Consider the following 137,326-nt stretch of genomic DNA (forward strand, 5'->3'; position numbering starts at 1 on the left):
TAATTTCAATCCAACTTTAAAAAACATATTTTTATTAACTATAGGTTCATATAGGTTATATAATTCTACATGTCTTGAATTATTATGAGCTTTAGAAAACAAATATTTCAACATGCTACATTACATAAAAGCATGCAGTGACTAGTGATTTTGAGTATCTGATCTGATACAGCTGAAAGGAGATTGATTTAGTAAGTTCTAGTATCCAGCCTTGCTTAAGACATCTCAACAGTCTTTTGCAATCTGATTTCCAAAAGTTCTTGAAGACCAGTAATTTGATATCCTAGATGGAGACAGGCACTAAAACCATACAATAATTATCTTGAGATTACCAGTTCCCAAGGATATTTAGGCAGAACAATCTTTTACAGGCTTTTTGAGGGGCATAATCTCAAGACTAGTCTCGAAATGATTGAAGCAGCAAGATCTGGTGAACACAATGTTTCTTTATAGACTGGAAAAAATAAACAGAATTGGGTTTCCTTACCAGAAGCACATTGCCATTTCTGTATTATAAGATAAATTAAAATAAAGAAGTCAGCTATTGACTTCTCAGGTTACAAGGGTTACCACAATAGCAAAACAAATCTCACACTGCTGATCTATTGCAGGGGTTATGGCCAGTCCTGTCCAGAACAATAGCCACAGCAGAACCCACACAGTGCAGCAGGGATGTGCTTCTCAAAAAAAATACTTCTTGCAGAACTTGTCATGAGTCTGTGGTAGACATCCCTGAGACATACAGTTCCCTCATGACAAATATTGTCTATTACTCAATTAACACATCTTTAAACTGAGAAGACAGGCTCTTGGCACAAGGCATTTGCATTGTGTAGTTAAAGAGATAAAATAGTTGCTTGCCTTGTTATAGAAAAATACTCAGCAGTAGAAGTGCATGCCCCTTCCAGCTGACAGTTTCTCTACACCAGGGTGCGACTCAAGCATCTACAGCACTGAATGCTTCACACCAATATCACACAGGATTTGCAGTGGTCTGACACAATTGTGTACAAGTTTGCACAAGAGCCATAGAGCTACGTGCTTACCAGCTGTAGTAAATGCCATTTCCTCTTCTTCAGCTTTCCTAACAGCAGCCAACACTGCACCTTCAGAGACTTATACAGGATTTTGCCACAGACCCTTCCTCTTACCTGAGTGATAAGCATGTGTCAAAAGCTCATGTAACATGGCTAGCTGGTACTCCTTGCTTTTACTTTCAGAGCTCCACATTACCACAACAGCTTAAAGCAGCACTGTGAGCACACGCCAAAAATGCATGTCAACATTCCAGAAAGGAAGAAAGGAGAGAAAGAAAGTTTCAGTAGTGATCTGCTGCCTGTTAGTCATTCTAGGCAGTAATTTAGAAACAATAAGAAAACGCTTGACCAGGCAATTACAGTGTGGTTGTCTGATCCTCAGTGAGCATCTCAGTGCCAAAGACTCCCTTACTGTCTGACACAGTCTTCAGAATCCCTTCTAGGAGAGTCTTTTTCTGTTATGTGCCACACAAGTCTTCCTTTCTGAAAGATCATCATTTAACATCCTTAGTTACAGTCAAGAATAGGTCTTTTTCATTCATTTCTTATTCCTTACATCTTCCTTTATAAGCACTGGGGAAAACCAGGATCTGCAAGTTACTGCTTTAGTGGTGAACACTGTGAAGTAGGCAAGCCTCAGCACAAACACAGTCTGTGGCCTTCGTGAAATGCCATCAGGGGCTCCCCCTTTCTAACTTCTTTTCCATAAGGAGTGTTAACAGCCAACGGTCTTCCTGACTAGGCTGAGATGGGGTCTCAAACTCTTTTCCCTGCTGTGAAACCAAACATTTTAAAAGGCTGAGACAACTGCCATGGATGTAGAACCACATACGAATATGCTGTTCGATCTGTCACACTTTCTCTTATGCTTATTTGCAGATTTTCAGTTGGTTCCTATTTCAGCTTAACTTCCTAAAGCTTCTAAATAATTTTGCTGCAAGCCAATTTACATCTTTTTAATATAAATGAACAAGTAGAACTAAAATCTCTAGATTCAAACTATTTGATTTGTGTTTAGAACATAAAAGGGCACTTACACTGGAGACCTTGGCTCCTTGTTGTGCTAAGTACACTCCCTCTAACCCAGTGGATTAGAAAAGTGAACCTGCATCTATCTGGTGCATTAGGACTAAGGATGACAAATCTCTAGACTTGACAACATGAGGTTTTTGAAGGCAGGAGATCGTCATTGTTGGCATTATCAGTGAATACATGTGTATTTCTAAAAATGTTAGCCACTTATTTTGGCACATAAACCCAGAAAGGCGAATAAATCTGTACTCTGCCACAGGAACACTTTCTGCTTTGTTAATCCATGTGTCTCTTTAACTAGCCACTATCAAGCCAAACAGAAACGTTTCTATAGTTAATTCACAATAAAGTATTCTGTTCAAAAACTCTAAAAAAAATTATATATTTTATTTACAAAATTTGGGTTTGCATATGTGCTTTTCCTATACACACTACTTTTTGAAATGAGAATCCTTCTGCTACTTTTCTCTGTTATAGTTGATAAAAAATCCAGAGAATAAAAACCCCTGATGTTCCAACAAACTCAATCAAGAAGAATTTTAAATTCTATTCTAATTCTAAAAAACATCCCTAACCAATCTTTAGTCTGGAGAAAAGACAAACTTCCACCAATATTTTTCTTCTAAGGATATACAAGCTTAAATATTGGAGTTAAAAGAATCAGGAAATAACAGATTTCTTCTATATTTCTATGATTGATTTCTCTATCTGCTAGCTAGATTTGTAGAGGATTAAGCTTTGTTTAAGGTTTTCAGATCAGGTGGCTACTTAGTTTGCTGCCTTTCAGTGCTCTAATACTTACATGCCATTTTACTTTTTTGAAAGAGAATGACAGAAAGTGGTGAGAAAAGCAGGTATTTATGAATATCTGGGTTGTGATCTTTATCATCCATTCACTTGGCTTTCATATTAGTAATGTTCTGTTTATAGGACCTCAGTTTGCTATTTTAATAATTTAAATAAGAGTAAATGCTCTGAAAAGAGAAAGGAGCTAGAAAGATACTGGTAGGGGTATTTTCTGATCCTATTCCTACTGCTGATCAGGCAATATTCATTAAGTAATTGTTCTTATAGTGCCATCAGACAGCAGCAGAAGCAGCGGTTGGTAGCTAATACAGAAGAAATCATATTTATACTGAAAGTGTTAGTTGTAAGATAGGATGTGTCTTCACACTACATACCGCACCAATGTTCAAACAGCCAACTTGGAAAATGCCAGGTTATTTTTAGAACAACAATAACAACAATAATAACTATTCACAACATGTAATCATGCAAACTGAATAAAACTATGTTAGTCCTGGATTAGTGAGACTTGACTCCTGTTAAGATTGCTCTCTGCTGGGGAAGAAAGCACTTCTTTTTGCCATACCACTTCACCATGGCACTATGCCTTAGGCAGATACAGCCTAGGTCAGCGAGGAGGGGTTTCTGCTGCTGCAGTACATTGCAGTTTGGTAGTGCAGCAGCATGACGCATTCCTTGTAAGGCAGATTAATGTGATTTGCCACTGTGCGATTCACAGATATGATTGCATCTCATTTCAGACCTAAGTGGAACCGTCTGCCCCTTTGTATTCATCCAAAAGCCACACAGCAACTCTCAAATCACAGCTGCCTTTACCACCTAAAACATGAAAGGAAGCCAGCTTGTGTCTCAGCAGTAACTTTGCTCTTTGTGCACTAAATTCAGCAACCTACCTGTTCTGGTGTGCACAGCAGTTCCCTTCTTCTCCCACAGACAAGATGAGCACTGATGGGATTTGTTTCAATACAAGAGTCTGTTCTCCCCCTTTCCCTGTTGGGCAGTTGCACCTTTTCAGTCTCTGCCCCTAGCCAGTTCTGTAACAATACAGATTTCTAGAAGGTGTAAGAAATCCCCTGGCAACAAGAAAAGCCTTGGAATTGGTATGTAACTTTTTCCTTTAATTTTAAACTTAAATAATAGGACAGTTGTATTTCCCAGGTACTGTTATTAGCTGTGTAATAACAAAAGAAGACTGTAAGGCTCAGTTGAAATGAGGTTCCTGCCTACTGAACACCTTGTATCCCCGAAGGAAGAGGCAATCCCTGCTGTCAAACCTCAAAATTAAAAAACTTAAGATAAATAAAAAGAGCCTTATCACTGTGTGGTTTGAGATGGGAACAGAGATTGAAGAATTTGTCTAGGTCACCTAGGAATTCCACAGCAGAACAGAAAGAACACAGATCTTCTGAGTCCTAGCTCTGCAACCTAACTACAAACCTTTTCTTCTGATTAAGTGACCTGAAGCAGCTAAGCCAGCATGACTTGTTACCTTCATTCAAACTAACTAAAGTGTTTATTTAAGACCATGTATTTTCTGATGGCTGAAATAAAAACTGAGTTTTAATCAGTTTGATGCCAGCAGCAATGGGATTTACCCCTCCCCAGAACAGCACAGGATGCCGTCCCAAGAATCCGTGGATCTGTAACTGGTGTTTGTAAGGCTTCACAAAGGATCCCCTGTTTGTAGGGCCAGAGCCCTGCAGGGAACTGTGGCTTCCCTGGACTGACACCTGAGTGCTGTCATAGGGAACAAATGCTGTGTATAGATTAAGCCTATTTCCTCATGCAAGTCTCTCACCAAGAGAAGGATGGTTAGGAGGTGGGAAGGAAGGGAGTTGTTGCAGAAGGTAAAAAGAGAAGCACAATCCTGCTAATCACAGGTCTGACGATAGCATTGTTGAAACAATGAAAACAGACAGGATACAACCAACATTACTCATTTTTCTTGCCCAGAACATGTTTCCCTGGGAATACCGGTGTCACCTGGAATAACTGTCAGGTCTGCACTGCTCTTACAGGTAGAGCTGGAACACATACAGTAGTAGTTACGATTATAGATAAATTCTTAACAGCTTACAATGAATCAGAAGCACTCATTTTGAAACTGAACAAAGCAGCCCAAAATTTCCAAGACCAGATTTTCCTGTGCCACTGCCAGACTAGCTTCAAGTCTTCCTGGTGACGTGTCAGTCATTACGAATCCTCATGGCTTAGCATACTGAAGAAGAGCTGCAAACTGCTCATCAAAAACCTACAGGCTAATCAAGGAACTGGCATGTACTTGAGTTAGTCCCAGCTTCCACCTACCAAAGGGCAGCTGTGTAGACATGAGAATGTGTGACTCAGACATGCAGTGCACATACAACAAGAAGCAACGTGGTATCTACATTTCAAAGCAGTACATGCTCATTTGTGGACCTTGTATGTCTGAGACCTCCATCCCAACAGTCTGATTGCTACAGTTTTCATTATTTTTTGTTCATCATCATGAAGCAACAACCTCTAGTGTTTCAGCCCAAGAAATAGTGCAGTTTCCTCTCCACATCAAAGAGTCTTCTAATATTAGTGCCTTGCAAAACAGGACATCAACTGCTATCCCAGAACTACTTAAAAAGCAAACCAAAAACAAAAGCCAAAGCCTCCTCATCATTATAGAACTGCAAATATTTTGGTCCCGCACGTCAAACAAGCTTAGTTTTGACACAGACTTCTAAAGTTTCCGCTGACTTGGCAATCAACACCCCTGTCTCACAAGATTCTTAATATCCTAGAATTCCACAGCTGAGCAGCAAGAAATGATTTGGTGAGGGACGATGGATTAATGTGTCTCACATATCTGTTTGAGGGAGTGACAAGAATGAAATAATTTAAAGCTAAAGGTCCTTTCATGTCTTTCTTCTGAAAGACTCTTTGTATCAAATGCTATGAATTCATGTTAGTCTGCCACCAGTGAGGCTTTTGCAATATGGCAGCGGCAGCAAATAACATATAATAACTTGTGGTGAACTGCCATGAACATTTAATTTGATACTGAACACATTTCCAGCAAGGAATAGACAAAGGTGTTCTCTAGGTGTTAAAGTACTTCTGCATCACTGAATTGATACCACAAGTGTCTCGTGCCTTCCAGCAGGGGGCTGCAGTATCTGCAACAACTGGATTTTTTTTTATCATGGTTTTTGGCACTTTCCGTAGGCATCATACTCAGCTAATAGCTCTAGCACAAGTTTACAATCCCAGAGACAGACTGGATGCTAGGAGAACATTGCCGTTCCTCCCAGGGAGTGCCTGGAGGTCTGTCAGACCAGCTAGGGGCAACATACAAAACTTTCCAGGAACCCACAGAATTTTTCATTTTGCTGTGGCCTTTTAACTATCTGGCAGAGACTGGGAACTCCTGTTTGCATCAGTCCTAAAGTGGGCTGGCCCATGCTAGTGCCCTGTGAAGAATGCTCTGAGATCCTGAGAAGACCACAGCTTCACATGCAGGCCATGTGCCCTGGAGGCAGTGGTCTCCACCCCATGCAGATGTTTTAATTTGCCACTCTGAAAGCAGATGTGTCAGTACTAGCAAACTTGGGAGGTGACCACACTTATGTCCCTGCGGGACCAGTGCAGAAGGAATTCGATTAGCAAACTCAGGCTTCTGCCACGGCAGCAGAGAATGCAGCAGAGATCCTTCCAGACCTCTTTACAGTGGCTGTAATCATCACCCTTTAGGTGACTACACAGCCACACAGTAGTCTCTCCTGCTCATCTTTGCAATGTGATTAAAAATGCAAGGATCGTGTCTTAGCACATTAAGGAAGCCACAAACGAAGGCTCCACATCAAAGCATTTGAGAATTATGTTTATCACATATCATATGAGATAAATAATCCTCTTCTGTAATGTTGGTTCCTATCTACAATAACATAGATGTTGTACTTACCAAAGAACAGTTCTACAGCACTCCAGAAAATGAGCAGTGAACAAGCAAAGTGCTGTATACTTGCATTCACATATCACACTGAGATCTTCGGGTATTAAAAATGCTATAACCATTTTTTTCCAAATAACATCTACTGCATCCTCGAATGAATAGGACTCTGATGGGACTTCTGTTAGTATGGATGCCACATGACTACTGACAATACACTGCACTATTCCAGGAAAGGGAGAAGATCTAGAAATGCACTTTATTTTATCTGAATGAAGTCTACAAGGTTGCTGGGGAGGGACTCTTCATCAGGGACTGTAGCAACAGGTCAAGGGGTAATGGGTTTAAACTTCAACAGAGGAAGTTTAGATTGGATGTAAGGAAGAAATTCTTTACTGCGAGGGTGATGAGGCACTGGAATGGGTTGCCCAAAGAAGTGGTAAATGCTCCATCCCTGGCAGTGCTCAGGGTCAGGTTGGACAGAGCCTTGGGTGACATGGTCTAGTTTGAGGTGTTCCTGCTCGTGGCAGGGGGGTTGGAACTTGACAATCTTCAGGTCCTTTCCAACCATAACTATTCTATGATTCCATGATGTTAGGATCATGATCTGCTTTGATTGCTTGAAGGTGCTATCATCCCTCAATACCAAATATATGAAAAGAAGGAATTTGAGTTGATACTGATGCAGTGATCAGCATTCACAAGACGTTTCTCCTTTCCACATTCAGAACTGAAATAAGCTGAAGAATCAGTCATAGAAAGCAACCTGTGACAACAGAAAAATAGGAAAACCCCAGACATCTACTTGATTACAGCCAGACATCCTAAACACAGCTTTGGCTAGCAGTCTGGAAAATGCTAGGCTTAAATGCCAATATTTGTATTTGACACTACACTAACTGCATAAATCTTTCAACATGACACTTTGATGAGTTAGAATTCTATGTCCATAAAGATATTAAAAATAAAACTCAAATATCACAGCGGTTTAAGAAATGGAAACTGAATTACTGATGGTTGTTGGGGTTTTATGGCAGCAGGTATATTTGGGGAAAGCGTTCAATTAAAGTTTTGGCTTTTACATGATGCTTTGTGAATCAGGTATCATCCAGACATACAAACTGTTTATTATTTGCTTGTAAGGCACTTTGATTACCATACATGTGGCTGTTGATTATACTTATGATGAAATAAAGACACAGCACAGAGTAACTGAAAAAGCTCAAATATGGAAAATATCTTTCTTGTTACTTGAAGAATCAGTTTTCTCATTATTTTCACTGTCATTTTTTAGGGGAAACCAAAGCCCTATTTATTTCCTTTTTTTTTCCTGTGAAAAGGTTTTGATATTATGTACTCACTTGTTGGTTTAGGAAAACATGGATTCTTTTTTTTCTAACTTAAAACTACATCTGTTTGGTAAAAAATAGGGATATTTAACAGCAGCTGAAAATTCCTTTTACAGAAAAACAGACTGCTAGGTTTAACAATCTTTTGGAAGGCAATTGTTGGCCAGCTCTACTCTTAGATGCTTCTTGGCCTTTTATCGGTGAAGAATTTGCTATCTGAGAGCTGTCAAAGGTTTGTAGTGTGCTTTATGGCTTAAAACGTATCTCAGCACATTTCAGCAGTAATTTCTGTCTCCAGTTGAGCATTTCAGCAGTGAGAAATTGTTTCAATGCTTCTGATATGTTTTTCCTCATTGCATCCCAAGAACAGTGGGAGAAGAAGAGCTCCAGGATAAAGGGGTAGACTACTGGTGGAACTGAAGATAGCTCTTAGCAATAGCAGATTTCTAATTCCTCTTTAGAAAGGAAACAAATTATTTTCTAAGTGCCATGAAGTAGCACAAGACAGTGCCATGTCCTGTTGAGCTGATTACTGCATATGACACATTAGTTCATGTAGCAAAGAAGTCATTAGACAGCATTAGCAAATACACTTTGAATACAGAGTATGATACTTGGTGTCAGCCTCAGACATTAGATGGCTCTGCAGCATTCCTTCTGCCTCATGACTCTATCTGCAGTGCACACGGGGTGGTGGGTTTCAGTGGTCTGCTGACTAACTATGCTTTGCCCATGGGTACACACCTTAGAAAAGGCTGTGGCTCTGCACTGCATCCCTGCAAGAAAAAAACATCCTAACTACACAAAAATGTGAGGTAGGAGTCAACCTATTAATCTGCCTCTTGATGTGTGTCACTTAAATGTGTGCTAATGCACCTCCATGGACGAGGTGCAGGATAAATCAGTTGCACTGGAGATGGATTACAGCCACCGATGGCATATTCAGGCTAGCTCTAATTTTCCTCATATACTGACAATGACTGCAGTGAACATGCAACAGGACAGGCACCAGCAACTAATCTCTGGAAAAACATCCTTTTCCCCAGTGTTTTGACATGTTCTGCATGTTCTGCTCCTAAATGCAATGATTTTCTCTTTTCTATGCCTAATTTCTGTAATTAAATAACTTACTTCATTTCAGTACTGAATGTGCGTTGTTGCCTTTGCTTCCCCTGCAAGCAACATGTAACTGAAGAAGCAAGATTCTGACTGTTGCCAAGTGACACTAACTCCCCTCAAAACAAGATGACCCCTGCAAGAGAGTACATATTTCTGCAAATGAAAATAAGCTTACCCCATAAACGGTATAGGGTACAGAAAAAAATGGCTATTATTTTTGTATGAATATTTACACTACCCCATGACTCTCCACCAAACTGAATCGCTTTCTGTCTAAAACCATATTAAAGTATCCTTGCTGGATGGCATGATTTCTTGGTGGTTTTTATAGCCAGCCACAGGAAAATTAGGTTACGTGCATTTTAGTCAGAAAGTCTTGTTTCAGGTTCAACAAAACTGGGAAGTGATTAATCCTCTTCTAAAATATTCCAGATGAGAGCTGACACATAAAAAACCCTCCAACCCTCAAACAGTTACTCTCCAGCAAGGCAGTTCATTGTATAACTGGCTGAAACTGCAAATGGGTCAGTAAATAAAGCAGCTAGATTTTTCAGCTCCAGTAGAACAGTACATTAATAAAAGAGAAAGAGGTTTAAACTTACGTGTTTCCTAAAGATAAGACAGAAGCAGACACTGTTTGAAACACATCCTATTTTACAGAACTTTGCAGTTGGCCTAGGAGAAGATGAAACACCCACCAGCAGGCCAATTCCTAGAGGCCAGGGCCACACACAGTAACCTTGAGGAACATCAGCCATGAGTCCAGAGAATCCTCTTCTTGAGTACTGTATCTTATTACCTTTTTGAAGAACTCCTTCCAGTACCTCCCCAGCTGTAGGGGTTACATTTAGCATGGAAAGAGCTATGCGTATCTAGCATTTTCCCTGATTGCAAACAATGAAGTAAATAGGGCAGGTCAATAGAGTAGCAGCTGGGAGGTCATGGCTACAGGGACTTCACTGTGTGCCTGCCTGTGGCTTCCTTGCCACCAGCCTGCATTCCTGAGCTGCTTCTATTGCACAACACTAGGAATATATTTGCATCTCTGGTCCTCAGAGTTAGCTTGCTATAGCTACACAACGCTGCATTGTGCCATGTAGACAGAACTCATATTTCTTGTAATGCAACCTCAGACATACATTGAGTTGCAATGATTAAATTTCATCAACCATGCCTCTCACAACAATCTAATTATGAAGAAGAAACCTAACAAGGCTCCAAAATTGGACAGACTAAAACATACCTCGGATGTACAGTTGTAATACTTACTCTCAGCCAACTACCACTGCTTCAGCATTAATATGCTTTCATGCACAGTCAGTCACTACTAGTCACTAAGAAAGTTGAGCCAGGCCAGACAGGCAAAGTAGAATTAGAAAGTAGAGTGCCACCTGTGTGCTGAAAATATTCTTCACCTTTCCAAAGGTCTCACAAACACATTCCACAAGAAAGAACAAATCTTTAGGATTAAGATCTTATTGAAAGAAATTCTCAGCATCTTCATTTTTGTATGTGTATAGAATACATTGTTTTGTAATCTGAATCTGTTAAAAATGCATAATTGAAATAAACCTCTCTATTTTTTTTTCCAAAGGAAGGAAGAAAGAAAATATTAGTAGTTTGCATTCAAAGATTTGATATTCACTTGGCATTCTGCTGTACTTAATGATAGCTCTACAAAGAAATGCAGTTACCATTTTATGTGGGAAAGCATACTTGTGGCTGAGATAATGCTGCAAAAATTGCAAAGAGAGCTTTGGTAGTTTTATACCACATTTTCACCCCAGTTTTTACAACCAGATCATTTAGTCAAAAGTTGTGTTTTCTGCTTCTTATTTTTCTTTTCCTATTCCCTGATATAATGTTTTAGTTCTGGGCTGAATACGATTCTGTGTGATGAAAGGTACCAAGACACAACTAAGACTGTAATGCTTTGTGAAGTTCAATTACTTCAGCTCATTTTATGAGAAGGTTCTTGAATCAAAACACAATTTACGTTGCATTTCTTTTATATTCTTAGCTGTCTTCTAACCCAGCCAGGCCTCCTTCACTACGCAGGTGCCTTTATCACAGGCCCACTTTCTAGCAAATCACTTTTCCACCAGCACATCAAAGCTCCCCTGGAATTCAGAACTCTGCAGCTCAAGAAATCTCCTGTTCAGCAGCTCACACAGATGTTGTTCCTTCACTGAACAGTCTCTCAAGCTCCTCAAGATGAACTCTCACTTCTTGTGAACAAACTACTTGCTCTGGAAAGGCTGCTGTTGTCTGTACTATCTGTTCGTCTTTTACAGCCTCCTGTGTACCTATCCAAAAGGGGGTGTTGTATTGTCTGCCTGAAGTTCAGACAGAGCTTGTTCTGTTGTGTTTCATTCCCCTTCATTGCAGACTTTTTCCTCACAGGACCTAACGAAAAGGCAAGGTTCCACTCCTAAGTTTTTGGAAGAAAGACCACAAGTGATTTTGCATCTTATTCAAGCCACCGCAGTGTCTGGGAATTTTCTCTCTTTATTTCAGTAGGTTTGCCACTGAGCTCTCCATCTACTTCTATATAAAGCCAATGGATTGTGAATTGTATTACCCTCCATTGGTTCAGCATTTGAGGCTTCCTGATAGAAAACAGACAGTAAGGTCAAACTCTGCAATCACAACACACCTTTTAAGTGCTGAAAGCTGGTCATGAGTTTCTTGGGTTTTGTCGTGTTTCAAGTGTCATTGCATTGTTGCTGTGGCTGCTGTGTTTCCTATCAGAATGGCCTTCAATTTTAAACATGTTATGATGATCTAACTTCCCTGTTTCCTGGGATTTTCTCAGAAAATGCAGAATGAGAACTTTTACAACTTAACAGACAGGGTTCTCTGCTCTCTAACAAGGGCTTCTTTCCTCCACTGTTAGCAACTAAAGTTAAATACATATTCAAAAAACAAACAAAACATTTAAGGGCTCAATTTTTTCTCATAGATTATGTGAAATTATTTTATTCATTTCATAATTATAGCCTTGCCTTCGAGGCTTGGTAAGACCCTTTTTGGTTTGGTTGTTTTGTTTGGGTTTTTTCTAATGTAAGTAATAAACCAAATCCTCCTGCTTCCATTATTTTAAAATCTTGTCTTTCCACAGGACAAACCATCTGTAAGGGATAACAAAGCAAGACAAGAATTTATTGCCTGGCCTATGGGGATGAGGAAACTGGAGGTAGCTCTCTTTTCTGCTACATGTAGAGACCTGTTAAAAGTTGTCTGTTTACATTTTTTGCCTTAACCCCTAACCACATTTCTTGCCTCCATTTAGTAGAAACTGATGCAAGAGGAACCCAGTTGGAACAGTCCATCATAACCCTTCAGTTGTGTACCCCTTTTGGCCATGCTAGTGTGAAGGATATGACTCCTTGTTCAGCAAGGGGAGGCATAAGATTAGCACTGAGCTTTGCTGGTGTTCAAGTGACTTTGTCTTCTTTGGGATAACAGCAATCAGCTGTCCCCTTTCATTATCATCAGAAGCTGCTATTGTGTTCTAGACTCTTAAACATAAAGTACCTATGATCAAACCCTATTGTTTATTTTCTTGGGGAGGGGATGTCTAACTTGGTTTCTTTAAGCAAGTAAAAAATGAAAAGCCAAATGTGACCATTAGTAATCATCAGGATGCTGTATTTCACTTCTATATATCACCACAATTAGTGTCTGGAAAAATCAGGTGGAGAGGGAATTCCTTCATCGGCTCTGCACAGCCTCCAAACTAAAAAGCCCATAAACTGCTAGTGCATCTTCAAGCAATCTGTCATGAACTTCAGCTGCCATTTGTGACAGCTTAAGTTGTGAGAAAAATACAATCAAGGTACCCAAGGCAGCTCCTTAATTTAGTACCCGGTTTCAGGAAGGAGCCCCACATACATGCTTTCATAAGCAAAACACACATCGTCTTGTCTTACCTCTCCTTATCTCTTGGAGATTACATCCAGAGGTTGAGATTGTGATACAACATACTTTAATGCAGAATCACTGCCGTATGATCTCCAATGTGATTAGCACAGCTCAACCTTAGTTGGTATATTATGGCTTAGATTATTCCTATTAGTTTCCAACTGATCTTGGAACGCAAGTATTACATCTGATTTTAATGAAACTTTAGAGTTCGTTGTTTTCAGTCAGCTAATGAAACAGTTGAACCTTCCCATGACTTGCTGTAATTATAAGAAAGGCTGTGCATTATCATGAACAATGCTAACTTCTTTTCAAGATGTAAAGTTAATCCTCCAGTACTTGTGTATTGATATGTTTTGTAATGTAAACTGAGGAGTGAAAAGTAATTAATGCTACCCTGGTGAAATGTGAGCCTACCTGGCACAGAAGCTTTTACGCAGCACACTTTGATACATGCAACTTTATGTTAACAGAAAAAGTCACTTTAAAATCTGTTTTGTTCATGAAAGCCTCAAGCACATACACAATTTAATCACATTTAGAAGATCACTTTAAAGCACTCGTGAAAAAAAGAAGTGCATTATAAGGAAAAAAAAGAAATATTCAAGGTGGAGATATCACCAAGGCCTTGAGAAGAATTTCTTGGTTTCAGCACGCAAAAAAAGTTTGCATTTGTGAGGGCTTTACCAAAGACTACGGCAAGACACTACTTTCAAGACTGAAAATGATTTCCATTGGGTGGTTTGTTTGCTGGCTTCTGTAAAACAGATTGGTGGTCCCAGGACAGCTCTTGCTGGACTTACGTTCTACACACAAAAGCCACGACTGTAACTGTCATTAACTGTTCCCCGCTTTGGCAGCTTCATCTGAAAAACTAAAAATCAAATACACAATGTGGACACACTTGCCCTTAATGGCCCTTCCACATCAGGGCTCAGGGCATACTGAGATTAAGGAATTGGGCTTGTTTGTGAAGACAAGCAGGCATCTGCAATTTCTTCTACTGTCCAGTCTGTGGAGTGATTAAAGGACTACTAAGTGATCGATCCATCAAGAGAGAGAGCACAATCAGATCCTCTCGGGAGAAATGGGACATTTTCATGGCAAACACTAGGAAATCTCTCTCCACCCTTGAGCTGCAAGGTGATCTTAGTCATATCAATTTCTGTGCCTCCTGGAATACACGCACCTGTTTTAACATATCTCTCCAGCAAAGCATCCTCAGCTGGAAAGGGATGTTTAAATACTAACAAATTCTAGTGAAGGGTTTCTCAAAATTTAGAAATAAGTTTATCTCCTGGGGCAGGGGTGCAGGAAGAATAAGTAGCATCCTCTGCAAAGTTACCCTGTTTACAAGCCAATACAAATGTGAAAAGGTTCACTCCTTTACCTCTCTTTTCAGGTGTTCTGTTTCTATACTTGCAGGCAAAGGTACACGTACATGTGTTTTTCACGCTTCTGAAGATCACCAAGGGTCCACAGGTCAAAAGTTGATAAGCATAAGCACTGACCTATAGTAAAATCTCTACTGACAGAGACACGAGCGAAAGAGGCTGAACCAGTTTCATACTTGCCAAAGCTGGCAGCTGCACCAGCAGCTGATACACAATGGTTACCAATTGGCTTGCTTTATACAATAAGCAAACTCTATTAAATGAAGCCTTGGGTAGCATGGTTTAGTGGGAGGTGTCCCTGCCCATGGCAGGGGGTTTGGAACTAGATGATCTTAAGGTCCTTTCCAACCCTAACTATTCTATGATTCTATGGAAAAGCAAGTTAATTTGCCTTGAAATATTTTAAAACCACAGTGACCTTCGCCTTCCCAGTAAGTACAGGTAGGGAACAACTACTGCACTGTCCAGCAACACTGAAGCAGTAGTACAAAACCATTCTGTTAAAAACTCCCATCCCCAAGGACCGCTGCGGCACACAGGTAGGTGTTTGCAGGCAGACCTCCGTGTTAGTACAGGCCCACTGGTTGCACAAAGGCCTGAGGCAACAAAATGTTGACCCTGGGTTTTAGAGGGTTTCCAGTGACAGCAAAGAGGCTGTACTCTCAGTTCTGTTTGCCCCCAGATAAACAGTTATATGCTAGGATTTAGTAAGATTTTAACTACAGCCATATAACTATATCCTTTCCTTAAAAAAATCCCTACAGTTTTCAACAACAGCACAATTGAGGACTACTCCTTTGAATGAATTATGAACATTTGCCAATGGAAAACACATGTGCTATTACATACAAAAAGTACAGATTCATGTATTAGATGCATTAGATGTTTGAATATATGCCTTTTCTTAGTGTGCTGAAGCCTTCATACTCAAGATTGTTCAAATACTATTTGAAAAGGCAGTATGAACACCTTTCTGTCTTTCCTGCCCTGCATTTTCACACAGACACACATATATACTAACACTCCAGGCACTCAGTCTGAATTACTAATTTCAAATGCAAGCAAACCAGCTGTTGTCATCTATTCATTTCTACAGCCATGACACCCAGGATCCCAAAGTATGGGAGCACTGTTGGGCTACCAAGTGGAAGAGCAGTAGCATTTCTGTGTGAAGAAAGGTTTCCAGTTGCATAACTGGTATGCAGTTCAGGCATAACTGAGGGCTGCAGGCAGCAAAGTGGTCTCTTAACTGTGTTTCTCAAGAGCCTGACAAGTGCTTGTTCAAAGACTTTCTTGTTCTTGACTGATCAGTCCTACACCTTGGTAAGTATGACAGAATGGATGAGGTTGGAAGGCACCTCTAGATATCACCTGCTCCAACACTGCTTTTCAAAGCAAGGCCAACAGAGCAGGTTATCTAGGACCTTTGCCTGAGATAGAAACACCACCTCTTCTTCAGTCACTAGTACAAAAGCCTCCAGGATTCCAGAACAAAGGAAGAAAGACTTCAGGAGTCTTTCCTTAACCTAAGCTCTCTTTTTTTATGACACTGTAAGATGGGAGAAGTCAGTGACTATGATTTTCCATTCAGTCTGCTGTAGACAAATGCTTTGATGTCCACCTCAAACATAGCAAGCACTACTGATAGGACAAACTGTGCTGAAACCGTTAGCAAGAAATCAATAAACCTCCTTATGCTCAAGGCCATGAGAGATACAGGAGTCAAGTGGATAAAGCTGAGCACTCAGAAGCCTGTTGATTAGTGTTCTGTTCCCAGTTCATATCAAGTTACTTCAAAAAATGTGCTATACTGTAGAGTGTTTCGAGATCCCATGGATACAAGTCCTCAGTCCCATTCAGACACACGCTAATTCACAGCAGGCCATGAAGTGCTGTTAAAACTACACTGCACCCCTGAAAACATAATACCTGTGCCAATTTTTCAACTGTGCTTATTATCAGATTATACAAAATTACATGCAGAGAAAATTACACTTCATTAGTTAATTCAGCATAAATGATATAAAACTGCACACAAAGATAATTCCTAAACAATGCTACAGTTGTTACAGTCTGAAAAGCCAATTCAGCCCATCTCAGGCAAGTATCAAAATAAACCTAGAAAAGTTCTGTTTTCACGAATGTTGATGCTTCTTACATACAATTTATTTGCATGTATCTTATTTATTAGGTGTTTCCTCCAAAGACACATTATAGCATCAAAGCACCAAAATTTACTGATCCTTAAGAAAATCATAATTTTTAGGTGACACCCTAATGCAGCATCTGCTGATTAGAACTGATTTCTACGTAAATAGATGATCCACTTTAAAAGAAATGTTGTTGCCAGAAATATAGCACCATGAACTATAAACACAGAAGGTACCGTTAGCAAGATAAGCAATTTAGAAAATCAGCTTAATAATGAGTGGAGATATTTACAATGGTTCCGCTAAATTTTCATCAAACAGTTCTGACTTTCTAAAATCAGTTTGTAAGGAACCTCTCACATTTTCAATAAATTAAAGACAGAAGAACACAGTTAAGTTGCCTGCTAAGCAAGCAGTTGTGGGAAGGATCTGGTTAGGTCCCTTAAAGTAGGCTAGCTAGAGACTGGCTAGCTGGAGATTTTTTACCTCTTGCTTTTAGGCATTTCCTTGAGTACTATGAAAGTGCAGCAGTTACTCTTGAAAGAAAGATTGAGAGGCCCTATGCTTGTAGGCGGACTTTCAAGACAGAAAAGTTAGACTTTTTTTGAGGACAAAAATTGAAGAGGCTGATTTTAGAATTAAAGTAAGCAGCCTACAAAAAACATGCTGTGATATGTACTGAACAGTAACATGATCACATTTCATGAGCTGTGGAGTGCTTCTGTGTGAATTTCTCCTGATCTCTTGTAAAAAGAGAGGAGAGGGAAAGCTACTTCCAAATTCTGTCTAACGTACCAGTTGTTCTGAACACGCTCATGCACAACTGCAAACTGAAGCTTACTACAGTTGTGAAAACAGCTTGAACTTCCCTTCATGATAAATGTAGCTGAGTGACAAGCAGGGAGTTTTCCAAAGACCCCTCTAATTGACAATGGTCAAATTAAAAGAATTAAATTATAAAAGGTCCCTCAGTGCAATTTCTTCTGACAAGCACATCCCAACTGTGATACAAGTATCGCTTTCAAGCTAAGAGAGAACAGGAAGCCATAATATCGCATGCTGGCAATAAAGCAGAGGATGAAATCTTTACCTATACTATGTGTAACCTTTAAATATAAATAAACATGCCAGCCATGAAACAAAAGTACACAACACAAATTTCCAGGAATTAGGAATTAATCTAGATTGAAATCAAGGCAGATAAACCTGCTTTCAGTAGTTTATACAGATTCATTTGCATATCACTGCCCTTCACTATACCATCCATTGTGTATACTAGCACTGACACAGCACATCTTCCAGTGGTCAAATAGTTTGAAAATATAAGAAAAATAATGAAGAATAATTAATAAAATAAATCAGCCATAAAAGCATGAAAAAGCGTCTGAAGGAACCTCTATTCCTCACATTTTCAATGAACTACAGAGAGAAGACACTATACAGTTAAGCTGTCTGCTAAGCAAGCAGACACTTGCTCCTTTGCTTTATAAGAAGGTGAAATTCTTCTTTTTTATTTTTTTCTGAGTTGGGAGAATTTCCAGTGCTAATGGTCTCCTGGTTGGATAATCATGGAAGTCTCTTGATAGCAGCTATTTGTACTAGCATATATGCAAAAAAAGCTCAAGCTAGTCATCAGTTTTAGCTAAGAAATGCTAGGATTTGGCTGTACTTTTAATGGATAACTTCATCAGGTTAAGGGAGTTGGTTGAGAAGCACATTATATCACCTCCAGGGTTCCTCATATAAGTCCCTCAGGCTAGAAAGTGTTTTAATACCCACATTTAATACATGTTAATCATGGCATAGCAAAGAGGGGTTATGGATCATAAAGTTAATTTGGGAGATGGGTACAGTAAGTCAGGATATGCTGGCTTAAGGATCTTACTTAACTGTTTAAAGCATGTGTCCAGAAACACTGGGGTTTAAGTTCGTTTAAAAGTTTCAATAAGAAATTTCAGGTGACAGAGGTCTGATCCTGCAATGAAGTTCATATTGGCACAGTGCGTACCCCTTCTTCTAGTCTGTGGTTTTGCAGCATATTTTCTAAGGACCACAACACAGAAAGAAACACAGCAGGAATGCAAGGCCCAGACTGGAAAGCAGCAGAGAAAGCTAACTACCAGCTAAGACTTACCAGATGAAGAATTTTCTCGCTTTTCTTATGGGAGAGAATATAAAATATGGGTGACATGACTCTACTGTGATGATTTTAAAATCAAGGCATTCTCTAAGGAAGAATGAAAGCTCTTTCAGAAGAACAGAGGAAGCTTTTAATAAAGGAAAAATGACAGAAAAGCTGTTTTGATGAGCTCTGGGGATTTAACGTGTCTTTTGTAAAAATCTGATCTGCTGTTACTATCCTCTGAGCAAGAGAGTTTTTATGCTTTAATGATTACACAAATAGTGTGTTTGAATACTGTGTGTTTCTGTAATTGATTGCTGACAACACGTTACTGAATTCCGTAGCTGCAAAGGGTTGCTCTGGATTACTGTTTATAAAAACAGTACAGCGTGTGAAGCAAAAGATGGAATAACAATGTTGCAACCCATGGACATCCCATGGGCAAGGCCAAATCCTACAGTTGCTCCCTGCAGTAAGGATGTCCCTCACCACAGTAAGTATGATGCCCAATGACAAGCAGCTACAGGATTAAATTATGCATAGTCAGTGGTGATGAAGGGCAATAAAAGCAAGTGCAAAGAAAGCACTGGAAAACGGCATGTCTTTATAAAGTCCCACTCTTGAAAAAACTTTTATGAGCTTAGGTGATTTTTCTGAGCTTCAAAGAGAGTGGAAAAAAAACACCGTTTCCCGAGTAAGGAGTGAGCCCGAGTAAGAAGTGAGCCAGGCAGACAAATGTTATCCCAGCAGTATAAGGGAAGGGGAACTAATTACATAATATCTTGCCAGATCTTCCCAAAGAGGGAAAAAACCATTACATCGCTTGTAAAAACATTATAGTTCAGGCATTATAGGAGAGCAGGTGTGATGCTGAAAGTGGAGAGGGGGGATTTTTGCTCAAGCAGTGTACATCTGAGGGGCAAAAAAAAAGGAAATAGAAATGGGTTTTGGCCTTTGCCATAGCCTTAAAAATGCCAGGCACTAGTGGTCTAAGCTGAGGGAGCAAATTCTGAAGCAGGAAATACCTTGAGTAGCCTACCTGATAGAACTTTTCTGTTAACAACTCCGTTTTGCTTAGAGCATGTAGATTCCAGCTGACATGATTTGGGAGTTTTTCACGGTTTTTCAATTACAGTTGCAGGTCTTTCCATTAACAGCCTCCTGTACTCTCTTTTACTACATACTATCAGGAGAGTGCTTCCAAAGGGACAAAACAAAGGCTGTTCTTTAAAATTTAATGCCTTACTTTTAACTATACTGCTTTCTGATAGCACCTTTAAAAGATTTGTAAACTTGTCTCCCCAACACGCTTAACTGTTGCTTAGAAAGTTTATTATATAGTTGTTAACTTTCAGTATGTTTCTAGTAGTCAGTTGGGATTTAATTATAGTAACTATCCAAATAAATCTGACTCTGTAGATTAAATAACAGCTATTCTTAAGTAAATAACACTTGAAAATGCTTTCCCTTTCTCTGTCATACATAGACATTACTTGGAATAGTAACAACCTTGCAAAACATACAATTTCCTAGCTATTTGGTCTCATTAGGTATTGTTCTAGCATTCATTTGTTTCATTAGAACCTTAGGACCATTTGGGCTGGAAAGGACCTCAGGTCTTTCTTCAGTAGTCCAGCTTCATGCTCAAAGCAGGCCCAGATATAGTGAAATCAGATCTACTTGGGATAGACACAAAATCATCATGTTTTTTTAAATCATGGAGCTTGGAGCCTTGGTACAGGATCAAGGTGGTTAATGGCTTATTGTAGTGAGCATTGTGCCTTTAAGCAGAGTGGGTGTTCTAAGTCTGACCACCGTGGACTAAGGAAGCTGGTGTTATAGAACAATCATTTGGGGTTAACGTATGATATTTGGAACATCTGAAACCTGTTATTTTTCCTAGTTGAGGTTTATCCTGAAGCTTCATAAACTTTCCATTTTAAATTACAGAGCTTCCTTTTTTAACTATAATAAACTTTTATCTTAAAATGGTGTGTGCCTTTTAATCATTCCGAAGTATTTACTTTAATTAGGTTTTAAAAACCCTGCAGAAGACAGCATTGCTCTTAATTTTGGCTGTGAGAGGTTGTTCTGCATTCAGCTAGCAGCAGTTCTTAATACCCCTGCTGAACTTCAGCCAGATAGAGCATTTGAGGCAAAGCAAGATGGCGTGAATTCAAAAAAAGACTTGTTTTCATGAAAACATTGGTCCAGTTTTATGGCCTTATCTATAATCCGCTAGTTTAGCTGAAGAAGACAGTTTTCATCTTTCTTTCTCTACAGACATGCAGCATGTGGCATTCCTGAAATGTCAGTATTTTCTTGGTTTTCCCCATCCATCGTTAGAGATTTGAAGTTCAGAAGCCCTGAACATCTCCAACTCAGCAAAAACCCTTAGGAGCTGAAACACTCCTTAGCAAATCAGGTTCAAATGATATGTCCAACTGGGGAGGTGATGGGGAAAGAAGAAATCAAAAATATACAAGATTCTTATGTTGGGTTGCTCAAACTTTGTACCTGAGACTATAATAGCTTCCTACCCGAGACTATAAGAGCAGCAAAACAAGACAAGGCAGGTTTTAACTGAGGTTATCAGTTAAAGTAACAGATAATTGAGGAACTCGGAGTTATAGTAAGTACCATGCCAAGTTGCAACCCAAGATCCCTTTTTTCCTCTGGCATGTTAAATCAAGGTAGTTAACTTGGTGTAGTTGGAGTTAAACTACGGCAAAATTTACCAGAGTGCGAGACTTTTCTATCTGAGCAACCTAAATAGTTCTGGTCCTTTTCTGCTGTGGGGTCATGCAAACAAGACCTGAGATGGGAGAAAGACTGGGATGGGCTGAGCTAATTTCTTCATCACTTACTGCAGCTGAGGTTTTCTCCCATACTGGACTAACTGCTGGCCACAGCCACAGGTATTGAGACTGGCATGAAAAGGTGTGGGATTAACGTCCTCCTCTTCATTCTGAAGAGACATTCTAGCAAAGATAAAATATTTCTGTTTTTTCTTTAGGACACCATTCAGTGGGTCAGGGTCACTGGAAAGCATTAACACCTGCACAGCCATTTTGTAAGGACTTCCTGTTACTCCCATTTTACAAGCAGGAAGAATGTCTCCAGCTACAGGCAACCTCTGACACCAAAACAAAAAAGTTGTTTCCTCCAGTTCTTTCTGGGAATATTGTAGAAAAGGATGCCAACACCATGAGAATTACTAGCTCTTGCCTTTGTTGACTCAATGCATCTGAAAATTCCTAGATTTTGAAAACAGGTTTCTTGTAAGCTGGTAAAATGGGTTATCAGTGCTCACACACACAGAGGAGAGAGTGGTTGCTTTGGCTGGGTTATAGTTGTCGGCCTGCAAAAAGAGTAAATGGGAACCAAAATACCTTAATTTAAGGATCAACTTAATATAAGGGTCACAGAGTAATTGCATTTCCCTGGAGTGCTACGTCTTGAAAAAATAGATTCCTGGGTTTTAGATTGCCCTATATTCAATGGTATGTAGGTTTTCTGCGTTAGGCAATTTTTCAGTTAGTCTTTGTTCCTGTTTGTGCTCTTAGATGTCAGTTCTGCACAGGAATAACGAGGCTAATAAACCTCACAGATGTATACTTGCCTAGTGATATTTAAGAATTCTGGAAAGTGAATCATATTATTTATTAATCTGGCCTCTAGTCCTAATTTAGTCTCAGAACAATAGACCCCGCTTTCCTACCTAGAAAGAGCTAATGTAGCCCTTAAATAATATGACTTAAAGTAGACTTGTAATTGCAAGGTAAGAAACATCTAAGTAAATCACACATCCTGAAAATGCCAAATTGACTTTTTTAAAACTCTGCTGAGCTGGTGACATTGGGGTTGAACATACTCCCACTTCCACTGGTGCAAAGCCCCAGTTTGCACTAGCCTAAGCAATATAAGCACACACTGAATTTTAAATGCACTACTCTTGCAGAATATCAGCATGGAACTACTGAAATACGTAACACTTGCTATTGTACTTAAGTATCTCACCACTATGAGACCTAAATAGATTCAAACTGGTAAACTGCAAGGTTGAGCCATGGGTTCTGATTACTTTTTACATTATGTGAATGTGTTTCTCTGGCAGTGTACAAAGACCTGAAAATAAACTTTTTTTGACAATATTATTTGTAATGATTCCTTTACAAGCTGGTGCAGCACATCACTCGTTGACATGGAAAGCACAGATTAGGAAGACCTTTTGACAATGACCAGTACCTTCTAAGTTAGACCATGTCAACCATGAAAAGCGATCATTGAAAGAATACTGCCATCACGTTTTCTTCTGTGTTCTTTTTTTCTATTCAAAATTTAGGGCAGTTCTGAGTTACTCAACAGAAGGAAAACCAAGAGGAGATGCTGACAACAGAGTGGAAAGAGGCTGAGAGTAGAGTACTTTGGTTTTGTTCTATGCCTCTGAGCATTTTCAACAAAAGATTCTTAGCTGCAGGAATTAGTTTCTTTCTCCTCTTTGTTACGTAGGTTATCTTAGATAGACCTTCAAAATACTCTTTCTTTTCTACTAATCTTTCCTGGAAGAGGCAACTGAAACCCAAATTGGCTATTCACTACAAAAAGCATTCACGGATTTTTGCATTAAAAATAGTGATGGCTTAGTGGCATTACAACATCTTCCACTTTCTCCTTGCAAGTATTTAGAAGAGTAAAACTGTATTCACAAGAATATTGATAGAAAGGTTCAGGACTGGGAATGTACAAGCCATGGAAATGCCATGGGCTCAGAAGGTACACACACAGTCAGGAAGAGAGAACCTTGCCTCATGACTGAAAGTGATGAAGCACAGCATGAAAATCAACTGCTTTCAGCAGTAGTCATCACAAAGAATTCACAAGTGATTCACAGGCTGAAATAAAAAAAAAAATCATCAAAGAAGCTCAAGTAATTAAAATAGTAAAATCTTCTCTTGGAAACTTCATGGCTGAAGTTTCATTGACTGCTGCTTCATTTGTTTCAACTGAAGCTGGAAAATAAAAGCACTGAAATGCAGAGTCCTTCCCCTGGATCTTTAACAACTAGAAATTTTCATAGCCCCATGACATCATGGAACTCATAGACTTGTCTTGGCTTTCATAGAACCATGGCAATTCAGACCAGCTAATCACCTGGTCTTATGCAGTGGTTGATTCAGTGCCAATTTTTGTTGTGCTTTTTATGAATAATATATAAGCACCTTGAGTTGTGAGTAGGCACTATTTGTTACACTGAAATAAATAGAAATAATAAGAGCAATTTGGCACTTGTTCTTTTACTATCAAGTACTATATAATTATAAGTCATTGGGAAATTCTAAGAAAGCAATTTGGAACAAATGTTGCTTATAATAATGTTTAATATTTAGACTGCTGGGTCAACAGAAAGAGTTACAAGAGTCATTTATGGTGGCCTAATTGAAGCCTATGAAAAATATATTTATACTCAGTGGTGCTCCCCTTTTTCATCTAATGGGCTTACTGATCTATAGATTCACTATTTGATCAGTGCATCTGGCCCCACAGGCTTCATGGTTTGCAAACCACAACCTACTAATAAGCACCCTGCTGCCTGTTTGTTAAACAGATCGGTGCTGGCAGGCACCCAAAACTCTAGCCTTTGAAACTTGGAGCTTTTTTAACTTGCCCAGCCTATTGTGTGGCAAGGAAAACAATAAACTATGAACCTCATAAATGCTGAGTAATTAAACATAAGTTAGTAATATAGTTGTGGTAATAGAGACTGCTTACCTCAATCCAATATATGTCTCATTTCTTCGTGTCATCTCTGCTAAAAGCCAACCAGCCAACCATAAGCAGTTTGCATACACACTAATGGTTGAGATTTCCTTGTAAACAAGATGGTGGTTGCCTACTAAAGGAAATCCATCATCCAAGTAGCAAAATGATTTTGTTTCATGTTCAGCAACAAAAGAATCCACTCAAGGTTACAGTCCTATGTTTTAGAACACTGAGACAATTCCTATTGTGGATGGAAATTCAGCTCTGTGGTCTGAACACCTCCCTTTACTTCTCTAGAGAAAAAGTGATTTACCTTTGGAAAACTATTTTCAGAAGCAGCAACTTTCCTTTAAAACTGAGGAGCATAAAATCACCTTGGTTAATAACCCATTCCAAGTCGTACACTGAAAAAAAAGCTGTTCTGCCTATGCCTGTATTACATTCCAAAATTCTCTAAATAAGGTGGCTCCAATAGCTTATGGGATACAGTAGGACTTTGGTCACTAGGTTGTGAACAACCATAACAGTACGGGAAAACAAATACCATTTCTCTAAGTGCATCTAAAAATGTGAATGATCAGAAGAAAAGTAAGAAAATGGATACAGAATGGAGAGCATGTGAGGGCCACATGAGGGCCCTTCATTTGAAGAGCCACCTCACAGGGCCCTTTTGGTCATATCCACAGCACATAGCTATATCTGACGCCTGTTTGATAACTGATCAGACAGTTCTATTCTAAACTCTGGGAAAAAGAATAAATCTGGCTTCACGACTAGGCACTGCCTAGCACCCAGCAGTGAACTATTTATTTCTATAGGAGTCAGCTCTGCCTTGGACTGGCCATTGTACAGTCTAGTGAAGAAGTAACACATAAAAGTATCCACAGATGCTCCAGGGACTGCAAAGTTGCTTAAGGAAAAGCACTCATAGAAAAGGTTAACTCATCCTTCATACTTCTCAGGATTCCCAACTTGGCAATAATTGTGACCCATAAAGTTAATTCAGCATAGGTATTTTGGAGGAACTGCTATAAGAAAGAAAAAGGTAGGAAAAGTTTTCTGAACTGGTGTCCTTCTAAATGCACTTTGTACTTGATAAAAAAGAAAATGGAAGAATGAAATACATAGGACAGAGAGAAGTCTCCCATACCTAACAGCTCTATTTTTAAGTGTTGAAGTGATCAGTTCTCAGCTGGATATTGACTAACATACTGTTCCATGTATCTAAGAACTAGCTATATTTGTGCTCAGGAAACATCTTGGAAGGAGAATAGAGATAACTATGTGCTATCCTTACTGTTTTAAAGAAAACCATAGTCATAACCAGCTGAAAATTCTGCTTTTTTTCAGACAAGGCCAGTATCACATGCTCTTCACAAAAAAAGCAATTGTTCTTCATCTAGTCTAAAGTATTCCTTTGGCTCTAAACAACTACATTTGTGAAGTAAAAGGCAATTTAAATTCTTATTCACAGCCACGGGAACTACTAGGTTGATATTTTAAACCAAATTATTAAAGTATTTTCAGCATGTTTATAGAACATGTCTAAGAAAGAGACTGCTATCACAAGAAACCTTTACTTAATATATTTGTTCTCTGCCATGTATTTGTAGGTCTTTTTATACAACATATGTGCTCATTACTGTATATAATAACACTCTAAGATGAGTGCCCATTTTGTTGCAGTAATGTCACTCTATGGGGAAGTAAGAGGAACAAACATTAGGTCACCAATATTTTCTGGTGGCTTAAACTGAAAATACCATTAGCTGAAAAGTTAAAATCAGTTGATAATTTATATACATCCCCAAAGCACACATCACCTGGGGAGCTCCTCATCTGGAATAGCAAGGATGATCATATTTGTGTGCCTGGCTGAACAACAGCTTATCACAAAAGTTTGCAGTCCAGAGAGATCATTCATTCCACCATTTTGTTTCAAATGCTAACCTGGAGAGGCCCCTGCAGGGATGGGGAGGTGGTGCACATCCAGGATCACTCCATTTCAGTGTCTCAGTTAGCAAAGTGCCAACAGTGCCATTTGTAGGGGATGTTTTAGAAGTACATGCATTATCCACTAAAAACTGAAGAGAAGCTACCCAACAACAAGTAGCTAACAAGCAGTTCTAGTTAGTACTAACCTTGGTTGGATCGAAACCTGTAAAATGAAAGGAAGTCATACTATTCAGTATTGATCCCCAGAGACCTTGGACCTTCCCTGAAGTCTCTGAGGTTGGATATTGCTAATCCAAGTTTTCTTCCCACCTCTAGTGTCCTTAGCTTTATAGAAAACAAAATTATCTGTACAGCTTTCATATCTCATATGAAGTGATCTACCCATAATGTTAATTGCTTGGATTTTACTATGCCAGCAGTCCAGTCACAAGAGAAAAATTAGTAATCAATTTCCTTATTTGAAAGTCAGAAGCACATAATGTTTATTAATAAAGAGCACAGTTTACATAGATTTTACTGTTATTGACCATAAAATGGTGTATACTATAAGCAAGGGTGAAATTCCTAACTAATTAGCCAGTGAAGATCATATTTAATGGAGTATATAAACTTAGGTTCTGTACAAACCTTTAGGGTCTTACTCATTAAGCATAAACATATGCATTCTTTATGCTGAAACAGGATTTTGATACATAACTTCAGGTTAAATAACACACCTTGAGATTCACAAAACAGAACAGCTTACATGTTCCAGTTCTTTTAGCCTTCAAGAAAGGAATAAAGTGAAATCTGATGCACATTCCTCAGCTAAAGAACTCTAAATACATCCAGGAAAAAAAGCTGTAATTACCCAGACACCTAAAAAATGCAGCCAGCAGGAGAACAATAGTGTTTGCGATGTACATTTTCATCTCCTCGTGTTCCGATTCAGAATTCAGTTAGCTAACTCTTACAAGAAAAGCTTCTACACTTGCTTTTCCTAGATTGCCTACTGCCACTGTACAGGCTGACAGTCTTGCTATACTGATACCTAATGAATTGGCACTTCCTTTTGCAGCTCTCCTTTCAGCAAAACACCTCAGCATATATCTTAAGGTCCTTTCCAACAGTAACCATTCTATGATTCTGTGTGAAACTGACATCAGTAGGACTTGTGCATATTTGCAAGTGCTTTGTTAAAATCAAATCCTGTGGTAAAATGAATAAAATCTCAAATGGGCCTATTCAACAGGAAGAGAATTCAAGTCATCCCACAGAGCATTATTAGTTATGGGCAGATACAGGAGGAATGCCCAAAACCCAGTAACACTGAACTCAGTCCGGTCCTTGTTCAGTCAAAACTTCAAGCAAATTCACTTAAGTCCAAGATCATCATGTAATTACACGAGTATTTGGCTCTTTCAGTCCAAATCTTGCATTTGACTCAATCCCTGATCCAAAGACAAACTGATGTCCTTGAAAGCTTTCCTACCAGCTGAGATCCTCGGGAGCAGTGTGTCACCAACTGTATTGATACCTAGTTTGCATTAGCTGTGGCTATGACTTCAGTAGAATTTCAGTTACAGAATGAACAGAATTTTAGTCCTTTTTCCATTTAATTTCCATTTTTGTTTCAAAAGGCCTGTAATTAGAGGGCTGTAGATGTCATAACCATATCTAAGGTGTAGTAACCACCGCTGTAAGGAATGTGTTACTCCTGGAAAATAACAAGTTTTATCATGGCATTACAGAGACAATATAATGCTCCTGTAATTCTGGATTATGGACTTGCTTTGTCTTAATGTCAGTATACAAACCAGATTCCAGTTTTAACAAACTTAACAACTGCATTTGTGTTACCCTTTGGAGTGTCTCCCATTTAGATGGAAACCCTTAAATTAAATATGCTCCCCACTAGTTGTTCAGGTTGATGCTGCCCTCTTCTGAATATACTGTGTTATGACAGTCGCTTCCCCGGAATTTCAGGACACTCAGAAAGCAAGCAATTAATCGCACAGCAATCACCAAATAAGAAAAAAATGATCTTTTCTTTTTAATCTCACACAAATCTCCAACTTTGAGCAGCTTTTAGTGTAAAGGACTTGGGTAAGATACTATCTTTATTTCAGGGCCTTCAAGTAAAAGTCTTACTCTGCTTGTATAGTAGAATCACCTAGGTTGGAAAAGACCTTTAAGATCATCAAGTCCAACCATTACCCCAGGACATCATCTCGCATTCTGTCATAATGACAGCCTTCTGATCCCCACTGTGCAATGTAAGCTTTCATTACCCTCATTACATTTCCAGAAAAGCCTCCTCTTGCTTTATCCCATATGACTTTTCATGCATGACAGGAGTTAACTATAAAACTAGTTTACTGTTTTCTTCCACATCACTCTCTCTATTCTGCTGTAACACCTATATGTGTTCAGTACTGCCTTTATTGTACCTTCCTGCCCATGCACTGCAGTTTCTACACTGACTAAAAGCCTTTTGGGGCAGGGAATATCTCTGTTTGTGGTCAGTACTTAATAGTATTACCTTGGCTGGAGTGCCTTTCTGTTGCCACAATGCAATTATTAAACTTGTCTCAGAAAGAAAGAAAATGAAATCAGTCATTGATTAATAATATTTTTCACAATTAAATCACTATGGGCATATTAGTGACCTTGTGCTGTGGATGAGGAACCCACATGAGTGATCTTATTGATACAACAAGTATTGTGACTGGAGTTTGTGATTTGTCCTAAATATGTCTGAATATTTGATAAATGCAAATTACAAATGAATAAGGGAGATAAGTGAAAATTAAAAAAAAAAAAATTAAACTGAGGCCATTTGATGAAAATGGACTTTGATTTTGTTAATTGAGAGGCCTACAGTGCAAGAGTGAATCCAGTTTCTGTTTGGAATATCAACCTTTGAAACACCCAGAACTCATTTATTCAGTGCAAGAAATCAAATGGCAGCGATTCTGGTATGAATCTGAATCAGAATTTGAGTGTGCCTCACTTGAAATGAAGGCGGCTTCTTCCCTGTCCCCAAGCTTGACTATTCCTTCCTTAGTGGCCCTGCTGACCGCTCAGGGCAGATCACTACATTTTTAGAAGTAGCTTTTAATGTCTGCATCATTCTTCACTAAGATGGTACTACAAAGGTTTTATTTCTTGATGCATTTCACTTTCAGACAAAAACAACACAAAAAATTTAGTTTCAGTTCTCATTAGGTTATACAAACTTCTCTTCTGGTTTTGGTGGTTTTGGTTCACATCTGTGTTCACACCATTCAAGGTTTGCTTTGAGTTTCATATTCAAACTGATAATATGCCAAAACCACTGAGTTTGTTACGCCCTGGGCCATATTAGCATGGGAGCTATTCATAAAGCATACAAAGGTTTTCTTTTTGGTGGGCTCAGCCTTACCAGTCCCACACAATCTCAATGTTTACTAATCTCTTTGGATAAGTTTCTTCACAGCAGGCACTTAAAGGAGCAAACCTCTAGACTTCCAGCATTAGAAGACTGTTTTTAGGCCAATAAAAATACAGCTGAGTGCAGTTCACATGACCAAATGCCTGCCCAGACGAGTCATAACTTGTACCTGTGGCAACACCAGTTATTTCAGAGTTCATTCCTGGTAATCAAAGCAAAATGACAATGTAAAGCTCTGAAACATTTTGTTTAAACAAACAACTGATCATGATCATCTGGAAATAAGCTATTGTGCTGACAAGATACTAATGCCTGTTAATACACAGCTCAGATTATCTTTGAAGTTGTGTATCATCTACAGTATTGAACCTTAACATTATTTGTAACAAAGAGCGTTTAGATCAATACAGAGGTGCAAGCCTTACCACAGTCCCCCTAATGGCACTTCTGTGTGTGGAGCTTAAAGAGTAAGGGGAGCCAAATGCTCCAAATGCGGTTTCTTTGTAAAGGAATGAAACAGCAGAGTTGGGCAGTTTAGAGGCACATTTTGTACTGAATTCCCTGGCACCCTCTGGCACTGTTATGCAAAACTGGAATGGATGCAAGAAGTCAGTTGAAGAAATAGATGGCTAAAGAGAAACTTAACCGAGAATTTATCCTGCCTGTTGAAAAGGAAATTGCTACAGTGGCTAACACTGCAGGGAATATGAAACACCCCTCAGGATGTAATTTTTGTTTCTCCTCCCATCTAGACAACTAAAGACAACATTTTCCAGTTTTATATTTGGTAACTAGGCACCTATTTAAGTATTCGAGGAAATGAGCCTTGGTTTTGGGTCACTGTCATGCCAATTCACACCAAAGCTAGCTGAAGTCACCAGAAAGCTCAGCACTTCTGGCAACAAGAATACAAAAGCAGAAAATATTAACTTTTTGTTTTTCAAACATGTTCTGAGGGCTGTAAATACCTCCCTGTGTTTAAAAATTCTTAGGATTCTTTTTAGGCTAAAAGATATTTCAAAGGATCTCCTTATATCACAAAGAAGGGAAAAAACAAGCCCAGGGGGAAGGAAAGCAAACTAACTGAAACCTACCTGAATCCTGAATATGAGGTTACAGACAGGAGGGAAAAGTTGACCAGCTGTTAAGAAACAAGAACCTTAGGCCTGTGAGAGCTGAAATTCTGAGTAGGGCACCAACTTTTGCTCCTCTGGGCACCAACAATTCAGGATATCATTTAGTTTCTCTGTTTTCTATCTATGAACGAACTAATCTTTTTTTTCAGGGTCTGGTATGAACAATACATGTATACCTCAAGAAAAATGCAAAGAGAGTATTGCACTGCTTATACCAAAATTAAAAAGATCATGAACCAGGCCACCCAAATCAAGAGATTGATCAAAATTATAAATCACTGTTTCCTTTTATTGGTCCTTCCTTCTTCTTATTGCACCTTCCATGTGCATTTTAATTGGAGAACTAGCTTCTTAAGGAAAAATGAGATTCTCATGCAAGTCTATTGGTAAAGATAAAAGGGAAAATAGTTCTGTTAAAAAAAAAGGCTCTTATTTTACTAGTACTAAACTATCGTCATGTTAAGTGTTCTAGCCTTCTCTGCTTGCCCCATATCACACAGTTGGTTCTTGAGCAATGAAGTCATATAGGCCAACACTTTCTGCTATTGTGCTTATTTTAAAAATAAAACATCACTTCTAATTTTGTTTTCTAGTTTTCCAGATGGGAACTATCTGCTTCCTTCAGGATACAAATTCATCATGATATATGTAGTGCTAATTGATGTAATACTTGAAGTCCATTCCAGTGCTAACAGGCACTAAAATCAAGCGGTGCTGAGTTGCTGTTAGTGGGTTTATTACACTGATTAAAAAAAAGAAAATAAAGATAGAATGACCACAATTGCATTGATGCTAACAACAGGATTGCCCATACACAATAGTTACCCACCTCTGGCCAGAAATCTATTTCTTATTTGTTGAAATAATGCAGAAAGGAACTCCTTAGCCAGAGGTGGGCCAGAGATCTGAAAGATGTTTGTTCAGCTATCTGATATGAAAAATAAATGAAGGTGACGGTGGTTTCTCCACTTCTATATCCACGGAGTTAAATGTGGGACCACACAAACTGCTGTAATAAAAGCCACCTGATACCTGGCCTAAGGCACTAATTATTAATATATTAAAGCTCCTTTCACAATCACTAATTTTGTAATAAAGACAGTACATCACTGGAAGTCAAATAGGCTGACCCATTAGGCAGAGTATGTGAATGTGCCTGCAATTTTGCACATGTGCTCTGGCACAGCCTGTCTTCACAAAGATGCCAGAACTTGAGTCAAAGCCCCTGTTTATTTCCTTATATCCCCTATTATAAATCCCAATTGGACTAAAAGATCACTGTTAAAATTCAGGACTGTAATTTGCAAGCCACCTACAGTGTTTGATGCCCAGTTTCTATTCATCTCAGTGAGACTGGAATTCCAAAATACTTGAAATAGCATTGGAAATGTCAGCCCAAATCTCTAGCCTCACTTTGGGCTCATTTGAAACCTGCATTGCCTCCAAAGGCAGCTTGATCGGGATTTATAATTAATCCTACTATATGGATAAAATTACACTGGCAATATCTCGGCCAATTCCCTATAGCTGCTCAAGTCTGTCAAATCAGCTCTTTAATCTGACGGTGAATTGTTTAACCACCGCACCAGAGTCAGCATATCGCAGGGGCTTCAATAACTTCTATTTGTGTTCTGAATATGTCCAAAGCAGCTGTTGGACTGTGAATAATGATTTCCACAGAGACCTTCCTTGCATTCCTGCACTAAGCAAAGACTGGAAGAATTCAAACAAACTGGGTGATTTACAGATCTCAACCTTAAGAGCAATCATAATCAGCATCAGAATAATTGCTTCACTAGGATCTTAGAAGTCCCAGTGAGGAACTACACTGATCACCTGAAGTCAGGTCCAAGTAACCACTTTGGCACACTACAAGTAACAGGATTTGCCATTAAAAGAGCAATGTCAAACAGCATTTTCTAAATATAATTTTGCCCAACAATTTCAGTACAATAAATTTCACTTCATTTAGAAGTGTTGTTTTTTCATTTATTAGATGAAAACTAAATAAATTTTGTACAAAAATATTCATTTACTGCTAACAGAACTCAGGAGAACTGGAAAGCAGTTTTGAATCCTTTTGAAACACGTTTTAATGCTCCTACTGTAATTCAGGAGTAATGTATAAAAGCAATACACTTTCAAGCAATAAAAACCGTGCAAAATTTTAGTAAACTTTTTTTAGAAGGTGTGAAGTCAACTTTGAAATACCTTAAAAACATATTAACAGCTTTGTTTCATTTTTGCTATACTCTCATGAACAGACTGATGAAAAGAGTAGGTAATGTTGAGCAGCTTTAGAATTTGCTGATTTACTTAATGGTTCATTTGAAATTTGACAAAAAACTCCCCAGTGGAAACAATATAACATCTTCAACCTACTGATTGCAGGGAATGTTGCAACCACAGCTGATTTCTGGAAACTACATAAAAGCTGTTCCATTTTGCAGGTGATGAAGGCAGATATTAAGCTGAGCGGATAAAACGTACAAACACTGCATCAACTAAAGATGAAGCCTTGGCCTTACAGAGATGAATAGCCAGTTTCATCAATGGCTGTACTAAAGCCAAGTTTTCCTCAAATTTATATATTAATCGCATGATCATCTTTGCTCCTATTGCCATACAGACTAAGATCCAAAAAATGAGCACTGGAAAATAAAACATGCCCTCTCTCCTCACCCATGTGAAAATAACTTTTACGAAGTCATAAAAAGGAAGCCTCCTGAGGGCCCAGAAGCTATTCCCCACTCCACCAGTGTCTGTCAGTTCTTCTCTCTACCTCCTTGTTTTATGAAAGCGGACCGGCAGTGGGAGTTGATGGGAATTTACCACTTCCTTCCATAGAAGTAAAGCTCTGTCTCCAATCTCCTCATTGCCTGACAGCTTTTGAAAGAAGTGTTGCTAGAGGCAGGGCTACTTAAAAAAAAAAAAAAGTCCAGCAGATTTCTAAAGTCAGCTTTAAAATTGCCCTTTAAGGGTTCCCCTGAGGTGTTTATGGCTTATATTCCTCAATTAGCTACTTTATATTGCAGTATTTTCTTCAAAAGCAATCTTTGACTAATTGTAAATTCTTAGAAATATGTTTCATATTTTAAAAGCTCTATTTTAAGGCTGCAATAAGGTCCTCCAGGGCACATATTAGAGGCCATAACGGCATATTTTGGCCATCAAAATCCATTACCGGACTTCAACACCCACCCCATCATCATGACGGGTGTCTCCAACTCATTAGCTTTATCCAGTAACAAGCTGATCTTAGCACCTGTTCTCACAAAATGGATTTTAATAGAAGCACAACCAAACTGAACGCATCTGAGGGCTGGCTGAGTCTATCAGAAACGTGGAGGTTTTACAACATCTCAGTGTGCACAGGGACTAGCAGTTTTGACACTGGACTTCAGTAAACAATTTGAACGGCCAGCCTAAAGCAAGTTTCATTCTCCATACATACTGGACAGGTAAACATGAAAGCCATAAAACTGAGGGAGCTGAAGTTCTGAATATTTAAAAGCAGCCAGCTCTAGTACCTAGAGCTTGGGATATGTACTTCCAGGGTGAGTTCAGTTTTGAAGAAATTCTGCTGATTTTCTATATGATACAATTACTTTGGGTCAAGTAAAAACAATAGAAAAACCAAAGTTTTATGATCTCTTCATTAGAAAGTAACATTCTACCCAGAGTCGCTTATGTAACAATGGTGGGTAAATGTAACAAGTATTACAGAAGACATGCTTATCTGAAACTGTATAACTTCCTTTGTATAAATAAAACCTTTCCATCTTCCTTTTTTCTACTCACATAAAGAAGAATTGCACCTATACTCATGCTGAGTTAATGGAAGACTTGCTTTCACTGAAATGATTTAAATGCTTGGGACATTGCTAAGACTTTGAGCAGCTTCAGCTGATTTTGTTAAGTGGTATAATTCTCTTGTCTGCAGGAACATTTGTAAAAAAGCAACTTGAAACCACTATTAATAATTCTTTCTTTTAGAAAAAGATGAATGGCACTAAGCAGTATTTTGCAGTTTGTCTAGGCCCTATTCCCAAAGTAATGCCAGTCCAGGCCCAAAGTCGCTTGGAAAAAAGCTCCCAGTGGGAACACACAGATGAAGAACACAAGCAGAGACTGACAATCTCTACAAACAAGGTATTCTTTAATAGCTCTTTCACACTGAATATGGAATCTGTCATCACAGCATTTTTTGAGTGAATCTGACACAAACCAGGAAACAGATCATCCTTTCATCCTTACACAGGCTGCCCCAAAAGGCAACCTTGAGCACATTTGGACCTCAGAAGAGGACAGAGCAGGACTAGCAAGAAAGTGTCAGACATGCAGATGTTCCAAAATCTGGTAAAACCGCTGCACTGGCTTCCAGCTCTGACTGCCTCATTCCAGCTCTTCTATTGCTAATCCTTCCAGCATGTCTCTCTTCAGAATAAGGCATCCTGAGCACAGCAGAGTAACCCCAGAAATGTTAATTTAGAGGCTGGGGAAAGGCAAGTTTCATTGCTGTGGTGGAAAGGCAAGTTTCACTGCATTCATGGCTTGCATAAATGCCTAAGGGGCTAAACTCCCCTTTTTAGTTTTTTAATCCTTGGGTTTATTAGGAGAGGTCATAATTTTGAACAACATTAGTATTTACTTGTCCTGTTTTAAGATGAATTTAGAGTACAGAGATAACACCAACTTCAATTCTCACAGCTCAGCTCTTGTGAAGAAGATTCTGTATATGACAGAGTTTTCCAACCTTTGATGCAATACAGTCATCACTTTCAACATAGAGACATTCCTATTTACTACCTGTATTTATTACTGTAATCTGGGATGGGATTGTTTGGAGATACATAGCAGTGACCAGGACTAGAAACCTAACAGGGTTGCATTTACCAATGTACTTTGTTCAATATATTTACAGTTAAAAGAAATAAAGCCTCATTTCAGAGTCCTATAATAAGCAGAATTCAATGGGTGTCTTCACACTTCCAGGAGAGGTTGTAACATCTCCAGTTTTGAAGTTACTCAGAACTACATTACTGTGAGCCTGAGCAATCTGATACAGCTTTGAAGCTGAGTTTATCTTCAAAGTTGGCCCTGCTTTCAGCAGGGTTTCAACCATGAGACCAGAGCTCCTTTTCAATCTAGGTTATCCTCTGGCTTCACACTTCTATACTGCACTGTTTTCAGCATCTAGAGATCACTTCTGTTACGTCTGTTGGTTTCCATTTTGATATGCATGTTTTGTATTTTCTAGATAATGCTGTATACCCTCTCCACACTGAGCTTACAAAGGAAACGCCAACACTCTACAGTCAGAGCTGCATGGCAGAACCAGGGCTCTCCCCCAGTACAGCAGGCAAGCACATCCTGAACTCTAAACCCAAGGGCAGGTGCGCTGACAAAGCACAACTATTCCCATAGTTTCTCCTTTCTTTGTGTATTGGTCAAGTCATATTTGTGCTATACATCTGCTTCTCAACTGACAAGGCATAACATCTGAGCTCTCTGGGTGAAACCTGCTATCAAAGTGAAATATATTTATCTAATTCAATTTAAACCACTCAGGATTCAACTCCTGCTATAAGGTTTTGTTAAAATTAATAAAACCAGATGTCAATTTTCTTGTATAAGATTGAAAACCATTGCACTAGAAGTACTGTGGAGCAGCCAAAAGTTTACATGATGAAATATTAACAGCCTTCCAAAGCAAAGTGAAAATGTGGAAACGAGTCAAGCCATGAACATGAGATAATGATCTGTATTTCCTAAAGTCTAGGATTCAGGGTAGCCCCCATATCCAGTGCATGAAAAGCCAGACCACTGTGACTGAGAACTGAACACAAAACCTGAGATATCCAGAGCTTGCATGCTAGCCTAGCCTAGCTCCCTTCATAAAAATACCTTCGTTATGAAGTGCAATGCAACCAACATTAAGAAAAATCCTGAGTCACCCATACAATAACATACCAACCTCCCACAATCTGGACTTTTAAAAAAGTTTATTGCTGAAGATGCTAGTTACTCATTTCATGGTTAAGTACATATATCAATGCACGCCTCCCCATCAAAGTACTATGATGTTCTTTTCTGTAACAGAGAAGACTAATTCCCAGCAGACCATGCACTGTGGTCTGAAAAAAGACAGACTAGATAATGCAGTTGCTTGCTCCTCCTGCTCTTGAATACTCCCAAGTGCAGTGCCAGGGTTGCTGAATAGCAAGAACAGAGCAACAGACACACACAAACGCAGACATGCCAAGACAATAAAGTAATGCCTGGCTTTTCGGTTCACGTTAACCTGCACAGATTCAATGCAGTCAAAAAGCTGACACTGATTTTTGCCAGCTGAAAATCTGCCCTGAACCTTAAAGCAGTTGTAGAGCATGGCTGAATATCAGATGCCTTCAATTTAAGATAACTACATTTGTCCAGCTGAACTCTTTATTAGAAAGCTGTATTCCTTTTGTAACTGAGCATTGCTTTATATAGCTAATATATACAGCAGGTGTCCAAAGCATAGGCTAAATACAATAGCCAATTTAGCATAGGCTAAATATATTAGTCAATTTACAAATATCAATGGTCAAAAAGCATGGATCTCTCCCTGAAGGTAAAGAACACCTTCTTAATGAAAAAAACCTTGCAATAATCTTGGATCCATCTCCAATTTAGCCCTTGTATTTTCCCCTGTCATCGGTTTCAATTGCCTTTGCTATGAGCTTTCGGTTTCAATTTACAGAGCATTAGCCCTAGGCTCCTCATCAGCATCTTCAGGTCCACAGGGACTTGCATTCCAAAACACTGAGCAGTTGGAAGAACATCAACAAAATCTTAAGTGACAAACAAAGCAGACCACTTGCTCAAAGAAATGGGAGCTATCACCAATATTTAGGGAGTGCTGAGTGGATAGAAAACCATAGGGGCCAAAAAACAGCCTGAAGAGGCTGACAGGGACCTCTCCCTAAGGATGTCTACTGTTTCATTCAGATAAGCAGCCTACAAGCCAGGGAAGATTAAACAATATGAAAACCAGAAGGAGCTATCAAAATCATACATATGTAAAGTTTCTATGTATTTCTGTAGCTCTTATCATTACAACATGCTACACAAAGTGCAGACATGCATTAAAATAGAAAATAATGTGACAAGGATCATGAGGGCCACTGCAAGCAAAGGTGATTAGATCTCAGCTGGCTTCTCTCACCAAGTGACCTACTTAAATAAAGTTGCATGTCCATATATAAGCTCTTACTTTCCCTGCTTGCTAATCTGACTTCCAGTACATCATACCAGCCCAAGCACTTGAAGGAGAATTAGCAGTATGCTCCTTCTTGGCTCTGACTGCACATGGCAGCTGCATAGCTTGTAGTCAGTGAATTTTGCAGCTGGTCTGGTAGCAGTTGGCAAAAACCTACTGTCCAGATGGGTATTAAATTTGCATTATTTATAATATATCAAAAGTGAATAAACCTATAGCAAAGTGACTCGTAGGGACATTTATTTAGGGACTTGTTTCTGACAGCTCTGAAGCTACTTTCATCCAAGCAATGTTTGGGTGCTGAATGTTTTATTCACCCATAGGAAAAAGTTCCACAGCTCTTGATTGCTGTTAATACTTATATAAGCCACACATGCGGAAGGAGAGCTGGTAAATCCAGCCCTTTTCAGATTATTACCTTAAACTTCGTAAACCCATTTATGATTGTAGCACTTGCATCTGAAAGTATAGATTGTGCAAGGATCTGGCCTGCTGAAGTTTTCCTACTAGCAGTGTGAAACAATACAAAAGAAGCAGGTCACAAGCTGGTTTTCAAATGAAAAAGCAAACAACCGCCACAGAGGTAAGCCACTAGGAGAGGCCAGTGCCTAATGGACTGTGTGACCTGCATGATATATCACACTAGACAATGCAGTCTACCTACAGTGTTCCATCTCCCAGCCAACTTTGAAAACTCCCCTTTATCACACAAACAGTAAGCCCCACAATAGCCATCACTTTTCAGGATTCATAGAAAACAGTAATTCTTTATATTGGAAATCTTTTAGCTTTGCAAAACTAGTATAACATACCATACTGGAGAATGATGAGGTGTGTCCTTTTCTTAATAAGTTGAACAGAGAAATTATATCATTTGCTTTGAAAATTAAAGCCTTTAAAAAGAAAGTAATTTGGTTATTAGCACTTCAGGACTGTCAGTATAGAATCTATTTTGCTAATATAGGCTTTAAAGGTCTTGAAAAGAAAATGTCACAAAACCATTGTTTTCTTTCCTATAAAATAACAGAAATTGAGACATCTTTAGGCCCAAGTAGCAGACCAATCAATCACTTTCTGAAGCCACTGTCAGATCAGCGCATTTAGTTCTTCTCAATACCAGCTGTGAGTACATCACAACTTGCATAAATTTCACTCTCTCCTCACTCTGCTCAGGAGAATAAGTATTTTAATAAGACTTCCAAGCATGTGATCTAGTCACATATAGTACACCAAGGCAAGCCCCCCTAGTATTTCAATAGCATAAGCAGACTGCGCAGCCTATGGTGTTTTAGCAATCCAAGGTCACTAGGTTCCACACCATTAAACACCTGATTCTATTCACTAAAAACAGCACAAGCTTCACTGGGAGAAAAAAATACTAAATCAGCCATGACAGCTTTGCTATAGATTTGCTAATCCAGTATAAATAGTTAGAGTGCCTGTCACAAGTCAAATAGGATACAGTTGAACAACATATCTCAAGTAGTGGCTGTTAATCACAGTTAAATAGCTATTTGATGGAGATGGCAGTTCCAGTCTAACAAGCAGGCACTGCAGAGGCACATGGTGCTGAAGGCAGTGCTGACTGCTGTATTGTCACTGATTCTACAGCTTGCACAACGCTGGGAGCAGACTCAGGAAAACACCCTGCAAGGCAGCAGAGCATTCAGGGGTGGCCTGAAAGGAGCAAACTAGCATCCAGGGGGAACATAGGTATCAAGTTTTCATTTCCTTATTTAGGTACCCCAGATAATGAGAGAAAATAGCTATGAAGAATGGAATTAAAATCACCATGAAGCACAGAAACTGACTCTACTATTAAATTATGACAGTATCCAGCTTAGCAAGATTACTGCCTGCATTCAGCAGCAGCCAGTGCCAAAGTGTTCTTAGATTCAAGTCAACTCCTTTGTTGATGCCCTCACCATTTTCTTTTTTTACAAATGTTTAAAACTTGAGGAAAGTCTGGTGCCAAAGTACTTTTGATCAACTATATCAGCAGAGCGGCTATGAAAGTGCCCCTATTCCAGATAAAGTCAGCTGAGTTATCTTAGTTACAAGTACAGATCTTTCTAAGCAAGACTGTTTTGTGGTGATGTATTTTTGCAGCTTTGATGGCAAGAGTGGCCTTAAACAAACATTGGGTTCGGAAGGCTAGTCTCAGTAACCTCTAACCAGCATATCAAGTTATATAAAGGAACAAACTAATGTTAAAAGTAGTCATATTGAAGTTTGCAGAAACTAAATTAATCTGAAATGACACTCATTGTACAGTGGATAAAACATCTATGGTCTGGGGCCTCCAACATGAGGAGGGCATGGACATGCTCAAACAAGTCCAAGGCAGGGCCTTGAAGATGATCCAGGGGCAGGAGCACCTCTCCTATGGAAACAGGGTGAGAGAGCTGGGTTTGTTCAGCCTGGAGAAGGCTCCAGGGACACCTTAGAGCTGCTTCCAGTGCCTAAAGTGAGCCCACAAGAAAGCTGGGGAGGGGCTTTCTACATGGGCATGTAGGAATAGGGCAAGAGGGAATGGTTTTAAAATAACAGAGGGTAGATTTAGATTAGATATTATGACATTCTTTACTATGAGGGTAACAAGACATTAGAACAGGTTGCCCTGAGAAGTTGTGGATGCGCCATCCCTGGCAGTGTTTAAGGCAATGTTGAATGATGCTTTGAGCAACCTGGTCTAGTGGGAGATGTCCCTAGAGATGGCAGGGGGGTTGGAACTGTATGCTCTTTAAGGTCTCTTCCAACCCAAACCACTCTATGATAAATGGCTTTGGGTTTGTCAAGTCTACCACAGACAAATCCATTATTAACTAGTGAATGAGATGTCCAAAAGAATAGCCTCTAGTCCACAAACAAAAGTGATCTATTTAATTTTCTACATCTGAACAGTCCTGTGGAAGACTTAAGCACATAATGCTCACATGACTCAATCCTATCTTCACCTATATGCAGCATCACAATGTTGTGGCTTGCATTTCTGCCCTCCCCCCCACCCCCAAGAAATCTCAAAAATAAAGCTTCTCTTCCAGTAAACTGACAGATTCTTCTCTTGTAATTAATATCATATTGATATAAATTTTAAAGAACAGAGGTTTCTGTTTCTCAGTAATTCAATTCTACTTAATTATCCTAACACTGAATACAAATCCCAGAGGATATTTAGCTTGTAACAATTATTTCTGTCTTCTCATTACTGAACTATGTAGTAATGTAAAAACAGCTTTAAAAATGCTTAATATTTCTGCTTATTGTGCATGGAAGAATGCAAAACTGGCTTGACATTAAGCTTCCAGTTGGAAAAATTATCCTTTAGCTATGAAATGGGTCTTGAAAAGTACAACTTATATTAGTTATGGTAGCACAAAGGAAAGACCAAGGAGATTTTAAGAAGCCATTAAAACCAGATGTTCTAAACTAAGATTTTTTATCAAGTTCCTAACCCTTCCAAGACACTTAAGTCTGAGTCAAAGCCTACTGCAAACAAAAGGAGTATTACTTCTTCAACCTAAGTGGTTTGGATCAGGCCTCAAATCACAAAAGACTCAAGGAGGCTTCCTACTAAAGCAAATCTTTGGCTCTATGTATAGAAGAGTATTGAAGACTAACATGCGTCAAAGCGAATCCTTCAAAAAGACCAAATCTCCCATGTCACAGTCACACCATTACTGAGAATCTCCTGCTAAAATACATTGACCTTGTGGGTGATGCACAACAGTGCTGAAGTCAAGACTGCTGTCTCGACTTTATAGCTGACTGCTATAAAACTGTAAAGTTTCTTTGCAAAATGAAAGTTATTTTCAAACTTCACTGTACAGTACCAAATTGAGCAAGAACAATTGAAAAATTGGTCAATTTTTAATTGTATAGGTGGAATTGCAGATAAAGGTATGGGACAAGCAAAGCTTGGAAGGAGGAAAAGAAAGAGCCCTGAAGTCAAGTGCAGTCTCAAAAAACACTGGCTTCATGATCCTGAAGGCAAAGAAAAGGTTTCTTGAGGTTGTAGCTGAAAGAGGGTTTGTACAGCTATACACAAGGAAGCTGCTTCCTGTTGTTCACCAACTCCTTTTTCTGGAAAGCAGGAGCTGCACTTACCTCTGAAAGGATATTATATCAATATGCTTTTGGTTTGGCTTTTGCATTTTTCAGAGTATTTTTTTCTCTCTGCCCTGTCAATGGAAGAGTTTTATGGCAGTGATTCATTTTTATGGGAGTATTCATTGTCACTTCTAAGGCACCGACTATCGATGTTCTCTGTACAGTGCTGAGAATAGGGTAGGAGTAGCAGCATATTACATCCAGCTCCCTCTATAAACTATACAATCTGACTACAAATAATGTAAGCCCTAAGTAGTTCCGGATGCTTCTTAGTAATTCAAAAGTTGGTACGTCAGAACATAAGTTTATTACATTTGAGACATTTCTTGGAGCTTTCATCTATGCACAAGAATTATTTTGTGAGTGAACAACCCAAGCATTTGTCAAGGCATCAAACTGTTCTGAGAGCACAAGATGAGATCTTCAGTCAGTATAAAATGCCTCAGTGCCATCAGCTTTTTTTTGTAGTATCAGCTGCACTTTGACAATTTGTGTAAATAGAGAAGTAAATGGTTTCTCATTTGCATTATCAAAATGATACTGGATGACCACAGATACCTTATCTTTTGCTTCAAAATTGAACAGTACGTAGAGATTTTGTACAAGAATGCCCTTACTGTAAATGCATTGATTGTCACTTTCTTAACACATGTTTTACATTTGGCACAGCAACAATACAAAAGTGTTTACAAACTGGATCAGAGCCAACAGATGGCTTCTCCAAGCCATCAGTCTCAGAATCCTACCCAGTTCCCACTCCTTCCCAGAAAAAGCATGGGAAAACAGATTGGGAAGATTCATAAGCACACACGCATGATTTATATGTGTCTTTGTGTGTACACATGTACATACATAGACACACGTGGGTCCATACATGTAAAAGCATGTATACATACAGTATGTTCTACATGCAGAATAGATAGTGCTCAGATGTAAAATGTTATCTGGGCTCTTCAATTAAGACCCTCCCAAACCCAAAGTTTATGCAAAGAACATTTTCTTTGTTTAGTAAAGGTATTTCATTAAAAGACCATGCTATTTTGGGAAGGGCTAGAACCAAGATACCTGTAACTAGATATTCTGTTTTATTCCAGTGGGGTATTCCACATTTAAAGACCTGTTCTCTTGTCCACATCTTGGCTAAAGGCCTGCCACAGCAGGGGCTACAATACCAGCCATGCTTACAGCTGGGGGTAACTGTTGAGCCTCTCTTCAAAGGAGGTCAGGAACAGGCATTTCAAAATTGGAGTAGTTGAATTGCCCCTTGTTTGTGCTGATCATTGTAACTGTTAATTGGTAAGAAAGGAGAAAAAAAGCGTGTGCCTGTAAGGCAAATATTTCAAGACATGACTTGTTGAAATGACTAGCTGCATATTTCCAGCTGGAGCCCATTTCTCTCCTAAATGCCATCAATAAAAACAGGACCTATTCTATACATCTGATTCTTGGTAGAGAAATGTACATGTGGTTCTCTTGAAATTGTTCTTTGATTATGTCTTTTTATATCACTTTGATATTTACAACACTCCGTATCTCCAAGAATCCCAGTTTGAGCTAAAGGCCTTGCAAGAAGGCCCTCTAAAAGAAATAAACATATGTGTCTTTCCCTACTTGTTTTATCAGGCAGGGGGAAGGGCACATGATACTATCTTGCCTAGGATTTGAGGTTTGTACAAGTTACTCTTACTCCTAAGGGCATCATCCAGGAAACAAACACCTGTTCACACCAGTTTTCCTACTCCAAGACAGGCTCTGGAATAGTGCTCTCCTGACACAACTGATCAGCAAAGGCTCACACCTGGAAGTATTTATGCCAGAAACCACACAGCTCAAGCTCTTGAGATTCATAACAAAACCCCTCCAAACTATATCTGACTGGTTCAGGAATGCAGCACAAAGTACAGCCATTTTTCCAAAGCCAAAGAGGGGTCCAGAGACATGCCAGAATACATAGGCTGGTATCAACCAGTAAGAAAACCAGAGGAAGTGACACCTAACTCATTCCAAATGCAAATGTAGATTTGGAATATTCAGGGAAACCATTTAGCCAGTCAGGCTCTCACTTAAATGGGAAGAAACATTCTGAACATGAAGTGCTTCTTATTTTCCAGAAGACACCAGGCTATGGCTAACACACAGTAGCTTATTAGAAAACAAGATTAGAGAGCTCTGTTCCTGAAAAAGATATAATCTCTTAACAGAAAATATATGAAAGAAGAAATCTAACAACACAGGACTCATCTCCATGAACAAGGGTACAATGACACAAGTAGCTGAAACTGTTTGAGAAAGCCTTTCTCCACCTTGGTCACTATAGCAAGAATACTGGATACAGTCCTTGGTGTTTCAGCTCTTTCTCTGTCGCATGTCTGTTATCACTCTCTCTTTTCCCTCCTTCAGTCTTCTGTTGATTTGAAAACACTCCAGGACAGAAGTAATCTTTTATTGCGTGCTAATTTGTGGCCTCTGGGAAAATCTACAAGTGAAGAGTCTAAGCAGAGCTCCCTTATTAAGTTCTGCCTGAGCGCATAATTGCAAAGATCAACAGCAAAGCAGATAGGAAAAAAATAAAAATACCCATCTATTATTTTAAATAGAGATTCAGCTTAGAACTGTTGCTAAATGGAGCAATGTTTAAAACACAAGAACAGATCCCCAAGTTGTTAGACATCCTCTGAAACCATTGGTTGTGCCCTGTGCTGTCTACAAAGTAACATGAAGAATCTAACCAGACAGAAGGAATCCAAACTATGGGTAAATTAAACCAGTTGATAAATTTTAGCATAGTTAGCGCAAGGCTCACATGAATTCAAAATACTTTTGATCAATTCTCTAACTAGCCAGAAAAATGAGGATGAAATGCAAAATTTTGGCTTGTTATTTTAAAAGTCATATAACAGAATTAAGACTCAAGAAAGGAACACCATAGAACTCTACTATTTAATTGCTATGGCAACTTGCAAAGCAGTTTTACAGAGTGGTTCTAGCAGTTCTCTCCTACTATTCAAAACAAATACACTGAACACTAAAATTTAAAGAGAAACAGTTAATATGCTCTATTAACACATTTAAGAGTGTTATCATCCATAAAGTGAATTTTATATTCCATTTATATGTCAAGTGCGACATATTGTAGCACTTGAAACTATTCATTTAGGGCTATGGGACTGGGGAGAGGACCTCCTAGGTTACAGGTCCAATCTATAGCTGATTTAGTCCGCCCACATTTATCAAGTCCTGAATTAAAACTATTAGAGTTTTCTTACTCACACTGCTTTAAAAATGTCATTCTAAAGCCTCACCCTAATGATAGTTTGAAGTCTTCTATGAAGTACTTGACACACCTTACTTACAACCATATGATATCTTTTTACTGTTTGCCAACATTTTCTTTCAGTTTAAATAACTTTTCCTGCTTTGATATTTATTCTGTCCCTAGCTCCTCCATACAGAAAACTATCACATTCTTTCTTAGTTTTAACTTTGCTATGCTAAACAAGCCATAAGCAAGTATATACACACATAATAAATACATACACACAAATATTTTTAAGTGTATACACACACATATATGTACATATTTATGAAGGAAGGGAATTAGACCAGATTCTATAACTATAAAGAAAAAATGTAAACTGTCAAATGAGAAGTGTATATTTTATAGATTATTTTCATTGCTAGTGTTGAGGTAAAGGTCAATCAATTGTGTTGAAATGGCGCATGGACATGCATAAAAATGAGATCCTTACATGCATAATTGTCAGAAGTAATCGAAGCAAGTTTGGGACAGGCAATTATGTCTAGTAGCAGCTAGAATTCAAAGTGCTTCAGAAAAAGGTGATTGTAGTGAAAGTTTAAAGCCTATAAATTCTGTTCATGCCCTGAAAGCTAAGGATCTCTTTTCTCTGTGCTCCTTCCCCATTGAAATGGAACAATCATACTCATGGCCACAAAATAGTCTCAAATTATTCTGACTCAAGTTGTTCAGTACCTTGTAGCAGAACTCTTTGCTCTTATAAGTTTTAAGAGTGTCACTTAATACTAACTGTTTTTAGTTTTCATATGACAAATGGGAAACAAGACCTACTCTACCTTCTCAGTCTACGCTAGTCATTTATTTTCCAACTACCATGCACTCTAATTCATCCACATTTGAAAATAAAAACTTACAGTATTTTCAGCCTCTTCTCCTAAGAAAAACTTAGTGGTTTCTAACTATTTTGTCACAAAGACTACTACTTTTCTCTTGCAAAACAAACGGATCATAGCAATTCAAGTAAAAACAAGCCTTAGATTTCTAGAGTGGTGTTTTAACCTTCCCGTACTAATCTTTATCTCTGTGTAATCTAACATTTTTCTTATTCTTTGCCCAACAATGAGGAAGCTTTCATCTCAACTCACATTTGAAATTTACTCTAGGATGCAACTGGATTGTCTTCCAAGAGTGTTTCAGAAATATTTAAAGAGGAAGGTTTGCTGCACTGTCACCAACAAAAAGCACTGCTACCAGTTGCTGTTGGCATGAAAAAGGTCAATATTCTTCAGCCAGTCATAATGAAAATTGACAGCAGACCTATCCTCCTAACAGGTATTCAGTTTGGTGGGTTCCACTCAACTGGACAGTTTTGTCACTTGGTTTTTGATACATTAGGTATTACACCAGAGTTTTCATTACTTAGAAGGACATTGGAAAAATATGGCCCATGAAACTACAATGCACAATGCTTGCAGTGTAGCATGAGTGCTTGTCTTCACTGTCCCACTCCAGCAAATAAAAACAGAACTCAGGTTTGGTTTTGTGTGTTTTGAAGGTCAAGAAAAATTGGATTTTGTTAGTGAGGAATAATTAGGTGATTAAGGTGATATAGCTTAACACACCTTCTGGGTGCACTGACTTACTATACCAAAAATTGCAGCTTTAAACTGAAATGCCAGCTATTGTATGCTCTTAATGAAAACTCATTTTGAGGTGATTCACCTAGTGTCTCCTTGAGGGTGGCATTGGTACTGTTCTATCATCATACTGTGTTCTTAGGAGGTTGCTAATGACACAAATGACTCAAAAATTGGCCATATCACTGTCTTCACATGATAACAAAATCAGATCATCATTCATGCTACAAGCTCTAATTTCTCTAGCTTCTTTTGTACCAGAATCAGCCGGTTCACTGCTTTTAAAGATAGCTCATTCTAAACTGATTTACCATGTGCATAAACAGCTGAGGTAGAATAGAGGAAGATGGAATAGAAGGAGAGAAATTGTTGGAATGACCAGCTGGTTGGAATGAGAGTATAATCACCTCTTTGAGCAGCAGCATTGCTTCCTGTCAGCTTAAGCAGTTTGTGGAATTATAGTTAGTTTGCAAGCTGAAGAGCCACTGTAACCTTGCTTAAACAAACATAACAGATTAACAGTCTAACTATATGCTTTGGGAGAATGAATGTCCTTCTGGCAATCATTGCTGGTAAATAGAAAACCTGTCTATCTGATAATTGTTATCCAGTTATCCAATATCTCTGACATAATAATTATCCAAAGCCAATATCCAGGTTTCAGTGCCCAACCAGGAATTCCAATTCATATACTAAGACTGATTAACTGGCATGAGTCCCATCACCCCCACTGGCAGGGTTACCTCAGTGAAGCCTGCTTCATCATGAGCAGTTCACTGTGTTCCATTCAATAACATCTTAAATTATACCATCATCTTATTCAAAAATAAAATATTAAAAATGAAAAAGCTCTCAGGTCTGCAATTTAAATGGCCACCTTATTTAAACTGTCATGGGCTTTGAACCCTCAGTGACTGCAAAATGTGCATGATCTGAAAAATAACACTGCTGCCCTTGCACAGTTCCTTCAGGAATTTGATGCAAAATAGAACAGGAATAAAGGAAGAGCTACACTTTAATTTCATTAAAAACTAAGCATCATAGCAGAACCAACAGCAAAACAGCATTAACTGAAGGCAGCATTTCTGAGCATATGATGAAGTAAGTTTTCACTGAAGGAGGTATGTTTGAATGTTTGCATGAACACCCATATGCTTCATATTTGTATATACACAAAAACAAAAGTTCAGCTTGCATTATACCACATATTATATTACAAATTTCAAATAATACATTCTTTGTATTTGTATAAAATACAAAAAATACATTATTTATGAAAATCTGGGAAAACTGAATAATGCTTTACTTTTAGATTGCATCAGATAAGCATATATCTATTACTAGAAGTCATTAAAACATATACTATAACTCCCTCAGTAATGGCATCCTTAGGGAAGGGGTAAGGCTGGCATAAGTAAAATACAAAACAGCTTATTAAAAACTGAGAATATACCTTATTTCCCTGGTTATACAACAGATAAGAATTACATTAAAAATAGGATCCTGTAATAAGAAAACTCAAAAAAAAAGCAGAACAACAATACATTGCAACCCATGTCTTTAAGAAATGTCACAAAAGTACCTGGAACACTTGTCCTAGACAGGACTGTCTCAACTGTGTAGTAGCTCTTATTCGTTAACTTTGAAGGCACTGATTCACTAGCATATTCTAAAGAACTAAGGGTAAACCAAGAGCTGCCTTTTAAAAGTAATTTAGAAACAGCTATGAGAAGTTCAAAATTCCAGCGGCTGCCATTAAAAGAAAAAAAAAAAAACGAATCTTGCAAACTCACCTCCTACTATCCAACACACCAGAGCTGTTGTTTGTTTCAATTTGGAGAAACTGTTTCAGTGTGTTTCAGCTGGCACTGTGTGGTAGCTGTTTCAAATATTAACAGAAAAGATTAAATGTGACCATTTAAGAACACAATATTGAAGTTACTGCATAGGAGTGAACTTTATATTTACTTTAATATACATAATATGCACAAAACCATGCCAATACAAGCTTTATGTTTACTTCAGCAGAAGCAGTGTTAGATTCAGACCCTCAAACAGAGCACAAAACCATTTTAAGCTGATACTGAGAAAATGAGCTAGACAGGGTTTTGATTTTCTTTTTTTTTTTCCTCTTTCAAGCTGAGTGGTTAAGTTTTGGACCCTCTGAAAATTCTTGTGGTATTTTAAATAAAGCGATTCACTTGGAGACATAAAAAGCCTAGATTTGTTGGGTAACAGGTAGGACTCAGTCCACTGTGTTCTTAGTGTAAGCAGGAGAGAGGCGTTCTCTGAACAGCAGAAGTCTTTGCTTTTCACTCGCTGTCGCCTTCCATATTTTGCCAGCAGGTGGCAAGATGACAGCAAAAGGGATAACGCGAAGTTCGTGTGATTCACACATTAGTAGCCAACTGCCGCCCTCTGTTGTAGCGGTGGAAGAAGTCACAGCTCCTTAAATGCCGTGACTCCAGAAAATGGCACACTGCATTTTCTGGATTTGCAAAATGTTGAGAAGCTGAAAGTAATCAGGGTTCCACATAGCTCTACAAGCCAACTTGTAAAATAACTGACAAAGTAGGCAAAGGTTTTGTTTTGCAGTCTGTGTTGCAATTGCAGCTACATGGTACTCCATCTTCCTACACACCCTGATGAGTACTCAGTGCGACTTAGTTCTAGAAAAAACATTCTGAATAAGGACCACAACGAAAAGGAGCAGACCATGGTTTTTATGATCTTAGTGAAGTCTAGCATACTTAAAGAAAACGCAAAGTCTAAGCCAACAGTCGAGATAAATAGGGAGGCACTGAAGCCAACTCGATGACGTAAACGAAACACAAGGACAGGTAAATAGAAACACGGGTGACAAAATAGCTGAAATTCGAGTTTAAGAAAAAAGACTTCTCAGAGAGTCCTTGCTGAGCTTCTCTAATTTTAAATTTATTCCTAGATTGTGGAATTTGGCATGAAATCGACATCCATGAGGTGGGATGGCTCCAGTTTTAAGTAAAACCCAAGAAAGGATTCATTGTAACTATGGAGGAGAAAAAAAAAAACCTCTTGTTATTGGAAATTTTAAAGATATCTTCCATTAGGAATAATTTTGGGAACTTATTTCAACAAAAAGTCTGTAATACAAAGCTTTTGGTCTAGAGGGCTACCTCTTCACCTGTTCCTCCACTTCCCTGAACAGCACAATGTATCGTACAAAAAAGAATAACTCAAAGGTCCTTACCAACATTGTTCTATAAGATACCACTAACTGAGGTCACCCCCCCCCCCCCCCCCCCCCCCCCAAAAAGCCTTTGAAACAAGTAAATTCTATTGTTCCTCAGATGCTTTTATCAAATCTTACCTGCAACCAGGATGGAAAAACAAGGAGAGGGTGAATAGATGCACCTCCTTCTAAAGAGATGCTGGAGAGATACTGGTAATATTTTATTTTTTACTGAAGCGACATAGCATATTGCGAAACAACACTCTAAGTAGTGACCCAAGTCTGATCTCACTTTACAAACCTGCAAGGCAGAAGTCAGTTGAGTTGCACTACTGTAACATTGCAATCAGGTCTACAGCAACAAATTCCCTCACAATGCATGATGCATGGATGAGATTTAAACATCTACAAAAGAAAGGAAAGAGGATTCAGTAAAGAAAATCTGAAGAACCATTAAACTGAGTAACAATAAAAGGAGTGCCTAAACACAAGATTTGTTATAACAAAGTCTTCTCACTACAATTCAGAGTTAAAATAAGATGTTTAAGCTGGGCACACGTTTTTCTTCTTCCACTGCTGCCTTCTTAGAAACACTTACTAGATGTAGTATTAAAAGTAACCAGCACGTAGAATATGAATGCAGCTAGCACTCCTCTTACTCCTTCAAACCATGATTTTTCCCACTATTTTCAAGAGCTGTTTGCAGTGCAATGCAGCAAACAATTTGCTGTGACAACAGCAAACAGCCATGTTTAATTCAGACATTGTCATTATATTATTTCATTTGAACCCTGTGAATCTGCTCCAATTCTTGGTCTAATCAGTATGAAATACTGTAATGATTTCAGGAAGTGCAGGTCTGTGCCCAGTGCTTTTCACCTGTTTCTTCCTCACTCCACAAACAAACCTCAAAATAAGTAACCACAGTAGTAGGTAGGGATGCAAAGCTGGATGTATCTTATGCTCATAAGATACAAATGAGAAATAAACAAACCTTTCTTGAAGGAAAAGGAGAGATGCTGTGTTTTGTGGAATAAACAGTGAGCCTTTCCACCACAAGGTTTTCTGCTTTAAGGCCATGTTAGCCCTGTAAGTACTACCACAGGGAGTTCAATACCAAAATAGTCAGATTTCAAGCAAAATCAAGCACCACAAGAAAATGAGTGCTTGCTTTTGTATGACAGAAAATAAAAGTCCACAGCAGTTTGCCATGTTCTCATGCAATGGAGCCACACTCCAGAAATTACTTGTATGACCAGATTTTATTGGGACGGTCATCATGAGATGAGGACTTGCCATCCTTTCCTGCTTGGACATGAATTATCAGAATGCACCCAACTCTGCTTAAATAACATTGAAATATTAGTCTAACTTGGTTTTCTAAACATTCACAAAACAGTGCAAAACACTTCTTTCTGCAAGGTGATCTTAAGGTCCTTTCCAACCCTAACTATTCTATGATAGCTGAAAGTTTAGGCTTGTGGTTATGGCTCCCCCAGAATACTGTGTATGCATTTTGGCACGTTTTTTCTATTTAGAAAAACATTATTTACCCCACTGACCTGGCATGTAAAGCTGTGTATATATATATATATATATATATATATATATATATATATATATATATATATTATTATTATTATTATTTATTTTTTAAGGTCAGTACACTGTTATCATATACTTTACTGAAAATTCTTAGCCTTCAAAGCCTATGAAGGCAGTGAAGCAGTGCTGACTTTCAGCTTGCCACAGAAAGAAGTGATTTGCATAGCAGTGCTCATCCTGCAGTGCTCTACAAAAGCATGAGTGGTGTTAGCTCCAGCTGAATCAAGAGGAACTGAGGATGTTCCGCTCCTTTCATACCTGAGGTTGGTACTTTTGTAGAGAGCTCTGTAGTGGTGGATGTGAAGATACAGACAGCATGTATGTAACTGGCTGCATAACAGCAAGATTTGAACCATATACCACAACAGTGACATTTTAATCTTAAATCAGTATTAAGCTTAAAGATTCAGAATTATTCCAGTCTGCAGGTGATTCATGGACAGGAAATGGCTTAGGACAGAAAAACAGATTGCTTGCATAAAAATGCATTGCAGCTCTAAAGCACACTCCATAATGAGAAAAAAAAATGCTGCTTTCCTGTGGAAACATTGAGATTTAAAAGCACCAATATCCTTCTCTAAACATAATATTATCAATTAATTTTTTATAACCAAGAAGGATATTCCAGAATGGCACATATGTGATGTCCTGCTCCAACCGCACTGAACTGTATATCTTTCAAATTCATGATGGATGGAGACAACTGAAGCATTTTTTTAGAGATACTCAGCACTCCTCTGATTTATCAGCAAGAGTGAAGAAACCAGGGAATTTTCTAAGTATAAATAATTATTTGCAGATCATTTAAGAACCAAACATTTATTAAGGAAACTTTAATCAAAAGAAATTTGGATCAATTGCTGAGGTGAGTGGCTCGAGAGAAGACGCCTTCAACACCGGAGCGGGGGGGAGATCAGCGTCCAGGAGCTTCAACTCAGAGCGACAAGAGCCACCGAGGGAGCCTCAAGTCCTCGACAGGACCTGCCCAGGAGCCGGCAGCTCAGCTGACGAGAGCGAGCAGCTGACTCACACGGGGCGGAGCCTGAAGCAGCGGCACCAGCCCTGACTGGTCAAAAAACTGCCCCGGGGAGCGCGACCGACCAGGAGCGCGGCGAGCAGAGCGGGCCAGAGGCGGTTTGCGCGGCAGTTCGAGCGGGATAGTGAGCACTCGTCGTATGATCAGGGCCTGGTCCGGCAGCTCTGCTCTGGCTGCCCCGGCGGTGGCAGCGTAGGCACCCAGACAGAGCCGATGAGAGGGGAGGCTGCAGTGCAGAGCTCGGGGTGTAGAGAGTGCCCGCACTGGTCTGGTGAGGGGAGGGTGCACGATGGGCAGGGCTGCACTCGGTGCTCCCTGCGGGAGGTCCTCCTGCAGCAGGGGCTGAGCTGCGGGATGCTGTTAATAGACTGCGAGATGTCAGGGAAGCTGAGAGGAAGCAGGAATGCTTGCTCCCGGCCCAAACTGTGCAGGGGCCTCGAGCTTCACCTCTACCTCATGAAGGAAAGAAGGAGACCGTTAACCTGGGAAGCTAGGAATCAGTGACAAAAAAAAAAAACAAACAACAAACAAACAAAAAAAGAAAGAAAAGGACAACCAAAAGCAAGGGGCTTCCCCCTAAATCTGTTGTCCCCATGCAGAACCGCTTTGCTGTTCTGCAGGGGGCTAATGAGGAAACGCACTCCAGCCGGAAATAGCCAGCTGATGCACTGGTAAAGAAGATCTCTACTGGTGCTGCCAGGAAAAAGCGGCGGGTCGTAGTAGTAGGGGACTCTACACTGAAAGGGACAGAAGCACTTGTCTGCCGGCCAGACCCCATCTCAAGGGAGGTGTGTTGCCTACCGGGGCACGGGATCAGGGATGTGGCAGAGAGGCTGCCTGCTCTAGTAAGTCCCACGGACTATTACCCACTCCTGGTGATACATGTTGGGTGCTAGGGATATAGATAGTAGCAGCCAGGGGAACATAAAGAAGGACTACAGAGCCCTGGGGGAGGTGGTTAGGGGCTCTGGAGCTCAGGTAGTCTTTTCATCAATTCTCCTGGATACAGGGGAGGACCTAAAAAAAGCTAGGAGGATTAGTCAGGTTAATATAATGGTTAAAAGGGTGGTGTCATAGTCAGGGGTTTGGGTGCCTTGAACACAGGACCCAAGGTTTGTAGGCCAGGTCTAGTGGGGGCTGGTGGAGCTGGTCTGATAAAGAAGGGAAAGAGCAGTTTTGGTAGGAGGCTTGCCAGACTGGTCAAGGAGGCTTTAAACTAGATGTGTTGGGGGAGGGGGCATCATTCCATCCCAACACACATAGTCAGTTGCCAGCACCTATAATAAGTGCTCTGAGCAATGTAGAGATATTCCAGCCGCTCCAGCCAATGAGCCGGCTTCAGTTGGAGCTCGGCTCAGATGCCTCTATACAAATGCCCGTAGCATGGGGAACAAACAAGAGGAATTAGAGATGTGCTCATCTACGGGGGTATGATATAATAGGCATAGCAGAAACATGGTGGGATGGCTCCTATGACTGGAGTGTGGGAATGGAAGGTTACAGGTTCTTTAGAAAAGACAGGGTGGTAGGGAGGGGGAGTTCCCCTTTATGTTATTAGGGATAGGCTGGAGAGTATGGAACGCTGTCTGGGGACAGGTGAGCAGTTAACAGAGAGTTTGTGGGTCAGGGTTAAAGGGAATATAGCTATGGGAGACATTACTATGGGGATCTGTTACAGACCGCCTGATCAAGGAGAACCTGCGGATGAAGCACTCCATAGACAGATAGGAAAAGCCTCACGCTCGCAGGCCCTTGTTCTCATGGGTGACTTCAACCATCCTGACATCTGTTGGAAGGACGGTACGGCCCGGCACAAGCAATCCAGGAGGTTCCTCAGTTGTGTGGAAGACAACTTCCTTCTGCAAGTAATAGAGGAGCCGACAAGGAGAGGTGCCATGCTTGACCTCGTGCTCACCAACACTTGTGACTTGTTGGAAATGTGACTCTCCAGGGCAGCCTTGGATGCAGCGATCACGAGATGCTCGAATTTGAGATCCTCAGGACAGTGAGAAGAGCGTGCAGCAAGCTCACTGCCCTGGGCTTCAAAAGAACAGACTTTGGCCTCTTCAGGAACCTGCTTAGTAAGGTTCCATGGGATAGAGCCCTAGAGGGGAGGGGGCCCAAGACTCTTGGTTGATATTCAAGGATCACCTGCTACAAGCTCAGGAGTGTTGCATCCCAACTAGAAGGAAGTGCAGCAGGAGGGCCAGGAGACCTCCTTGGATGGATAAGGAGCTCCTGAGGAAAATTCAAATGAAAAAAGAGGCTTATAATGAGTGGAAGCAAGGACAGGTGGCATGGGAAGAGTACAGGGATGCTGTCCAGGAGGCTAGGGACCAGGTTAGGAAAGCTAAGGCCCAGTTAGAATTAAACTTAGCTGGAGGTATTAAGGATAACAGGAAGGGATTCTACAGGTACATAGCAAATAAAAAACAGACTAGGGAGAATGTAGGCCCACTCAGGAAGCTCTTGGGAGAACTGGCTACACAGGATTTGGAGAAGGCTGAGGTTCTGAATGACTTCTTTGCCTCAGTCTTCACTGGCAAAGGCTCTGACCAAACCACCCAAGTCTTGGAAGGCAGATGCAGGGACTGTGAGAATGAAGACCTTAGGCCCACTGTAGGAGGGGAACTGGTTCGAGACCATCTTAAAAATCTGAACGTGCACAAGTCCATGGGTCCTGATGAGATCCATTCATGGGTCCTGAAGGAGCTGGCAAATGAAGTGGCTAAGCCGCTGGCCATCATATTTGAGAAATCATGGCAGTCAGGTGAAGTTCCCGATGACTGGAAAAAGGGAAATACAACCCCTATTTTCAAGACGGGGAAAATGGATGACCTGGGGAATTACAGACCAGTCAGTCTCACCTCTGTGCCTGGCAAAATCTTGGAGCAGATTCTCCTGGAAGGCATGCTAAGACACATGAAAATCAACAAGGTGCTTGGTGACAGCCAGCATGGCTTCACTAAGGGGAAATCCTGCCTGACCAATTTGGTGGCCTTCTATGATGGGGCTACAGAACTGATGAACAGGGGTAGAGCAGTTGATGTCATCTACCTGGACTTGTGTAAAGCGTTCGACACTGTCCCACAAGACATCCCTGTCTCTAAATTGGAGAGACATCAACTTGATGGATGGACCACTCGGTGGATAAAGAACTGGCTGCATGGCTGCATGCAAAGAGTTGTGGTCAATGGCTCAATGTCCAGCTGGAGACCAGTAACGAGTGGCATCTCTCAGGGATCGGTGTTGGGACCGGCCTTGTTCAACATCTTTGTTGCTGACATGGGCAGTGGGAGTGAGTGCACCCTCAGCAAGCTTGCCGATGACACCAAGCTGTGTGGTTCAGTTGACACACTGGAGGGAAGGAATGCCATCCAGAGGGACCTTGACACTCTTGTGAGGTGGGTTGATGCCAACCTCATGAAGTTTAACCATGCCAAGTGCAAGGTCCTGTGCCTGGGTCAGGGCAATCCCAGGCACAGCTACAGGTTGGGCAGAGAAGAAATTCAGAGCAGGCCTGTGGAGAAGGACTTGGGGGTGTTGGTTGATGAGAAAATGAACATGAGCTGGCTTCAGTGTGCACTTGCAGCCCAGAAAGCAAACCGTATCCTGGGCTGCATCAAAAGGAGCGTGACCAGTGGGTCGAAGGAGGTGATCCTGCCCCTCTACTCTGCTCTTGTGAGACCTCACCTGGAGTATTGTGTGCAGTTCTGGTCTCCTGAACATAAAAAGGACATGGAATTGTTGGAACAAGTCCAGAGAAGGGCCACGAGGATGATCAGGGGACTGGAGCACCTCCCGTATGAAGACAGGCTGAGGAAGTTGGGGCTGTTCAGCCTTTAGAAGAGAAGGCTGCGTGGAGACCTCGTAGCAGCCTTCCAGTATCTGAAGGGGACCTATAGGGATGCTGGGAAGGGATTCTTCATTAGAGACTGTAGTGATAGGACAAGGGGTAATGGGTTAAAACTTAAACAGGGGAAGTTTAGGTTGGATAGAAGGAGGAAATTCTTTCCTGTTAGGGTGGTGAGGCACTGGAATAGGTTGCCCAGGGAGGTTGTGAATGCTCCATCCCTGGCAGTGTTCAAGACCAGATTTGATGAGGCCTTGGGTGATATGATTTAGCGTAAGGTGTCCCTGCCCATGGCAGGGGGGTTGGAGCTAGATGATCTTAAGGTCCTTTCCAACCCTAATTATTCTATGATTCTATTCTATTCTATGAAATGAAGGTCATCAAGTCAGAGAAAGGAAACACATCATGTGACCTAAACATCCAATCAAAAATATCAGCTCAGAATCTGAGTTGCCTAACACAGGCAGTCATCACCTAACTCCAAAATATGTACCACAAACAAATGCCTACAACTATTTAATTAATAGCTCTGAATAGTAAGCTGGAGAAAATGCTAAACTGTTCACAATGTGGGAAGAGAGGGAAAAGTTAAACTGCTTGCTCCAGTTGCAACTTTTACTATCTGAGAATCTTGCCCACTGTTCTTTTTTACTCTTCATTTGGCAGAATTTGGGAAGTTCTAACTGCTCACTACAAATTCAATAGTGTCTGTCTCCGTGAAAATGAAAGCTGCTGTTATAAAACTTTAAAAGTTTGAGTCACACCATGCTGCAACAGACAAGGAATAGTTTCTCGCATGGTTATAATTCTGGTGTGTCCTCAGGGAAGGGTCCTATAGGCAGTTCAATCTCATCTGAACTGCAGCTGCTGCACCATTTCTCCATCCCAAGCAACATAGTCTGCTCTAATGGAGAAGCACATCAGAGAAAATTAGCCGACAGAACAGTGACTAATCAGGCCCTAATCACACAAAGACAAGACCATTCAGTAATGACTACACTTAAACAGAATGGACTTCAGGAAAAATACTCCTGTAAGATCTGACAAAGCAGCAGACAACTGGAAGCCAAAACTAGGTTAGAAAACACGGCTCTAATCTTGGCCTAATTATTTAAAAAAAATCTGGATGAGGAAAAAAAAAAGAAAAAGAGAGGACAAAAAAAAAAAAAGAGTTTGTACCTGTGGTGCGGAAACAGTATTAAAACAGGTAAAATCAACTGTTGTGAAGCAGCAAGGAATTAGAGTGTACTGGATGAGGTACATCATCACACTGGGTCAGCGCATGTATGATCAACAAATTCTGATGATTCTGCTTTGGGGTACACTAATTTTGCTGGACATTGAGATATGTTGGGCAGTTTTGTTACGTGGCTGTGACAAGGATGAGTTCCAGAGTTCCTCTTGGTGTTTATTTGGTCTGCTGAATGTTTGCTGAGAAGAAGTTCAAAAGAAGGGATGTGTTTAACATCAAAATAAGCGTAATTAAACATTCACAACCAAAAGAGACTAAAGCCATCTACAGTATTGATACTAAAAACATTAAAGCGTCAGGTATTCAAAGGTAAAAGTCAGCAAAAATTCATTGCAGTGCTGCACGTTGTAGCTAAAATTTTAATTCTGCTGAAATGAGAGGCAAAATTACCTGCAAACTCAATGAATCCAAAGTTTACCATACAGATGAAATCAGAGCAATCTTTAAGAATATTTAAACAGAAAATGCAATTTGAGTCATAGAATCATAGAATCCTTGCTAATATTGCATCCAGTTTCTCTGATTCGTTGTAATCCCTCTCTAGTTTAGAGGACTACTAAATGCAGGATTATTTGTAATGAATTTTTTTGTTCACCAGTACATTCCATAACATCCCCTGCAATTGTTAGCAACACAGCATGGATTCTCCAAAACAAAGCTATATTCTCACACATAATTCTAGGCAAATAAGATTTTGGAAACAACTTGAGGTCATACAGGACCTACTTCCACAGGTATTCAGACAGGATTCAAAGCTTAAGTTTTAGACAGCAACTTGAATTAGCTGTGCAGCAGAGAAGTCAGCACTGCTACATCAAGTGTGAACAACAAAGGGTCAAAACCACCTCAAAAAGTAGCAATTTAATGCACTGAATGACAATCTTACATCCCACAGAATCATCACTGAACATATTTGAAATAGGTGTAACATACAAGCTCTTACTTTAGCTAGCCAGAAATGATGAATTTCTTAGAAAACTCATATATTGTTATGTGAGCTCATCCTGGCCACTGACGCCAATACCAAGACATGAAATTAATTACTGTTAGACAAGGCATTCTGATCAGGAATAATTAAAATCTTTTTTTAATATACATACATTTTGTTAACTTGTGGTGATGGCCATTTCCTTCTGAAGTGTAAGTATCAATAAGAACCATCAAAGTTCTCTTCCAGATTTAACTTCCCTCCCTATTTATCTCCTTCACTCCCTTTCTCTTCCTTTCACTAAAAGGAAAAGCCCAAACCAGAAAATCCTGAAGAGGTTAAGTTGCTTACAAGAAGAAAGCTCACTGTAGGAAAAAACATACACATAATATTTCAGTTCTGTTCACTGCCTCAGTCACTGTTAAGAGCACTGTTCTGTAGACTGATCTGGAAAAAATGAGGTAAAAAGATGGACTGGAAGTCAGAATATTTAAATGCTCTTGATTACTGACACACTTTGCTAATAAATCTTGAGCAGGTCAGTCAACTTCACTGTATTTCTAAAAGGATATATTAATTTTATCCATCTTTGAATAGTGTCCTGGGTTCAGCAGTAGCAGTCATGTTTTTCCTTCGTGTTAACTGGTGCAGTGCTGTGTTTTGACTTCTAGCTTGAGAACAGTGTTGGTGAAGCCGATGTTTTTGGTTGTTGCTAAGTGATGTTTACCCTGACCAAGGACTCTGTGAGGCTCATGCTCTGCCAGGGAGGAGGGGAAGCTGTGAGGAAGCAGAGACGGGGCGCCTGACCCGGGCTAGCCGGGGAGGTATTCCATACCACAGCACGTCATGCCCGGGGTGGGGGGTAACTGGGAGTTACCCGGAAGGACAGGGGTTTCTGGGTGGAACTCGCTTTCTTGGCCAGTGGTATCGTATTCTCTTCCCTTGTTATTTTCCCTTATCATTGTTTTAGCTGATAGTAGCGGTGGTGATTTGTTGCTGGACTGTTCTTGTCTCAACCCGTAGGAGTTGCACTCTCTCGATCCTCCTCCCCGTTCCTCCGGGAGCGGGGAAGGGGAGAGCCCCGGTGCGGGGGGGGGGGGGGGGAGACGGACATGGACCTCGATTGTTGTCAGCTCGGCACCACTCACTGGGAGTGAGTGAACAAGTTACCTGACCGGGTTTAAACCATGACAAATAGTAATTTCATCCCATGCCTTCAAAGCCATTCCAAAGAGGATTGTGCCCTTTTTTTGTCACCGAGGCCAAAAGATCACCAGATAGAGGAAGATAACTCAATATTGTGTGGCAGTATGTGACACTGTTCCCTAATTAAACCACTGGAACAAAGAACAGTCATTAACATGGAATGATTCCAGATTCACACTGTTCATTTGTGGTTCCCCAAACGCAGCAAGTTATGATTTAGGTTCATATACTTCACTAGCTCAATACAGAAAAGTTTGTCAATGCTGAGATTTAAAATAGATATGCTTAAGATGTATGATTATACATATATATGGCTTATAAAATAATACGGATATTGCTTCCCCTCTTCCAAAGTTATCCAGTGCCTTTCATTAATGCACACAATGCACAATACTTACAGTGCTCTGGAGTGATTCCAACTAGTGCCATCCCAGCAGTCTTCTTTCCATGGTCATGGGCCAATTCTTTAAAGCATGCCTCTGCTGATTGAGGACAGACATGCATGAAGTATTCTCAAGAACATAGTATTACATATATTCAGCCTTTATACAAAAACAGTGTATTGTCATCTTATCTTGAAAACTTTCCACATCATAAGTTAGCTCAATTTTTACATTGTGAGGAAAAGCAACCATCCACAGATCCTTCAAGCCACTTGTATCGCTGCCTTGGATAGCACTTATTATTTCTCTTTGTGTAGCCAAATCTTGAGTGTTCATAGTCACACTGCACCTCACTCCATACGAGCTGGGTCCAATACCTGTAACACATTAGAAAAAGAGATATGTCAGAATAAAAATCCTCACTACTACTACTTGCACATCTCTTTGAAAAAAAAAAAAAAAGAGAGAGAGATCAGGTTTCTAGCTTTTCCAGACCTATCGTGATGGCATCCCATCTGACTCAAGTAAGAGTTCCTGGACCTATAATGCTACCACTTGTCCCATTAGTATTTAAGTTCAGTTTATCTTCATTTCTCAAAGTTCATTGTCTCCAGGTGACTTCTTAATCACAAATATCCAATATGTATGCACTCAATTTCCTTTTACTTGGTTTGATATTCTGTTGCTTTATTTCAGTGTGCTAAAAAAGAAAAGTCTTCTGAATGTACAGAGAAACGTGCTTAGTGAAAACAGATAAGGTGTATTTCATTTGTCCCTTTTTATCCACTCATATCAGCTTCATTGTCCATGCTGTAAAGTAACACCTAAATATTAATTATCTTGCAAAGATGAGCTTCTCTTTTTCCTGTTGTGTTCTGCATGAAAGAGCAAGGAAAAAAGAAAAAAAAAAGCTGATTTTGATTTCGTAACTAATGAACTTCTCTACATTACTCAGAAATGGAGCATAAGATATATCTACCCAAATTCCTTTTGAGGTGAGTAATAACTGATAAATACTTTTCTCCAGTTAATATCAACAATAAATTGATGTATCACTGTGCTTTAGAAAGTACCTTGAATATCAATTGTTTTGACCTATCTCCAAAGCTTTAAAATATAATGAATGAGTAATTATTTCTCTAAGACACCAGTGCCTGTTGCTCAAGAAATATCTGGGCTCAATTTCACACTGCAGGAAAAAAAGCAACTACTTCTATGGCTTTGGCACAGCAGCACATTCAACAAAACTTTCCTAGCAGCAAACAAAATGAAAACATCTTGCTTGTGGCACTCCTTTTAGCCAGTGCTTTAACAAGAGTCTCTAGATTATAATCAAACTTGTAACTGAAAGAATAAATGCTAACTCCCACTTATATGAAAAGGGGAAAGTCAACCAAATGTAAATCTTCTGCTGCTCACTGCCAGCTATATCAGATTCATATTCGCAGTTAAATGTACTACAAAATAATTTAAAATCACTTCAACTGTTTACAATGCCAATCTAAACCAAAATGATAGTATGTTAGAAAGCCAGATTTTAAAATGAGAAAGAAGTATAAGTGGATTTATGTAAGAAGTTATAGGACAAGAGGTAACAGCCTCAAGCTGCACCAGGGGATCTTTAAACTGGATATTAGAAAAAAAATTCTTCACAGAGAGGATGGTCAGCACTGGAACAGGCTGCCCAAGGAACCGGTAGAATCACTGTAACTGAAAGTGTTCACAAACCATGCAGATGAGGCCCTTAGTGACATGGCTTAGTGGTGGACTTTGCGCTCATGGGGTAAAGGTTGGACTTGATCTTAAAGGTGTTTTCCCACCTAGTTGATTTCATGATTCTATGACTCTATAGACCCAAAAAGAGGACACTGAAATTTTACTTTTTTCAGTGGTACAATTTGCAAATACTTGGAACCTCAGGTAACGCTATTTTTAGTGTACTTGCCACAGCTCTGTTGATAAAGGCTTTGGGTTCTACATAACACACACAATCACTCTTAGTTTTAGCTCATATTTCTTTTCTCCTGAGCAATATCAAAGTCCTTGCTGCATGTTCACTGAGCACTCCCTGGCACTTAACTCAGAATAGGGTGAATTCTACTCTTGTCTCTACAGATGAGACCTGACCAAGCTCCACAAGTAATAGAATTTTCTTTGTGACCTTTCTTATCTTCTTTAGCAAATGAAGAATTTTTGTTTATAGTTCTTCGCAAAGAATGAATGTCTTTACATGAGTTTACTCATGCTGAAGTTCATTATCTCCCATATCTTACAAAATGGAAGAAGGAATAATTATGATGAGATTCTAGTGATCCACCAGAGAATGATGAATCACAATAACAGCATTCAGCAACTGACCAGCAATCCAAAGCCTGAATAATCTGTATGTTTTTCAAGTTTTAAAGCTTATCACTTAGAAATGTCACTGAAAATGCAAAGAGGACAATCCTATTGTGACAGACAAAAATTCAATCCATGATACAAAGAGCTTACAAACCACTCATCGGTTGGCTTTGTGCTACAGGAATACACAAGATTGAAGAGCTTCACTTACTGTAATTATAAAATAATATTTCATTGCTATGCTAATAATATATTTGACAAGTTGCTTCTAAGTACAGCTTTACATTGCCTTAGAAAAAATAATTCTTCTCCCTCCCCTGTTTAGAGTAACTGTGTGGCTCTGCATAGAACACAGACATTAATATATCTGTAGAAGACTGAGTTCACAAGACAAATGGCCATACACATTGATTTAAAAATATACCTCTAGATTTCAGGCTGGTGTTATGTTAATGGTGAATGAAATAGAGAAAGTCTTGTAAGGAGTGGCTGAGGGAACTGGAGTTGTTTAGCCTGGTGAAAACAAGGCTCAGGGGAGAACTTGTTGCTCTCTACAATAACCTGAAAGGAGGCTGTAGGGAGGTAGTTGTCTTTTCTCCCAAGTAACAAGAGATAGAACAAGAGGAAATAGCCTGAAGTTGCTCCAGGGGAGTTTTAGATTGGATATTAGGAAAATTTTTTCACCAAAAGGGTTGTCAAGCATTAGAACAGGCTGCCCAGGGAAGTGGTTAAGGCACTATCCCTGGAGATACTTAAAAGATGTGTGGATATGGTATTTAGCAATGTGGTTTAGCGGTGGACTTGGCAATGTTAGGTTAATGGTTGGACTGGATGATCTGAAAGGCCTTTTCCAACCTAAATGATTATATGATCATCTGTTCAGAAACAGGAACATGAGAAGTTATCGTGCAGGTCACAGTAGTGAAGACAGGACTCCATAATTCTGATCTCTGCTCTAACGCTCAGCCTGGTCAATCATACTGAGTCTCATAAAGAAACCAAACATACCTGTATGCAGTCTGCAAATAAATCAATTCATTTTAGGTAAGCATTCAACACAAAAGTCTCCCCTAGTATTTTTCTTATTCATAAAGGAATCGTACAAAGCTTCAAGTTTCCCTGGCAATTCTGCCATTTAAAAACAACAAGCAAAAAATGGGACACACACCCCCCCCCTGCCCCCAGTGCAAACCATACAGCCAGTGATCCTCAGAGTTAAAGGTCTACAGTTAGCCAATAGTGATGTAAACTCCTTATGCCAGATTGTTAAAGTACAGAAGATAGCAGAAATGCTCATAATCAAGATCTGATGTTTGCTTTTTCCTCTGGACACAAACACAGTATTTGTGTTTGAGCACTGGCAGTAACAACTGTGAACTATGCTATTAATATCTGATTTAAAAATGCTTGTGGCAGGATCCTGTCTGGAGGAACAAAAAAAAAAAAGTATTCAGACAAAACAACAGTTAGAAGTGCATTAAAAAAAATTAACAGCAGTGATTACAGAAGAAAACCATGTATTCTTCTCTCAGGAAGTTATTGACATATAACTTCTCTTAAGATAGATCCAAACACTGCCATTCTCAACTAAAATCCAAGTTTCTGAGAAGATGTATTTTTAAAGTATATGCAAATCCTTGTTTTATTTAAAGGGAGAAAAATAGCTCAGTACCATTTTTGCTTATTTTCCCTGAACATCTTTAGGTTAAATAAATGGATATTAAACAGACTAAGAAGTCCAGCTGCATTAAGGGCTTAATTTATTAACTTGGGCTTAAGAATTTACACTTTAAAATAGATCATAGAATTAGGGCTTCTGAATTTCAGTCAGGGATGCAATGAAAATTGCTGGCAGTTTAGAGCAGCAATTCACACCAAAATTACATGAGGCATCCATTTGCTAAACAGTCTCCTAAAATGATCTCTGGCTCCAAATCAACATCTGGAGGTGCATCCTTTTCACTGACTATCCATCGAATTTAGCTGCCTATTATAAGTGGCTAAAGTAGGACAATATTAATTTGTTTCTTTGACTGTTCCTACTGAGACATTCTGTAGTGTTTGCTAATGCTATGTAAAACCAGCCCTAGCAATTAGTCATTTTGGTTGTTGTGTTTGGTTTTTTTTTGGCAAGATATGCATATAGAAACATTCTGATGATTGTTGCTACAAATTTTTAAGGACATAGTCAACACAGCCAAACCAAAGACCTGGGGAGACCCATGATCCAGGTAGGCAGAAAATACCCATCCTGTCATCTTTTTGCTGTGTGTGGGTTTCTGGCAAGCACTTCTGGAAAAGCATCCTGCCCAAATTTGGCTGTTGTTATCAGCCACATGCCTTCCACTGTTAGATTTACCAAAAATTCACAAGATGGCATCAAATTCCCCTTGAAAAGCAACTGCTCTATTGGAAGTGTAATCAATTAAGGTGGGTTTTGTGGGCTTTTTTTCTGTTTGTGTTTTTTAAGGTTTTGTTTGGTTGGTTCCAACAGGATTACAGAATTTTAGCTTGAATGACTGTCCAGGTATTTTCAACCTCCCTGCAGGTGTAAGACCTAAACCAGAACTATCCTATGGAATCCACTCCTGCAGTATTAAAATTTACTGGTAGAACTTCACTCACAGTGAAGCTGTAACTCAAATTTAAAACAGGTCCTTATAAAAGGACTGTTCTGTTGTCTTTGCTCCTTGCTTTCATTTATAACATTTTGGAATCCTAAACTTGAAACCTATTTTACAAACTGACAAGTTTCTTACTGCCCTACTGTAAATACAGCCTGTATGAATTTTCTTGCCCTTTCTTTAGTTATTCAATTTTGTGAAAAGTTTACTTTGTTTGTAATGGAATGAAAGAAAATTATCTGCCTTCAGGTTCCTTTGCAGACCTGACATATTAAAACACAGCAGTTTAATAGATATTTATTGAATACTTCAGATCTAGAAATAAGGAACATTACTGATTTTTGCTTGCCCATTATCTGAAGTTCTGATGAAAATTAAATCTCTTCCAGACCAAAAATTTGCTTATTATTATATTGGAATGTAAGAACATTTTGTATTTATTTAAGGCATTTGATACTGTCTCCCACAGCATCCTCATAGATAAGCGAAGGAAGTGGGGGCTTGATGATCAGGTAGTGAGGTGGATCAAGAACTGGTTGGAAGGAAGAAGGCAGAGAGTTGTGGTCAATGGGGCAGAATCTAGCGGGAGGTCTGTGACTAGTGCAGTCCCTCAGGTGCTGGTGCTGGGACCAGTGCTGTTTAATATTTTCATCAACAACCTGGATGAGGGAACTGAATGTAGCCTCAGCAAGTTTGCTGATGACACTAAGCTGGGAGGAGTGGCTGATACACCAGAAGGCTGTGTTGACATTCAGCGAGACCTGGACAGGCTGGAGAGTTGAGCAGAGAGGAACTTGATGAAATTCAACAAGGACAAGTGTAGAGTCTTGCATCCGGGGAAGAACAACCCCATGTACCAGTACAGGCTGGGGCCTGACCTGCTGGACAGTAGTGAAGGGGAAAGGGACCTGGGGGTCCTGGTGGATGACCATGAGCCAGCAATGTGCCCTCCTCCCCCTCTACTCTGCCTTGGTGAGGCCGCATCTGGAATATTGTGTCCAGTTCTGGGCCCCTCAGTTCAAGAAGGACAGGGAACTGCTGGAGAGAGTCCAGCACAGAGCCACAAAGATGATTAAGGGAGTGGAACATCTCCCATATGAGGAGAGGCTGAGGGAGCTGGGACTCTTTAGCTTGGAGAAGAGAGACTGAGGGGTGACCTCATCAATGTTTACAAATATGTAAAGGGTGAGTGTCAGGATGATGCAGCTAGTTTTTTTCAGTGATGTCCAGTGACAGGACACGGGGCAATGGGTGTAAACTGGAGCATAGGAGGTTCCATGTGAACATCAGGAAAAATTTCTTTACTGTGAGAGTGACAGAGCACTGGAACAGGTTGCCCAGGGGGTTGTGGAGTCTCCTACATTGGAGATATTCAAGGCCCGCCTGGACAAGTTCCTGTGTGATGTACTCTAGGTTACCCTGCTCTTGCAGGAGGGTTGGACTAGATGATCTTTTGAGGTCCCTTCCAACCCTTAGGATTCTGTGATTCTGTATGATTTTTAAGTGGTGTCTTCTCTATTTGGGAGAAGGCATATCCATTTTCCATAAAGCATTCAGGATGAAGTTATGAATTAACAGATTTGCATAGAAATTTAAATAAAACCAAAACCAACAGCAATGGTTTAGCCAAAATTCTCTGCATATTTGTACATAACCATTGGGAAAATAACTTAAATACTTAGAGAAACTTCTCTTTCAATGTTTTCTTTTCAGGAGCTGCTGGCTAAGAATATAATGATAAATGCCAGCCCTAAACAATAGCATTCAATTCTAAGCAGATTTACTTGTAAAGCAGAGAGTGATGCCTGCCTGCTCTCATACAAAACACATTGAAAAATCCATTTCTTTTCCATAATGGCTCAGTAGATATTACATGAGTTATTTCTCATATAACTCAGACCATGTTCTCACTTCATCCCTACAAACCAAGACTTTTAAAGTCTCTCATGTACTTTTTAATGGCTGTCAACATAATCTGTTTAGATTTTACTGCAAAGTCAAACCCTAATTTGTTTAATTTAATTATGAAGACCAATGGACCTCATCACTTGTTCTCCCTGTCTGAATAAGGACCTTACAAAAGGAATTAGAATTCTTTCAGCAAGCATGCTCAAAACCTCACTGAACTGAGTGGGAGTTACTCCATAGACTAATTGACTTCACCTTAGGCTGAGAGAGAGCATTGCTGACAACACTGAATTTGTACACTTTATTGCTAGAAAAGCGTTACAGTTCCTACCTCCTTGACCTTATCGTTGGGAAGACAGAAGTGCTAAATCAGGTTAAAATACCAGCAAATTAAAATCCTTCCTTGAAAAGCAACCTCCTTTGAATAAGACTTTATTTACTGGCCTGCCCAAGAAACACTCTAATTCCTACAACAAAGTCAGATGCTAAGCTACATTAGAAGAGGGGGATAGGAAAACCAAACTAACATAGGTCAAAAAAAAGGAAGGAATAACAAGGATAAAAGAATTAAATTTCTTTATTTTACAGTAAATAACTTCTAGATTTAACTGTGTACACCTATTTAAGCAAACATATATATATCAGAACAGTAATGAGCCAAACTCAATGCCAAAATGGTACAATTGTTCCACTGATGCTTCAACACCATTTCAGTAATCAAGTCTAACTTTTAGCAGACACCAGAGTGTCTTAACTCAGAGATTACTTGTCTCAGGATTAAAGACTTTCAACAGATGAAGATGCTGGAAATAATATCTGACTTATGCTAAAGTTATTTTAACTCCTTTAAAACTATTGCTTTGCAAAATGGTGCTCTTAGCTTTAGCTATTTGGATAATGAGTTCGGTGACTTTTTGTAGAAGGAAAGGTCTACTCGCTCCACGAAAGAGGAATTTTAATTCCAACGTAAGACTGAGATAATGCAGAGTTTGCAAAGTACAAGGAAAGGGCAAAGAAACACTTTAAGTTAAGACAATGGATTCTGCATGAATCCACATTTAGAAAACACATCAATAACATGGATTTTTTTCCTCTAAACTGATCTCAGGTAAGAATTTTTAAAGAGATCTACAAAGTCTCACAAATCTTTGAGAAGTGCTTATGCTAAGAAAGCCTGTATCATACTAAAAAAGTTACTCAAAAAATCTTTAGAGGGAAACAGATCCTTTTCAGAACACAACATTTTATGCTGTTTGGCATTGAACAAAACACAATAACAGCTTATTTTACTCAGGCACTGAATGTTTGGATGTTCACATATTGCTTTATTATTGATATCACGTTAGTGCATGTCAAATACCAAAACAATGCCATTTAGAGAAAAAAAGGCAAGTCTTATTTAGCTATCAAACAGAAGAACTTGGAAAGCAACTTTGAGTTGGTATGAAAAAACAACAAGTGATCTGCAAATCTCAAGTACTTCAGCAAGGAGAAATTAACAGTAAGGGCTAAAGTTTTAAACTGCCTCCATAACGAAAGCATTCCCTGCAATTAGAAACCTTCATTCCACAGATTTGTTTTGTGCCATTTTAATATTTGACCTAATTACAAAAGTACATGCATCCAAGGACAGTTATGTCACTGTCCTGCATGTGTCTACTTTAATGCAAGAAAAAGCGTTCTGGCTGTTTTTATATAGAAGGACTGTTTTGATGATGACACTGTAAGGACTGTCGTAAAATACCAGTCTATTGAACATTGAAATAATGCTTATAAAGCATTAAAACTTTTTTCTTTGAGAAGTTTCTAACTTCATGAAAGTATCGCTCTGAGACAATCCTACTACTTTTAGTGTGAGGCATCCCTGCCCATGTCAGGGGGGTTGGAACTAGATGATCTTAAGGTCCTTTCCAACCCTAACTATTCTATGATTCTACTAGGATGCAAGCATTCTTATACTTACATTTCCTAAGTAAAATTCTTGTTGGACTAATATTACCTGATACAGCAGTGTCTTTTTAGTAGATGACTGTCCTTGCACACCACTAGTACCATTTAAAGCCTACATAGGAGTTAGATAGGTACCTTCTGTTGGTAGATGTGCAAATCTCACCATTCATGCAACCATTTTTAATGCAGTTTAATGTTATCATTAAGTAGTATCCACTTTGATTGAAACCCATGTGTTTAACACTTCTTACCAAATTATCTTAGGAAGGACTCCTAACTCACGAGTTACCCAGTAAATCTCTAGGCAGGTCTCCAAATCAATGGGCAATGTCAATGGTGTCCAAGAAAGGTGAGAGAAAAGTAAACCTGTCGCCAGTAAGTTCAAATTCACTCTAGAACCAGTGGTACATGCAATAGCAAAGCTCTGCAAATGCAAAAAGTAAAAACCACTGGCAGATGTATCAGACAATTGGGAAACAAGACCCATCTTTCTTCCAGACAGATGAATTCTTCTGGTACAAGGGTTAAAAGGGGTTTACGAACATAAAAAAAACCAAACATTCTTACCTAAAATATCAACACAAGTTGCTTTGATTAAAAGAGACTGTTACAGGCATAATCTGGAGATGTATTTAGCATTGCTACACAACTACATTTCTGCCCTAGGGGAAGATACAAATTCAAGATTTCAAGTATGCAGCAAATAGCAAAAATATCAATTCTCCATATCACACAAGCGTATATATAATTTTCTGACTGAAATCAGTTAAAGACAAGTCCTCTGAGAAAGCTGAACAGAAGCATGTGCTTAAATACTTCAAATTATAATGATTTAAGTTATCAGAGATTCCTTTATTTGCAGTATCTATATTACACGTGCTGAAATCTTTCAGGTCTATTTGCAGATAAAAGGGATCTTCCCCATCCATGTTATGCACAGGGTTATTTGCATTAAGAGGAATGAAGAATAGCCTATAGAAGCCCGATTCTGTAAATTCACACATGTCGCCTGTTGGTTATTTTCCATTGTCCTTAAGTAGTGGAGAATATTACAGGAAGATGAAGAATCTGTATCCACTGGAAGTCACACAGCTGAATGTGTCCCTCATTTCATATAACAGTATTCCACTTGCATAATACTTTTCTAGATCAGCATCCCATAGAAAAATGGCCTAGTGCAATGTCCAGCGCTCTTGCAGTGCTCCACCTAAGAAAACACTGTTCTCTGACAAATAACTCAAGTTTCAAATTTCCTATTTGTGTAATGTATCATGCAAACGTACCACTTTTCCAAAGAAAAACTAGAGCAGAGGATATGGTATAAATGCCAGAAACCCATGGTGCAAAGATATTGTCTGAGGCCAAATTCTGACCTCATTTTTGTGCATGCATCAAAGTTAATACATGGGATGGCAGAAATTAGTCTCATGCTGAATACATTGCAGTACCCATCCACAAAGCCAGAAAATTCTAAAACAAAGAATGCATGAGAGGGGAAATTGAGATCCAAGCACACAGGAGCTAAAATGTCATTATTTCACTGCCAGAAAAGCCTCAGACTGCAGAAATAGTTAGGGGGCTGAGCTTTGGTCCACTTTTTAAGCAAGAAAATCCCCCTCTATTTCACTTCCTGGGCCACTATGTGTTCTTTTAAATCCTATAAATAGATTTTCCAATTTATATTGATTTATACCAGACAGCATAGAGCTTCCTTAAGACACAAATTTTTTTCTTGTATGCTTAAACAAGCTACAAAGCACAGAAACCTTGCTGTCATTTGATTATGTGTTCCATGAACAGCAGAGCTACCAAAGCTTTTTTATGGACTCGTGTCCTTTGTTCTTAATTTTTCTACTAAAGTAATTTCAGCACTATATCCACCATGTCCTCCATGAACTGGACCAAGACAGAGGCAGCACATACCAGCTCCAGTATGCAGAGCCAACACATACTTAATTTTTAGCCTATTGCTTTCAAACTCGCTGTTCAAAGGCTGAATTCTCCCCAGCTTCCCTTCAATGGGGGCATTCCTTTGGGTCATCCTAATTTATTCATTCAGCAGCTTTCCCAGTACTCCCAGATTATTTATTCTGCAACTCCTACTCTTCATTTAAAGTGTCTAATAGGGCCATTGGAAAGGACTGACAGGTAGACAGACTGCATGATTAAACAAAACCAATTTCCGCACCAAAACAGCACAAGGGAAAAGTGTTTTAAACAGTAGCAGTAGTTCTGTGATTCTGAATTCCTTATACACCTGATTTTTTTCAGCAATAAAAAAAAAAGAGAAATGAGATCACATATCCTGTTATTTTAGTAGCTTCTCCACACAGCTGACAGAAGAACATGGATTTATTTTTCATGCTGAAAAGCTTTTATTCTCACTTTAACACAACTCAGTAAATTGATGAGAGAGTAATTTATTCTCCCCTATGCTTTCCTGAATATCCATACACACACAAAAGATGGATGCTGGCAGCCAGAGCTGTCAGTAGGAATTTCAGCAGAAGTAAATTGTTTAGTACTTATAATGGAGCATAATAGCTGTAATTTCATTTGAACTGTTGCCACTAATAAGCTAATAAAACTACAAGTCAAGACCCAGCCATTCATCACTCTGTAGCCGCTGGGAATTTCTCTGTGCATGCTTCACCACAGAGACAGGTAACTCAGTACTTTAAGTGTTACTATACCTGAGAGAATGATGAGCCAGGCCTGGCACTTACTCTGAATAGTGAATGACACAACTGCATATCAACTGCAAAGGAGTTTCCTATCAGTATTTAACAGGTGTTTTCACAGCTATTCCAATCCTTTGCCAAAATGCAAACTACTAAGTTGAATGCATATGCAGCAGAAAACTGTTTAAAAGGGAATTCAAATATAAAATGTAATACACAGATATGGAAATACATATATATGCACATTGTACATTAGTTGGGCAGGAAGCATGCTTTTCTGAAGATCACTGAAGTACCATGAAACACTACAGTTACTACCTGTGAACAGACAGAAAGTCATATATATTAGATACTTGGCTAAAGATATTAATGTCGCAGCACCAGACAGTTGTTCTTCACATAGAATTTTGATGAAGTATCTATCAAAATGCTCTAATTTAAACTGTATGATTAAAAAAAACCCTACAACATATTTTCTTAGTCTGAGAAAATACATATAACCAGAATTATATTTTGTGTTGTTTGAACATGCTTTGAATGAAAGCACAGGGTTAGCATAGCAGATATGAAGGCAACAAAACATATCTGATTCCAGAAAAAAGTGCTTTGATTGCAATAAAGATTACTTTTGCAGTAATCTTTTTCTACTTCGAAACTGAAGACATAGTTGCCTCTCATAGATGAAACTAATGACTCTGCAGGCAGCCACAAAAGTCTATATGGGATCTCAGAGAGACTGGTTTGGTGAACAAGGCAGTAGTTCTCTCCAGAGGAATTAATTTTGATATGCATGTCTTTCATCACTGCTCATCAACCATGATACACATTCATTTTGCCAAGCTCCAAAGATGTATGGATAGATTTCTGCAGAATCATGAAAAAACACTATGCACTTTACCTCCCAGTCCAACCTATAATAGCAACAAAAGTGAGCAGTGACCTGCATAGTGCAGGCATGCAGGACAGGCTAGTAACCCAGTGCTTGGGCTCATTACTGAAAATAGAATGGAGGAACGAGACATCACAGACAACAGGACAAATGGGAAGGCTAACAGAGGCCCCTCAAAGTAGAGTGTCTCATGCCTACATTGGTTAATATTTGTAAGGATTGATTCACTCAAGTTTATTGAATCCACTTACATTTTGCACTAGCCACATGACAAAGACCAGAGGCAAACTCAGAGCAGTCACTGTACCATTAAAATTTATAGTATGGAACATTTCTTGTGTCTTCCTGAAAGTAGGAACAGGTTGATGCTTTCCATTTTAAGTGGAAAAAACGTGTTACATACACTGTTACTTCCTACAACCAAAAGAGCCCATTTGATTATTTTGTGTGTATCTGAATTCTGGCTGAGATACCGACTAATTTTCATGCTCTCCCATAATGCTCATGTAACATTTGGGATGAAGATGGAAGCCTGTATGCCACCTTATATATTTGCTTTATCTGGTAACAGTTGCACGATGAACACATTGTATAAAGGTTTCTGGGCAGAAGCACCTGCATCACCTTTGGTTACCACAAATAACTATTACTAGAATGTTAATAATGGCTGCAAACCTTTCTGGACAAGCTAATCTCTCATCTGCAAAAACTAGACAAGGGAAATATAGGCAACAAGGAAAAAAGCACAGATAATTTTTTTTTCATGCTACTGATAGTAATTAACATTTCTCAAAAATAATTACTAAAATGTAAGCTCTCATTCTCGTAACCACTCCTCTTCAACGAATCCTTACTACTCTGTCACATCTCATTAATCATGAAAGAGCTCTGCCTGTGTAAGCAAACCTTAGCAATTAAGGTCCAAGCAACCAGACTTTCAGAGCACAGGCATTATAATGTTCTACACTTTGGTGAGCAATCTTTTGAAATTACCTGCTTCATTTGAAAGAAGCAAACCACTTATGTTCTTTCTTATGCTTATATATTAGCAGGTCTCGCCTAGTATTTTTTTTAACACAGTACCTATTAGGAAACAGAAGTAACAAAGTTTCATTACCTTCTAATTAAAAGTTACAGTGTCAGCATGGACCAGAATGGCTCAAAATTGGAATAAGAAAATCCACCTGCATGAACTGAAATAAACAGTTGTATGAGTGAGCTAGAGATTTTTTCCTTAATAGTGTTGCTTCATTAGCAGAGGCATTGTGAAAGTTTCCATTAAGATTATAGCTTTAGGGCATGCTCACCAAGAAAAATTTAGAAAACACTCTATAACCATACCCCAGAAACACAAACCAAAAGGAAAATAAGGGTTTGCTTTGAGGAAATTCCAAAGTGAACACCTAAGTATTTCTAGCTGTCCACACACACACAGTAAGCTGCACTCCCACCAAATGCACATACCTCACAAGGTTTTAGGAACCTTAAGCCTTTTTTCCTACATGCATCTTCCTTCTTTACAGAGCTACCCTAGCTCCAGCGCAGCCCCACCTTCCTGCAGGCAAGGCTGCACCACAGTCTATACAGAAACAAGGATAAAATAGGGTTCCACAGTTGCAAGCGTTTACTTGCTATCTTTGTGATCTACCTTTGCTACTCCTCCTCCAAATAGTCAAGCTAAGTAGTTTTCTAAGTACCTGACAGCAATTTGGATCTTCACAGTTTGATTTCTAATACATGCAGTTAACATGTTAAAAAACTCCTTTTTTTTTTTTTTTCAGAAGAATCAAACTACAGATTTACGTGCCTAAGTTTTGGAGCTAATACAGGCATCCATTTTTACCTTTTTTTTCCCCTCAAACATAGCCTGAAACTTCACAAGGGTGTTGTAACTTCTTATACCTGACTTATTCTGTGGCTTTTCTAAGTGGGTATTTGAAATCTGTTATCCTGGTGGCTGTGTGAACACAATAAACATTCATATTTCCTACATGATGTACAGGAAAGCGAAAGTGATAAATAAACAAGACACAACATGCAATGTGCCCTTGTAGCTAAGAAGGCCATGTTAGAACAGTCCAGCACTATTTTCAACAAAACACCTTTCTTCCCATAAGGGTGACTGATCACTTAACAGGATATTCAAAAGCTAGCTAGACACAGTCCTGAATAACCTGCTCTAGCTGACCCTGTTTTGAGCAGGTCGGTTGATTGACCATGGCCAGAGGCATCTTTCAGCCTCAGACATGCCATGGTTCTAAATTGCTCAGTTTTAAACTCCTGGGAGCACAGTCAGGAATTCACAGAGGAATTCCAGTTCCAATTCAGCACTAACTCCACTATAAATCAGGCTCTCAAGACATGAAAGTGGTTATAATCTGATGGCTCTTCTGATAGATTTTTCAAACCATGCTACACAGCACCATCTTCTGGTGACCAAAAGTTAACCATGGCAAGCATAATTTCCAAGCAAGAAATAGTAATGTTAAGTTTTAAAAGAAGATATTTAAAATAAGCAACTTCTATAAGAAGTCACCATTTTTTTTTTATTAACCCACTATCCCTAGAAACACACAAAGTGAAAAAATATCCTTTAAAATGTCTTACACTTTTGATGAAGAGGACCAGGCATCAACCTTGCACACATTTCTGCAAATAAAAAACCCAAAAATACACATTTTTTATACAATAAACAATGAAACCTCAACGCACACATTGTTCTTCTGAGCTTGCATATGAACCCTTGATTACAAAGTGCAAGTCTGCTTTCTGGAAGAGCTTTTGGATAAGCTTTGGAATACGGGAAGTAAGAACTGTTGCACTTGTTCTGGCATAAGCCCAAACCCATACCCATGAAATATACAAGTGTGCTGAGTAGACCATGAACACCCCCTTGCTCAAACTGAGTTTACATGAGCAGGCCTCACACAACTGCACAGGCTAGAGTTATTACTTGGAAAATAAGCCACTCTAAGTACTCTTAAGTCCTGCTTGCTGCTAGCTTGCTACACTAGCAAATAGACTTAACAGCATCCTATTTCCTTTTCATTTATTGAATTTTCCAGCCAGAAGAAACCAGTCAATATTTTGATGCAAGTTACGCAATTATGCAATCACTGTTCAATTAACTTTGCTTTCTTGCACAACTGACTCAACTAGCAACAGGCAGACTTGGTATCCAGTAGTTTCGTAGGTTTGCATGCAAGCATTTTTAACAAGGCTAAGAAAACAGAACAAAGGAATGAATACATGAAATAGGAAAACTGTAGACCAACCAGGAATACTTAGGAATAAAGAAAAGGCTGTTTCCTTGCTTTGTTTACCATGTAAAGTGCAGTTTCTCACAACAGTATACATAAAAGCTTTTATTCCAATGTAGTAGCACTAGTATAGCCAAAGCACAGTAAGCATATAGGATTTTGGCTGGTTGTTGGTTTGGGGCTTTTTAATACAACCAACATTTGAGAAATAAATCATAGAATAGAATCACAGAATAGTCTGAGTTGGAAAAGACCTTCAAACATCAACTACTTCAGCAAGCAGGGACATTTTCAACCAGACAAGGTTGCCCAGAACCACATCCAGCCTAGCCTCGGATGCCTCCAGGGATGGCACATCCACCACCTCTGGGCAACCTGTGCCAGTATTTTACCACCCTCATTGTAAAGAATTTCTTCCTCATGCCCAGCCTTAATCTTCTCTTTTTTAGTTTAAATCATCATCCCTTGTCCTATTGCAACAGGCCCTGCTGAAATCTCATTCTTACAGACTTCTTTTAAGTACTGAAAGGACACAATAAGGTCTCCCTAGAATCTTCTCCTGACTAAACAACCCCAACTCTCTCAGCCTTTTGTCATGGAACTGCTCCAACACTCTGCCCATTTCAGTGGCCCTTCTCTGTTAAGATTCACCAGCCTAGCACTATTTCCAATACAAGGCAGCACAGGCAGGACACCAGCTGGACACCACCACCTCAACTTTGTTTCCACGGGGGCAGGGTGAGGCTGAGGGGCCGGCAGCTGTACAAGCTCACCTGGGGCACCACATAACTTGAGAACTGAGGAGCCTCATAGCTCCCAGGAACAAGTCCACACCTGAGCCCATCTGATGGAGCGCTGGTGCCCAAACCAACCGTGGCACAGGGCTTGAGAAGGTTTTCAGAAGCACCCGAGGACCCCAAAGCGCGGACACTACCCCGCCCGCGCTGCCGCTACCTCACGGCTTCCTGCTTCCCGCCGCGCTCCTTTTAAAGGCTTCGGTGACGTCATGGCCGAAACGAGCGCCAGTTAGACGCGCCGTTGCTCCGCCCCCGGTGGGTCTTTGGGGGTGGTGCCGATAGATGGAGGCCAGGCGGGGAGGGGGTGGGGGGTGGTAGTGCGCAGGCGCACAGCGGAGCGTGGTCGGGCCGCGGGCGGGCGGCAGCCGGCGGGGTGTGGGGCGGGCACTCAGATGAGCAGGCGCTGCCCGCCGGCCGCGGCCTCGTTGCTGCGGGGGCTAGTCGGCCCCGCTGTTCTCTGCCTGGGCAGGAGCATGAGTCTCTGCGGGGCGCCGGCCGCCTGCGCCGCGGGGCCTGCGGGTGCTGGTGGTGGTGGCAGTGGCGGCAGCGGCGCGGGGTTCTCCTCAGCGCGGCTGAGCCCGCCGTGGCTGAGGCTGCCTCAGGTGCCGGGCGCGGAGCCGCACCGGGCTAACGAGTTGCTGCTGCTGCTGCCGCTGGCCCCGCGCGGCTCGGCCCCGCCGCAACAGCATCACGTTGTCTACTTCCCGGGAGACGTGCAGGTACGGCAGGGAGGGCTGCGGGCGGTAAGCGATGGCGGGCGGGAGCGGAGAAGCGGCGCTGCTGGGGATCCCGCGGCGGGTAGTCAGAGGCTTCCCTAGGGAAGCATCTCTGGGCGCTCGCTGCTCGTTACCGTTGGGTAAATGTAGCGGAAATGAGCCGTTCTTGAAGCCTGAAACGCATCAGCAATTGGAGGGGAGTCGTCTTCTATGGTATTGCTTGAGATTGACATTTCTGGCGATGATGGCGGTATCTGAAAAGGTGTCAAAGAGCATCAGAGGAAAGACAAATCCTAAAATGGCAAGTTCTTCTCATCAGGTTTAGCACGTCGTCTCTGTGCAGGCGTACAAACATCCCAGGCACCATCCTGCGGTATTTCATGGGCGCTGTTGCTTCCTCAGTGTGTCCTGAAGGCACGTGTTGTCTCTGAGTTGACAAGTAGGAGACTCTGAAGTGCTGTCACTAAGCATGTGGTTGACCTCTGTAACATACATACTTTGGAGAGTCAGCTCATCTCACAAGTCATTACTGCTCAAAAGCAGGGGTTAGTGCCTTTTTGTTCTAGGGAAAAACCTTTCCTTTTCAGTAAGGTAAATGTGCAAAACTTAGTAGTAGATTTTCATTTTAAGGCTTGGGGTGGCCTAAGAAAACCTTTCTGATTTTCATTCCTGGGTATGGCTTTATTCCTTAAGAAAATAAATCAATTGGTATTCTCTGCCATTATGAATACAGAGGTGAGGATCATTCATAATCTGGGAGTTAATTTCTTTCCATTTATGCCCCATATGGATGTGAACAGTAAAGATTCCCTATAGATGAATAAGAGGATTTTTTTTTTTTTAATGTATATAAAAGATAGAAACTTTTTGCAAAGTTTTAAGTCTATTGTTTGTTAAGATAATCAGTGCTCAGGAAGAGATAATACAGCAAAATTATGTATTCTATGTCACAATAAGCTGAATAATACTTTAATCTTCTCTTGGAGTGAAGTAAACAAAAATAATGAATACCTCCATGTGCTCATTTTTATTGCATTAATATTGGGGTGTTAAAAATACATGCTAATAAATATTAAAGTAGAATAAGTAAATCTAAGTATGACAGTTTCTTTAATGTGTTTCTTAGTCTGGAAGCGTAGCAAGCGAGCTCCTCTCTAATGCACATTTCTCTGTTAGTTGCAGTCCTTTCTTATGCATGTAAGTACACTGGACAGAGCTGAAGTATTTTCACAGTGTAGTAACATCTTGTATTCACTTTTTCAGAACTATCATGACGTCATGTCTTGCCACCCAGAAAACTTTCAGTGGGAGCACTGGAGTTTTGAAAACGTTGCGACCATACTTGCCCGACGGTTCCCTAATAGCTTCATTTGGGTTGTAAAATGTTCTCGAATGCACCTGCACAAATTCAGTTGTTATGACAACTTCGTGGTGAGCAACATGTTTGGAGCACCAGAGCACAGCACAGACTTTGGAGCTTTCAAGCATCTCCATGCATTGCTAGTTAATGCATTCAGACTCTCTCAGAATATTCTGCTGTCCCAGAAAAGCATGCATGGTGTCAGCAAGGATGCAAAAATAGCTGCTTGTAAATCACAGCCGCAGTCTGTTCCTACAACAAATGGTGGCTCATCCACGGGAAGAGAGAAAGATTGTGAATGCTCTAATAATTCTGCTATGAACTTCATTGTACCATCTGCTGTAGGTGCAGCATCATTTACTTTGATTGGCTTCAGTAAAGGTTGTGTGGTTTTGAACCAGCTACTTTATGAGCTGAAGGAAGCTAAAAAAGACAAGAATACAGATGCCTTCTTAAAAAACATAAAAGCAATTTACTGGTTGGATGGTGGTCACTCGGGAGGAAGCAATACTTGGGTTACTTACCCTGAAGTGCTGAAAGAACTTGTGGAGACAGGAGTTGAAGTTCATGCTCATGTTACGCCATACCAAGTGTTTGACACAATGAGGTCATGGATTGGGAGAGAGCACGAGAAATTTGTACAGATACTTGAAGGATTTGGTGTAGAAGTAAATGATCAACTACATTTTGCTGATGATGATCCCTCCTTAGATAATCATTTCAGAGTTCATGAAGTATTTTGAAACTTTATGTATCTGAATAGTGTATTCATTGTAAAAGCACTTTTAACATTGTAAATGTTTTCACCTAGATTTGCAACTTTGTGCAGATGCTGTCTGAAGAGAATATTAGATCAGTCCTGTGTTGCTGATAGATACTATATATACATTTCAGTAGTTTAAAAGGGAGGTTCGGACCCCATATCTACAACAGATGTTGTCACTTATTCCTAGAAAATATGTTATGAAGAACTATCCTATACATGGTTGGGTTTTTCTGTTAAATGTGAACATTTATTCTGAAGCTATTGGCAAAATTTTTAGTCTTGGATGTCTAATGTTATATACTGCCTTTAACGGTAGTTTGAAGTACTCAAGCCCTTCAAATTTTGGAATACTTCAGTTTAGTATTAGGGTTAAAAGCTTTGCTCTTTGTCAATAACAAATGTGAGGTTAGGTTTTTGGCTTAAGGAAAATTATAATTGTTAGAGCTTGTTAGAATCTTAGTTATATACTTTGGTGAAAACTTATAATTAGTTAATTAAATCTTCCAGTTTTGTAACATTTCTCCTAATTGAAACAAAGTCACAAATATTTACCTCTGGAATAATAGTGCCAATCCGTTTTAATTCCTTATGCGTGCCTTCCCTTTTCTGTTGCTATAAAGCTCCATTAATTCATTGTATTTATGTTCTAGTGATAGCCATGTCACCTGGAGGCTTGAAAATTTTGACGTAGCTATATTAAGTGACCAAGAATGCTGATGAGTGCGTGGCTTATTGCTGTTTCAACATACCTTGCTATTGCTTTGACTAACTTCTCAAAGGACCAGCAGTAATATCTGTATTTTCATGTCAAGAGGTGTCCTTACCCCTGCATTGGACTGATGAGGTTTTCCTTGCTAATGATTGCATTGATGTTGATCTAAATCGAGCTGTAAGAACTTCACATATTGCAAGTCGCATAAAAAAAATTTAGACTGTGTTGACTGTAGCTGTTTCACAATGCCTTGTTTTTTTAAACTATTATCTCCTTTAAATGTACTGCATTAGTTGCTTCTAGAGCCACACAAAAATCTATTTTCAGAGCCTAATTTTCATACAGGAAAAAAATAAACCTCTAATTAAACACAAAGCTGGACTAATCAGATACAAAAGATGCAGTCTATTTCAGGCCCCAAACCTGCATGTTCTTTAGAAAGAATTACTGAAAAATGAACAAATAAACTAGTGGAACTTTTCTACTGTTTTTAAGTAACTTTCCAGTTATCTACAAATAAATTTTATAATAACTCTTAAAGACAGCTGCAGCTATTAACAGTGAACAGCTTAAAATGGTTTTGGATTTGCTGAAAGTGTAGGAATACAAAACACCGTGAAGATTACACAAACTATTGTGGTTCAATTACAAAAAAAGGCATTTTATTCACTTTGCTCCTATGTTTGATGGCTTAGCAACCTCTTCCCCTGCTTCTTGCTTCCTGTGACTCTTGCACTGTGGGAGGAAAGTCCCGAGTCATTTTTCTTCTATTGGCATCATTAAAACTTACAAGGTTCACTGGAGACAGTGTTTTCACAACTCTTGCAGAGGTTGCATGCCTCTTTGTTCTGTATAGGAAATATGGGTGACCTAACAAAGTGTTTTAATGGGAAGCTTACAAATAGCTTGAAATATCTTTAATTATCCACTTATAAAATAAACTTAAAAAAAATAACAACAAACCCCCCAGAACACACCACTGATCTAGCTCCCCTCTCAAACCGACCAGACTAACTTGGGTATGCTAAAACTTGCCCTGTCCAATAACAGTGCAGATCATAGACCAGTTTCTAAACAATTCTGTGCCAGCCAAAACAGCAGGAGTAGGTTGGTGCAAGCTTTTGGAATCAGCTATTAAAATATTGACATTGTCTTCAGAAGTTTCTGGATGTCTGCCCTACGAAAATATTAACCTGTTTGATGGAGGCTGCTTACAATAACTGTTAAATAAGCTCAAGTGGTGTTGTATTAATTTGAAGAATAAGCACTTTGTTGTGAACCTAATCTTGTTGTGAGATCTCATGTTGTGGAGGGAAAACTGACCAGTTGTTTTTCATTCTCTAAACAGTGGTAGTACTCTGTTGGAATGTGCCTCTGTCATTCACTACAAAGCATGCTAATAATAACTTTTGCAAACAATGTAGAAAATAAACTACTTCTGATGGGTGAAACCACTTTGATGTGAATGCAAAGCCATTAAGGAATGTGCAGTTAAATTTCATGGATTAAGCTTTATCAGGTGTTACACAAACCTAGATTAAAAAAAAATCAGATTTGTTAGCTTTTCTTCAAGGAAGAAAAGTGTTTGTGTGGCCAGCGTCTGTAACTCTGCAACAACTTACTGGCATCTTGTGTACTTGGAAAAGCTAGAATGAAGTATCCATGAGTGTGAGCATTTCTATGTTAGGATGAAATGGGTCATAGTCTGTATATCCCTGTTTCTGAATGTTAACTGTAAAGGCAGTTTTTAATAAGCTTAGATGCAAATACCTGAAGTTCAGTGATTCAGTATACAGAGATTTAGTTCAAGACATTTCTGGTTCTGAACAGAATGAGTGACATTACACAGTCCTTCATACAACCTAGTTTGTAATAGCTGGTATTCTTCATACTACATACTTGTTTCTTGTACAACAGACAAGACACTCTTAGATTTTGAGGAAAGCTGAAATGTTTTAAGCTGTACCTGTTAAATTTCTTTAAAACAAGGCTTGATTCTGTGAAATTCTTCAGATTTCTATATAACTTATTTGATTTTATTTTGTGTGCGTCTGAAATACTAGAAATTTTGGTAACCTTCATATCTAGGACTAATTTAATAGCATCTGTGTAAATGCTGCTGCATAAATCAGTATTTGCCTCTAATTCTGAAAGGTGATGAAGGGTCCAAGTCTTAACATATTGCTGAAAGGACCCATCTCTTCTGTCCTCCCATCGCTAACATTCTGCTGCCTCCCTTATGTTAGCACAAGCACTTTATGGTTAGCTTACCATGTTCTACCTTACTAAGTTATTTGTGCTGATGGATATAACTAGCAGGAGTGGTGTGTATTTAAACAGGCATAGAAATTATTTTAAATAAGTCTGCTAAGTCAGTTTGGGAGTTAGAATGTTACAACTGTGGCTATTTACAGCTAAAAGTGGTTGTTCATGATCATGCACTCAGATTTTCCCAATAGGTTCTCTTTGAGCTATTTGCAGAAAGAAAATGCTTGGTTTTTCTTCCCTCTTAGGGTGCTTCATACGATGGTGTCTTTCCTAAGCTAACAGTTCTTTCATCTCTGCAGATAAGTAATATTTGTTGTCTCGTATAGACTGAAAGTTGAAGCACCGAGGTTAAAGTATACCCATCCACTTACCTTGAATGCACATTTAAATTACATGGGGTCTTACCAGTTAATACAAGAAAGTAGTTAAAGAACAGTAAAAATTCTGAGGTGTGTGCTGTGTTGTGAGCCACATTTTTAGGTCAGCAGAGTTCACAAACACGAACTCTGCCTGGCGTCCCTGTGCAATATAAGAGCCCATGTCTCAGACTTGCAATCCAGACAAGAGAGTGCTTCAAATCACCTTTGCAGTTACTTCTTCACACTGTTTTTAATCTTACATTGAAATACAATTCACTTTTGTGTGGATGGTAGATTAAAAAGAAAAGTTTGCTTCTGGTGCTCACAACCTGATGAAAATTTAGACACGTTTAAATACTGCTGATAGAGACCCTAAGACCAAAGTTGGCTTTCTGTTGGTCTTCTTGATCTCTTAATTCTGTTCAGATGAAAGGTAGAACCATAGAATCGTTAGGGTTGGAAAGGACCTCAAGATCATCTAGTTCCAACCACCCTGCTGTGGGCAGGGACACCTTACGCTAAATCATATCACCCAAGGCCTCGTCCAACCTGGTCTTGAACACTGCCAGGGATGGAGCATTCACAACCTCCCTGGGCAACCCATTCCAGTGCCTCACCACCCTAACAGGAAAGAATTTCCACCTTATATCCAATCTAAACTTCCCCTGTTTAAGTTTTAACCCGTTACCCCTTGTCCTATCACTACCGTCTCTAATGAAGAGTCCCTCCCCAGCATCCCTATAGGCCCCCTTCAGATACTGGAAGGCTGCTATGAGGTCTCCAAGCAGCCTTCTCTTCTCCAGGCTGAACAGCCCCAACTTTCTCAGCCTGTCTTCATACGGGAGGTGCTCCAGTCCCCTGATCATCCTTGTGGCCCTTCTCTGGACTTGTTCCAACAGTTCCATGTCCTTTTTATGTTCAGGAGACCAGAACTGCACACAATACTCCAGGGGAGGTCTCACAAGAGCAGAGTAGAGGGGCAGGATCACCTCCTTCGACCTGCTGGTCACGCTCCTTTTGATGCAGCCCAGGATACGGTTGGCTTTCTGGGCTGCAAGCGCACACTGAAGCCAGCTCATGTTCATTTTCTCATCAACCAACACCCCCAAATCCTTCTCTGCAGGGCTGCTCTGAATCTCTTCTCTGCCCAACCTGTAGCTGTGCCTGGGATTGCTCCGACCCAGGTGTAGGACCTTGCACTTGGCATGGTTAAACTTCAGAAGGTTGACATCAGCCACCTCACAAGAGTGTCAAGGTCCCTCTGGATGGCATTCCTTCCCTCCAGGGTATCAAGAACCACACAGCTTGGTGTCATCGGCAAAAAAAAGGTGACTGTTTTTAACTCAAATAAAACAACATGAAGTCATTAAGCCAGTAATGCAAAATCATGTAACACCTATGTGGCAGACAGACACTGCTTCTCCCAGTGCCAGGCATACAGTTCCTAACTAAATTAATTCTATCAGTATTAGCAGCATAATTCACTCCTCCCTCTGACAAAAAAAAACACTTGCACAGGATTAGCTGTTCCACATCACTTCAGAAACCGTGGAAAACTGATTCAGGCAGTCATTTTGCATGTAATGTACTGTGGGTTATAAAGTAGTGATGGCTTTGTTGTTGTTTCCTGCCATTAGGGCTTCATTATATGTTTCTAACTGACTCAAGGAATGCCAAATTCTACTTAACCGAATTACCAGAAAAGCATCTGGCAAAACAAAAGGGAAAAATAAATCATCTGTTTTTTACTTCACGTGTATAAACATCTCATGTACTTGAAAAGGGGCAGAATGCCATCACTCTAAGGTTCAGAATAAATATTCTGTCTTTCATTAAGCTTTCAGAGAGCACTTTGAGTCACAACTGTTAGTTTGCTTTGTTAATCTTGGCACTTCAGAGCTGAGTTGTTTCTAAAGAAAGCTCTGCTGCAAGACACAGAAAACAGTCAAGGGTCATAGCAGTGCTGAAGTGCAAAACAAGGCTCTTTGTCTCTCCCACACCAGTTTACACTCTGAGCAATATTCCTAAGCCTGGGTATCAGATCAATCTATTCCATACCTTACATGCTCTCTGCATAGCCCTGATTCCCCATCATGAGAAATGCATTGATTTTGTGTGACTGAAGTTTTAAGCAATTCGTGCACTGCTTGACAGCTGAAATATGAATGTTTTCACAGCAAAAACTGTCCATAACTATGATCTGTGTTATTATTGCAAGCAATAGCTTCTGAGCTTTTTTGTATGAACACAGCATCGCATGTGGAGTTGCATGTTTTACATGGTTGAGCAGTTCTTTTAATGTTTTCAATCTGCTGTTAAAAATGTTGACTAGGAACAGATCTGGATCTGAACAATTGGAAAGGAAGTAATCCACGCTTGTTTCTCTTGGGAATCGCCACTTAAAAGAGATCATTACTCTCAGGAATTACCACACAGAGAGCTCAGAATCTATCCCCACTCCTAGAGCCTGACCCAGAGGAAAACAAGAAATCTTGTTTTGCACCACAAACTTAGGTAACTGTCAGAACAGATCCAGTATTTCATCCATCCTTCTAGAGCACTGGAATCTTTGGTTATTGAGTGACAGTAACAGAGAATCTCTTGTAAAAGTTACTGTCTCAGAATATCTGTCTTCAACACCTGTGTTGTCTGCATGGAGACATGTAAGTCTCTGGCTTGGAAAGATACATTTTGGTCAGAGGAAATGAATCATGAACCAGGACAAATTCGGCTGAGGCCTCCCTGCCCATAACAGGGGGTTGGAACTAGATGATCTTAAGGTCCTTTCCAACCCAAACCGTTCTGTGATTCTGTTATTCTCACAAGCTGAGACGTAAGTGGATTGCTCATACACTGACTGCTGCTCCATCAACTTTCCTTATTTATACGTGAATGTTGAGGGGTGCTGAGAACACCAAGCCAGGACCTCTGTTTTGGGAATGGAACATTAAGAAATAGCAGAATGAGGGATCGGTACAGTACTTCCCTGTACTAGCATATTGAGAAACTGCCAGTGGTTAGAGTTTAAAGGGGTAGCTATTCAGGCACAGTGCTGGAACACAGCTTTGTCTAGCCCTGGAGGCTCTCTGAGTCTCTCCATTCAGTCCTAACACACAAAGAATATGCTCTGTACACCTCTGCAATTCAGATGGGGCCCTCAATATTACCGGTACAACAAAGCCAAGAGGCTTCCCCAGCCTAACAGCTTCTGTCTCAGCAGTATGCACAAACAGTCCTTGTTTGGTTTAGAACAAAAATTTTGGGAGACCTATTTGTGATCCCAAATTTAAATTCTACCCTCAGAACATACAATGATGCCCATCTGAATCGCTTGGCTGGTTCCATTCAAGCCTATTCATTAAGATGGCCGGGTGCCCATTCACATGGTAGCAGACTATTTTCACTGTGTTGAACTGCCAAGAAGAACAGGTTTAGAAGAATAATCTGTACAGTGTTGCAGTCTCCAGCTCTTCTGCATAAAGATATTTTTCCCATCACTTTATTAACATACCAATTTAGTCTAAGAGCTGACAAGTTACAGTTCTCAAAAAACACTACTAGAATAACCAACTGACCTAAGTCAGATAACTGTTGCATGCCCCAAACATCACAAGTAACATCAGAGGTATTTCAAAGGGACAATTACTATCTTTTCTGTGATATGCCCATCTTTATTTCATAAGGCTTTCATAAGCACCACAATCTGCTGAAAAGTAACCATCTACAACGCCTGTACAAAAGGCTCCATCCCAAAAGGTATCATGCAACCCCCTTTCATATGATAATAGAATGTATCTTAAAAACTTCCCCAAGAGATTCTACATCTACTCCATAACTAGGAACTTAATTTCATATTTTAGCACTGTAGCTGTATGGATTTGGGGGCACATAAGATCCAAGTGTTTCACAGCTGCAGAAACAGCAATGCCACCTGACTGCACTGGGAAAGGGATAGACAAGGTTTCCTGCATAATACATAATTCAGCTAGGAAAGGAGTAAATCATTTTACCTTGAAGTCAAGCTGCTGCACAATTCCAAGCTTAGCCTTGCATGACTAGCTTTTGCTTTTTTCCCCATGACCACCCAGTTTCACCACAAGGGGGAGCAGAAACCCCCCGTTACTACTAGGTAATTACTCAAACCATGAATTCGAACAAACCACCACCAATTGGCTTTCTCAGACCTCCTCAGAAACCACTCTGACTTTCCTAAACTTTAGTAAATGAGATAGCATTCAGGAAGACGTGAAGTTACTTCTAAGCATACATGCTGTCAGCCCAGCCCAGATACCAAAACTGTCATTAAGAAAAATATAAGTAGAACACTCCGTAGAAGTAGAGTTGTACATTCAGGCACTGAAATACATGCCTCCTTGTAGAGGACAGACCAACTCCAGACCAAGCAGACTGTGCACACACTGAACATGAGGAAAAATGAATTAAAAAGTCTACCAGATAAACTTTGTTATAGATGAATGTTTATAAACACAGTTCTCATTGGTCTTGCAGAAAGCTTATGTATGTACATATGGACAGTTTCCGTATTAGCATGCAATTTTCTACTTTCACAGGAGCTTGCTGAATTAAAATGTGTTTTATCCATTATCATTCCTGTAGGCTTTTTCTTGGATGCGTAACACCATTCTCCGAGCATAAAAATCCCTATATTCCTCAGGTAGTTCTTCGAGTGTTTTCAAGGCCCTGTCCAAGATCTGTATAGCTCTAGAGGCTGCAGTAGGATCTTTATTCCCGTAAGTGTCATTCTTATCATAGCAATCAGCAGGAAGGTGCTTCCAAAAGACATTCAGGGCCACTCCAAATTCCTCAGAAATTACATTGTGGAACCACAAAGCTGTAGGAAGAAGAATGTCTAAAGTTAAAACGACTATCTGAAACTTTCAAGTGACTTGTAACAAGTGTCAGAATCACCCAAACTAGATCTTGCTGAGGAAAGCCTCAAATGCTGTATTTCTTGTTTATTTGTAAATAGTCATCCCTGAGTATATTGCATTGTACCAAATTTAAGAAGTTCTTCAAGATATTCACATCAATCCATAACTTCACACAAAAGTAACAAGTGCCGAAGTATAAATACTCAAATATAAGCAAACCATAAGCATGTGTAGGATGAAAATAAGACATTTTCCCTGTTCACTCATCTCTACTTTAAATGCAGATATCTTTTCATAGATATAGTCCTTAACTTTGCACAGATTGTCCAAGCAGTAACACAAAACACAAGTGTCAGCCACATCACCCTATGAAACTATTTTTACTATGAGAAGATTAGCAACTTTCTACTATAAAAAGATTGGCAATTTGCATTCTGCTAATCTTTTCATAGTAAAGTTGTGAGGCTTTTCAATTGAATCATCATGGCTGTGGTAAGGAAGCAAAGACATTTTTGCCTCATCAAGTACATTTTAAAAAGAAATACGATATGGTATATTTAACCTATTTCAATTTTAAGCTAAGAGACTGAATGCCATGCTTATTGCAGTTTAGTTGCTTGTATGTGCTGAAGACATAGAAAAGCTTATTCTGAGAAATGAACACGAAGCTTTTTTCAGGTTTGGAGGAGGGGCTGCTTCTACCTTCTCCGTAATAATCACATACATTTCTCAAAAAGCATCTTTTTTCAGTGATATATATTCCAGAATGCTGACAAAGCAAGCACCGTTCTCTGGACTCAAAAATCCCTATTCTCCCCAGCCATTCTTAAGAATGCTGAATGTGTTTTAAGTTTGAACCAGCACATTTACTAGCAAAACCAAACTAATATCTGCATTGCATAGAACAAAGCAGAAATTATGTACGCTGACATTACCAACACTGACATACCTTTTGCTAACTGTAATCAAAAGTTTCTTTAGAAAGAATCATAAATGGTAAGTTCAAAATTAAGTAACAAGTCTAAGACAAAGAATATACCTTAAAACTTCCAAAAGATCTACTGTATTCTTGTTTACCATCCTGTTTTTGTTGTCCAGATAACATGAAAAGCAATAGAGTAAGTATCTGTCACAATCTCATAATGAGTCTAAATAAAAAATTAACAAGTAGGTGTAGTTCAATAAGAGTAATTCAGCTGCCTTTTCCTGATCACCAGAATTTCATCATCTTAGCCCAGGAAGCAGCTTTGCATTTTCTGCTTGTGTAGAAAAATGATTAAGACTTGTCCTTCCATCCACCGAAGGTGATTATAAATTCCTAGAAGGTCCAATAACTCTACCATCTGTAATCCTCATCAAATCATACACCTCACAGTTCTTAAATGCTAGGGCTTTAGAAGAACAGAAACAGTACTTCGCTCATTCTGCCATTAGAAAACCCAGGTCACTGAAATAATTTCAGATTTCACAAGTTGAGTTTATAGGGCTACTCTATTAAGACACAAATTCAGAAGCATACAGTGTAATCTTGAAGGAAGGTAAGCTTGTAGGTAGATAAAATAATACCTTTCATTAGGCTAATTAGTACAGTTAGTTAGAAGAAGTAGACATGTTTTGCCAATGGCTTTAGATGCCCCTACTTATAACACAGACATGCTTTAGTAGTGTCTTACCATCCCTTAAAATGTGAAATTGAAAACAAATCTATTTCAAAAAACACACTGCGGTCAGGATCTCTTCGTTGCTTACCTGGAATAAATAACACATCTCCTGCTTCCAGAAAACATTGATAGTGCTTGGCTTTCACAAAAAGGGGGTATTTCTCTAAGTCTGGGTTATCCACATCCAGCACCTCCGACTTAGTGCCTAGGAAAGTTTTTACAAGCAATGAATAAACATTCCTACTCTTCCAACAGCTACAAAGCATTATCACATTGTTTGAAATGGCAGTTCTTGAATCAAGTTTAATACTGGTTTATTTTTCTAACTCTTCAAAAAACCAGGGAAACCTGATGGCATTCCTCATTTACTGAAGAGACATGTTCTCCTGCTGTCTATATTTCTCCTGTAACACTAGAAGACACTTTCTCTGACATTTAAAATACCATTTTGAATCCAGACAGAACACTGTACTCCTCCACAGTTAGGTGCTGAAAACAGAACCAGGCAAAGCTGCTGTGCTACTTTACAGTTTTTCTAATCCCTACAATGGTTAGCATTGACTAATGCAAACAGGATCAGAGTTAGGGGACCCAATGACTTCTTTTACATCAATATGTCTGTTAGTGACTTCTTTCTTTCACAGTGCAATGCTTGTGAGCTGGAAAGGCAACTTTGATCACCAGAATCTGAACTAGATAGATATGACACGCATACCTGATAAATATAAATATGGTGCATCTCGAGGGCTATACAAAGCAACTCGTTTTTTCCCTGTTACTTGGATTAAGAAGTTATCCATGACCTGGAATAAGCATAGTAAGAGAGATGTCAGCCAAGAGTTAAGAATGAATACTTAGCCTGCCACTAATCTAAAATATCAGCTTAGAAGAGGGAATTATAAAAACTTTCACATGCTGGAATTAGCTAAAACAGCTTCCACACATAGTTAATCAAAAAACCCTCAAGAATATAAGTCTCGTTATCCCTTTGGCTGCACGTTCTTGACAATTAGTACATCTGGAAACACAATACTGCTTTCCAACAACTTTGGGGTTTTCCTTAATTAGGAATTGAGATCTTTCATCTTAAAACACAAAGACATACCATACTTTAGACATATAAACCAGCAAAATTTCATACAAGCTATATTTAAGATTCCTTTCCTTTTCCAGTATTACCCCTATCTCATTTTGCTGATGTTCTATTGACAAAGGATTCTTTTTCATGACTATTTCAGATTTTTAACTGACTGAAAACAGTAAAAAAAAAAAAAAGGGGGGGGGAAGACGCAAAATCAAACATATTTGCAAGTATGGAATTAGACAAAAACCAGTAAGATATCATGACTACACAATACATCTATTTCAATTCACTGTACCACTGCATTGATTCATTTCACTATTTAGAAACATGTGAAGTCTATCATTAACTGAATTTTGTCAGATATTTGCACTTTGATATCTCAATTCATAATGCCATCTGTAACATTTAATGTTAAGCACATACAGTACCTACATCATAATGTGTCCACAACTGCAATCCAGCTGAGCTGATGCGGAAGACGCTAGAGAAAAACTGTTCCTTCTCAAAATACTCTGGAATCTGAATATCTTCTGCCAAAGTAGGAAACTGCTTTCTGATATCTGCAATATCCTGAAATAAAAAGGATACAACTCTTATAGAACCATATATGCACATTAAAATAAGGGAGCACTTCACTATCATTTCTCATCATATGAAACACGGGGCTACATCTTCAGCCTTGGTGTATAGCTGAAAAGAGCAATGTCTTTTGGTGGTCACCCTTCCAGCCTTGACTTGGTCAACAATATTAGTAAGAATAGCCAGAGAGCTGCTTTGGGCCATCGCTGCTAGAAGTCACACTGAAGAAGCAAGAGATCATCAGAAATCCTTTTATATTAGTTAACAAGAAAAGCTAAAGAATGGGAGGTGAAGAATGTACTCTTCAGTGATCAGCTAAGCTCTCGTACAACAGCAACTATTTTAGACACTTAGGTTTAAATATTCTGACCTAAATCCAGTCAGAATCACAGGCCAAGTGACCATAACCAAGTTGTATTTCTATACTACACAGCTAGAGGGTGACAGCAGGATTTTAAAAATACTCTGTGACTTTACAGTACTAGAACTTTAATTTCAAGTAACTCACCTTCCTAACATCTTCACCCACTGATCGCAAATAGTACTTTTCATCCTGAAGAGAACACAAAGAAAATTGGTTAGGTTTTAGAATAAGAATTAAAAACCCATTAGAAAACTCTGTATTTTCTCATTAATGCAGGGCTTCATTAAAAAATTATATAAATAAATGGCATTTATAAATTCAGCTACTTTGTTGTACTGCCTTTACTCTACTGATCCCTGCTGTTCATCTCGAAAAATGGGGAAAATATGTTAGAGTAGAAGAGTAAAGTGGTGGGAGACTTGTCAACTGCTTCAGCATTGCTGTTACTGAACAGACTCAAAGCAAATGAAGATTGTAATTTAAGTTCTTCACAATACTGACGCAGGAAGCTATTTCAATTGGTTTCAAAACTTACAGCACACTACCTAGCATAAAAGGTAAAAAGTATATCTGCATTCAAAACTGTTTGCTTCCTAATCACAGTTCTCTGAAAATCCCTCTATCCCTCTGATACATGAAGATAGTCACAAAACCGCTACTCACAAATTATATTACATTACAATTAATCAGTATTTGTATTTTGATACCAAACGTAATCACATGCTAAAATATCTTCACAACATTTTCTTGCAAATGATACAGTTGTTATTCTAAACCAAGGTTTGATTTCTAACTTTTATGCTGGAATATTTGCTCATGCAAGCAGTTTCTGTTAACAGAAACAGGATGTCTGAAGTTAACCATACTGTACATATATAAAACAACTTCTTATAAAAATACTTTTCCCCATACTACTTCTCTTGGCTCCAAGCCACACAAAACACTTAAATCTAAGATCAAGTGCTTTACTGGAGTAAGACTTTAATTTACAATTCATCATTTTCTCTTCCATATACTGGCAAAATAACCAACAGAAGAAACCGTGACACTAAGGAAATTACCTCAGAAAGAAAGTACTCCTTGTGGTTGACTTCAGCTGCTCTTCGTACAAATACATCAAAAGGCAAAGATCTGAAATACAAATATTTACATTTATACAATGAATCAATGAAACAACACATGGCCTATAAATGTCAGGTTTAAAATCATAAACTGAAGATTTAATATGCTGCTTTTTTTTTTTCCAATTTATTTAACATGGTAACCATGGCAGGGGGGCTGGAACTATATGATCTTGAGGTCCTTTCCAACCCTAACTATTCTATGATTCTATGACTAATCAGTGTTTGCAGTGGATGTTCAAAGAGTTCTACTGAGACAGAAATCCTACATTTACAAACCACTGTTTTAGTAAACTGTTCCCATGTATCCCAACAGAATCACCAATTTGCTGAGGCTGGAAGGAACCTCTGGAGACCCTCCAGGCCAAGTCCATGAATTTATTAAACATAACTTCAAAAGATTCAAAAAGAAGCACTGGGCATTAGAGCCTGTCCCTCTGAAATTAATAGAAACATTACATATTTATTTAAATAATGGGAGCTTTCCAAATGATTACAGATTTTGGCATCAGTTGGTAGCTGAATGGCAAACCAAGCACAAGTAGTAATAGGACATACATTCATTGTTATGAATTCAATGTTAGGTTCATTTAACTCACCATCTCACATTGTCACTGGATAATGAATAGACTGTATGTAAACATCACATTTCAAGCAACCACCAAGTACCCAGGATTAAGAAGAAACTATCCTTAAGCAAAATCTTTTGTGATCTTTTTATCCCTCTACCAGAATGTGACCTGCAACTGACAGTACTTAGAACACTTCTTTAAACATTTTAGACTTGTCTATAAAAGTCAAATACAACAACTACAGTTAGTGGAAAAACAAACAAAACCCAAACTCTGACTTCAGTTGAACTGTTAATTATCATGCCATTTATACTTGCTCCTGAAGAAAGTGACAACACAGCTCTACAACAGCTTAAACTGATGCACGCTGGTGCTGCCAGAGCTCTGCCCTTGCTGTTTACCCTAATCATCCAATCTTCTCCCTTATGCTAGCACTGGCACTCATCTGACCTGATGGTGAACCTGCTTGCAAAGCTAAACCAGCAGAAAACCATTCAGATTTCTGTAGCACATCACAACCTGACTGAATGAGCTCCAGAATCAACACAAAGACAGGGGTAGAAGCATACAACTTACTGCAGTACTACTCATGTGCCTCAGTTTAAACTCATGAAACTACACGTTAAGTCTTATGTTTCTACTCTTTTATTTCTACTTATTCTCCCCTCATATTAGAATGAGGGACTTGCTGTGGAAAGGGTCAAAGCTTCCTGAATTTCAAGTGCAGTAGCTGAAACTTTATAACGAAGTACCATCACAGCACCTCTATACAACTCTCTACAAACCTGCTAAAATTAGTATGCCAGAGCAACTGCATGTGAATTCACAGTAAAAGGTATTATGAAAAGAAACAAAATAAAGCAGGGAAATAAAAATCTGATGATAAGGCAAAATCATTCAAGTATGAGCTAATCTAAAAGACTCAACATTTCTTTATGCAGTAAGCAGAATATAGCATAAGGTAGGGTTTTTTCCTCTGAATAACAGGCTCCACTCATAGAGACTTGTAGCTTGTTTACACTTACAGCATATGCTTCTGCCTGCTTAAGAGCTGACTGAACACATCTTGCTCCCACTTAAGGAAAACAAATGAGAAGCAAAATAAAGGCATTTTCCCTTGAAGAACAACACAGTGACTGAGATTAGATGAACACTGAAAAAATGTTTTGGCAGCTACATGAGAGGAACTTCAGAGGAGACCAAGAGTTTATGTGACCCACATCAAGATTAAAGAGCTGGTGAAACGTGTGGCATCCAGTAGTTTGAACACTGTGAGAACTGCACTGCTAACTTTGAAAGGAGCTTTGTTTTAATCAGTAACATCCCTCCTAGCATGGAATAGCAAGCCTGCCACATGCCAGCATTCAAAGAGGTTCAGACACATGATGAGTCAGAAACTAGCCCTACTCAGTAACACTGAAAACACACCATATAACCAGAACAAAATAGCAGATCAGGGTATTCATAGAATCAATAGTAGCAAGGGGGGTTGGTTTGCTATTCTTACCAATGCCAGATTATGCCAGGCTCAAATATCCTACCAGAGTGCTCTGTCAAAATATCTTTATAACACTTCTTTGTGCCATTACTTTTAAGGCCCTGTTTGGCCCCTTCTTTCACCATTGTAGTACTTATTCAGGGTTTTGAGATGTTTGCGAAATGAAGAGGGGGAAGTCAAGGACAGCACTTCGATACATAATTTAAAGTTTTCACAAAGTATCTTCATGCTCTCACCCTTAGCTTCAAACAGATGCACTGTATGTCTGCAAGTTACAAGCACATAACTTTAAAATACAAGAGGCCTTGGAACAAAGTACCTATACACAAAGTTCTTACTGAGGAAATCCATCTGTGGCACTGCAGAAACATGAATCTTCACTTCTTTAGATCCTACGGCTTGGCTCAAGTAATCTACTGTCCATTTGGTTGTGCAAGCTCCCAGTTCCATCCCTTTCAGCACTACTGGCTTTCTCTAGTAAACAAAAAACATAAAAAAAATCAATGGTGAAATAATTGCAGTGACCCAAAATCACAAAAAACCCAGAATTAATTTTTCAAACCAAGTACACACAAACAATCCAGTTGAATACCAGGACCCATTACACAAAGTCATAACTGATGTGTTCACACACAACCAATGTGAAACAGAATGCTGAATGTTGAAACAAAATGCAGTAGATAGTGGGGTTCTTTCTCTATTTACTATTCTCTTTCTTAGCAGGGTAAGGAAAGACTTGGAGGGGCAAAGACAATTTTAACACACACCTTGTGCTGGGCCATTAAGGAATCTAGCTGGACTAAGGAATAGCTTTAGTCAGTCTAGCCCATTCTTAGCAGAAAACAGACAAAAGAGACCACACAGTTAAAATCATAGAATCAAGTAAGTTGGAAAAGACCTTTAAGATCATCAAGTCCAACCTTTACCCCAGGACTACCAAGACCACCACTAAACCAGGTAGCTGAGGTCCTCATCTACACCATTTTTGAGCACTTCCAGGGACGGCGATTCCACCACTTCCCTGGGCAGCCTGTTCCAATGCCTAATCATCCTCTCTGTGAAGAAATCTTTTTTAATATCCAATCTAAAGTCCCCTGGCACAGCTTGAGGCCGTCACCTCTTGTCCTACCACTTGTTACTTGGGAGAGGAGACCATCCCCCACCTCACCATAACCTCCTTTCTGGTAGCTGTAGAGAGCGATAAGGTCCCCCCTTGAGCTTTCTCTTCTCCAGACTAAACACTCCCAGTTCCCTCAGCCACTCCTCATAACAGCTGTGCTCTAAGGTGTACAGCGTGTGTTATGGTAGTGCTCTATGTTGTTATGAAAGAAGTTCTTTCCACCAAGGTTCCTTGACACTGACAGCCACAAGCAGGTTTGATGCAGCGCACGCAATAAAAAACAGGAAGAGACACCTTTGCTTTGAATTGGGATCTTGGAGAATAAACAGGAAGCAGCGATAACAAAGCAACAAAACCAGCAATCACACCTTTTTTTTTTTTTAACTACTGCTAAAGGAAACGAGCTCAGAGAGCGAGCAGTTGTCAGAACTTGTTAACAGTTTATCTGGCCGCTAAACTCACATTCATCCTAATGGCTCCTCAGGAAAACACGTAAACCCGAAGCCTGCGGTCTGCCTGCACTAACTGCCAGGTGAAGGGTTGCCACAGGAAACCCCCAGTCTTTCCTCCCCTTCCTTCCCCGCACAGTCCGAGCTTGCTCCCGCAGGCCCACAACACCCAGCCTGCGCCCGCGGACCCGGCGGCTCGTCTGGGCTTGCGGAGCGGCTCCGGGCCGTACCCGGGGGTAGATGTCGCTGAGGAACCGCTCCCGCGTGACGCCGCTCAGCCGCTCCACCGGCACCACCGGCCGCTGCCGCCGCTCCATGGCTGCTCCCGAGACACACATCCGCGTCCGCCTTCCGCAGCTGCCCCCCGGAAAGAAGAGCTCGCGCAGAAACGTTCCTCGCCTCCCTTCCCACACGCACCGCTAGGCAAGGGCGGCAGAGCCGGCGGGTCCCACCGTGACTCTGTGCTTCTCTAGGCCAACACGCTCGGAACCGCCGATCACCCAAACCAGCGCCAGCTCCGGAGCGAGCCCCACTGGGAGGGAACCGGTGGCGGCGGCTCTTGTTTCCCGCGGAGCGGGAGTTCCGACCGGACGGGGCGGTGGGACGGCAGCGGCCATCATGGCGCTGCGCGCGGCTACGGGCCGCTGTCGGTGGCTCGCGCGCGCGCTGGCGGCGCCGGGTCCGGCCCGCGTCCCCCCGATGCCGCCACTATCACCGCCCGCCGCTGCTGCCGCATCGGGCCTGCTCCGGGCCCGCGCCCGGTTCGCCAGCACCGCCGGGCAGGGTCCGGAGGGCGAGCGTCTTCAGCGGCGGGTGGTGGTGGTGAGGATCACCAGCCCCTTCGCCTGGCTCCGCACCCGCTTCTATTACCTCCTCATCAGGCTTTACTTCGATCAGGAGTTCAGCATCGAAGAGTTCACGCGGGGAGCCAAGCAGGTGAGCGGCGGGCTGCGAGGCGCGGACACCGGGCCCGGCGCGATGCTGTGGGAAGGGGGAGCAGGAGGGCTGGCCGGCATGCTTGCCTGCCCGCCTGCCTGCCTGTGGGGAGGAGTGCCCAGTGGTCGTCGGAGGTGGGCGTTCTTCAGACTTTTCCTATTTTCTTTCCCAAATTCCAGCATTAAAATGAGCTGGTTGAGCCCATTCCGCAGAGTAGTATGAAGGAACATGTTGCCCAGTGTTTCGAAGACTTTAAGGGGAAGCGTGTCTCCTTTTAGCTGGTTTCCCAAAATGACAACGCTTAGGCAGGTGTAGAGTTGGTGCTACTGGGGAAAGTCTGAGAGAACTGGATTTGTTCAGCGTTGAGAGAAGGAGGCTCCACGGAGACCTTATCACCATGTTCCAGTATTTAAAGGGTAGCTACAAAGATGGAGACTCCCTTTTTTACAAGGAGTCACATGGAAAAGATGAAGGGTAACAGGCATAAGTTACTCCTGGGGAGATTCCAAGTGGGCACCTGAGGAAAAATTTTCACAATGCAGACAATGACCCATTGGAATCTCCCTAGGGAAGTTGTGGACTCCCTAGTATTGGACACTTTTAAGATGCAGCTGCACACAGGGTGCTGGGACATCTAGTCTGGGTCGTGCTTTGCATAGAAGGGTTGGACCAGATGATCCTTGAGGGCCCTTGCAACCTGGTACTCTATGAGTCTATGATAGATTTGTTTCTTAAAATTTACGAACTCAGTAAGCATTGTCAACAGTGTGTGTCAAAGGGTAGGTAATCTCAAAGCTAATAACATAAAACATACAGTGTAACCTCTGTCAAGCTTCAATTATTGCATTTAATGTTAAAGAACAAACAGAAAATGTTAGCTTGAAACAACCCCCCCAGGGGGTAGGGCACAGAACATTAAAATGCTTGGGAACAATTCAAGAGAGACAAAAAAACCCTACACCAAATTAGGTGCTATGCATGCAGAATCACCCGATTTATCTTGCCCTGGGTTTGTTTGTACTTGCTGCAGAGTCCTAAACACTGTGTCTGCGTTTCATATGTAGCCTTTTTTAATATATGGAGGCATTATTATGTGCAAATGCCTGTGAAGTCAAGGAGGAAATGGGAATTTAGTTTCCTGAAGTGTAAAGACTAAACCAGGTTTATGAAGAAATTTTATAAAACTACAGCTTCTGTTATGACTGAAACCAGGAGAAAGGCTGAGAAAAGGGGCAGGGGAACAAAATGGGGAAAGATATAGACTCTTTGAATTTCCAAAACCGATAAAACCAGCTTATATAGATTACTGTATGTAATGCCTTTTTTGTTTGTGTTTTTTTTTTTTTTTTTTAAAGTTACGCATTCAGGTGCCTGTTGTCAAAAGTTTTAAGGCTTTAAATGAGAGAATGAAAAGAAACCATGTTTTTATCAGTTCATAGAATCACTCTTTTAGTGCTGCAGGGTTTCCATTTCAGTGGTGATGCACTCTGCAAACATTGAAATCTTAAATCTTGGAATATTTGGGTAACTTGTCACATAATGATAGATCTGCCTGAAATAAGACAGCTTAATGTTGTTTGTTCTTCTCATTTTCTCTCTTTCTACCTTTTTTCTTTTTGGTAGGCCTTTTCTGTTGTTTCAAAGCTGCTGTCTCAGCGTAAACTTGAGCTGCTGGATGAACTTGTATCAGCAGAGGTAAATGCTTTCCATGTCTCACTCTAGCCATTGATTTTTCCATTATCAAGTAACATACATTTAGCCTGTCATTATCTACAAATGCTGCCAGTTTGGTTTGATTGGGGAAAAACTGCATAATGCTGAGCTAAGCGATTGTTTGTCCTGTAGCTTTTTTAATGTTTAATTTCAAGGCATGAAACTTAATTTAAAGTTACTATATTAAAAAAAAAATTAAAAATTCTTGCTGTGGAGGGTAAGCACCAATTGCCAGAAAGATTGCTGGTGTACCAGAAAGGGTTGTAAGGCAGTGGGTTCTGGATTTCGGATGGCATTAGATACCTCTGTTGGTGTAGGCAGAGAGCTGACGCTTTGCTCATCCATGCTGCACTAATCCATTCCTACCCCCAGGCAGACCATACAGCCATTTACTGGCTTCAACTGGAAGGCATCTGTCTTGTGTCATGGTCTCAGGGGTGTGGCTGGCCTGGCTGGTTAAACATCGGTGTTCTTTGTTTTGTGTTTTTGTGAGTTTTTAATGGCTGAAGTTGTCTGGGCCTTCCCAGGGGATGGAGGTAGCAGATGCATCATAGTTAGGAGAGAAGATACTTTAGACCTATGTTTGCCTTATTACTGGGGGGTGTCAGCTTGGCCTGCCCTATTGCCACCCATGCCTTTGCAGCAAAATAATTTGGTGCCGTTGTACTGCATCCTCCCTGGACAATCATACCTTCTCTCTCTGAGCAGATAGTCATAAAATGTGAGTTTGTTTACTACAGTTGGCTTCGAAAAGCATCTCCTCTTCTTCTGCAAATTCTTTCAGTGATCATGTCTCATCGAGAGACCTAATTTAACCAGAGCAATGTAATGGATGAGGCTGTGATACCATGTTACTTTGTTGTTGCTTTGGCCAGTGAATTTTATACCTGCACAATGTACTAGAAATCAGTGTCTTCTAGTGAAGATTGTCTCTTGCTTCCATGTGACCTCTGGATTTCTTTGTTATTCAGAAATGGCAATTCTAGTTAGGCTAAAAACTGAGTATGAGTTAAAAAGAAGTGCTGCACAGTTTCATCCTTCCTTATCACATGTTCTTTTCAAGGTGTTTGAGGTGACCCCTATATTCAGTGTGTGCACCACAGTCTTTTTCTACTTAACACAGCTGTGTAGGTCTTAGGATGCCCATATACTATGTCTGGGAATGTGGTATGGAACTTAAGTCCCAGAGCAATGATTTTTCAGTCTTTCCTGATTTGCAAATGTCTAAAGTTTTTCTAATTGGAATGTGGATCACAAAATGGCAAAGACGAGCTTAGTGGTAATGGAACTGATTTGTGAAAAGTAATTAAGAAATGAATATAAAGCTAAAGAATAAACGCATAGTGAGAAATCAGCAGTGAGAAGACAGAGTGTAAGCAGGATTGTAGAACTGGTGTTTTCTGGGCTTACAGGCCTTGCAACTTCTGTTTTGTCAGTACCTTTTCTAGACCTTTTTAAAAAATACTTAGTTTTCATTGATGTGAGCAGTAAAAGGATCTTCCTTAATATCACCAAATTAGGGGTTTTAGGAGTGCCCAAACTTCCCAGTTTTTTTTCACTTTTGTTGTTGTATATATTACACAATACAGATCATTTTATTAACTGCAGTTGAAAGGATTGTTACTTCAATTTCCTAATGAAAAACTAAGTGACAGTTTTTCTGAATTTAGGTACTTCAGGTGCTGAAGGAAAAGATTTCTTTGCTCCCTGACAGCCACAGGGATGCTTTAGCAGCTGACATTGATTCAATCATGTACACAACAGAAGGAGATGTTCGCATTTACTATGATGATGATGGTATGTTTAGAATTCTAAACCATTTCAGCAATGGGCAGTCTTATTTCCTGATTTTGCTACTAAGCAGGTATTCTTACAGATGTGGTTTTGAGTACTGTTTCTCGTTCCCTGTTTTTCTGTTTGTAGTTCATCTATTTGCCCCATCCCTGGCAGTGTTCAAGGACAGGCTGGATGGGGCTTTGAGCAGTCTGGGCAACTGGAAAGTGTCCTGTCCATGGCATGGAGGTTGGAACTAGGTGATCTTTAAGGTCCCTTTCAGCCCAAACCATTCTGTGATTTTGTATACAGTTCCTTGATTTCCTTTTAAATCAGAAACTGAGAGATTATTGCTAGTAAGTCGTGGTACCGTTTTGACTTCTGTTTAGGTTTTGCTTATTCCTCTTTTGTAATTTCAGATTTTTCATATTATTAGTCCTTAGCAATCTCAAACCACTTAAAACCAATTATTTTACTGTGTGCAGAAAGCTGTTTGCTTCAGCAATGAAAATACATCTGGCAAGAAGAATAGTGAAGGCTGAACAATGAAATAAATTTTGCTGTCCTCACTTCTATTCTAGTTGCATGGAATACACTTTATTCTGGACTTTTGAAGCTAGTGATGAGCTCAAATAATTTTTTCTTTGGGTTGAACTCCAGCATTAAGAGCTCAGGTCATTATCAGACACAGTAGAGACAGTTTGTAGTCTAACCATGGGTCTTCCAATGAGCATTTAAAATTGCTAGACCAGTGAAATTTTTTCCTTTTTTGGGACATAGGGATTTTCTTTTTTTTATTTCTCCTAGATTGCTCCTGAGTTTCAACTACTCTCATACTTCCATAGTATCAGTAGTTGGCTTTGGGCTTTGGTAACTAGCTTTTTTCACACAGTTTGATTACGTACGTTGTCACATGATACTCGTGATAAAATACATGCCTTTCTACAGAGTACATTTTTATTGTTGCTAAACAGCATGAATATGATTTTAATTAGCTTTATCATTTATTATTCTATCATGCATTCTTCATGGCTGAAGTCAGCTGCCCTTCCAGGGTCTCACTAGAATGTATGCTAGGTAACAGGAGTATTTGACCAATGAGAAACATAAGATCTTACCTTATGCTTTGATTTATTTCCAACAGGAAGAAAGTTTGTTAGTATCTTGATGTGTTTCTGGTATCTGAATGGTGCTAACCTACCTGACAAAGTACCAGGTGAAACCAAAGTTTTCCAGATTGTGTTTGGAGATGAAAGTTCAAAAGAAAAAAAGCATCTTTTAACAGCAAACTATGAGTAAGTTTACTTGTCCCTTTTTTTCTTCATGTACATGGGCTAGCTGCACGGAAAGCAGTTCAGGAACTGAAAGCATTCACACTGTGCCGGTGCAGGAACTTGTTATGGTTTAATTTGCCTTGATTCTAATCTTAAATTCTCATCCAGCTTTCCACTGCGCCATTTTTTTTTAAGTACCCCTTAAAGTCATTATGTTATTACCTTACTTCTGAGTTGACATTAGTGGGAACTCTATCAGGAAGAGCAGTAGTTGGAGCAGTGAATGAAGTTTCTGATCCTTTCCTGCAGCTCTCAGGAAATAGGCCAATATCAGTCCTTGTTTTCCATCTCTTAGAGCACAGCTAAGAGCAATGCAGTCAAGCCAAGCGGTCAGGTGTGGTGCTGTTGACTTGTCATTTCCCACACAAAAGTCAGAACTGGAGTTAGTTGAAAAAGTAGCTCATGAAGAGGAATTTAGCTAAATGCTTTCTGCAGAAAGTTAGCACAAAGCAACATCACCTGGTGTTCAGATAGTTCATACCACTCTGATCCAAGTACTCAAAGAACACATTGTGTAGAGGAATTTTCATAGGACTGCTTGTAAATAATGTCTCTGTTAGTGTACTGATGTTGGAGCAGTGCAGAAATACCTGCACAGCTGGCAAAAGGTACTGAAAATAACATTATTAGGGGAGAAGTGAGGATTTTTGTGTGAGAAATGCAATATAATCAATGACTTTAACACCCATGTTTGAAATGGTGTGAGACTGTGGGTCTAGTTGATGAGGAACTCTGAAACAAAGGAAACATTCTGAGGACACCAGTGCTTTTTGCCTGGATGGACTTTTGTGGATCCATACTTTAGCTGAATTCAGAATCTTCCTTACATCTGGAGGCTTCTGAGGTTCCATTAACTTCAAGAGTCTACATAAAGCCCTAAATATCTTCCTAATCCCTAGCAGAAATATCTTTGCAAGTATGTGTTTCTTCTGCTATTAACAGTGCCAACCTAAATTCAAATTAGCAAAGATCCTGCAGGCCTTGGAAGCCTACTGTTAAGTATTTGGGTGTCTGAAGAAGACAGTTTCCAGTAGTGGATTTGCATGTAATTGCAAAGCACTGAGGTTATACTGCTTGAGTCGACAATGTGCAGGTTACTTGGAGCATGAATATTCAGCTTGAAGTTCAGACCTATCTTTAGATGGCCAGCAATCAAAACTGACATGCTCAGGGAGGGAGATATTATGACTACAAAAGGAAGAAGACTGGATGAAAAGAGGGTTTCATTTTCCTAGTAACAACTGTGAGATTCACTGATACTGTTAACTTGATCTTCGATGTATTTCTGAAGACAATTTACTTTTAAACATGGTTCAGTAAAAATGAAAATGTTCGGGTAGAATGAATAGCATGTGATTTCCCTTTACAATGCAGTTGCCATCCCATTAAACCATTATTTAGAGATGAAGATCTGACACAATGCCATATTCATAGTTACTGCTATGAAAACTGAGTGCTTTCTTGATAGCAGGGTCTTTACTATTGCTGCTTGATGCTGTCTGTGGGATCTCAACCAAAATACTCTGAAGTCAGTGCACTCTGTTTCTTACTATAGAATTAATTTTGATACTCCATTTTGGGGCATAAGCATCAGAGTCTAAGGAGCTCTTACAGGAATAACTTTGAAGTAAAGTATTTCTTCACAATTTCTAGTTGGTATTAGTAGCTATTTAAGGATCAAGTAAATTTTAACAACTCTCCATTTACTGTCTTTCCTTTTGCAGGTTCCAAAGGGAATTTACAGATGGAGCAAAACCAGATTGGACAATTACACGGATTGAACATCCAAGGCTATTAGAATAAATGCCTTCTACAGTCTTTTTGTGTACCACTGTAGATGTTAGGTCTCTCTTCCCCCACCCCCCCTTCCCATCCGAAAGAGGGATGAATTTTGTATGTTTCATTTCCCCAAATTGTTCCTGAAACTTATTCTATGCTGCAGCATTACAATAAAGCCTTTTCCCTGGAGCAGGCTAGTACAAGTTTAATTGGTACTGATGCTCATCCAAGGCATTTACACAGCACAGTTTCACACAGGCCAATATTACGGGTATGTTGACTTCTTACATCATGAGAAGAAATGGTTCTACTTGAAGATAAACAACAGTTTTTTGGCTGATGGCCCCTCTGAGTTATTTTCCTATGTTTCTTTTTTCCCTAGGGACTGTACAATATATAACTGAATAATATGCCAGATGAAATAGAGGTAGATGGACTTCTTAGATTGTCTAGCCTCAGCAGTTCATTTTGAGATAATCTTGCTTTTGAATACATTTGAGATTAAAGAAGTTGGTGCCATTATCAGTACTTGGTATAGGACTGGAGTAAGAGAAAACTTCCAGCATTTCACCAGGAAGATGAATCAATCTGATACGTATATTTTGAAAAATAAAACCAACATTCCTTTCAATTCAGTAACATACAGGCAAGCTTAGAGATTTATGAAGGAAAAAGTAGTCAAAAACATGAATTTAAAAGAGCTACCGGACAGTGAATCTAAATAAACTCCCCTGAAATGCTTGTTGAAGAAATGAGCAAATCATTTAATGTTGCAACTGAACTATTTCCCGATTCTCAGATTATGTCTGTTACTGGCATGTTACAGGTGAGGGTAGTAGTTTTTACATGCAGGTCAACAGGAGATCATCATAACAGTTTCTTTTCTTCACTATCTCAACTTTAAAGATATAGCTAACTTTCTACCCAGGCATGTTATAGAGATCTGTGCAGTGTTTTGAAAGCATGAAGTATAGTTGCTGTGATTCACAGTAGTGATTGAAAGGTATAAGTTAAATTTACATGGCTCAGCTCTTTTGATACAGTGATTTGACGAGAAGAATGTTTTAACATTTATCAACAAGGCTTTTTATGTCTAATCTTGGCAAAATAATTATGGTATTTTGTTCTGCCTTAGCAGCAGCCTGGCCTTACAACGGAGAGTTCGTGATCTGTCCTCTGCACAAAGTTCAGTGATGACAGAGGTCCTTGTCTTCAGGGGAGAAACAAAATGCTGTATTTAAAATTATATATAGCCATTTTGTATGCAGTCAATCTGGAAAAGTTTGAGGCAAAGTGAAAGATATTTATTATTCTGTGGACCATTTGCTGGAGTGATGCTAGCAAGCATGTCCAGTGTGGCTACTGAATGATGTGCTGCAAGAAGCTGCTATCGGATGTATTTCTTTGACATAGCAACAGGAGAAACAAGCAGAACACTAGTGAAGTGTGTAGATGCACTTCTAGAAGAAGTCATTATGGAGCAAAAGAAGATAAAAGCCAGCAAAGCCATCTTTGTATTCAGGAGTGTCTGCTTTCACATTTAAGTAGTGGAAGTCTATCTAGAAATGGTGCTAAACTGTCATTTTTAATTTAGGTTACTTTAGTAGTATCTTTTCTGTTTGATAGATCTATCAAAATGGGAGTCTGTCATGACTGATAAGGGATTACCCTTTTACTAGCGAGTGCTCCATTTTTGGAAGCGAAGGCGGGGTAGACCCTTCTATATAACTAATAATGAAAAATGTTTGTTTTGTTCACTGTAAAATTGTGGCTTGGTATGAACATGCTCCAAACCCAACCTGGAAGGAAGGGACAGATATGCATCTTAAAGAATCGAAGTTTACAGGAAGGTTTGAATCTGTTTTACCTGACATCTCTACATAAATCCTCTTTCATAAATCTCATCATCATAGCGGTTAATGAGACTAAAGCGAAAGTCAGTGAAGGGCCTTTGTCATCTTACGGTATCCATGTTTTCTCTTGTGGAAATACTTTTCTTCCATGTTACTTGATCAGGCAAAACAGGATTTTACAGTTTCTATGTTGCTACTCAAAAGTATTTCCCCAAACTTGCTGTTATTTAAGATAAGAAATGTATTTAGTGTCTTCAAGCTAGTTTCTAGTGAGTACATTTCTATATCAAGTTTGTCCCAAATTCTCATGGAAAAAATGATGAATAAAGGGTTAAGTTTGCTTCATCTTGATCTAAGAAAAATATGGAGGAGAGTATAGTCTTGTAATTTGGGGATGGCCATAATACTAACTTAAGTGTTACAGAATTTTTAAAGAACTAAAGGAAGTGTTTATTAGAAACATCTTCACAATTTGGGAATAATAATGCTGAACAGGGAACAGTAGAACAATGTGGGGGTCTCTGTCACAGCATGCTAGCGCTCCTGCTTTCTGTAGCTGATTTGTCTCAGACATCACAGTGTGTAAGGATTTGGGTGTGATTTATATCCTTTTTGTCTCCTTGCCTGACTTCCACTTCTGCTGCTTTTAAGTCAAGGGGACAAGTACAATTGTAATCATGGTGTAGTGGCTCTAAATCCGCATACATACCCATCTAAAATATTTGCAGTTTTAGCCCAGTAATTCTTAGAAACAGTGTCACCAGGTTTGGTAGTGATTTTCAGGGTAGAATTCATCTCTGTTAGGAACACTGACATTTCTAATTAATTTTACACAGAACGGTGAGGTCACCAAGTGTCTGGACTATGCTTAAAATGGAGATTGAAAGTACCACATTCTTCTCCCTGGGGTGAAATTACGTTTCTTTAGGTTCATGGGGAGTTTGGGAAGCCTTATTTTTTTATTTGTTCATCCAAAAGTATGGTCATGTTTACTAATTACTGACAGCTGCTTAGTACAGTTCCAGTGCATGTGTCTGAATCTCCACAAGCACGGATTAAATCTGGCCAACAAAACCCCCATTAATTTGCAAACCCTACTCACCAGTAGATGGCCTTGGTCACAAAGTTATTGTGGCTGGGAAGTGACTGGCATTAATGAGAGTGTAGAAGGAATAAAGAATGAAATGGTAGAGGCATTGATTCTCATTTAAGTGCTATTTAAATCATTTAGACTTGTCTTATTAAAAAGTCTTGATATTCTTACTGACTTTCATCCTGAGTCAATGATAGTGTCTCATGTACTCTCTGCAGTGTCTACCCATTTTGAAGTGGCAATTTAATACTGTCCTAATACGGGAAAGATGAGTTGTACATGTGAGTTCACACAGGTATTGCTTCTTTTCTCTCCTGACCCAGACTTGTCTGATTAATTCAGGAGCCACATTCAACTTTCTCCAGTTTTTAAGGCATGTTCAAGCTTGACCTTGCCTTCAGTTCAGGTTGTATTTAGTTAAATATTTTCAGGTCTTATGACTGGAAAGCTGCTTAGTAGTAAAAGTCATATTGTTTTTCCAGTAGCGATCATATTCCTTCAAAACTCCACAAGTCCAGTGCTTCTCTTTCTAGTTGCATGGTTAAACTCATTTCCTGCCCCATGTGCTTTGTTGGCTGCAGGTGGGGCCTTTGACATTCCTTATATGCTGTAGTCACATGATGGCTCCCAGCTTATATGAGATGGGATACAAGTGTGTGTAGTAGGAAGTGTTTTTAGATTCATTTCTCTCTTACAGATGGATGTAATAGTTGATAAGGAAGGTACTTAGCTGTTAAAGCAAGCGTTGCCTACACAGCTGTGGTTTTCTTCTTCTAAGGGAAAGGCAGCTGAGCTAAATGGAGCTGTACAGTGAGTACTCACTACAATAAGTCATAGGTTTTTTTTTTCATTGTCTTTTACCCCCCCCCCCCCCCCCCTTTTCTCTTTCTCCCCATTGCTGATGTGCTTTGCTTTTGGGTTTTTACAGTCCTGCAAAATAGGATGAATGTTGAGCAGGTCACTGTGTACCCCTGCAGCATTGTTGAAAATACCCCCTTGTCACAACTCTCTTACGTATATTTTGTCTGAACTCAGTGATGTATGCTTTTCCTAGTATGAGGTTCTCCTATTGGAGTTGATGGGGAAATTGGAAAATGTCATGCATTTTAATGGGAGCAGACAGCAACTTTTTTGCTGCCTTTGAAGTTACTCTGTCAGAAATAGAAGCAAGCTAAAATTAGACATGCTGTAGTTTCTCTTTTCTGCATTTCCTCCCTCCTCTGCTGTCACAGAACAAAGCTTTTGATAGTGAACTTGGTCCTGTAGTGTTCAGGATCTGTGAGAGAAAGGAGCAAGACAAGCAAAGCAAAGTGCATGTGTAAGCAAGATCAGATCACAGTAGCATCAGGCTGTCAGGACAAGGTTGTCCATGTGGACAGATCTGCCTTTTTGGCATTGGAAATCTACCCCAGTTTGCTACTGATGCAGCTGGCAGAGGAGATGGCATTTCATCAAGGATGCAGTCATTTGTCTTAAGGACATGAAAGATTTGACACATATAGGGAAACAAGTGGTGACATGAATGGTCCTATAAATTATCTTTTGCGGTTGACAGTAACCTTTTACATAAAAAGCTATACTTCTACTCTGATTTGTGTATGAGGGAACAGTCTGAGTTTCCAAGATTCAAGCTGAAGTCCAACCTTAAATTTTACAGAGATTTCATAGTCTGATTGGGGAGGCATGGGAGAGGCTGCCCAGATAAAGCAGAGGTAAATCAGAGCAGCTACAGGCTGTCTCTGCCTTGCACTACTTAGCAGCTGGTGCATCTCTAGCAATCAGGAGTGAAACAGGGGAGGGAGGGAAATGCCTTGTTAATCCCTCCCTTCTGAACTTTCTGGAACTGCTTGGCAAGTGCAGCAATTGTGACGTAAGTACCAGCTGCCAAGCCTGGAAACAAGTTTCAGTGGTACACAGATTAAGTGGCTAGTGGCCTTGCTAAAGCCCATGGGTCTGTTAGAACAGCTGTTTCTGAGCTTGCTGGAGTGTTAACACTGCTTGAGGACCTTCATGCTTCTTATCTGCAGTACAGCCAGACAAGGTCATTACTTGTGATGTTATTTTTTGGTAATTTGTATCATTTTGTAAACTGAGAACTAATGAATGTAAATAATGGTTTGGGGGACTTAATGTGCTTTCAGAGGGAACAGGGTTGAGGGAGTGAAATACAAAGTGAAGAGCAAACTAATGAATTTGTGTAGTCCATAATGTGTCATGCAAGAAGGCATTGACCATTAAACAGGTGAGCTTGCTGGCTTGATAGGGGTGGAAATTAAGTCATGAAGAGGTCTACCTTGGATTGACAGCTGTCTGATATCTCTCAATTCTTGTATGTTCAAAGTGCATGTATTAAAATCTGTAATGAGCTTAGTCAGGCACTTTGACCTTTTTAATTACCAGTGGGGTGATTGTCCCTTAGGTCTACCTCAGGCTCAGCACCCTATCACAGAGCCTGCTGAGCTGTTAGCCTGTTCCCTGCATTTTTGTAATTAGTGTCATTAAGCACCTTTTTTTCCTCTGAGATAAGAGGTATTTTTTGTAAGACAGAATAGTAGAGGAATCACTGATCCTGTGGGTGCAGTTTGCACTGCCTGTTGGTAGAGGTTAGGGTTCCTATTATTGATACGCAGACTTCTGTATGGACTTCTGCTGCAAAGTGCTTTCAGAAGGTGTCATTCCTGCTGTGGCAGCTCAATCTCTGCCCATGAAAGTGTGGTGAAACTCAGTGGGGAGAGAATTAAACCGTGCAGTTTCACTCCTTCCATAAGGTTCCAGCCCTCTGTCTAAGAGTATAGTAAAATTAGTACAAAAAAAAGTGCATGTAAAGATGGTAGGTTTATTGTTGCTTGGATTATAAACTTGATTGTGTATCTGCTTTAAAATTTCAGAAGCAAATTGACAGATCATATTTTGAGTCTGAATTTATATCAGCCTTCAGATGCATTACAATTATAATAAAATCTTAGGTAGCCTGATTTCTACTATGAGTAAGGGAGGGCTTTTCCATTATTATTCACACTACTCTAGTGGGTTTTGTTTGTATTTTGCTTTTGTATTTTCTCCTAAACACCAGCAGTTAGTCAGGGCTGAAAATAAGCCTTCCATTGCTGAGAAATAGTATAGACAGCTAAGAGAAAATAGAATTTTTTTTTGTCTGGTCAGTCATTCTTAGTGCTGCATATTCTACTTCCAGATTCTGGCTTGGAAAGAAGTCTTTTTGAATGCCAGACTTGTGGCTCGCTATCACTCTCTGCAGTGGAGACTGTTGTTTCTTGATGGAATTATCTGCATGTATTTTGCCCAGGTTTCTGCTAGTACAGTGTCCCCAGGTACAGCTTCTGCTTCAAGGTCTCCTGCAGTGTACAATTTAATCTCTTGCTTTCATTTCACTGAAGTAGGTAGGTTTCAGCAAGGGCTGGGTGAAAGTTAGTGCCTGCATTATACTGGAGGTCTGCTTAAGTGATCTAATGGCTCCTTCTGGCAAAATCTGTGAAATTATAAGAGCAGAAGTAGAGAGAGGAAGGGAATCAAAGGTGGATGGTAGCACAAGGTTCGTATAAAGAGGAAGTGGTATGTATTCTGACTGTAGAGCAGGAGCTTTATCAGCCCTGAAATGGAAGTAAGTTTAGAAAAACTGGACAAAATAAAAACATTGTCAAGGCACCACCCCAGAACTCTTCAAGAAGTTCTCCCTTCCACTAGCCTATTGTCAACCTAAATAGGCAATAGAATTTGTCTTGATTATATGATAAAAGTAGTCTAATGTCTGTGTTATCAGGAGAAAACTAAGTCTAGAGGATGTACAGTGAGTTGTGTCAGTTGTGAGGGAAGTCTTCAGAAAACTTAAAATGTGAAGACATCTCACCTTCATTTGCAAGACCCCAGGTTACTTCTCATTAGCAGCGGTCAGTGACCGCTCCTGAGAGTGATACATTCAGCCTGCAGTCAAATGGCCTTCTTGCTTATCTACTTATTTACTTTCACACAACCCTCTTCTTTCCTAACCTCCTTGCAGATCTAGCATTTGTACAGTGGCTAATTCAGAAGGTTAGCTGGTAAGACTCATTCACAGATGCATTAATCTCATTGGAGTCTCAGAATCATTTGACAGTCTTTCTCAAAAACCTCAGTGTCTCCAATAGCTTAACGAGCAGAGCACACTGCTGCATCTGAGCCTGCTGTATTTATCTGGCATTGGAATAATTTCCTCTAATTTCGTATTTCTGTTTCTGTATTCTCAAGCTTGATTTGCAGGATTTTATTTCTGCTGTTAAACACAGTAGCAAAGAGTACTTGTACTTTCTCCCTAGCATTATTTCTGATACTGTGGGTCACCAGTAAGGATTTCTTTCCTTGTTTCACTCTTTTGTTGACACCTTACCACTATAGTCTCTTCTCATTTTGTTTTTAACCCTGTGCATTCCTAGTCTTTCTACTATATTCTACTATACTTTCTTGCTCTGTTTGCTTTCTTTATGGTGCATTAAGTTATGATTTCTTTCATCCTGTGCCCAGAAAAGAAGATAAAGTCTGCTTCAAAGACTATGCCCAAAGCTACTTAAAAAAAAAAGGTGGGGGGGGGGAGGAGAGGAAGTTTGCTGATTCAAGCATTCAGAAAATGCCAGAGGAAGGCCAGCATTAGTTTCCTCCTCTCAGATTTTCATGGGCTCTTATCTTGCTGCTGTCTATATGTCTGCTGGGACAGGCATAGCTGTGTCACTTGAAGTCAGGGCCTGCCTGAATGCAAGTGGTTCTGAAAACTGACCACAGTATCATGTCACAGTGCGTGCTCCTTCCTGCACAGGTCTCTAGTCATATTCTTCTTATGTAAATCGATATCCTAACTCTCAATACTGTTTATTTGATACGTAAAATGTCTGTGTCCATTCAAGCATTAATCCGGCCGATTGAGCACAAAAGGCATAATTGTTTGCTTTAGGTTCTGTGCTGCTTTACTAAGAGAGTGCCCCTGTAACTTACATTTATACGGTCTGTCCTTATTACTAAAGTTTTTCTTGGGTTTTCACTAGACATCTTGAAGAATCCTCCCTTTACCATTTGGATGTAGAATGAGCTATAAAGTGTGGAGGATTGTACAAGGATTCAGTTAGATATGTAGTGTTGCTTGCTTCCTTCTTAGCTGGTTTGCTGGGCTTTGTGGTTTGTAGGAGCTGTTGTGGGGGAGTTTTGAATCAGTTTCTCATCTCCTTTAATTTCTTGTTTGCATTCGCAAGAGGCTGCCTGTTTTAGTAGTCTTCTATATTTCTCCCCAGTGGACTATATTTCCTGTTTTCTTCGTGAACAGCACTGTATGTTAATTGTTTTACCATTTTTGCTTTCTTCCTGAATGATCTGGGAGCTATTTTGGGCTTTTATCCAGATATACATCTCTCTTGAAAGTGTGTCAGCTCTCCACATTCCCAAGCTGAAGAAGACTGTTTTGAAATCCACATATGCACTTTCAGATGTTTCCATTTTCCTTGCCCTCATTTCTGTGGCATTTCTTTATGAAGTCTTGACATTGTGCCTTTACTGACTCCACAGCAATTTGGAGCACAAATGTATCTGAGGGAGGTGGCTTGAAGATCTAACACCAGGTGTTATTAAACTGGTAGTCCTGATTATTGGTGAAGACCACATCTAGATATGTGGTCTTTGTGTTTTTTTTATTGGGTTCTTGGGTTTTTGTTTGGGGTTTGATGGTTTTGGGGGTCTTCTTGTTGTTGTTGGTTTGGAGTTATCTGTTTGCTTGTTTCTCAAGTGCTGCATCCAACATAACTGTTTTGTAAAATAAATCAGTGAATACGTTTGTAACTACTGTTGTCAGTGCCCTAAATACTTGAGGTGCTTTGTGCTTCATATTCACAGGGCTGACATTGCACATAATTAAAATCCTGACATTTCGGCATTAAATATTTTATTGAGTCATATTTTATTCACATGCCTTTTCTCATTCAAGGTTCTCTGGTATGCATCAAATGCACGTTAGGCCTACAGTCTGCTGTAGCAGCTTAAGTATAGATTAATTTCTTATGCTCCTTAGTTTGTAAAACAGCTTGGGTTTTGAGTTTCAGCTTCCGTGTTTTCTACACTCTCTCTTCTGTTTTTTTCTTCCGCCAAGAAATTGTCCAGAAAGATTGTGTTTTCGGTGGATATTTGGGTGTCTGTCCCTAAATGCAGAGCAGATCAAAGATCCTAAATAGGAAACACTGCATATGTTCAGGGGATTTAAATGTAGCATGGCTATTATGGCTTGCTTAAACAGCTTTTTACAATTTCCATCCCATTATTCGCTATGCTTTATTCCATCCTAGTATTCTTAATTGTGATTTCCACTAATGGAAACAAGAGCAACACCAAGTAAGTGTGGAAGGTAAGTCATTTTGGGAATACAGGAGTATCGCCCCTGAGAAGATAGTACTGAGGAGAGACACAAATTTGTAATTATTCCCATTTTGTTTTGTCTTTCTGGATGAGAGCAAACTGTGCAGCACGGAATTTCTTCAGACAGTGTGTAAGCTACTGCACAAGTAATATTAGACTGGCATGAGTCTGACAAAATTCTCAAGCCATGCCCTGGAGAGCTGTGTGTGGGCATCCTTAGGCAGATTTTAAATAAAAGGTGCCAAAGGAAGTCCCCATGTGGCATAAGGCATGAACACTTCAGAGGGTCAGAAGACATGTAAATGTGTGTCATGCTGGCAAAATAATCCTGGTGTTTGAGGAGTTGTTTCCATTTTGCTCACCTTCCTAATGCTTAGATCTCATGTGTAATGAGATTCCTAAAGAACAACTGTCCTTTATGGTTGCTACACTGCTTCATATTTTCCTGAGTACGTTCCCTCAGTATGTTTGTAGTTAGGATAAGGTACAGAAGTCTAAGCTGTATAAGCACTCCTAAAAAGGTACTGTGTACGTACAGAAATGTTAATCTATATGTTCCCTATAAGCCAACCGTTGTAACCAGTCTTTCTAAATCATCGAGACATGAAAAACCTGTTTTACACGCAGCTTTCAGAGCTTTTTATTTAATATATTGATTTACAGATGGCAGTGGGGGTGGATGCGTGGAGGAGGTCTTGAATACCCAGGTTCACATGCAGAGCTGTTGAGACAATGCAATTCTCTAGCCTCTTCCTGGTGCAGTTTCTGTCAGGTCACAATCTGCCTCCAGTATTTGTGCTTGATTAGCATGTGCTTTTAAAGCATGAGTTTTGATTGTTTGAGGCATGATGGTTCTGTTCTTCCGAGGCCTGAGTACCAAGCATTTTTCAGCGACTTAGTGAATGGTATTAAGCAGTTGTTCTGCTGAAGTCAGCTCACAGAAGACACGAGTCAAAACATATTGAGTCTTATAAATTACTCCCTTTTGATTTCAGCATGCTTCAGAATAGGCTGTGATTCTGTAAGAAGTCTGGGCATTCAACAATATGAGGTGCTGCTGTGTGTACTAGCCCCAGTCCTACCAAATACTCCATACAAGTACCATTGTTTGCATAGTTTTACTGTAGCTTTTTAAATTTTGTGGATTTCTAGGAATTTTGGTTTGTTGGTTGTTTGGGGTTTTTCTGTTTTGTGGTGGTTTTTTTTGGTCAGAATTACAACCAGAGTGCCTGTCACATTGCAGGCTTTATAATTCCAGGTTTAGATTCCTTTTACAAATCCAAGCCTCTCTTTCCCAGTTTGAGTTTTCTTAAGAACTACTCAGAATGTGTTCTTGAGGCTTACTGTGCGTGTTGCTTTGTCACAGAATGGGAGCTATGACTTTCCTCTCCTCCCGAGTGCAGTTCAAAGACCAGCTTTGTGTGAAACCAGACCTGTTCTACCCTTGCATGGTCTTGAAGCAGTAAAATGTGGTGTTATGTGGGGGACAGCCTGGGTACCCAGAGCAGCAGTTCCTTCAAGCAGTAGAGCTCTCTCCATGAATCAAATTAGCCAGTGTTTGGGCTTCAGATACTTCCCTGACCTATATAACCGTCTAAAGCTTCCTGTTCTAATATTGATTTAAGACTTAAGTATCAGTGGCTTATTTTTCTACATTATAATTCTCTTTCCTATTTAACATGGACCTCTGGGATATGCAGAGGGACAAAGTCAGACCTTCTTGGCAGTCAGGATGGGGGTTGGGGGGGGAGGCATGTGCAGGCCATTGAAAAGAGGCAGAGCTTGAATTGCTGTGCAACACTTTTTTTGGTACAGCAATCAAACTGTGTATTGTACTTCTTGCCAAAACAGAGGAAACACAGCCCTCATTCTCTTGCAAGTTCCCTCCTGTGTTTGTTAGGTTACCTTAAAGCTTCATCTTATTTATAAGCCCTAACCCATCCTTCTCATGAACTGTTTCTGAATCACTAGAAAAAGAAAAGTAGAAGGTACTTCTTGCTTTGTGCAGCTCTGGTTAACAGCTGTACCTCTTAGGGAAAATAGCCAGTGGTGATAAAATCTCACCATGCTCACTCTCATGAGTAAAGAGTACTACTGCAGCATATGCTGCTTCTCCCCAGGACCTCTTGTGTGGCAGCAGTCAGCATAATGCCGAACAATTTAATTGTGGGGAAAGAAAGGTTTATTCCTCTCCTTCCCCCCTCTTGGCTATCTATTCCAGCTCTTGCTTCTTTGCTGGTTTTAATTTAGAAAATGTTCTGGGCTCCCAAATGACCCAAAAGTCACTGGCTTCTTTGCTCATTTATCAGCCTGGTCCAGCAGTCATGAGCTTTTTGGAAGTGTGAGAAATCGTTTATATTCTGTTTCTGCATGCGATTGGCCCTGCAGTACTGGGTTGCAAGGTTGTGCCTTCTTTCAGCAGCAGTTCTCCCTTGTGAAGCCTTGTCTCTGCAGTTGAACCAGTGCTTGGGCAGCCCACTGTCCCCAGATGAAGCTTGTTATGTCAGATCATCTGCATAGTTGGTGTCCCGGTGTTACATACTAATCTTCCCCCTTAGATGGTGGTTGTTCTGATCCACCATTGCTAACCACAAGCAGTCAAAATTGAGGGTAGTGGCTTAATATTTGTAAAACTTTTTTGTAAACCAAACTGAACTCTGATATCTGTTTGCTTTTGGTTTATTCTGGCTTTCCGAGGCTGTATGCTCATTAAAGGCATGCTTTTTAAAGCTTTTCTCTGTGATGCTGAATAATAGGTGTGTGTATTGTCCAGTGTCACTGAGACTGTCACATGCTTGTAGGAAATAGGGGTTTAGGATCCATGTGAAGCATAGTAAGAAATCACAGGAGCTGATCGCAGCACTTAACCATGTTTGCAGGTGGAAGCATACACAAGCATAAGCTAGTTGACTAGCCCTGCCCATGGAAACACGAAAGGGTTTTATAGCTCTTTCTTGTCTGTGAATTTGCATTTGAGATTCCCTTTTCATAAGTGGCATACACCTCACTTAAAGGAGGTGGTGGTGTCCTTGTCCAAACTGTACCTTGTAAGTCAAAGCCATTGCAATCCTACTAGCTACTGCCTCCTGAGGCTTAAAGCTTTCCACGTTTTCTGGTTAAGGGGGATTTTTAAAATACTATGAGGAGTTTACCTTGCGTGCTTTCTTCAGTCCTATTTAGGAAGGGAAAGCGTGTCTAATCCTCCCAACACAGGAGAATTTGAATGCAGTAGGAACACTGACCGCCTCTCAATATTCCCCTTCAATATATATATATATATTTTTAATGCATATAACTATTAACAAAACTCCCCACTACTTACTAAAACTGCATCTTCCATAAGGCCAAAGTTCATAATTGTCCCATGGGTATAAACAAGATCAGCACCTGACCATTACTTTTCCTGATAGGAAGCTCAGAGTGCAGAAGGATGTGCTTGTATTGTGAACTGTTCCTCAAAAAGTTCGATATATGTGCCAATGAATAAAATAAAAGCCTTAATATTTAAACTACCCAGTTTGTATTCCCCTATCTAGAACATTACAGATAATTTTTGTAATCATTAGGGAGTTTATTTTCTCTAGCCAAAGAAGTAGGCTACACAAGGAAACTGGATCACTTTTTCCAATGAACAGAAGATCCTTTTGACCAGTTTAGTTCTTGCCCTAGAATGAAATCTGTATGGTTCACCTCTGCTCCTGTGTGTATAGACACTTAAGCACATCTGTGGAAGTTTAGAGGAATTAACAGGGATTATGAAGCAATAAAGGGAATTTTTAATAATAAATTTCTAACCCTCAGTGTGCCTGTTACCTGGAATTTGCTACCACTTGTAGAGATTTGCTACCACTGAAGGAGGCAGGCCACAAGCTGAAAAAATGTTTATTTGGGATAGCTTAAGGTAACTGGATCAGCTTGTTAAGAGTGTTGTTATTGGTTAACATGACTGTTAGAAGATCTGGAAGGGGGTTATCTTGATGACTGGAAAGTTATCCTCTTGGCTGCCAGAGTAAGTTAACATCCATATGTGGAGGTCATTGTGCCGCTGTTTTAGTTACAGTTGTACTTCGAGTTGGTACATCTGTTTGAGTCCTCTCTTCAAAAGCCATCTTAATGTCTTCATTCCTTAAAACAAAATCAAACCTAACAAACAAAAAACAAACAAAAAACCAAATCCACAACTCCTTCTTTTTTCTACAAGATGGTCGCAGTTTTTTCTGGACTTTAATTTTAGTATTATCCATTTAAGATGCTTATGAGAAGAATGTTGCAGTGAAACAGTGGATGGAAGTGTTGCTTTGAAGCTATCAACCAGTTGCAGTCCTAGGTTTTGTGATGCAAAGTTTCAAGCTATGCATGACCCAGACTCTCTTCTGACCTCTACCAGCTAGGCCATCAGCTTGTCTAGTTTGTAATTGATAAAGGGTGTCAGAACGTACTTGGTGTGTCTCTCTCATCTGAAGTAATTGTATTTCACATGGTGAGGCAGCAGAGGCAAGGAATGGAGCAATGGTGTTTCAGAGAAACTGGCTTGAGTTAGGGGACCTTTCTTGGAAAAATAAACAAAGCATAGGGTATAATAAGCATAGCTCATTGAAAAGAAAGCAGCTTCCAAATGCTGCAAGGAGCAATGCAGCATGAGTTGAGGCAGACATTTTTGCATGATTCTCCCAAATGACTCCCTATGATTAGACTGCATTGGCTCAGGCTGAAGAAGAAAGAGAATCTTGAAAGACAGTTAGAAAGATTTTATTGTTTCTGTATGGGAAGCGTATGTTTTCCCTTAGCATCACAGTTGCATTCTGTGAGTCTGCATACATTAACTTGAATTGATGGTTTATTAAGAGTATGAAATGCTCCCTGGTGTTAGCATTTATCCACTCCCTGTCTTCTTCCAGGGAAATAAATTCCTTTCTGGTAAACATTGTTCCTGGAGCTGGAAGCATCAGGGAAAAGAAGCTTGTGGGTGGGCCCTGAATCTGCAAAATACCTTTGTGCCTCACGTCTTAAAGATTCTACTTGCATTCTTGCTCAGAAGGGAAAAGGGACAAGGAAGAGCTCCCATGAGGATGAGAAAAATATCACAGTGTAAAATATCTCTAAAATGACAAGACTGGCAGTGAGACACTGAGGTATTTGCCCTTCATAATGTCATGATTAATTGCACAGAACTGTGATGTAAAGCTGAATTCAATCCTTCTGCCAAGGTTTTTGCCTAAACTAATGCTTTTTATGTTCTGGTACAAGCTGTTGCTACGAATGCTGTACAGTCACCCATCACTTAAAAGACCGAGGAGCACCATTGTCTCTAGTTATAGATGTGAACAATGATGCTGACATTAAGGACTGTCCAATGCTAAGTTGTTTTGTTAATTTGCTTGCTTACTTGTATTACAAGCTCAGTGAAGTTAACTTCCTTAATAAATCCTTTCTTTGAATCAAGCAGAAGGCACCAGTACTGTCTTTGACTTGAAATTTAAAAAATACTGAGCTCTGGATGAATGGATGTACCCATGACGTTTTCATTATTTTACATTAACATGCAGGTGGTTTTCATTTAGAACAAAATAATCTTTGCTGTACCTTAGAGATAACTTTGGCCTTATGTATTTATGGAATGAGCCTGTAGTTAATTCATGCTGATGCTAGGAAAAAGTATGCAAGCACTGAAGTAGTTTAAGTAAAAATAGGTAACATAATTTGCTGGTTTTATAATCACCATCTTTTTCCATCACAGTCAAGAATTGTTTTATGAACCTCTGATGTTTGATGATCACCATGTCAAACACCTTGTGGGGTGAGTAAAGCAGATAACTGAACTTTTTTGTACTACTTTCTTGCTGATTGCATATACTTCTATAGAGGGAAAACGTAACTCAGATAATATTTAAAGTTTAACTCTTTGTATGCATATCTGCTGATCAGTATGTGAAAATTAAGAACAAAGCCTGGTTTATGTTTAAAGGAAGATAAGTTGCTTCATTGTTCCCTTCCCACACCAGCCACTTTATGTAGCTTCTATTATGCAAAGTTGTAGATACCCAGGAAACAGAAACACTATCATGTGCTTTATCAAGTAACCTGTCACAGATGACAAATAATTATTAGTGATCTTGTTACCATGAACAAATGGTTTTGTACTTGAACAGTGTTGATAACGCATTTATAGAAAACACATTCAAGTCAGAAGGAAATTATAAGAAAAAAATAACGCTTTCTGTGTATTTCTGTTTTATTCCAAGTCATAGCTGTGGACATTTACAAAAGTGTTTATAAGTTGCTACAAACGGAAGCTTTTTTTCTTACAGACTTTGATGAGAATAATCTAATTTGATCTTTGAAATATTTGGAATCACTAAAGTTGATAGGGATTATTTCACCCGTATGTGAATAGTATTAAACAGTTTCTAAGGCAATGCAACTATTTAGGAAAGGAAGTGCTGTGTAATCGTAAAAACTGTAGGCAGAATTTAAGTTGGCAGATTGCTCTCAGTGCCGGTTGAAATGCTGCAAGGTCACAGGATCCTTCCTGTGTAGCATTTGCTGAGAGAATAGTTCCTGGAATCCTTGATTATGGTGAGAAACATGAACTTCTTATCTGAAAGGCAGCATATGTGATGCCTTTAACATTATGTTTTGGAAATCGATCTTGATGAAAAGTCAGAAAGACCTGAAGACTCACCTGAAAAAAAGTTTCACATACTTTCTTTTCCCTGATATTTGGTCAATTACGTTTCAAAATGTCTCTAACTACAATTCATATTTCCTTGTAAGAATGTGTTACAAATAAATTTGAAAAACTCAGCAACTAGGGAGAAGAGTAGGCTTGAATGATGACCGGGTGTTTTTTCCCTTTCTCTGGGTTTATGTGGAGGAAATATCTATTGCTTTGGACCCGTATACCTGACAGTGGTATGTAAGTGTTTCCTAGGAACCCTTTTCAGAGTTGCATGTTACACACCAGTGCTACCATATTGCCAAAACTTCATAAGCATCGAAATAACCTGTACTTCCACCGCTCTCTGAATGTTGGTGAGGTTTATAGTGGGCTAGTGTGTTTCCATCACAAGCCAGGGAGCAGTTCCAGAGGCAGGCTTTGAGAGGAGACTCAGTGTATTGCCAGCAAGTTTGGAGCACATGGTGCCTCTTTAAAATCCCTTCTCGGAGAAGAGCGATACTTAAAATAGACTCCTTTTCTGTAACACCATATGTAAGCTATTATCAATCAAAAGTTCTCCAAACTCATTGTTCTGCGTTCTATAAAGGGAACCTTCTCAAGCAGCAGGGAGCCACCACCTCATGAAATGCAGAGGAAATGTGCTCAAAACAGGGAAGGAGTCCTACATTTTAAAACCCAGAGAAGGGTTTAGAGGTACAAGTAAACAAGTTTCTTATGATTGCATTCATGTGTTTTATACCTCTATCAATGTGGCTTTTAAAAATATAAAATCATACGATCTTATTCTGAAGAAGAGGGCTATCTTGTTCTGGAGGTTTTGTTTTGCTGTGTCTTATAAGAAGCTAGACAGTGGCTTATTGAAGTCATAGTTAACCCTAGTAACTTAACAATATCAAAACTTTGCTGTTTCCTTAAGTGTAAAGCAAGCTCTTCCTTTTCCTTTTCAATATGAAAGCATACAGTTTATGAAGCTCTAATTCTCCTTGTTTTCGACAGCTTGTCTGCATAACATAAGCAGCACAGAAAAGCTAGGCTGTCTGTTAGTAGTACCTCTTGGCCACCATCAGAGTCTGGAGAGCAGTTCTGGTTTAACAAGTAGTGCTAGGCATGGGGCAGAGCTGGTAATGGCAGCTCTGCTGCCAGCTGTATCTTGGGGAGTTTGGGTGCTTCAGAGGGTTCTTCAAGCCTCTGTAGCTATTGTTGCTGCAGTTTTTTTCTTCATGGTTGTGGCAACAGTGTTTATTTCTGTCTTGGAGGTTGGCTGTAGAGGAAGCAATGTCAAAGGCATCAGGTAGATTAGAACAGTCTTTCTCTTGGTATTGCAAAACCATCACTTATTTCTTGACAAAACTTGCAGTGAAAACATAATACTACTTAGTGAAATGGTAGCTGAGTTGCAGTCTAGACTTCAGGGGAAAAAAGCAAGTGTTTCAGACCAGCATTCCTTCTTTCTGCTTTCAGTCCTGGGTTTTTTTGGAGGTAGGTAAATCCCTGATATGTCAGTGTCCATTAGAGCTGTGTTGCTACAAGCACATAGCACATCCTTATGTGACCTGCTGTCCCAGAAGTGGGTAGAGCTTGCACAAGGTAAGCCTTTTGAAGTTACCAGGAGCAGTCTCTTTGGCAATACTGTTTCCTGAAAGGGTGCTCTGATGACATCTTTGAGGTTTCTAGGACTAGGTTTCTAGGGCAAGTGCTAGAATTTGGGTGTATATTGTATTTAATTTAATGGATGAATAATATTTTTTGCTAGGAATGCTAAGGCTTTTAAGAACCTTATCTCAACAGCGTGGGTTGCCTGGCCTGTATTTATTCATCAGTATGATCTCTGTCCGTGTTGCATACTGTGAAAATCAGTAAAGAACAACAGAGAGGGTTTCTCTGCACCAAATAGTATGTGCTCAGACCCTCAGACTCTACGCAGGTAGACCACACTGCGAAACACCTTCTTAAGACAGAAACATGTACAAATACTCAATTAAGCTTTTAGCTGTGAGACCTGAAATTGGACCTTATACAGTACGTGGTCACTGAATGAAGCTGATATTTGCTTAGTATTTTTTCAGATGTGCTCAAGCAGGGAAGTTACCTAAAGTCCAGGTTTTTTTCATCTGACTTTAAGTACCAAACTTGGCTAGGTGGTCTCAGAAAACTCAGTAGATATCTAAACAGCTTTCTGTGTCCAGGCTGCTGGGCTGTGGATGCAGCCCAGGATACGGTTGGTTTCTGGGCTGCAAGCGCACACTGTTGGCTCATGTTATTTCTCATTAACCAACACCCCCAAGTCCTTCTCTGCAGGGCTGCTCTGAATCTCTTCTCTGCCCAACCTGCAGCTGTGCCTGGGATTGCTCTGACCCAGGTGTAGAACCTTGCACTTGGCATGGTTAAACTTCATGAGGTTGGCATCAGCCCACCTCACAAGCATGTCAAGGTCCCTCTGGATGGCATTCCTTCCCTCCAGGGTATCAACCCAACCACCCAGTTTGGTGTCATTGGCAAACTTGCTGAGGGCGCACTCAATCCCACTGTCCATGTCAGCAACAAAGATGTTGAACAAGGCCGGTCCCAACACCAGTCCCTGAGGGACACCACTTGTTACTGCTCCCCAGTTGGACACTGAGCTGTTGACCACAACTCTCTGTGTGCAGCCATCCAGTCAATACTTTATCCAGTCAATACTTTTATGGTGGTCCATCCATCACATTTATGTGTCTTTCAGTTCTTAATAGATGGCAGCTGAGATTAGTTATATGTAACTAATAGTCATCCAGGATATATGCCTAAACCAAGAAGAGGGAGAGAGAGGTGTGAGAGGCTCTGTCTGAAGTAGCATACAAAGAAGTTTCTGGCTGAACTCAGCCATACTTCCAATTCAATGTGCTGTAACGCAGCTGGGAACGGCATTTTAAAACTAAAATTCTGAGGTTTTTCAGGCTCACATCAATGAGTGATTGATTTAATCATGAGTCCATAATAGTGAACTGAGAACTGAACAGAGTTCCACACTCTTCTTGCAGAATTTGATCAGTTACTTGCAAATGAAAAAGTAAATTCACTGTTGTGATGAATCATGTTTTAAAGCCTTCACTCTACCCCTTAAACCAACATTTCATTAGCTTTGGAAATGGTGAATAATCAAAATAACAAATTTGGTCAGCGGAGAGCGTCCACCTTGAGAAAGCTAAAATGGGAAAATAATTTGAATCAAGGAAGTTCTTTAATACATTACTTTGGAAAGCAGCCCAGTTAAAAACACTGGATCAGATTCACAAATCAGAATGTTGCCTTTTTCAACAGAGCGGGATCTCTGCAAAGAAGAGCAGTGACAGCTTGGGAGTACCTGTTTTCTCTCAAACCCTGTTAGTCTTTAGAAAACTCCATGGCATGCTTCGCTTTATTGCAGACTTTCTTGAGTCCCTGCAGGATTTCACTAAATTAGTAATCCTCCCTACGGGGGATTTTTCCTTTCTGATGTCTGTTATAAGCAGTTAAACAAAACAGGGGTTTGTAATGGGGGCTCAAGTCTGACAGTAGAGCACATTATGGAGATGGGCTAGAAAGAGGAAAGTACAAGTGTTCTGGATATGGTTCTGTCAATCCTGTTTGCAGTAACTGTACTGTAAACATCGGTGCATGTTAGCCACACTGGCTGGTGTGGTTGCAGTAACTGCAGGAACCCGTGCTTCAGGGCCTTGGGCAGTGCTCTGTGGGCGTATCTGCTGCTGGTGCCAAACCTTTGTGCAAAGAGCAGCCATGGTACAACCTGTATTTGGCAAATGTGCTCCCAGAACTAGTTGTCTTGGTCCCAGAAACATTCAGGATACTGAGGAGAAGGCTTAGAATACCGAGCTGGAGCTGGAAGTTGTCTTGTAAAGTTAGGAAATGTAGCCTTAGGCAATGCCAGGGACTGCATATGGTTGTTCAGGTGACAACTTCCTCATTGGAATTGCCAGACAAAAGCATGTACTTAGATGAATCTGAAGCTACCTCACAGCACATAAAAATAGACAGAGATGGATAGCTATAGTAGAAGAAGTCATAGGTTCAAACTGACTATCCCATTTTGGACAAAATGGACTTTGTAATGTCTATGTGGGTGACTTCCCCCTCCAAAGGCATAGTTTTCTATACTGGACAAAATTGTTTTATATATGTTGCTGGAAGCTTTTTGAATGCTTATCATGAGTCTGTATATTTTGAAATATTTGCTTTTTCCCCAACTGAAGTCTGAATTTGCTACAATACTCTTTATGCCAGAAATAGCTGATAATAGTTTTGCCATTTCTGTACCTTTTTCTTAGCCAAAGCATTTAAGATTCCTACCAAGCTTGCAATTACGGGGAAGAAGAGAGAACGGAATAAGCAGTATTTCTAGAGAGATGCTGGATTTTAGCAGAAGTCCTACAAAGATTAAAGTTACACATGGTTTTGGGATGTGTAAACCTTTTTGTTGTTTAGTTTATTCAGAGTGTCTAGGTTTAGAATTGACTCATCCCTGTATTCAGTCACATGGTCGCATACCCAGAACTTTGTTGTTTTGCTGAATAAGTGGCTTGCCAGTATTGTTCCAACGTTGTGTGGGCTTGTCTGCCCACATGTGCCTACAAAGCCAGCTGTTTGCAAACTTCTTTGTGTCACACATCATGTTTAAGAACAGCGTCCCATTTGGCACGCCATGTCCACTCATGGCCATCTCTTTTTCCAGATGGATCGTAGCTTGTTCCAGTGGTGATCTCAGCTGGCATTTCTGTAGAGGAATAGTTAAAAGTGTTCGATGTGGCTTTAAGCTGTCTTTAGTACAATTTGTCCTACTTGAAGAAATTCCACATTTCCTTTTTTCTTTTTTTTACTCCTCCTTTCAAGAGTGTTTCCACGCAATTTGCATCTTTCCCTATCCCTATTTATCCTGTAGAAATCACTGGTAGCACTGAGGAAAGCAGTGAAGTTATACAACAAGAAGCTAGGAAGAATGAGAGTAAGGTCTTTACTGTGATGCGTCCTCTTCTTGCCAAGGCAACGTGTATGGGCATTGGCTTTTTCCTGTGCCTTTCACTCTGATCCTATGAAATGCTTTTGCTGCACTGGTAGTAAGTAAAATTCTTTGAGAATTTAGGTTGTGCAAGGCCCATGCATATCAGAAATATAAGCTAAACCAGTGCATCCTTAGTCCATCACAAACGTGAAGTAAAACAGCTTAGGTAAATCCACCATGAAGGCACTTGAGCGGAAAGTGACAGTACCCAATTTATGGGCTGTAATTGTTTTACCACAATGGAAGCATACTTTTAGTTTGCACAGAAACTGTAAATACTTCAGTCTTCAAAATACAAACAATGGAAATGACATGGCTTGAGTTACATAGCTGATGTTTGCTGTTTGTTATTGATCAGTTTTTTAATACGTGGAATAATGAGTAAGACATTAACTCAGACCCCTTATCCTTGCTCATCTGTGCAGGTTCAACCTTTTTTATTGTTGTTAATTTTGCTATTTTGTTGTTTAGTGGAGGTTTTTTTTTCTTTCAGACATTCTTTTTTCCCCCAAGAGCATTTCAGATAGATTTAGATCCCCTCTAAGGAGTGAGAAAAATGTCCAAAGCTGGCTGTGCATTCAGACTCACTGTGGCATTCAATTCATAGTAAAACATGGACATTAATGAGTTGAGAGAGTGGACAAAATGAAAAGGATGCCTCCTCTTTTCCAGTCCCTTGTTAAAAGCAGTACAATCCATCCATCATGGTTGTCCTGGGACTTCATAGCCAGGCATCCAGGCTGTAATTGCTGAAGATTTTGTGGGAAGAAGTCACTGCTATTTTTGTCACATAATCCTCAAGCCAGTGAGAATTTATTACTAGCTTTCCCTCATCCCTACTTCTCCACTCTAAATTAGAGCAGGTTTAAGGCTGGTTTCAAAAGTACATTTGCTGCCTACCTATGGACTGCATGTCTGGCTATGGTTGACTGGAACACTTCTGGACTTGACAGGAAATGCTTTGAGCTGAAGAGTATAGACTGTAAAGCCAGATCTAAAAGTATGCTGATAACTTTTGACTAAGGAAAAACTGTATGGAGGTTACCTGACTCCTGACAAGAGGTACCACTAACAAGGGGTCAGCTTATGGTCCCTGTTGAGGTGAAAGCTAGAAATACCAATATAACTTGTAGCCTGCACCTTTTTTAAGATTTCCCTGCCAAGTATACACATTTTTATGCGTTTCAAAGGGGACTGTGACCGGCTTTTTATATTCACTGAAAATTCAAAGCAAGTTTTTGTTTCATAAAAAATAATAATACATAAAAAGAGGCTGACAGCAATAGCCAAGAAATGCATAATGCAGACTTGTTACCCAAACAAGTTCCTCCTAACTTACACCATGTCCTTTTAGTCCCTTCCCAGAGCTTGTATGAATGGTTAAAGTGGTTAAAGCTGGTTTTTAGAGGTCACTGGCACCCTAAGCGTTTTCCAAAAGACTTAAGTTGCAATTCTGTCATCAATTCTATCATGAGGACTGTTTGTTGGAGTTGGCCATAGTAAGAGTGTGAATGCATATCCAGCTTTGGACAGTCTTTCTTGATTCTTAGGGGAGATCCAAAGTAAAAGTGAGAGATTCTTAACTTTAAAGCAAAACAGACAAAAAGGACTTCTTTGGGTAAACCTAAATTAATACCCGCTCTGAAGCGATTGATTCGGAATTGCTAGTAAGGCTAATTCTTGTGATTAAAATCAACATGTGAGGAGTCCTGTCCAGTGTGTGGAAGGGAATAAACCCTTAAACTCAGGCTCAAGTCAGAAGTTAGGTTGTGAGCAGACAAGGTCTGTGCTGGGATGTATCTGTCCCCAAAATGAGCTTTTGCTTGGGGAGTTACAATGAAGACAGTGATGGCAGCTGTGTGATCAGCAAACTCATTTCCGCTTCCCATCTGTTTGAATGTATTTCCATGGACAGTCAGTTATGCCTGTACAGTATAAATGAAATGTATCACCAGTAAGCACATGACTGGAGTAATCTTCGGTAGAATAAGGAGAGTGAAAATAAGTTCTGCTCAAGTCCTTGAAAGTATGATTAGACTTCTGCATCTTCTCTTTATCCCCATCCTTCCCAAATTCAGTCTGAGCAATTTCATGATGGTTTCCTTCATAAATAGTCTTATTCATTTTTTAATGCTTTCCCTTCATTAAGGTGATTCTATGATTTTCAGACATAACCCTCAGATTGTCAGAGAGCTGTATGTATCATTGTGGCAAGAATGTAAATGACTTGCAGATGCTTTACCAGACTGTAACCAAACTTGGCCGTGTCAGTTTTAACATACACATGACAAAACCACATTGGCTCTGAATAGGACTCAGCATAATAAACTCTCTAGATTCTCCTTCTACGTAAACATTTTTATGTGCTTGCTAATTAGAAACAGGAGCCTGTTTCTTTCAAAGTTCATGTGATAGCAATCAGGCCAAAGAATGAGGCACATGCAGTATCTAAATGGTTTTATGAGAATACTGTAAAGGATCTGAACTTTATTTTGGGGAAATATATATGTGTATGTATATGTGTGTGTATGCACACACAAAACACATATGTAAAAGCTAAAACAAGCATAACCAGTAAAGCTTCCTGGAATATTTTATATGGTAGATTTACAGTTCATTCATTTCAGTATATATTTCATCTGGCATATCATTGACCTTAAGTGAATGTTTTCTTGCCCTTATGTCTTAATGTCTTTCAGCATGAGCAGATCTTGAAGCTGCTTTATGAATTGGCAACAGCACTGTGGTTTACTGAAATAAAAATACGAGAGCAATCTGTTATTAATTATATAAATCTCCACATGAAGTCCTTCAGGTTGACTGTATTTAGGAGTATGGATCAGTAACTTTTATCATAGAATCATAGAATCTTTTATAGCACTACTTCATAATACAGCAATATTTGAACATGAATACTTAAATAGCTGTGGCTGATTTAACCCTGGACAAATGGCGAATAATTTCATTATTGATCATTTATTCACAGATAAACTGGCACAAGTAACTACAACAATCCAATTATCTAAGAATATTACTGACAAAAAATTACTCATCTGCTGTGCCAATCAATAAACAAATAAGATTCAAGATTTCCTTTGATTATAAATCACCACAAAATGTAACTTTCTGTGCACTGATGCCACATGAGCTGCAGACTGTTAGGTGGTACAGAAGCCAGGAAAGAGGATGGAGAGAAGGCAGATGGTAATAAAGAAAGCCTTCTCTTACGTCAGAGGGTGTGTTTGCAAGTTGTAGTGACGATGAGGGTGATGAACAAGCAGAGATTTCATCTCCCTAGTAGGCCCATCTATTTGGGCTGTAATGTTACTGGAGAATAGTGGGAAATTCAGAGAAATGTTGACAATTCCCTAAGGTGATTGAAGAAGCCAGAAATGTTGATGAATTATGTGCTAGTTAATGTGGACTGCTTCATGAAGAAGCAGCCTGGCTTAGTATATGTAGTTGAATCTGGTTCCCTCCAGTAACTCATCAGCATCTGTTTCAGTCCCGATTGCTCTACATCTCCAATTTATACAACTTTAAGCTCTCCCAAAAGACCAGATTAATATTTTCTAGTTCAAGTTTCCCTTGCCACCTGAATCCCACTCCAGTATAAACAAATCCTGCTGCTTTTGTCCTGCTTTGTGTGAGTGCAGCAGCAATGTTTATCCCAGGTGAACTTTTCCATTTAACTTTTTAAATTCCTTTGTACCTAAAAGGATTGTGTGATTTTTTTTTTTAATTTTTTTTTTCTTCATTTCTATACAATTCAAGTTCTTTTGTTTTTCAGATATTACTCCTTGTACTTTGTAAGTCACCTCTGTGCTTCATCAAGATGATGTTAAAATAGGTGTTTCAAGTAGCTGCTTCAGTACACCCATGGGAGCTTCTTTCAGAATCTTGGTTTACTGCACTGCACCCACCACTGATGTGGAAGGGATGACTGTCAGTTACTTGCCTTTCTCTTGACTATAATTATATACGTGAAAAAGCCGTGTATAAAGACAGCAGGCTCTTACCATGTTGTTGTTATTTGCAGACTCTTCCTCATATTTTTATTTCTCTTTAGAAAGAAAGAACTTCAAGTACTTTTTTCAAGTAATCACCACGTTACTCAAACTTTCTATGGAGTAGATTTGAGCAATGGACAATGAACACCCTGACAGTTAAAATTACAAAACCTGGGTGATTCCTACAGGTGAAATCAGGACTACTTTTCTCTCTCTTTTTACACTGTGTAATTAAGAAATGCTGACTGTGTTACCCCAACTCAACTTAAGGTCTGGATTGTAGCATGTTTGTAGTATAAAAGCTTCAAAGTGAGCTAGTTGTAAAGTTGAAACTCTGGATCAGAAGATTCTAAGTTCAGTTTCTGTTCCTTCTGAAATTTTATGTGATCTTGGATAAAATGGTTTCCCTCCCTCCAGACAATCAGGACTGATCTGCTTTTCATCCAGTACTTTCTTTGTGTGTGCACATGTGCTTAATTTCAAGCAACAACAGAGCACTTAAATGTGAACATGGCTTTATTGATACTGAACTGCTAAGATATCTATGTGTTTGTACAGTACCCTGCAGATGAAAAGCAGAGCATCATTTGGGACATCTAAACGCTGTGATGATACAAATGATGATGGTACAGTTTGACATATGACAGAGGGAGCATCTGTACTCTGGCAGTGAAATCTGTTTTAGATAATTATCTGCATAGCAGATTGGGAAGAATTTCAATTAGCTACAACCCATAAATGAAAAACCATGACGCTTTGACAAGGAAACATAAATTTAGGAGATTAATCTGCAGGGTGTATGTTGATTGTAATTTCAGAAGGAAACAAAAAGGTCAGTACTTATACTGGAGTTTGTATGGTGTTAAGGTAACTAGGTTGAGGTATCTTTATTTTTAAAAGTCATTTAATAGCAAAAGAAAGGTAGCTCTACAAAACCTGCCTTACACTAAGGCTGCAATATCATTATTAGTCGTGTCAGTTCAGAAACTCATGCTGGATAGAAATCATTTGACAGGAATCATAGAATCATAGAACAGTTAGGGTTGGAAAGGACCTTAAGATCATCTAGATCCAACCCCCCTGGTTTATATATTGTACTGGTGTTGAGACACTGAACTATAACTGCTGTAGAATTTGTAATTTTTTTTCTAACTTTAAAAAATGTCAAGCTTTCTTTCCCTGTCAGTTTCTAGCTGTTGTTCCACTGTTTTTAACAACATCCGTTCTGTGCAAAATATAAGCATTTCCTGAAGTCTCTGGTTAAAGCTGAATTTTTTTCTTGGATTGATTCTATTTGCTCTTTGTCCCTGGCCATAGTGGGGAACTGGAGGCACAGGCTCATATGTCTGATGTTAATGAACCAAGTAAAGCCTGTGTATCATGAGGGATTTTATCTTATTCTACCTTCATAGGTGGAGCCAAAGAAATTGTATTGTGCAAATACATGACCCTAGAATAACATGTATCCTTTTCTGCCTGTAGTGGTTTTTCTGAATTAAAATACTTAATTTTTTTTTGTTATTGTCTGTCTCTTGAGGAATAGAAAATGAACCTAGATTTTCTGAAATTAGATAGTGTTGTTTACCCTTCCTTGGCTTTTACAGTGATTTACAGTATTGTCATTGCCTCAGGGCTGAAGCTGAAACAGTTAAGGCTCAGGCACGCAACTGAGTCACTGTACCAGCTTAGCCACAGCAGATGAAACTGGGCACAGACATCAGGTAAAAATCATGGGCCTAAAAATCAGTAGAAGTCATTTTAAATGTTGTTTTTCTTTGTGCTTGTTGCTATGCTCATGATTTCTACTGCTCTTCAGCATGTGCATGGTTGTATCAGCTGTGGCAGTTACAGGCTTGCACTCGGCTGCTTTTTCAGCATGTCTGTTTTCCATGCTGGATTGTTGTTGTCCAGGGCTGGTGTTTCTCTGCAATGCTGACCCTTGGTATGCCAGAATGAAAGTTCTGCTACAGAGGGCACTACTGCAGCATTGGTAGGTTGCTTGCTCTTAGCCTAACAGCGCACTTTGTTAGTGTTAGATGCTCGTGAGCCTCCTTTGAACAGCAGAGGACATTAAATAGTTTGTCTCAGCCGATCGAGTGTGTGAATACCTACCTACGTGTGCTCTCTTCTTTCTTCATCTGCATTAAAGCACAGTTTTTTTCAGCAAAGCATCTGATTCATCAGGCAGCCTTACAGGAGCTTAATTAGCAAAGGGGTGTGCAATGTGTGGCCATGTTGGATTCATCAGGTATTTGGAAAAGGAAAGCTAACAGATGCTAGATTCAAATCTGTCCAGTGGAAAAACACATCATAGCTCCCATCATTTCTCAGGTGGGGATAAACCTGGGTGAAAAAAGCCCTTCTGCTTTCTTTAGTGACCCGCGTCACTATGTATCCAGTTTCATCTTGTTAAATATAGAACACAGATTCTGCAAAGGCAGTGTCTTTGCACTCAATCAGGATCCACCAAGACAGGCACCCTTTCCTCAGAAGAAATTCTCCAGGGTGACTTTGCAGGCCCAGAGGTGTGTGTGACTGGCATCTCCTGACATAGAGGAGAGGCGAGATGTGTGAGTACCAGGAGAAAGCATAATATTTTTGCTTTTCAGCAGCATCTGTAAGATTTACCCTGACCCTAGAAGAATGATAGTAAAGTGTGCATCAGATCCGTGAACTCTAGCTTGAGACCTGAAAGCCTTTCCCCAAGATCCTTTTATAACCCTGAAATTAAATGAAAAATATAAGTAAGACTGTAGAAGGACAACCTCCTTTGTGCTTCAAGGACCAGCCTGCTTGTTCCACCACAACTCCCTGAGCACCTCAGTCAGGCAGAAAGCCAGCAGGGTTCTGACGTGTTTTCGGCCAAGACTGAGGTGCATAATTCCAGTTTGAAGGTTACCTCGCACTTTCAGCACTGAAAATGCACAGCAGCAGGTGAAAATAAGCAAAATAACCTTTTCCCAGCCCTTCATGAAATGCCTCTGTGTTTCTCTTGCTTGTAGAACTGTGTATTTCATAAAATACAGTTCCCTCTGTTAGATGCCTTAATATGCTAGCAGGATCAAACATTTATGGAATGCGATTCTACTTATGCCAACTGTCATACTGGCAGCAAGCTCTTCTGGTACTGACATACCCACATCTCTGAGCAAGCAAAGCCAGTGTGTTTCGTTACCACAGATAGCAAAGAAAACACTTTATCCTTTATTAATTCAATGAAATTCCATGAAGGTGAAGGGCAAGGTTAAAGTAAAAATGGAGTTGAAAGAAGAATTCAAGGGAGAAAGGAGGCTGGTGCCAAGAATGCTTAAATAATATTTATCTGCCCCACTGTTTGTACCAAAGTAACCTCTTCTTAAGCCAAAGGCTGTATTTGTTGCTTACCATTCAGTCACTCACTCAGGGAAGCATTTAGTCCCACGTTTTATGTGTGCTGTGGTACAGTAATAGGATTTGTGTACTACTGATAAATCAATGTGGAAATAGTATCCCATCAAGAAAAGCTTTGAACTTCTCTCTTCCTTTGGGGAAAAAATGAGCAACTGAAGTAACAAATCTGGTTTCTGTAGATTTCTACTTCATGATTTATACAAACTTTGACTTTTTTACAGTTGCAAAATATCAGTAGACTTTCAACTGTGTTCTCTGATGTTGTAACAAAAGCTGTTCCCTCAGCCAGACGCTGAAGATACTGTCCTCTAGCTGCCTATTTTCTCTCACTTGTGAATTGCCCATTCCTCTGTCAACTTTGTTTGAAACCTGCTAGTAAACTTGTAAGTTACACGGGAGGTGAGCCAACACGCACAAAAAATTACTCCTACATTGGAACCATTACAGACCCATTTCCTTTGGGAACCAGCTGATTAACCCAAACCAGAGAAAACTCCTTGAGCTGCCAGGAGGTGCTTGGTAGCCGAAGACTAAACTTTGGCAACATGGCTTGGCAAATTAGTGTGCTCTCATATCAATTCAGCGACTGAATCAGGTCAATCTTCTTGTTTGTCTGAAGGCTGGGCTGTGAGATGTGTGGTTGCATATAGAAAAGACCTCTGTTGTGGAAATAGGGCCATATCCTGTAATACAGATTCATTGGTAAAAAGGGCTGTAAGAGAGCTTTGGACTGCGACAGGCCATTCCTCCAACCTTGTGGTGGGTGGACATATGCTTATATCATGGTTTGCAGTCATTTGCCTTTCTTATTCTCAAGAAGCTCCATTATCTCTCCAAGCATGATTTTTCAGAAATTCCCTACTGTTACCAGAAGATTTTGTTAATAATTAATAGACTTCTGAAAGCTGTACACTTTACTATCAGTTATATCCAAGTGAGAATCTGTTAGTCTCAGAGGAATAAAGTATTAATTTATAAACTGTGTTTAATAAATTAATCCTAGCAGGGTACATATAGATTTCTTCCCTATAGTAAGACCTGTGAAGTATCATCCAACTTCTGTTTTGCATTGCTGGTTCAGTGCCTCTGGGAAGGGACTCTGATGGACCCTTGCTTCTCTGCCCACTTCTCTGTCAAGGTGAATCCTCCTATATGTCCTTCTTGGTGAATCCTGTTTCCCACTGTATACTCATCCCTTTTTCTCTTGGCCCTACCAACACTTTCTTTCCTAAAGCTGTAACAAAACAAGTGTGCTAGTGGTTGAGGTCTGACTGCACACTGTTTTAAAGATACTTGCAATGAGCACAATCAGTTGTGAAAATGGCACAATAAAGGTCTTGCTGGTTTCTCTCATAGACAAGGTTATTCTGCTTGCTCTACCAAAACACTTCAGCTATGACCTCAGACAGGAAAGCTGAAAGAGTAACAAAATCTGTTATAAATATCTACTACAAACTCCACACAAATGTCTAAACCTGCAGGGCTGTTCCCCGTGCTAGAGATGTGAGGACATAGGGATGCCAGTTCTGTGTTTCCAGACCTGTTTCATATGTGAATAACCTGATTCACTAAGGCAGAAATACATGAGAAAAATTGCCCTGCTAGCCCTGACAGGAACATGCATTCTGCTGGTGGAGGGGCATTGTTTTCAGTGGTCAGTGATAACCTCTCCTCAAAGTTGGTGGCTTGTACTCTTCCCTAAAGCTCAGATCAGGCTATTCTGTAAAGCCAAGAGAGTTTTTTGCTGCCTGCTGATGCATGTGTGAGTGCAGAAACATATACAATTGAAGACCTTTACACGTTGCCTGACGTTCTCTAGACGTTGTTCATCAACCTGGATATTATTCAGTAATCTCTTACTCCCACATCTCTTTATGTATGGCAGTTGTCAGGGTTCTTGTACTCAAGCTCCTGCTCTTGTGATCTGCTGTGTCTCTGCACTGCTCTACTGACGGTCCTGTATTTGGGCCCTGCTTTGCTAAGAGCTACTTGTTAAGAAAGGGACTGTTGCATAACAAAGAGTTGCTAGTATTTCCTGTCTTCTGTTACAATCATAGTAATTGTTGCTATTTCACGTGTTGCTTAAATGTTACCTGGGAATGCCCTTTTTTAACGCTAGCCTTTGGAAAATCTTGACATCCCTACCTCTCTGCAGTGTAAAACTTACAGTTCTTGAGAAAAGCATGAATTACAGTTCTTGAGAAAAGCATTAATTCATGGTAGAACAGGAACTGGAAGCCATAATACCTCGGTGCTGTTACAAACTGCAATGGACTTGCCATGGCTAGACAGTTTTGCTTCTCAGGTGCTCTATTTCCCTTTACTTTTTGTCTGTTTAGATCACTGTTTCTGTGAGGAATGTGGTCCTGTATTATAGATCACTGTTTCTATGAGGAATGTGGTCCTATATTACATATGTTAGCTGACTTCTGCCTCTGCCAGAATGCAATTAAATAATGTTTTAGTGTCTGCAAATAAGCCAAAGTTTCTGAATGTTTAATGACACTCTTTCAGTGATAAATCTATAGTTGTCACAGGAAAGCAAACTTCAGTTAAGAGACTAGCCAGAAGTATCATTGCCCACTTGTCAGTCCATCGTTCTTGCCTACATAGCTGCAAATGATACGAAGTGTTCTTACCACGCCGGCATCCTTCAGAGCACGTAAACACATGCCCTGGAAGAATAATTCTGGCCACTTGTTGTAATTGGAGGCCAGCTCAGTGTAAGGTCATTTATTCAAAAGAGAGAGTTCTGGTACAGGTCTGTCCTACCTTGGCAGCTCAAAAAAGGGGACAAGTGAGTTTGGTGGCTTCTGAGCCAAATGTGGGACTACTAGAAATGAGTGCAATTCTGTTGAGACAAGTGGAGCCATAGACTTGTTACCATCTTTAATTAAACAGAGTTCATTATTACAGTGCAGTGGGGAGAAATCTGGACATTAAATAGGCTCAAGTTATTAACAGGTTAATGGCTTTTAAAAATAAAATTGCCATGTCATTAATTTGTATGTTACCTCAAGGTTACTGGGTTTTGATGCAGGTGTTCTGTTCTGAGCAATAATCTACTTATGCGACTTTACGCTGAAAACAAGGTGATGGTGGTATCTGATGTATGAACTATACGCTGGAGAACAAGCATATAGAAAGCGAATACAAAGTGTGAAATGTAAATCAGGTGCCTGCCAAGCCAGGACATATGTGAAACAAATGTTAATGCAGTGGTGCTGACAGGTGTTAGCAGCAGCCAGAATGGGGCGTTTCTGCTAGTGCTTTCTATTTACATCTTTCTAGTAAGTGAATCCTGGCTTCCGTCCTTTTGTTTTTCTGTATAACAGCAGGTAGGTAATGTGGTGGTGTGACTGGTTCTGGACTAGCGCAGGCCCTGCAGCCCCTCAGAGGGGTGTAAGGTCCTGCTTTCCTGCCTGCTTCTGACTCCCTGTGTAGACTGTTGTCTGTGTGTCCTCAATGGGTGTGTCTCATTGTCTGATAATGCAGGCCTGGGGTACCCAACCCAGGCTGTGACTGAGGAGAGGTAATCCTTTAGGGTCTTCCTCAGGAGTGTTTGCTGACAATTTCAATTCCTTGTCTTTCCAAGAGGGCTTTTCAGTGGGTTCAGTGTGATTTTCATCTCTCGGATCTTGCTCTGTGAAATGCAGGTTGTACAGTTATGTAACTTACAGCCAGTGGCAGACTTACTGTCTTCTGTTGTTTGTTGGGCTGTTACTTATCAGGCTGTTCTCTACCTTTCTGCTTGTTGCTTTCCAGTCCGCCTGTTCAACTGAGCCAAAGCATTCCCTCATTTCAGTAGCTGGGTATAGCTCTAATAGACAGGTCATGTATTCATAATCACAGTGCTGCCCTTTTTCTCATTTTAATTATTTATTGTAGCAGGCTGCAACCTTGTATTTCCCTGAATAGCCAAAACCAAAATCAAAGCTGATTGACTCTTGGTGTCCTTGTAACTTATCTTAAATGGCATTAACGTTACATAGAGAGAGAGTTGACAGCATAAAAGAACACCTCATGAGCTCTTCTGGTAAAGAGTTGTGCCAATTTTTGCTGTGTGAGAATCTAATCCATTGTATGGCAATCTGTGATATTTTTCTAGATGTACCATAACGCCTGGTTCCTGTGAACGTATGCACATGCATCCTTGCTTATTGGCGCCATTGCTCTGTGCTTGTCTGTCCACTTATTCAAAAGAATAACATTACAGAAAGTATTGCTGAATAAAGAGCTGTAAAAATCTGTGTTGAAAGGGGCAGCCAAGTTCTGTTTCCCCCAGAATTATAGGACCCATCCAAGTCACCTAGAAATACTCATGGTTGTTGTTAAATCTGTTGTGTGATCTGATGGATAAGCACACACAGAGAGCTATGTATTCCATGCTTTTAAGTATTCACAGTTTCCCACAACTTTTGTCCATGGGCATCAAACGTCATTGTCTCAAGAGGCAGTTTAAATTGAGAGCAATAAGAAAAGGTTACTGTTAGTGTCGAAACAAGTTGATTATGTT

The 137,326-nt window shown here is 39.8% G+C and overlaps 3 protein-coding genes and 2 long non-coding RNA genes across 5 annotated transcripts; 3 read left to right on the forward strand and 2 right to left on the reverse strand.

Moving 5' to 3' along the window:
* Positions 1–49,195: 49,195 nt before the first annotated feature.
* Positions 49,196–61,232, reverse strand: LOC130604913 (uncharacterized). Its single transcript, XR_008973556.1, has 4 exons — positions 60,877–61,232; positions 59,624–59,719; positions 50,900–51,003; positions 49,196–49,266 (listed from the first exon to the last, which is right to left on the reverse strand). It is a non-coding gene; the product is annotated as an uncharacterized LOC130604913 (long non-coding RNA).
* Positions 61,233–77,638: 16,406 nt separating this feature from the next.
* On the forward strand, positions 77,639–82,322 carry CUNH2orf69 (chromosome unknown C2orf69 homolog). The gene is made up of 2 exons (XM_057419789.1): positions 77,639–78,032; positions 79,293–82,322. The coding sequence occupies exons 1-2, from the start codon at positions 77,706–77,708 to the stop codon at positions 80,130–80,132; spliced, it is 1,167 nt and encodes a 388-aa protein (XP_057275772.1). The 5' UTR covers positions 77,639–77,705; the 3' UTR covers positions 80,133–82,322.
* A 1,299-nt stretch (positions 82,323–83,621) lies between these two features.
* LOC130604864 (uncharacterized) lies at positions 83,622–85,242 on the forward strand. The gene is made up of 2 exons (XR_008973542.1): positions 83,622–83,927; positions 84,823–85,242. It is a non-coding gene; the product is annotated as an uncharacterized LOC130604864 (long non-coding RNA).
* Positions 85,243–87,955: 2,713 nt separating this feature from the next.
* TYW5 (tRNA-yW synthesizing protein 5) lies at positions 87,956–97,170 on the reverse strand. Its single transcript, XM_057419790.1, has 8 exons — positions 97,065–97,170; positions 95,585–95,739; positions 93,136–93,205; positions 92,219–92,263; positions 91,564–91,701; positions 90,763–90,850; positions 90,136–90,252; positions 87,956–88,346 (listed from the first exon to the last, which is right to left on the reverse strand). Exons 1-8 carry the CDS (start codon positions 97,149–97,151, stop codon positions 88,090–88,092), a joined length of 957 nt encoding a protein of 318 aa, XP_057275773.1. The 5' UTR covers positions 97,152–97,170; the 3' UTR covers positions 87,956–88,089.
* Positions 97,171–97,437: 267 nt separating this feature from the next.
* MAIP1 (matrix AAA peptidase interacting protein 1) lies at positions 97,438–104,558 on the forward strand. The gene is made up of 5 exons (XM_057419868.1): positions 97,438–97,770; positions 99,394–99,465; positions 101,154–101,280; positions 102,401–102,551; positions 104,315–104,558. The coding sequence occupies exons 1-5, from the start codon at positions 97,453–97,455 to the stop codon at positions 104,391–104,393; spliced, it is 747 nt and encodes a 248-aa protein (XP_057275851.1). The 5' UTR covers positions 97,438–97,452; the 3' UTR covers positions 104,394–104,558.
* The last annotated feature ends 32,768 nt before the right edge of the window (positions 104,559–137,326 follow it).

This window comes from Pezoporus wallicus, unplaced genomic scaffold, assembly GCF_028554395.1.
Source record: "Pezoporus wallicus isolate ANWC-B61680 ecotype Strahan unplaced genomic scaffold, APGP_CSIRO_Pwel_v1 contig_4710, whole genome shotgun sequence".
NCBI classification, from domain to species: Eukaryota; Metazoa; Chordata; class Aves; order Psittaciformes; family Psittacidae; genus Pezoporus; species Pezoporus wallicus.

Bases quoted from the DNA above. Each gene is read 5' to 3' on its own strand.
- CUNH2orf69 (XM_057419789.1), top strand. From the start codon at position 77,706: ATGAGCAGGCGCTGCCCGCCGGCCGCGGCCTCGTTGCTGCGGGGGCTA. The intron at 78,033-79,292 runs GTACGGCAGGGA...TCACTTTTTCAG, and splicing joins ACTTCCCGGGAGACGTGCAG to AACTATCATGACGTCATGTC.
- TYW5 (XM_057419790.1), bottom strand. From the start codon at position 97,151: ATGGAGCGGCGGCAGCGGCCGGTGGTGCCGGTGGAGCGGCTGAGCGGC. The intron at 95,740-97,064 runs GTACGGCCCGGA...TTTGTTTACTAG, and splicing joins TCAGCGACATCTACCCCCGG to AGAAAGCCAGTAGTGCTGAA. The intron at 93,206-95,584 runs GTACTTTGTTCC...TTTGTATTTCAG, and splicing joins AGTAAGAACTTTGTGTATAG to ATCTTTGCCTTTTGATGTAT.
- MAIP1 (XM_057419868.1), top strand. From the start codon at position 97,453: ATGGCGCTGCGCGCGGCTACGGGCCGCTGTCGGTGGCTCGCGCGCGCG. The intron at 101,281-102,400 runs GTATGTTTAGAA...TATTTCCAACAG, and splicing joins CATTTACTATGATGATGATG to GAAGAAAGTTTGTTAGTATC. The intron at 102,552-104,314 runs GTAAGTTTACTT...TTCCTTTTGCAG, and splicing joins CTTTTAACAGCAAACTATGA to GTTCCAAAGGGAATTTACAG.